The sequence below is a fragment of the Scyliorhinus canicula genome, chromosome 13 (genome assembly GCF_902713615.1).
Source record: "Scyliorhinus canicula chromosome 13, sScyCan1.1, whole genome shotgun sequence".
NCBI classification, from domain to species: Eukaryota; Metazoa; Chordata; class Chondrichthyes; order Carcharhiniformes; family Scyliorhinidae; genus Scyliorhinus; species Scyliorhinus canicula.
In genome coordinates this window covers 153,961,126-154,083,521 of record NC_052158.1, presented here as the reverse complement: position 1 = coordinate 154,083,521, position 122,396 = coordinate 153,961,126, and the positions used below count along the sequence as shown (strand labels likewise).

The following is a 122,396-nucleotide window of genomic DNA, read 5'->3' as shown; positions in this document are numbered from 1 at the left end:
TCAAGCAGATAAGGTACTTAATATGATACATTCATCCACTGCCTGGTAATGGGCGAAGAAGGATCACGATCGTGAGAGGAAGTTTATAATTTCACAGTAACTTCATTGCAGTGTTAATGTAAGCCTACTTGAGACAAAAAAGATTATTATAATTGGTCCCAGGAAATATTTTTATACAGAAGAGCTCAATAGCTGGAACAATGTTGCCAGGTCGGGCAGTGCAGGTAAGGGCACTTAACTCTTAAGCAATTGGCAGTTCTCATTAGAAGAGGGTAGAGTTGATATTCAGTAAGGATGAAATCAAAAAGGCCAAAGGGCCTTTATACAAACCGAGTTAAAGCTGCCAGCACACCAAAGCATAAAGCATGTATCATTATGTGTCCTTGCTGCTTCTTTCATCGTGATGTTTTCCTCTCCACTGCTGAAGGCACCAAGATTTATTGCCCTCTATTGAGGTTACAATCAGATTAGACAGTGATTTGGGCAGCACGGTAGCATTGCGGTTAGCACAATTGCTTCACAGCTCCAGGGTCCCAGGTTTGATTCCCGGCTTGGGACACTGTCTGTGCAGAGCCTGCACATTCTCCCCGTGTGTGCGTGGGTTTCCTCCGGGTGCTCCAGTTTCCTCCCACAGTCCAAAGATGTGCAAGTTAGGTGGATTGGCCATGCTAAATTGCCATTAGTGACCAAAATTGCCCTTAGTGTTGAGTGGGGTTACTGGGTTATAGGGTGGGGTTGTGGGCTTGGGTAGGATGCTCTTTGCAAGAGCCGGTGCAGACTCGATGGGCCGAATGGCCTCCTTCTGCACTGTAAATTCTGTGTCTAAATTCTATGTCTAATGGAATGGCAGAGAAGGCTTAAGGGGGTAAATGTCTTGCTCCTGCTCCTGCCTCATATGTTCGTATGTACTGCAGTCATGCTGCTTGTTGCCTTCCAGCGTCTTTTTCAGCTGAGCCTGAAGTGCATTAGTTAACCATTGACAACTAGCTGCTAAACCATAAGCACGGACATTTTCTAGCAGGAGTCACTACATAGTGGTGAGAATTGCAAACTTTGGGCAATTATTATTTTTTCCTTCCTGGAAGACAGTGTCAACCTCCACACAGAATAGTCCCAGGGAGGGACAATGGAATATACCTTTGAAGATGTCCTACTGCCGCTTGTGCCACCTTCAAGAGAGGAGTGGTATAAAGTGTGGATGACAACTCATTAATAGAGAAACATCAATGTTCACAAATGGAATGAGGCTTCGTGTATGGAAATTACTGTTCTTTAAATGGATGTGTTATAGAATAGAAGCTCTACCGTGAAGAAGGAGGCCATTCGGCCCATCGAATTCACCTACCCAGGCCCACTTCCCTGCCCTATCCTTGTAAAACTGGACACGAAGGGGCAATGTTTAGCACGGCCAAACCACCTAACCGGCACATCTTTTTTGTCTGTGGGAGGAAACCGGCGCACCCGGAGGAACCCCCACGCACACACGGGGAGAAGGTGTAAACTCCATAGAGACAGTCACCCATTGCGGGTTGGAGAATCGCGGGGGGGGGGGGGGGGCCGCTGCGAGCGATTCCCGCCCATGCCGAATCTCTGGTGCCGGAGAATCCGGCGGCCGGTGGGGGCGGGATTCACCCCCCCCCCCGGGCGATTCTCCGAACCGGCGGGGGGCCGGAGAATCCTATCCCAGGTCTTTGTGAGTAGCTTTCTTCAGGGATCAGTGGTGAGTGCCGTTGCTTTGCGGCCATGAACAAGACGTGAGTCAAGGACAAGGCACGACTAGAAATAGAAAGGACTGAGTTTGATCAGAGTGAGTGAATATTGTGTCCAATTATGGACACTAAACCTCAGGAAGGACATGAAGGATTTAGATTTATTGCCACGTGTACCGAGGTACAGTGAAAAGTATTCCACGTACAGTCCAGGCAGATCGCTCCATAAATGAAAACATAGAACATACGATAAATATATGAGGAAACATAATGAAAATACACAAACATATTGTTATGGGCCGGGGTTGAGAAAACCCCAAAGTGTATCATGGAGTTCACCTGACGCACAACTTTTAATAGATTGTGGTATGGGGAGCACACGGCCCACTGCAGGTGTGATGCACCCAAGATGAAATGAAAATGAAAATCGCTTATTATCACGAGTAGGCTTCAATGAAGTTACTGTGAAAAGCCCCTAGTCGCCACATTCCGGCGCCTGTCCGGGGAGGCTGGTACGGGAATTGAACCGTGCTGCTGGCCTGCTTGGTCTGCTTTAAAAGCCAGCAATTTAGCCCAGTGAGCTAAACCAGCCCCTTAAATGAAAATCGCTTATTGTCACGAGTAGGCTTCAATGACGTTACTGTGAAAAGCCCCTAGTCGCCACATTCCGGCGCCTGTTTGGGGAGGCTGTTACAGGAATTATAGGAAGTGCTGCTGGCCTGCATGGTCTGCTTTCAAAGCCAGCGATTTAGCCCAGTGTGCTAAACAGCCCCTCTACAGATCTACAGTATTTTTAAATTAAAATGTTTATTTATGAAACCAGTTAACACTTTATCTTAACAACTATCAACAGCAATAAATCCCCCAAAGAATACAGCACTCTATAAGTAACTCTTAATCTTTCCTTGCAACATCCATAAGGCAAAAAAAAAACCTTTTTACAGAAAGACATCAGGTTTAACTTCTCTACAGAAACAGGTATTATTTTAAAATCGCCAAAGGATCTGGAGACCGTCTTTAGATTGCAGTGAGAGAGACTAATATACCTTATGACTGTAACTGCAGCTATCCAGCTCTCAAAATGAAACTAAAACACACCCTGTAGCAGACAGCCCAAAGCGAAAGTAAAAGCAGAGAGACAGCTCCACCCACACTCTGACATCACTGATAAACACCCATTTCTTAATGGTACATCCACTACAGCTATTTTATAAACACTCACTCCTTAAAGGTACAGTCACATGACAATAGACAGTGGGTGACATATACGGTGCATTGTGCTACAACTGTGGAGAAGATGCGTAGAAAGATCACTTCAGTCCATGAGATCAGTTCACACCCTAAGAGGGTCATTCAGGAGTCTGGTAACAGCGGGGAAGAAGCTGTTTTTGAATCTATTGGTGCACGTTCTCAAACTTTGGTATCTTCTGCTCGATGGAAGAGGTTGGAAGAGAAAAGAACCGGGGTGGGAGGGGTCTTTGATTATGATGTGGAAGGATTTACCAGAATTGTTGTAGGGTTGAGGGAGTTCAGTTGCTTGAATCGATTGAGGAAGCCAGAGTTAAGAGTAAGAGGCGACTTGATTGAAATATACAAGATCTTGAAAAGCCTTGACAGGAGGGATATGGAAAAAAAATTGCCCCTTGTGGGAGAACTGAGAACTAGGGGCCACTGTTTAAAAATAAGGGGGCACCCATTTAAGACAGATGAGGAGAATGTTGAGGGTAGTGAGTCATTGGAACTCTCTTCCTGAAAAGGCAGTGGAAGCAGAGTCTTAGATTCTTGATAAGCAAGGGTTGATAGGTTATCAGGGGTTTGAGGGAATGTATCTTTGAACATAAGAACATAAGAACTAGGAGCAGGAGTAGGCCATCTGGCCCCTCAAGCCTTCTCCGCCATTCAATGAGATCATGGCTGATCTTTCGTGGACTCAGCTCACTTTCCGGCCCGAACACCATAACCCTTAATCCCTTTATTCTTCAAGAAAACTACCTATCTTTACCTTAAAAACATTTAATGAAGGAGCCTCAACTGCTTCACTGGGCAAGGAATTCCATAGATTCACAACCCTTTGGGTGAAGAAGTTGCTCCTAAACTCAGTCCTAAATCTACTTCCCCTTATTTTGAGGCTATGTCCCCTAGTTCTGCTTTCACCCGCCAGTGGAAACAACCTGTCCGCATCTATCCTATCTATTCCCTTCATAATTTTAAATGTTTCTATAAGATCCTTCTAAATTCCAACGAGTACAGTCTCAGTCTACTCAACCTCTCCTCATAATCCAACCCCTTCAGCTCTGGGATTGTTGAGGTACAGTCAGATCAGACATGAAGTAATTGAACATCAGAGTAGGTTGCAGGGGCCGAGTGGCCTAATCCTGCTCATAATTCATATGTTTATAAGTTCTTCCCCTGCGAAGAGAAAGTTGAGAGGGGTTGAAACATAGAATTCCAACAGTGCAGAAGTAGGCCATTCGGCCCATCAAGTCTGCACTGACCCTCTGAAAGAGCTCACTGCATAGGCCCACTCAGAGCACCATAGAATCCATACAGAACAGAAAGAGGCCATTTGGCCCATCAGGTCTGCACCGACCCTTTGAAAGAGCACCCTATTGGGCCCACTCCCCCACCCTATCCCTGCAACCTAACCTTTGGACACTTAAGGAACAATTTAGCATGGTCAATTCACCTAACCTGCACATCTTTGAATTGTGGGAGGAAACCGGAGCACCCGGAGGAAACCCACGGAGAAAGTGCAAAGTTCACAGTCACCCAAGGCCAGAATTGAAACGGGGCCTCTGTGGTTGGGAGGTAGCAGTGCTAACCACTGTGCCACCTTGCCACCCTACGTTCAAGATGTCCAAAATCATGGGGTCATCGGGACAGAGTAGTGAAGGTAACATGAGTGAGGAAATAATCATTCCGCAAGGAGTGGCCAGGATCTGGAGTGCAGTGACTGAGAGTGGAGGCAGGCAGGATGGCCATCTCTTAAGAAGTAAAATAAGGTGCACATCGACCATGGGACCAGGATGGGATTGGTGCTGGTGACCAACGGGGGGGGGGGGCAACTGGAGGGGTTACGTGGTGCTGGTCGGGGGGGGGGGGGGGGGGGGGGGGGGGTTTCTGAGCAGATGCAGTAGTGTTTAAAGCAAACAAACATGACAATTTATCATCTCTATCTGGCCGATTCTCAGGCTTGCAGTTCAGCTCAGATCACTCAACTGATAATCCCAGGTTCTGTCCCCCACAGGCTGACCGAGAAATATGGGCCAATCAGTGACCCTTAAGGGACCCAAGACAAACCGTCAACGTATTTGGTCACCAATTTGGAAAATTATCTGCTAGAGTTTCAGGGTTCTGGAAAACAGGTGGGGGGTCGGATTTGCTCTGTAGCTCTCACAGAGAACTAGTACAGTCAGGACAAACAAATGGCCTCCTTTGGTCATGTTGGCAACATAGACTAACAGCCATAATCCGCACCATTTATGTTATTCGTGCCAGTTGTACCTGACCTAACCTGCTGAGATGGTAGTCCTGGGCTGGGATTCTCCCCTACTCAGCGGGGCGGGAGGTCCCGGCGTGATGGAGTGGCACGAATCACTCCGCGTCGGGCTGCCCCAAAGGTGCGGAGGTCTCCACACCTTTAAGGTCCAAGCCCTCGCCTTGAGGGGCTAGGCCCGCGCTGGAGTGGGGCAGCACGGTAGCATGGTGGTTAGCATAAATGCTTCACAGCTCCAGGGTCCCAGGTTCGATTCCCGGCTGGGTCACTGTCTGTGCGGAGTCTGCACGTCCTCCCCGTGTGTGCGTGGGTTTCCTCCGGGTGCTCCGGTTTCCTCCCACAGTCCAAAGATGTGCGGGTTAGGTGGATTGGCCATGCTAAATTGCCCGTAGTGTCCTAAAAAGTAAGGTTCAAGGGGGAGAGGGGTTGTTGGGTTCCGGGTATAGGGTGGATACGTGGGTTTGAGTAGGGTGATCATTGCTCGGCACAACATAGAGGGCCGAAGGGCCTGTTCTGTGCTGTACTGTTCTATGTTCTATGTTCTATGGAGTGGTTGGCGTCCGCCGGCTGGCGTAGACGGCCTTTGGCGCCACGCCGGCCGGGGCCGAAAGGACTTCGCTGGCCGGCGGAAGTCCGAGCATGCGCCGGAGCGTCAGCAGCTGCTGAGGTCATCCCGGCGTATGCGCAGGAGAGGGGGGTCACCCGCCTCCGCCATGGTGAAGACCATGGCGAAGGCGAAAGGAAAAGAGTGCCCCAACGGCACATCTCCGCCCGCCGATTGGTGGGCATCGATCGCGGGCCAGGCCACCGTGGGGGTACCCCCCAGGGCCAGATCGCCCCGCACCCCCCCCCCTCCGAGTACCCCGGAGCCCGCCTGCACTGCCTGCTCCCGTCGGTAAGGTAGGTGGTTTGATTCATGCCGGCGGGAGAGGGTTGACAGCGGCGGGACTTCGGCCCATCTCGGGCTGGAGAATCGCCGGTGGCGGGGAAGCAGCCGACTGGTGCCGAATCTCCGGTGCCGGAGAATTCTGGACATGGCGGGGGCGGGATTGACGCCGGCCCCCGGCAATTCACCGACCCGGCTGGGGGTCGGAGAATCCCTCCCCTGATAATGAAAACCTATAAATTTTATAATAATATAATAATTTTTATTGTCACAAGTAGGCTTACATTAACGCAGCAATGAATTTACTGTGAAAAGCTCCTAGTCGCCACACTCCGGCGCCTGTTCGGGTACACAGAGGGAGAATTCAGAATGTCTAAATTACCTAACAGCACGTCTTTCGGGACTTGTGGGAGGGAACCGGAGCATCCGGAGGAAACCCACGCAGACACGGGGGGAACGTGCAGACTCCGCACAGACAGTGACCCAAGCTGCGAATCGAACCTGGGACCCTGGCGCTGTGAAGCAACAGTGCTAACCACTGTGCTACCGTGCTGCCCACGGAGATGATCTAAAGTTGGATCTTGAAGATTTGCAGTGACGGCGCTGTGACTATTTCCTTTGGCAGCTTCTTCCATTGTGGGGAATGTCCTCCTTGGGATGAAAGATTGTTGACACAGCGCCTGGGAAAGGTCTTTGTAGTTTGTGTGGATGGCTGCCTCATGTCTTGTAATTGTTGTTGGTATTGTTCTGTCGATCCCCACTAGATCATTCAATATTTTACAGAAAATTGTCAGTCTACTTATTTTTTCCAAAAGTAATATATAAAATTTATAAAAGTACATTACAAAACATTTTGACTTGAAACATACTGAAAATGTTTATCCCAATTCCCTGGTTATCTGGACTGTAACGTGTACTTAAGGAAAAAAAGAAAATTACTGCAGATGCTGTAATCTGAAACAGAAACAGAAAATGCTGAAAAATTTCCAGCAGGTCCATCAGCATCTTTGGAGCGAGAACAGTCCTAAGGTTTCGATACTGGAAGACTCTTCGTCAGGGCCAGAGAGAACTGGAAACAGGATTAAATTTATACTGTTGTGGGGCGGGGGTGGGGTGGGGTGCGGGGTGGTATTGGTGGAGCAGTAGGGCTGGATAGGGATCTCAGCGATAGCTGGAGGTTGGGGAGGGAGCGACAGAGATGTTGTGGACAAAAAGACAAAAGGGAATGTAAATGGTGGTGATTACGTTTCTGACCTGTCTGCCATGTGGGACCATATCAGATACCTTACTGAAATATATCGATGTGGATAACATCCACAGCACTGCCCTCATCAATTCTCCTTGTTATTTCCACAAAACATTAAAGAAGTTACGAAGACATGATCCTCCCAAACAAAACCATGCTGACTATCCGTGATCAAGCCATGCCGTCCTAAGTGACAGTTTACCCTATCTCTCAGACATGACTCCAATAATTTGCCCACCACTTAAGTCAGCCTGACCAGCCTATAGTTTTCTAGCCTATCCCTTGCACCCCTTTTGAATAATGGTAAAACATTTGTAGGCCTGCACTACTCTGGTACCTCATCACTGCTGCAGTGTAACCATTCATTCTGTGTCCTCTAATCACTGCTGCAGTGTAACCATTCATTCTGTGTCCTCTAATCACTGCTGCAGTGTAACCATTCATTCTGTGTCCTCTAATCACTGCTGCAATGTAACCTTCATTCTGTGTTGAACTAAAAACCTCACCACTATTCCCCGAATTCCCCCTATAGTCGATAGAGCGCTGTAATTCTAAATGGTGATCCAGGGATTCCATTGCTTTCCCTCTACCCTGGGGAAAAGCCTCTGACTATCCACTCTGTCTATGCTCCTCATAATTTTGTAGATCTCTATCAGGTCACCCCCCAACCTCCGTCGTTCCAGTGAGAACAAACCGAGTTTATTCAACCGCTCCTCAGAGCTAATGCCCTCCATACCAGGCAACATCCTGGTAAATCTCTTCTGCACCCTCTCTAAAGCCTCCACATCCTTCTGGTAGTGTGACGACCAGAATTGAACACTATACTCCCAAGTGTGTCCCAACTAAGGTTCTATACAGCTGCAATGTGACTTGCCAATTCTTATACTCAATGCCTGTTGCTCGTTTTACTGGAGTGTGATTAACACGCCTCCGTTTAAAGGCCGTGTGCTTAACACTACTATGGCTCTGTATGTGTAATTATGCTCGGAGTCGCCAGGTGCCGTATTGAGACACCGTCACAAGTATATCAAGGTCACGTTCAAAGTAATAAATCCGTACACCGATTAGTAAGTCCAAACGATTGGTGTTTATTATAATAAATATAATAAATACACATGCATACGCTAAAGAGACTAACTTACTTCTAATACTAAACAACTAAATACTTATCTAGACAGGAACAGACAAGATCAGGGAGCAAGGCCTTCGTCCCGTTCTTGGTCTGTAAATTTCTGATTCGCAAAGTTGTCAAGGGCAAGCAAGGTCTGGATCACGTAGCGATCGTTGTGTTGGCACTTACAGTTTGATGGCTGAGGCTCAACGGCCGGTGATGAAACTGGAGTCAGGATGCGATGTAACAGGTCTGAGCCGGAGCAAAACAGCAGACCGAACCATGTGCGGGACCTACTCTTATAGGTCCTAGAAGTCCGTGCCCCTTGGGGTGGGTTCTTTCACCTGCCAGGTATCGATTGGGTCTTTCCCAATCGATATCTTTCAAACTCCCCAATCTTAGGGTCGTTCCTCGATGGGTGGGGCGGTCCCTATGGCTCTTTGTGTTGGTTGCTTTGGCGCCATTCTGTCTGGGCGTCTATGGAAAGGTATCCATCGATACTTAAATGTTTCTATTGTCCGGGGTCTGGATCTGGATCACCTCATTACTATGCAGATCTGTTTCCCATTTGCACCTTTGGCTGAAACTCTGCACCTGGCTAGAAACTGGTTTCTGTACGTGCAAAATGCAAAACAGTCTTCTGCAAGCTGCTTGTCCTCACTATGACTGTTTTCCCCTGCAGTCTTAGCAGTTCTCCATTTTGTAGCCCAGTGTCCATCTTAGATGGCTACATGCCCCGGCCAATTAAGGCAAGCATGCCGTATGCCTTCTTGACTACCTTCTCCACCTGTGTTGCCCCTTTCAGTGACCTGTGGACCTGTACACCAAGATCTCTCTGACTGTCAATACTCTTGAGGGTTCTACCATTCACTGTATATTCCCTACTGGTGTGTTGGGTAAGCTGGGTCTGCGAGGACTGTGTTTACTGCAGCAGTGAGAGAGACAGGCTTCCAACACTTGAAGAAATGCAATTCGTTTTTATTGAACTCTTAACTATCATACATACTTTAACTGTGGGTTGACACTATGCTGACTTGACTGGAGACCTGAGGCTAACCTGACCAGACTATCTTACTACCACATGGTGTATGTTCTGGTTGCTGCTCACGAGCTCTGACTGTCTCAGAGGCTGGTTCCCGAGAGAGCGGGAAAACTGGTGCCCTCTGGTTTTATAGTGGTCGTGTCCTGTCTGGTGATTGGCTGCTGTGTTCTGTGTGTTCACTGGTCATCCTGTGTGTCAATAACTGCCTGTTTGTGCACCATCATATACCTGTGTGTATATTATGACACCTACCTGCAGTAGACCTTCCAAAATGCATTACCTCACATTTGTCTGGATTAAACTCCATCTGCCATCTCTCCGCCCAAGTCTCCAAACAATCTAAATCCTGCTGTATCCTCTGACAGTCCTCATCGCTCTCCGTAATTCCACCTACCTTTGTGTGGTCTGCAAACTTACTAATCAGACCAGTTACATTTTCTTCCAAATCATTTAAATATACTACGAACAGCAAAGGTCCCAGCACTGATCCCTGCGGAACACCACTTCTGAAGAGATTCCGTTTACTTACCACTCAGAAACTTACACAGGTCCGGCTTGCTAAGTAAAGTAAACTTTCTAACAATAACAATAACCACACTTTCAGGTTATGAATTTAAACCTAACTTTATTTTCAAGTTAAAAAGATAAAAACTACTTTTACAGAAAGGTAAAAAGATCTTGTTCGGGCCAGTTGTAAGACTTTCAAGTCTATCTTGTCAATCGTTTTTCTTTAACTTTTGCTCTTCTGTTCGCTTCTCTGGGTTGCTCGGTCTTCAGATGCTGCTGGTCCCATCACCGATGAAGATTGAGCTCTCTCTGCTCAATTTTCAGAGTTTTTATATCAATTTGTGCAGCCTGACCTTCAGAAATGGCCCCTTCTGCTGCTTGAGTCTGACAGTTGAAAGCTAGTTTCTATCGGTTAGAAGCGTGGCTCCTCGCAATAGCGCTGCTTCATTCCACCAGCTCGCCATTACTTACTTTGAACTTTTTCACTTTGCTTGACAGGTAATAAATTTGTCTGTGTCTTCGTCAGTAACCTTTCAGATTTATGTCTTTTTTAATGGCTTTCTCAGTCTCAACCCGGGTCGGCTTTGGGTCAAGCTAATGTCACGTTCAGGTTACCCCCTTTGACTCTATCCTTATCTGGCTTGGCCATTTTCTAACAGGTTTTAAGGTCAAAATGGTGTATGTTATAGTGTAACCTTATGGGTTTCTTGATTTGTAAATCAGTTGTCTCACCTTATTACTGGCGTCAGCAGCTTTTCATGCTTAACAGCTGTCCCTTATTTTTTGTGAAATACTGTTCCCTTTCATGTAACTTAAGACTTTAGGTCGATTGAATGGCTTTTTAACTTGTAAATCAGAATGAATTGTTCCTAGCTGTTTCCCAACACGCCTGCAAAGCTGTCTGCATTTCAAACAAGCTGCTAGTTTTAACCCTTTGTGGGAATTTTCCCTTTCACTCAAAGTCGCAGGCATTCTCAGTGTTACTTTTGTGTTTCAAATATCATAATTTCCCCATTTTTCAGTACAGTGTCCGCTCATCACTGCTGTAGTGTAACCATTCATTCTCTCCACTAATCACTACAGCAGTGTAACCATTCATTCTGTGTCCACTAATCACTACTGCAGTGTAACCATTCATTCTGTGTCCACTCCTCACTGCTGCAGTGTAACCATTCATTCTGTGTCCACTAATCACTGCTGCAGTGTAACCATTCATTCTGTGTCCTCTAATCACTGCTGCAATGTAACCGTTCATTCTGTGTCCACTAATCACTGCTGCAGTGTAACTATTCATTCTGTGTCCACTCATCAGGGCTGCAGTGTAACCATTCAGTCTGTATCCACTCATCACCTGCTGCAATGTAACCATTCATTCTGTGTCCTCTAATCACTGCTGCAATGTAACCATTCATTCTGTGTCCTCTAATCACTGCTGCAATGTAACCATTCATCCTGTGTCCACTAATCACTGCTGCAATGTAACCATTCATTCTGTGTCCTCTAATCACTGCTGCAATGTAACCATTCATCCTGTGTCCACTAATCACTGCTGCAGTGTAACCATTCATTCTGTGTCCACTCCTCACTGCTGCAGTGTAACCATTCATTCTGTGTCCACTAATCACTGCTGCAGTGTAACCATTCATTCTGTGTCCTCTAATCACTGCTGCAATGTAACCGTTCATTCTGTGTCCACTAATCACTGCTGCAGTGTAACTATTCATTCTGTGTCCACTCATCAGGGCTGCAGTGTAACCATTCAGTCTGTATCCACTCATCACCTGCTGCAATGTAACCATTCATTCTGTGTCCTCTAATCACTGCTGCAATGTAACCATTCATTCTGTGTCCTCTAATCACTGCTGCAATGTAACCATTCATTCTGTGTCCACTAATCACTGCTGCAGTGTAACTTCCATTCTTTGTCCACTAATCACCTGCTGCAGTGTAACCATTCATTCTGTGTCCACTAATCACTGCTGCAGTGTAACCATTCATTCTGTGTCCACTCATCAGGGCTGCAATGTAACCATTCATTCTGTGTCCACTAATCACTGCTGCAATGTAACCATTCATTCTGTATCCACTAATCACTGCTGCAGTGTAACCATTCATTCTGTGTCCACTAATCACTGCTGCAATGTAACCATTCATTCTGTGTCCACTAATCACTGCTGCAGTGTAACCATTCATTCTGTGTCCACTAATCACTGCTGCAGTATAACCATTCATTCTGTGTCCACTCATCACGTGCTGCAGTGTAACCATTCATTCTGTGTCCACTCATCACTGCTGCAGTGTAACCATTCATTCTGTGTCCACTAATCACTGCTGCAGTGTAACCATTCATTCTGTGTCCACTAATCACTGCTGCAGTGTAACCATTCATTCTGTGTCCACTCATCACTGCTGCAGTGTAACCGTTCATTCTGTGTCCTCTAATCACTGCTGCAGTGTAACCATTCACTCTGTGTCCACTCATCAGGGCTGCAGTGTAACCATTCATTCTGTGTACACTAATCACTACTGCAGTGTAACCATTCATTCTGTGTCCACTCATCACCTGCTGCAGTGTAACCATTCATTCTGTGTCCACTTGTCACTGCTGCAGTGTAACCATTCATTCTGTGTCCACTAATCACGACTGCAGTGTAACCATTCATTCTGTGTCCACTAATCACGACTGCAGTGTAACCATTCATTCTGTGTCCACACATCACCTGCTGCAGTGTAACCATTCATTCTGTGTCCACTCATCACCTGCTGCAGTGTAACCATTCATTCTGTGTCCACTAATCACGACTGCAGTGTAACCATTCATTCTGTGTCCACTAATCACGACTGCAGTGTAACCATTCATTCTGTGTCCACACATCACCTGCTGCAGTGTAACCATTCATTCTGTGTCCTCTAATCACTGCTGCAGTGTAACCATTCATTCTGTGTCCACTAATCACTGCTGCAATGTAACCGTTCATTCTGTGTCCACTAATCACTGCTGCAATGTAACCATTCATTCTGTGTCCACACATCACTGCTGCAGTGTAACCATTCATTCTGTGTCCACACATCACTGCTGCAGTGTAACCATTCATTCTGTGTCCTCTAATCACTGCTGCAGTGTAACCATTCATTCTGTGTCCACTAATCACTGCTGCAATGTAACCATTCATTATGTGTCCTCTAATCACTGCTGCAGTGTAACCATTCTTCCGGTGTCCTCTAATCACTGCTGCAGTGTAACCATTCTTTCTGTGTCTACTAATCACTGCTGCAATGTAACCATTCATTCTGTGTCCTCTAATCACTGCTGCAGTGTAACCATTCTTTCTGTGTCCTCTAATCACTGCTGCAATGTAACCATTCATTCTGTGTCCACTCCTCACTGCTGCAGTGTAACCATTCATTCTGTGTCCACTAGGGGCAGCACGGTGGCCTAGTGGTTAGCACAGCTGCCTTACAGCGCTGAGGTCCCAGGTTCAATCCCGGCTCTGGGTCACTGTCCGTGTGGAGTTTGCACATTCTCCCCGTCTCAGCATGGGTTTCGCCCCCACAACCCAAAAAATGTGCGAAGTAGGTGGATTGGCCACACTAAATTGCCCCTTAATTGGAAAAAATAATTGGGTAATCTAAATTTTTTTTAAAAATTCTGTATCCACTAATCACTGCTGCAGTGTAACCATTCATTCTGTGTCCACTGATCACTACTGCAGTGTAACCATTCATTCTGTGTCCACTCGTCACTGCTGTAGTGTAACCATTCATTCTGTGTCCATTCATCACGTGCTGCAGTGTAACCAACCATTCATTCTGTGTCCACTAATCACTGCTGCAGTGTAACCATTCATTCTGTGTCCACTGATCACTACTGCAGTGTAACCATTCATTCTGTGTCCATTCATCACGTGCTGCAGTGTAACCAACCATTCATTCTGTGTCCTCTAATCACTGCTGCAGTGTAACCATTCATTCTGTATCCACTCATCACTGCTGCAGTGTAACCATTCATTCTGTGTCCTCTAATCACTGCTGCAATGTAACCATTCATCCTGTGTCCTCTAATCACTGCTGCAGTGTAACCATTCATTCTGTGTCCACTAATCACTGCTGCAGTGTAACCATTCATTCTGTATCCACTAATCACTGCTGCAATGTAACCATTCATTATGTGTCCTCTAATCACTGCTGCAGTGTAACCATTCTTCCGGTGTCCTCTAATCACTGCTGCAGTGTAACCATTCTTTCTGTGTCTACTAATCACTGCTGCAATGTAACCATTCATTCTGTGTCCTCTAATCACTGCTGCAGTGTAACCATTCTTTCTGTGTCCTCTAATCACTGCTGCAATGTAACCATTCATTCTGTGTCCACTCCTCACTGCTGCAGTGTAACCATTCATTCTGTGTCCACTAGGGGCAGCACGGTGGCCTAGTGGTTAGCACAGCTGCCTTACAGCGCTGAGGTCCCAGGTTCAATCCCGGCTCTGGGTCACTGTCCGTGTGGAGTTTGCACATTCTCCCCGTCTCAGCATGGGTTTCGCCCCCACAACCCAAAAAATGTGCGAAGTAGGTGGATTGGCCACACTAAATTGCCCCTTAATTGGAAAAAATAATTGGGTAATCTAAATTTTTTTTAAAAATTCTGTATCCACTAATCACTGCTGCAGTGTAACCATTCATTCTGTGTCCACTAATCACTGCTGCAGTGTAACCATTCATTCTGTGTCCACTGATCACTACTGCAGTGTAACCATTCATTCTGTGTCCACTCGTCACTGCTGTAGTGTAACCATTCATTCTGTGTCCATTCATCACGTGCTGCAGTGTAACCAACCATTCATTCTGTGTCCACTAATCACTGCTGCAGTGTAACCATTCATTCTGTGTCCACTGATCACTACTGCAGTGTAACCATTCATTCTGTGTCCATTCATCACGTGCTGCAGTGTAACCAACCATTCATTCTGTGTCCTCTAATCACTGCTGCAGTGTAACCATTCATTCTGTATCCACTCATCACTGCTGCAGTGTAACCATTCATTCTGTGTCCTCTAATCACTGCTGCAATGTAACCATTCATCCTGTGTCCTCTAATCACTGCTGCAGTGTAACCATTCATTCTGTGTCCACTAATCACTGCTGCAGTGTAACCATTCATTCTGTATCCACTAATCACTGCTGCAGTGTAACCATTCATTCTGTGTCCTCTAATCACTGCTGCAGTGTAACCATTCATTCTGTGTCCATTCATCACCTGCTGCAGTGTAACCATTCATTCTGTGTCCATTCATCACGTGCTGCAGTGTAACCATTCATTCTATGTCCACTCATCAGGGCTGCAGTGTAACCATTCATTCTGTATCCTCTAATCACTGCTGCAGTGTAACCATTCATTCTGTATCCACTAATCACTGCTGCAATGTAACCATTCATTCTGTGTCCTCTAATCACTGCTGCAGTGTAACCATTCATTCTGTGTCCACTAATCACTGCTGCAATGTAACCATTCATTCTGTGTCCACTCATCAGGGCTGGAGTGTAACCATTCATTCTGTGTACACTAATCACCTGCTGCAGTGTAACCATTCATTCTGTATCCTCTAATCACTGCTGTAGTGTAACCATTCATTCTGTGTCCACTCATCAGTGCTGCAGTGTAACCATTCATTCTGTGTCCTCTAATCACTGCTGCAATGTAACCATTCATCCTGTGTCCACTAATCACTGCTGCAGTGTAACCATTCATTCTGTGTCCTCTAATCACTGCTGCAGTGTAACCATTCATTCTGTGTCCACTCTTCACTGCTGCAGTGTAACCATTCATTCTGTGTCCTCTAATCACTGCTGCAGTGTAACCATTCATTCTGTGTCCACTTATCACCTGCTGCAGTGTAACCATTCATTCTGTATCCTCTAATCACTGCTGCAGTGTAACCATTCATTCTGTGTCCACTCCTCACTGCTGCAGTGTAACCATTCATTCTGTGTCCACTCATCACCTGCTGCAGTGTAACCATTCATTCTGTGTCCACTCATCACGTGCTGCAGTGTAACCATTCATTCTGTATCCACTAATCACTGCTGCAGTGTAACTATTCATTCTGTGTCCACTAATCACTGCTGCAGTGTAACCATTCATTCTGTGTCCACTAATCACTGCTGCAGTGTAACTATTCATTCTGTGTCCACTAATCACTGCTGCAGTGTAACCATTCATTCTGTGTCCACTAATCACTGCTGCAGTGTAACTATTCATTCTGTGTCCACTAATCACTGCTGCAGTGTAACCATTCATTCTGTGTCCACTAATCACTGCTGCAGTGTAACTATTCATTCTGTGTCCACTAATCACTGCTGCAGTGTAACCATTCATTCTGTGTCCACTAATCACTGCTGCAGTGTAACCATTCACTCTGTGTCCACTCATCACCTGCTGCAGTGTAACCATTCATTCTGTGTCCACTCATCACGTGCTGCAGTGTAACCATTCATTCTGTGTCCACTCATCACGTGCTGCAGTGTAACCATTCATTCTGTGTCCACTAATCACTGCTGCAGTGTAACTATTCATTCTGTGTCCACTAATCACTGCTGCAGTGTAACCATTCATTCTGTGTCCACTCATCACTGCTGCAGTGTAACCATTCATTCTGTGTCCACTCATCACCTGCTGCAGTGTAACCATTCATTCTGTGTCCACTAATCACTGCTGCAGTGTAACCATTCATTCTGTCCACTAATCACTGCTGCAGTGTAACCATTCATTCTGTGTCCTCTAATCACTGCTGCAGTGTAACCATTCATTCTGTGTCCACTCATCACTGCTGCAGTGTAACCATTCATTCTGTCCACTAATCACTACTGCAGTGTAACCATTCATTCTGTGTCCACTCATCACTGCTGCAGTGTAACCATTCACTCTGTGTCCATTCATCACGTGCTGCAGTGTAACCATTCATTCTGTGTCCACCAATCACTGCTGCAGTGTAACCATTCATTCTGTGTCCACCAATCACTGCTGCAGTGTAACCATTCATTCTGTCCATTCATCACCTGCTGCAGTGTAACCATTCATTCTGTGTCCACTAATCACTACTGCAGTGTAACCATTCATTCTGTGTCCACTCATCAGGTCTGCAGTGTAACCATTCATTCTGTGTCCTCTAATCACTGCTGCAGTGTAACCATTCATTCTGTGTCCACTCATCACCTGCTGCAGTGTAACCATTCATTCTGTGTCCACTCATCAGGGCTGCAGTGTAACCATTCATTCTGTATCCACTCATCACCTGCTGCAGTGTAACCATTCATTCTGTGTCCACTCATCACCTGCTGCAGTGTAACCATTCATTCTGTATCCACTCATCACCTGCTGCAGTGTAACCATTCATTCTGTGTCCACTCCTCACTGATGCAGTGTAACCATTCATTCTGTGTCCACTCCTCACTGCTGCAGTGTAACCATTCATTCTGTGTCCACTCCTCACTGCTGCAGTGTAACCATTCATTCTGTGTCCACTAATCACTGCTGCAATGTAACCATTCATTCTGTGTCCTCTAATCACTGCTGCAGTGTAACCATTCATTCTGTGTCCACTAATCACCTGCTGCAGTGTAACCATTCATTCTGTGTCCACTAATCACTGCTGCAGTGTAACCATTCATTCTGTGTCCACTCATCACCTGCTGCAGTGTAACCATTCATTCTGTGTCCACTAATCACCTGCTGCAGTGTAACCATTCATTCTGTATCCTCTAATCACTGCTGCAATGTAACCATTCATTCTGTGTCCACTAATCACTGCTGCAATGTAACCATTCATTCTGTGTCCACTCATCAGGGCTGCAGTGTAACCGTTCATTCTGTGTCCACTAGGGGCAGCACGGTGGCCTAGTGGTTAGCACAGCTGCCTCACAGCGCTGAGGTCCCAGGTTCAATCCCGGCTCTGGGTCACTGTCCGTGTGGAGTTTGCACATTCTCCCCGTCTCAGCATGGGTTTCGCCCCCACAACCCAAAAAATGTGCAAAGTAGGTGGATTGGCCACACTAAATTGCCCCTTAATTGGAAAAAATAATTGGGTAATCTAAATTTAAAAAAAAAATTCTGTGTCCACTAATCACTGCTGCAGTGTAACCATTCATTCTGTGTCCACTGATCACTACTGCAGTGTAACCATTCATTCTGTGTCCTCTAATCACTGCTGCAGTGTAACCATTCATTCTGTGTCCTCTAATCACTGCTGCAGTGTAACCATTCTTTCCGTGTCCTCTAATCACTGCTGCAGTGTAACCATTCATTCTGTGTCCTCTAATCACTGCTGCAGTGTAACCATTCATTCTGTGTCCATTCATCACGTGCTGCAGTGTAACCAACCATTCATTCTGTATCCACTAATCACCTGCTGCAGTGTAACCATTCATTCTGTGTCCACTAATCACTGCTGCACTGTAACCATTCATTCTGTGTCCATTCATCGCGTGCTGCAGTGTAACCATTCATTCTGAATCCACTCATCACCTGCTGCAGTGTAACCATTCATTCTGTATCCACTCATCACCTGCTGCAGTGTAACCATTCATTCTGTATCCACTAATCACCTGATGCAGTGTAACCATTCATTCTGTGTCCATTCATCACGTGCTGCAGTGTAACCATTCATTCTGTATCCACTGATCACGTGCTGCAGTGTAACCATTCATTTTGTGTCCACTAATCACCTGATGCAGTGTAACCATTTATTCTGCTTCCACGCCTCACTGCTGCAGTGTAACCATTCATTTTGTGTTCACTTATCACCGCTGCAGTGAAACCATTTATTCTGTATCCACTCAGCAGGGCTATAGTGTAACCATTCATTCAGTGTCTGATGTGCTATCAATCATACTAAAGACTCGAATTGGTACAATAGAGGCTTTATTACAGTTAGATGTTTGTCCTCCGACTAGCTGGTAGAATGGCTGATCAGGAGAAGTCATGCATATTTATACGGCTCCTTGTGGGCGGAGCTTGCCAGCAGGGGCTACCGGCGAACCTGCAGTATAGGTACTACTGTACATCCCCTAATACAGGCACACACATAATTACAGAGTGGATCACCACATTCACCCCCTGTTAAAAATGAGTCCGGCGGGGGTGGCGTGGAACTATATACAGAAATCTGAATTATTTACAGAGGGGAGGAATAAATATATGTGTCCATCTTGTAATCCGGTGCCCGTCAGAGGTTAAGCCTGTCCGGTGGTTTGACGGTTCGCTGGGAGCGACGTAACGGTGGTGATGTCGGGACAGTCGGTGTCGGCGTCGGCGTCAGCGTCGAGGATATCGGTGCTGGCAGTGTTGGTGCTGGCCAGTAGTTGGATGACTCCGGGAGCGTGCCAAAATCTTCCTCGTCCTCCAATGTGGGTGGGGGAAGGAGGGATGGACCTGGTGGGGATGATGCTGGGAGTGCCGGGGGGGGGGGGGGAGAGGGGTATGGGAGTCGGAGTGGTCCCCAAGGGATCCAGGTCCCTGAGCGAGACAGTATCCTGGCGGCCATCGGGAACTCCACATAGGCATACTGGGGGTTGGCGTGGAGCAGGCGTACCCTGTCCACCAAGGGGTCTGCCTTGTGGAGTCGGACATGCCTACGCAGTAGAACCGGTCCTGGAGCGGCGAGCCAAGTCGGGAGCGACACCCCGGATGCAGCTTCCGTGTCCGGGTGGATGAAGCTATCGGTGCTCCCGGAGTCCAGTAGGCAGGAGGTCGTGTGGCTGTTGATTAGCACCATCGTCGAAGCGGTGGCCATGTTGTGAGGACGGGACTGGTCCAGCGTCATGGAGGCAAGCAGCGGGCGGTCGTCCGAGGAGTCAGATGAGGAGCGACAGCGACCCGGGTCCAGCGGTCCAGTCCCAAGGGGGAGACAAAATGGCGACGTCTGAAGGACCTGTGGGGAGAAGATGGTGGCGCCCATGCAGCGCACGTTGCGCGCGCGGGGCAAGATGGCGGTGTCCATGGTGCGCACGTTGTGGGGGCAGGGCAAGATGGCGGCACCCACGGGCCGCACGTGGACCTGGGGGAGAAGATGGCGGCGCCCATGAAGCGCGTGTTGTGGGCGTGGGACAAGATGGCAGCATCCATGGGCCGCACGTGGACCTGGGGGAGAAGATGGCGGTGCCCACTGGTCGCACGTGGCCCCGGGAGCAGAAGGTGGCGGCGCCCATTGTGCGATCGGCTGGGGGAAGGGAGCGAATTTGGGCACACCGCCGCAAAGTGGCCCTTCATGCTGCAGGATTTGCAGGTGGCGGCGCGGGCTGGGCAGCATGGCGGGTGTGCTTCTGGTGGCCGCAGAAGTAGCAGCGGGGACCCCTAGAGTGCGCGGTGTGGTGGGCGGCGCAGGCATATTGAGCAGGAGTGGCCACATTCGGGGAGGTCGATTACGGGATCTACGAGGGGTAGGATGGATGGGCCGCGCGGCGAGCGGGGTAGGACTGGACATTACGAGAAGCGACCGTCATGGAGAGCGCTAAAGCTTTGTCTCCGCTAGGTCGAGCGCGGCCCCTTCCAGCAGTCGTTGTTGGATGGGGGCCGATGCAATCCCCGTCAAGAATGCATCACGCATGAGGAGATTGGAATATTCCATGGCCGTGACGGCCTGACAGTCACAGTCCCGTATGAGAGGTATAAGGGCCCGCCAGAAGTCTTCAATCGACTCACCAGGCAGTTGTACGCGAGTGGCGAGTACATGCCTTGTGAATAGAGCGTTCGTCTTCTGAACGTAGTTTTCTTTAAGGAGGTCAATGTAACCATTCATTCTGTGTCCACTCATCACTACTGCAGTGTAACCATTTATTCTGTGTTGATGGGCGGGGCGGCGGGCGGAGTCACAGCTCATTGTCAGGTCGGAGGCGGGGCTAGTGTCGTCATGACGCCGTGCGTGTTGCGTGCTGTCACTGGCCTGAGGCGGGGAGGCGGCGGAGGACATTTTGTGAGGAGCGGGCGGGAGCAGCGGGAAGGTGAGAGCGCCCAGTCCGGGGAGTGGTCGGGCGGCGAGCTCGGGCAGCGGCCTAGCTGGAGGTAGAGAGGGGCCCCAGAGGCCGATGAGCGGGGTTGGGAGTCTGTGAGCACGGCGGCGGGAGGGAGGAGAGAGGAAAGCGGACATTTTGTGAAGGGCGGTGCCGACTTATGGAGGAGGGAGAGAGGGAAGACAGACAGGGAAGGCAAGACCCGCTCCACTCCCATCCGGTCCTCCCCCGCCCCACCCACGACCCGTTCTCTTCCCCCCCCCCCCCACGACCCGTTCTCTCCCCCCCCCCCCACGTCCCGTTCTCTCCCCCCCCCCCCACGTTCCCCCCACCCCAGTTCCCCCCACCCTGTCCCCCCCACGTCCCCTGTCCCCCCCACGTCCCCTGTCCCCCCCACGTCCCCTGTCCCCCCCACGTCCCCTGTCTCCCCCCCACGTCCCCTGTCTCCCCCCCCACGTCCCCTGTCTCCCCCCCACGTCCCCTGTCTCCCCCCCACGTCCCCTGTCCCCCCCCACGTCCCCTGTCTCCCAACCCCCACGTCCCCTGTCCCCCCCCCCACGTCCCCTGTCTCCCCCCCCCACGTCCCCTGTCTCCCCCCCCCACGTCCCCTGTCTCCCCCCCCCACGTCCCCTGTCTCCCCCCCCCACGTCCCCTGTCTCCCCCCCCACGTCCCCTGCCCCCCCCACGTCCCCTGCCCCCCCCCCCACGTCCCCTGTCTCCCCCCCACGTCCCCTGTCTCCCCCCCCACGTCCCCTGTCTCCCCCCCCACGTCCCCTGTCTCCCCCCCCACGTCCCCTGTCTCCCCCCCCACGTCCCCTGTCTCCCCCCCCACGTCCCCTGTCTCCCCCCCCACGTCCCCTGTCTCCCCCCCACGTCCCCTGTCTCCCCCCCCACGTCCCCTGTCTCCCCCCCCACGTCCCCTGTCTCCCCCCCCACGTCCCCTGTCTCCCCCCCCACGTCCCCTGTCTCCCCCCCCACGTCCCCTGTCTCCCCCCCCACGTCCTCTGTCTCCCCCCCCCACGTCCCCTGTCTCCCCCCCCACGTCCCCTGTCTCCCCCCCCACGTCCCCTGTCTCCCCCCCCACGTCCCCTGTCTCCCCCCCACGTCCCCTGTCTCCCCCCCCACGTCCCCTGTCTCCCCCCCACGTCCCCTGTCTCCCCCCCACGTCCCCTGTCTCCCCCCCACGTCCCCTGTCTCCCCCCCACGTCCCCTGTCTCCCCCCCACGTCCCCTGTCTCCCCCCCATGTCCCCTGTCTCCCCCCCCACATCTCCTGTCCCCCCCCACATCTCCTGTCCCCCCACATCTCCTGTCCCCCCCCCATCTCCTGTCTCCCCCCCCCCACGTCCCCTGTCCCCCCCCCCACGTCCCCTGTCCCCCCCCCACGTCCCCTGTCCCCCCCCACGTCCCCTGTCCCCCCCCACGTCCCTGTCCCCCCCCACGTCCCCTGTCCCCCCCCACGTCCCCTGTCCCCCCCCACGTCCCCTGTCCCCCCCCACGTCCCCTGTCCCACGTCCCCTGTCCCACCCCCCCACGTCCCCTGTCCCACCCCCCACGTCCCCTGTCCCCCCCCCCACGTCCCCTGTCCCCCCCCCCCACGTCCCCTGTCCCCCCCCCCCACGTCCCCTGTCCCCCCCCCCACGTCCCCTGTCCCCCCCCCACGTCCCCTGTCCCCCCCCCACGTCCCCTGTCCCCCCCCCACGTCCCCTGTCCCCCCCCACGTCCCCCTGTCCCCCCCCACGTCCCCTGTCCCCCCCCACGTCCCCTGTCCCCCCCCACGTCCCCTGTCCCCCCCCCCACGTCCCCTGTCCCCCCCCCACGTCCCCTGTCCCCCCCACGTCCCCTGTCCCCCCCACGTCCCCTGTCCCCCCCACGTCCCCTGTCCCCCCCACGTCCCCTGTCCCCCCCACGTCCCCTGTCCCCCCCACGTCCCCTGTCCCCCCCACGTCCCCTGTCCCCCCCACGTCCCCTGTCCCCCCCACGTCCCCTGTCCCCCCCACGTCCCCTGTCCCCCCCCCCACGTCCCCTGTCCCCCCCCCACGTCCCCTGTCCCCCCCCCCCCCACGTCCCCTGTCCCCCCCCCCACGTCCCCTGTCTCCCCCCCCCCACGTCCCCTGTCTCCCCCCCCACGTCCCCTGTCTCCCCCCCCACGTCCCCTGTCTCCCCCCCCACGTCCCCTGTCTCCCCCCCACGTCCCCTGTCTCCCCCCCCACGTCCCCTGTCTCCCCCCCCACGTCCCCTGTCTCCCCCCCCCCACGTCCCCTGTCTCCCCCCCCACGTCCCCTGTCTCCCCCCCCACGTCCCCTGTCTCCCCCCCACGTCCCCTGTCTCCCCCCCACGTCCCCTGTCTCCCCCCCACGTCCCCTGTCTCCCCCCCCACGTCCCCTGTCTCCCCCCCACGTCCCCTGTCTCCCCCCCCACGTCCCCTGTCTCCCCCCCCACGTCCCCTGTCTCCCCCCCCACGTCCCCTGTCTCCCCCCCCACGTCCCCTGTCTCCCCCCCCACGTCCCCTGTCTCCCCCCCCACGTCCCCTGTCTCCCCCCCACGTCCCCTGTCTCCCCCCCACGTCCCCTGTCTCCCCCCCACGTCCCCTGTCTCCCCCCCACGTCCCCTGTCTCCCCCCCCACGTCCCCTGTCTCCCCCCCCCACGTCCCCTGTCTCCCCCCCACGTCCCCTGTCTCCCCCCCCACGTCCCCTGTCTCCCCCCCCACGTCCCCTGTCTCCCCCCCCACGTCCCCTGTCTCCCCCCCCACGTCCCCTGTCTCCCCCCCCACGTCCCCTGTCTCCCCCCCCACGTCCCCTGTCTCCCCCCCCCACGTCCCCTGTCTCCCCCCCCACGTCCCCTGTCTCCCCCCCCACGTCCCCTGTCTCCCCCCCCACGTCCCCTGTCCTCCCCCCCCACGTCCCCTGTCCTCCCCCCCACGTCCCCTGTCTCCCCCCCCACGTCCCCTGTCTCCCCCCCACGTCCCCTGTCTCCCCCCCCACGTCCCCTGTCTCCCCCCCCACGTCCCCTGTCTCCCCCCCCACGTCCCCTGTCTCCCCCCCCACGTCCCCTGTCTCCCCCCCCACGTCCCCTGTCTCCCCCCCCACGTCCCCTGTCTCCCCCCCCACGTCCCCTGTCTCCCCCCCCACGTCCCCTGTCTCCCCCCCCCACGTCCCCTGTCTCCCCCCCCACGTCCCCTGTCTCCCCCCCCACGTCCCCTGTCTCCCCCCCCCACGTCCCCTGTCTCCCCCCCCACGTCCCCTGTCTCCCCCCCCACGTCCCCTGTCTCCCCCCCACGTCCCCTGTCTCCCCCCCACGTCCCCTGTCTCCCCCCCCACGTCCCCTGTCTCCCCCCCCACGTCCCCTGTCTCCCCCCCCACGTCCCCTGTCTCCCCCCCCACGTCCCCTGTCTCCCCCCCCCACGTCCCCTGTCCTCCCCCCCACGTCCCCTGTCTCCCCCCCACGTCCCCTGTCTCCCCCCCACGTCCCCTGTCTCCCCCCCACGTCCCCTGTCTCCCCCCCCACGTCCCCTGTCTCCCCCCCACGTCCCCTGTCTCCCCCCCCACGTCCCCTGTCTCCCCCCCCACGTCCCCTGTCTCCCCCCCCACGTCCCCTGTCTCCCCCCCCCACGTCCCCTGTCTCCCCCCCCACGTCCCCTGTCTCCCCCCCCCCCACGTGCCCCTGTCTCCCCCCCCAAGTCCCCTGTCTCCCCCCCCACGTCCCCTGTCTCCCCCCCCCACGTCCCCTGTCTCCCCCCCCCACGTCCCCTGTCTCCCCCCCCACGTCCCCTGTCTCCCCCCCCACGTCCCCTGTCTCCCCCCCCCCCACGTCCCCTGTCTCCCCCCCACGTCCCCTGTCTCCCCCCCCACGTCCCCTGTCCTCCCCCCCCCACGTCCCCTGTCTCCCCCCCCACGTCCCCTGTCTCCCCCCCCACGTCCCCTGTCTCCCCCCCCACGTCCCCTGTCTCCCCTCCCACGTCCCCTGTCCTCCCCCCCCACGTCCCCTGTCTCCCCCCCCACGTCCCCTGTCTCCCCCCCCAAGTCCCCTGTCTCCCCCCCCACGTCCCCTGTCTCCCCCCCCACGTCCCCTGTCTCCCCCCCCCACGTCCCCTGTCTCCCCCCCCACGTCCCCTGTCTCCCCCCCCACGTCCCCTGTCTCCCCCCCCCCACGTCCCCTGTCTCCCCCCCCACGTCCCCTGTCTCCCCCCCCACGTCCCCTGTCTCCCCCCCCCACGTCCCCTGTCTCCCCCCCCCACGTCCCCTGTCTCCCCCCCCACGTCCCCTGTCTCCCCCCCCACGTCCCCTGTCTCCCCTCCCACGTCCCCTGTCTCCCCCCCCACGTCCCCTGTCTCCCCCCCCACGTCCCCTGTCTCCCCCCCCACGTCCCCTGTCTCCCCCCCCACGTCCCCTGTCTCCCCCCCCACGTCCCCTGTCTCCCCCCCCACGTCCCCTGTCTCCCCCCCCACGTCCCCTGTCTCCCCCCCACGTCCCCTGTCTCCCCCCCCACGTCTCCCCCAACGTCCTCCCCCCCCACGTCTCCCCCAACGTCCTCCCCCCCCCCCCCAAACGTCTCCCCCAACGTCCTCCCCCCCCCCCCCCTTCGCCCCCTGCTGCCAGCCGTGCAGCCCCCTCCGCTGCCAGCCGTACCACCCTCTGGCTCGGAGCTCTGTGGCTACAGCCAGTACTGAGGGAGCGTAGCACTGACGGTGGTGCCTCACTTTTTTTGTTGGGTGTCAAGGATACCTGGCCCATTATTCATTGAACAGCAGTGGAGGTCACATGGGCTGGCTTGTAATGCAGAACAATGCCAGCAGCGCGGGTTCAATTCTCGTACTGTCCTCCCCGAACAGGTGCCGGAATGTGGCGACTAGGGGCTTTTCGCAGTAACTTCATTGAAGCCTACTTATGACAATAAGTGATTATTATTATTCCTCCTCTCAATCAATGCCACTAAGTAAAATAACCCACATTATCTGATTGCATATCTCACCGCTGTTAGTGGGATCTGGTTGTTTGTGGAAATTCGATCCTGCGCTCGGTTCTTGGAGCTGCCTCGTTTCAACAGCCGCCTATTTTAGAATCCCTGCAGTGCGGAAAGAGACTATTTGGCCCATCTGTGCCGGCCTTTGGAATGTGTTCCCTACCTGAATCCACTTTTCATGCCCGATTGCTGTAACCCCTCCTAACCGTTGGACACTTAAGGGGCAATTTATCATGGCCAATCTACCTAACCTGCGCATCTTTGGATTGTGGAAGGAAACCCACGCAGACACAGAACGTGAAAACTCCTCACAGTCACCAAAGGCTGGAATTGAATCCGAGTCCCTGGTGCTATGAGGCAGCAGTGCTAATCACTGTGCTACCTTAATTTGGTTGTAATGACTTACCGAGGATTTGCAACCCATCATGTCCTGTGCGTGCTGAAAATGAGTATCTACTCTTATCCACCTTTCAATACTTTGCCTTCTAGATCACGGCACCTGAAAGCGCTTACCAGTGTTTTTAAAAACGAGGGTTTCTGCCTCTATAACACCTTTTCAGGCAGTGAGTTGCAAATCCCCACCACACTGGTGATTTAGGAACAGCCGTGCTAGCCAGTCCTCATTGTCCTTACTGACGATGACTTAACTGTAACTCAGCTTAGATGGGTGATCCAGTTTATAGCTTTCTGTTCCCTGGTTTTGATCAATGCCGTATGTACTTTTACCTGTCTGATGAGATCTTATTACTGTGAATAATTTGCACTTGGGCTGTTTTTGGTTCGTTTTGAGATATTAAAATTAGATTCACTGAATAATAATGTTGACCTAACTGCAACGTGTTAACTACTGTTTTGTAGCATTATAGTATACACTTTGTTGCAGCTATTTGGTAGAAAAGTGCAGTTTTCTGCATCGTATTCGTGTGGCTAAGTTCTGCAATTATGTAGATAGTGAAATGTCACATTCTGAAATCTACCAAATTGCAACAGAAGAATGGTTACTGCACAAAAGGAGGCATTTGGTCCTTCAGGTACATGCCAGCTCTCTGTAACAGCAGCTTAGCTAGCCCCACTCCTACCGTTTCTCTGTAGGCCTGCAAAATATTTGCTCCTCAGGCCCTTATCCAGTTCCCTTTTGAAAGCCATGAGTGAATCTGCCTCTATCACACCCTTGGTTAATACATTCCAGATTCTAACCACTTGTCGTAAGTGAACTCTCCCTTCACATCTGTCATCTTAAATGGGTGTCCTATGGTCTTTGACATTTCTACCAATGGAAATCACTTCTCCCCATCTACTCTGATTTTTAATCCTCATGATTATTATTAGATTAGGTCTCGACCTGTTAGTCAAAGGTACTGAAAGGTGCAGTTAATACATTGGGTAACAAACTTATCCTGATCCCCATGTGATTTCTATACCTGTGGTTGCGTCATAGCTGCCGATTTACAATATCTAGTCCTATTCGGAGCAGAGAAGTGGTATTCTGTAAATCCACAAAATATTGGGTTTACTGTTCAGCGATGGAAGGCTGATTGATGTTTTAATTTATTCAGCCAGTTTTTTGTAAAATTAAACAGTAAAGTTGTTTAGGAGGTCAAATTAATTTCAATATCCAGGCTGAATGTACTACAGCAACCTCATCTATCGCCATTGTATATTTACGAGGGCAGCACGGTGGCGCAGTGGTTAGCATTGTTGCCTCACGGTGCCGAGATCCCAGGTTTGATCCCAGCTCTGGGTCACTGTCCGTGTGGAGTTTGCACATTCTCCCTGTGTTTGCGGGTAGGTGGAATGGTCACGCTAAATTACCCCTTAATTGGAAAAATTTAATTGGGTACTCTAAATTTATATTTTAAAAAATTGTCGTTATATTTATGCTCCGAAACGTAATCTATGCTGTCATTACAGTGTAATGGCAAATGTGTTAACCTTTCATACTCTATCCAGTTGAATAGTGGAAGACACCGAGCAATACAATTAGATTACAAAATCTGGACTATGAATTAGAGTAGAGAGATCTGATGGATGCACTACATTTGAAGCAATAATCACTTTTGAGTTCTTGATTAATAATAATCTTTATTGTCACAAGTAGGCTGAGGGAGAATTCAAATTAACAAGGGGATCAGGAGAATGGGGATGAGAAACATATCAGCCATGATTGAATAGCGGAGCAGACTCGAATGGCCTAATTGTGCTCCTATGTCTTATGGCATATAATACCGAACCTGTGTTCATTTCATTCAAGATGTTGCATTTTGTTGCATGTGAAAAATATTTTGAAGAAGAAACCAGTCATTGACCCGGAGCCTGAAATTGTACAAGCTGCTTGACCTTGGGTTTGCTCACTTAGCGCATTACCCTTAAAGGAACAGTTTCCGTTAACAGCTAAGCACCTTAACTAAGATGTGAGCAATGCCACAAGAGGTCCATTAGTTTATTTTGATGGCGCTGTTGTCTGCCCTGTTTCCAGCTCTTGCAGTATGCCTTTTTATTAGTATAATTATAGGCTTTGCCTGTACAAATTTGGGTTCTGAGCTGTATATTACCAGGGTGGAGTACGTGCTGGGAGTAACACAGCTAAACACAGCTACGGGCAGCACGGTAGCATTGTGGATAGCACAATCGCTTCACAGCTCCAGGGTCCCAGGTTCGATTCTGGCTTGGGTCACTGTCTGTGCGGAGTCTGCACATCCTCCCCGTGTGTGCGTGGGTTTCCTCCGGGTGCTCCGGTTTCCTCCCACAGTCCAAAGATGTGCAGGTTAGGTGGATTGGCCATGCTAAATTGCCTCTAGTGTCCAAAAATTGCCCTTAGTGTTGGTTGGGGTTACTGGGTTATGGGGATAGGGTGGAGGTGTTAACCTTGGGTAGGGTGCTCTATCCAGGAGCCAGTGCAGACTCGATGGGCCGAATAGCCTCCTGCACTCTAAATTCTATGTAAATTCAGAGTATCTAGTCAGATGTGATATTGACACAAACTTGAATTGCATTTAAGCCACTACACTTTTTCTGATACTGTGGTCCCAATGTTATAATTAAATCTGTTCACAAGAGGTTGGGCCAGATTGAGGCTGCTGAGGTTGCTTTATTTTTATGGTCACCGGTTTTATTGAGCTTCCACTAATGGCATGGGATATCTGTCTTGTACTAGAGCTAGGAAATAATGATGGTGTAATTCTTTAAGTAGTGAAGCTGGCTGTAGTTACTAACCTAGCTGATTTTAGACTTGATTACTGCTCATTGTTTTTGATAGCCAGCCTGATAACTATGTCATCTACTTTGTTTTGGGAAAGAATGCAGAGATGTGTTTCTGCTTCTGCTCGATGCAATTGCAATACTTCCGGCAGTCTCAGCTTATTTAAGATGAGAAACAAGGTTAAATTGTTTGTTTGGCTTTCTAGTTGCTCAATACATTTTATCCTTGGTTTAGCCTTGTGGGAGATTTGACCTCTTCTGATTTGCTTGCTTGCTGCATACAGCATTCGGCTGGATGAGCAGAGTATAGCATTAATCACTCCAAGCAATGCCTTGGTGGGTAGATCCTTCAATTTCCCAGTAAAATCTGCAGTAGAATGAAGCTGCAGAGATACCTGATTCAAACAGATTATTGATTGATACATTTTCTGTATTCTGCTCAATAAACGTTGGGGAGCACCAAGCCAGGGGCTGGTTTAGCACACTCTGCTAAATCGCTGGCTTTTCAAGCAGGCCAGCAGCACGGTTCGATTCCTGTACCAGCCTCCCGGGACAGGCGCCGGAAGGTGGTGACTAGGGGCTTTTCACAGTAACTTCATTGAAGCCTACTCGTGACAATAAGCGTTTTTCATTTTACTGTTTTGTTTTGCCGGAGTGAAGTGGGTTAGAGTGTCCTTGGCCTGTTTGGGAAGCATATGCCGACCTCCATTTGTGACTTTTGTCACTGGAAATTCACTCCGCACAGTAACTTTGGTGCTGTGAAACTATCTCTCTGACCAATTTGACATTTATTTTTCCCTTTGAGGTTGGACTTGACAAAAGAAAAAATCTGAGTGAAGCAGGACTGCTGGCAAAGTTGACAAATGTTGTCCTTCCCTGTGTCTGGGGGGAGCAAGATGAGCTGGGGTAAAGTACAGGTCGGCAGAAAACCTGTCACCGGTGGATAAAAACGTTTGAGGTGATGGATCAAGAGCAGTCGAAAAAATTATATCAGCTGAAGTGCTCTATAAGCAGAAAGCTGCAGGGAAAACTTAGTCAGCCTGGCTAAGTGTCTGTGGAGAGAGAAACAGCATTAATGCTTCGAGTTTAATAAGACTTTTCTTTGGACCCTATGCTCTATAAGCATGCTGGCATCAGTGGATGAATGACGCACACAAGTCTTATTTGTATCAGATAACTGTATGCGGTGGCCTTGTTTCAGGGTTTGAATTTTGTATTTGCCTGAGAGATAACAAATCAGGCTTCCTCAGAGCAAACAATTAATGGTTTTAAAAAATGCAACCAGTTAAGAAATAACTGAAAATGAGAAACAAGTTTTTAAAAAAAATTGTGCTATGATTTGCTGTTTTTTTAAGAGTGGAAACGGCATAATATAGCTGCAAAGTTTGCAGTTTGGATTTTGCAGCATTTTCTGGAGCGCCTGTTTCAGGTAGGGGCAGACCTGTAGCTCTGAAACCATTTCCAGTTTTGCCAAATTAATTTCAAATCAGCACCGCCTAGTTTAAATTTTGTTTGCTGCTCTTCCAATTGGGTTTTCTTCCTCTTTCTCAACACTGTCTCAGCCTACATCAAGAACTAGAAGCTTGCCCCGATCAAGTGCCACCTTTTGAGTCAGAAGTTTATGGATTAATACTAACCTAGTTACTACTTCTGTGGGAGTGCTGCATTATCAAAGATGCTATTTTTTGGTTGAGTCCAAGATCACATGGCACTGTTCAAAGGGCACTGTTCGAAGAGCAGAGTTCACGGTAGCGCAGTGGTTAGTACTGTTGCTTCAAAGTGCCCGGTTTGATTCCTGGCTTGGTTCACTGTCTGTGTGGAGTCTGCACGTTCTCCCCATGGCTGTGTTGGTTTCCTCCGGGTGTTCCATTTTCCTCCCACAAATCCCGAAAGATGTGCTTTTTAGGTCAATTGGACATTCTGTATTCTCCCTCAGTGTAGGTGCCGGAGTGTGGCGACGAGGGGATTTTCACAGTGACTTCATTGCAGTGTTAATGTAAACCTACTTCTGACACTTACAGAAGATTATTATTATTATTAGTAGTAGTAGTATTCTTGTGTCCTGTCCAATATTTCTTGTCAATACATCATTCAAGATAGACTGCTCATTCACCTCATTGCTGTTGGGATCCTACTGTGTGCAATTGAGGTCAAAGTTCCAATTGAAGCAATTTATTTGAAACACTCATACAAGTTTTTTAAAATATCAGTAATCATGCCACTGCTTTTTACTTGTTTCTTTGAGCGTAACCTAAATCTGGCATTGTCCATTGAGAATTGTCCATTGAGAATTGCTCCATGCTGCTCAGTTTGATAGTTGTTTGTTGCAACACGGATATACAGAATGTCTAAAATAAGCAAAATACCGCAGATGCTGGAATCTGAAACTAGGACAGAGGACACTGGATAAGCTCAATTCTGACAGAGTTGATGAACCCAATGTTCATTCTGTTTCTCTCCTGATAGATGCTGGCAGATATATGAAGTGTCTAGTTTGATAGTGGCTCCACAGATCTGCACCTCCATTCTAAAGGGTTTACTGTTGGACCTTTGTCTGGAGTCCTTGCTTTTAGAAGGTAGCACTTTAGTCTTTTCCCCTCTTCCACCCCACCACCCCTAACTCTTCCAGTCCTGTTTAACAGTGCTGCTTATGTTAATGGCAACACCGAGGGAAAAGGTCACTCAATTATATACTTTGCTGTGTCATGCTTTTGAGATTCGAAGTTCATCGCATCATGTTGCTCTCGATACTGCCACCCTTCCATTTACACTTCACCGAACAGCATTCTTCACGAGTCACCAGGCAGGACCAGAATTGGTATAAGTTATCTGAAAAATTGAGATCTGCTTGCAGTAAGTTTTAAAATGAAGTGGCGAGGCAAAGTGTTATAATTTTGAGTCCAATGAGACCCTTGTTTGGAACTCGGTCATGTTGGACTTGAGGTAATTGGTGGCACAGTGGTTAGCACTGCTGCCTACAGCGCTGAGGACCAGGTTCGATCCCGGCCCAGGTCACTGTGTGGATTTTGCATATTCTCCCCACGTCTGCGTGGGTCTCGCCCCCCACAATCCAAAGGTGTTGCAGATTAGGTGGATTGGCCACACTAAATTGCCCCTTAATTGGAAAAGAATTACTGGGTACTCTAAATTTATATTTTAAAAATTGGTCTTGCGGTTAACTCTGTTTCTCTCTCCACCAATGTTGCCTGACCTGCTGAGTTTTCCCAGCACTTTGTTTTTATTTCAAATTTCCAACACCTGCAATATTTTGCTTTCAGCCAAGCCCTGTCTGAGGAGACGTTGCCGTCACTCCTATGCAACAAGGCCAAATCTGAGGGTGGCATCTGCAACGGTGATTTTGGTGCAGGAGGTATACTCCATTGCGAGAATATTTATTCCATGGCTCAACTCATGACCTCCATTCAGTTATTTCTACTCTCCCATCTTCCCTTTTTCCCCACCTGTTGTCTCCAAAGAAATCCACAAGGAGGATTGTGTAGCAGTTTTCTTTTTGCTCGATTGTGAGGTTTCTGGTGGAAGGTTTGACTCGTTGCTTTGTGCATAGCTTTCCTGCAAATATATTTCAACATATTGTTCTAGGCACATCCAAGTTTCCTCCTTCAGCACAAAATATTTGCGATCTTGACCATTCCATACATCTGGCATTACACACTCCCATGAGGACCATCTAGAGCCTATGAGGCATTGATTTTAACAAACATTGTAGGCCAGTCAATCATGTGCAATCACAGTTCAATTCAGTGTGTGTCAAGTTCAATTCAAACTTGAAGTATATGTAATATCAGAGTAAAAGCCCACTGGAGACTTATTACTGAAGAATATCCCATCTAGCTCCATTTGTGGTTTTACGCACTAAAATGGAGTGAGGCGTAATGTTTTTATCCTAGGTCTTATGGTGATAGATGCTTTGAAATGTGACAAGGCTTTAGTATGTGATGGATGCAGGATTACCCAATAATAGTAAATGTCTCTATAAATGTGGATGTAAGGGAGGATTGTTTGGTGCAATGAGTTTCACTTCTTGGGGTTCTTAATTTGAATGCAACTCTAATTGGTTGGATATATTTCCCGTGTGTTCATTATAAGGCTTGAATAACCCATTCTTAAGTCTGGTCTATATGTGACTCCAGCCCCACGTCAAATGTAGCTGACAGCTACGTGCAGTGGCCCAGGCAAGGTGCTGTTATCCAAAGATAACATAAGATGCTGTTATCCAAAGACGTAGCACACCAATTAGGGATGGGGAATGAAATGAAATGAAAATCTCTTATTGTCACAAGTAGGCTTCAAATGAAGTTACTGTGAAAAGCCCCTAGTCGCCACATTCCGGCGCCTGTTCGGGGAGGCTGGTACGGGAATTGAACCGTACCTCTGGCCTGCCTTGGTCTGCTTTCAAAGCCAGTGATTTAGCCCTGTGCTAAACCAGCCCCTGAATTAGGGGGATACAGATAGTTTAAGTGAGTGGGTAAGGGTCTGGCAGATGGAGTACAATGTTGGTAAATATGAGGTCATCCATTTTGGTAGGAATAATAGCAAAACAGACAATTATTTAAATGGTTAAAAATTGCAACATGCTGCTGTGCAGAAATCTGGAATCAGACACCTGGGTGTCCTTGTGAATGAATCACAAAAAGTTGGTTTGCAGGTGCAGCAGGTAATTAAAAAGGCAAAAGGAATTTTGTCCTTCATTGCTAGAGGGATGGAGTTTAAAAACAGGGATGTCGGGCAGCACGGTGGCGCAGTGGGTTAGCACTGCTGCCTCACGGCGCTGAGGTCCCAGGTTCGATCCCAGTCCTGGGTCACTGTCCGTGTGGAGTTTGCACATTCTCCCCGTGTTTGCGTGGGTTTCGCCCCCACAACCCAAAGATGTGCAGGGTAGGTAGATTGGCCACGCTAAATTGCCCCTTAATTGGAAAAAATGAATTGGCTACTCTAAATTAAAAAAAAAACAGGGATGTTATGTTGCAGCTGTATGGGGTGCTGTTGAGGCCACACCTGGAGTACTTTGTACAGTTCTGATTCTAGATGGCGCCAGAACGAGGCGACTTCTTGCAAGCTGTGCCCAGCATACCCTCTAATTCTATCTTTTACTCTCGTTCTATGCTTCTAAAACTTCATTCTAACTCTTCTACACTCTAACAATGTTATCTACCTCGTATTAAGTTGACCTTTTCTCTACACCTTGCAATAACTGTAACATTATATTCTGCAGTCTCTCCTTCCTTATATACGGTATGCATTGTTTGTACAGCATGCAAGAAACAATACTTTTCACTGTATACTAATCCATGTTAGGATGAGACATGAAGGCTCAGTTAGGGCACTTGAGAGTTACAAGTTAGCCAGGGAGGACCTAAAGGGAGAGTTAAGAAGAGCGAGGAGAGGACACGAAAAGTCGTTGGCGGATAGGATCAAGGAAAACCCTAAGGCTTTCTATAGGTATATCAGGAACAAAAGAATGACTAGAGTAAGATTAGGGCCAATCAAGGATAGTAGTGGAAAGTTGTGTGTGGAATCAGAGGAGATGGGGGAAGCGTTAAATGGATATTTTTCATCAGTGTTTACACTGGAGAAAGACCACGTTGTCGAGGAGAATACTCGGGTACATCGACCAGGCTAGATGGGATTGAGGTTCACAAGGAGGCGGTGTTAGCAATTTTGGAAAGTGTAAAAATAGATAAGTCCCCTGGGCCAGATGGGATTTATCCTAGGATTCTCTGGGAAGCCAGGGAGGAGATTGCAGAGCCTTTGTCCTTGATCTTTATCTCGTCTTTGTCGACAGGAATAGTGCCGGAAGACTGGAGGATAGCAAATGTTGTCCCCTTGTTCAAGAAGGGGAGTAGAGACCGCCTGGTAATTATAGACCTGTGAGCCTTACTTCGGTTGTGGGTAAAATGTTGGAAAAGGTTATAAGAGATAGGGTTTATAATCATCTTGAAAAGAACAAGTTGATTAGCGATAGTCAACACGGTTTTGTGAAGGGTAGGTCATGCCTCACAAACCTTATTGAGTTTTTTGAGAAGGTGACCAAACAGGTGGATGAGGGTAAAGCGGTTGATGTGGTGTATATGGATTTCAGTAAGGTTCCCCACGGTAGGCTATTTCAGAAAATACGGAAGTATGGGATTGAAGGTGATTTAGCGGTTTGGATTAGTAATTGGCTAGCTGAAAGAAGACAGAGGGTGATGGTTGATGGCAAATGTTCATCCTGGAGTTCAGTTACTAGTGGTGTACCGCAAGGATCTGTTTTGGGGCCACTGCTGTTTGTCATTTTTATAAATGACCTGGAAGAGGGTGTAGAAGGATGGGTTAGTAAATTTGCAGATGACACGAAGGTCGGTGGAGTTGTGGATAGTGCTGAAGGATGTTATAGGTTACAGAGGGACATAGAAAAGCTGCAGAGCTGGGCTGAGAGGTGGCAGATGGAGTTTAATGCACAAAAGTGTGAGGTGGTTCACTTTGGAAGGAGTCACAGGAATGCAGAGTACTGGGCTAATGGCAAGATTCTTGGTAGTGTAGATGAACAGAGAGATCTCGGCATCCAGGTACATAAATCCCTGAAAGTTGCCACCCAGGTTAATAGGGCTGTTAAGGCATATGGTGTGCTAGCCTTTATCAGTAGGGGGATTGAGTTTCGGAGCCACGAGGTCATGCTGCAGCTGTACGAAACTCTGGTGCGGCCGCACCTGGAGTACTGCGTGCAGTTCTGGTCACCACATTATAGGAAGGATGTGGAAGCTTTGGAAAGGTTCAGAGGAGATTTACTAGGATGTTGCCTGGTATGGAGGGAAGGTCTTACGAGGAAAGGGTCAGGGACTTGAGGTTGTTTTCGTTAAGAGGAGAAGGCTGAGAGGTGACTTAATAGAGACATAAGATAGTCAGAGGGTTAGATAGGGTGGACAGTGAGAGTCTTTTTCCTCGGATGGTGATGAGCAACACGAGGGGACATAGCTTTAAATTGAGGGGTGGTAGATATAGGACAGATGTCAGAGGCTGTTTCTTTGCTCAGAGAGTAGTAGGGGTGTGGAACGCCCTGCCTGCAACAGTAGTAGACTCGCCAACTTTAAGGGCATTTAAGTGGTCAGTGGATAGACATATGGATGAAAATGGAATAGTGTAGGTCAGATAGGCTTCAGATGGTTTCACGGATCGGCGCCAGATCAAGGGCCGAAGGGTCCGTACTGCGCTGTAATATTCTATGTTCTATGTGACAATAATAAATCAAATCAAAGTTTTGGTCTCCTTGCTTGAGAGAGGATGTTCTGGCACTGGGGTGTGCAGAGGAGATTCACTAGGTTGATTCTGGAGTTGAGAGGATTGGCTTATGAGGAGAGACTGAGTAGACTGGGACTATACTGGAATTGAGAAGAATGAGGGGGATCTGAGAAGCATATAAAATTATAAAGGAGGTACTTAAGATAGAAGCAAAGAGGTTGTTTCTACTGGTTGGTGAAACTAGAACTAAGGGGCATAGCCTCAATATAAGGGGGAGCAGAATTAGGACTGAGTTGAGGAGGAACTTCTTCACTCAAGGGTAGAAAACCTGTGGAATTCCTTGTCCAGTGAAGCGGTTGAGGCTACCTTCTTGGATGTTTTTAAGGCAAAGATAGGCAGATATGGGCAGTACGGTAGCATGGTGGTTAGCATAAATGCTTCACAGCTCCAGGGTCCCAGGTTCGATTCCCGCCTGGGTCACTGTCTGTGTGGAGTCTGCACGTCCTCCCCGTGTGTGCGCGGGTTTCCTCCCACAGTCCAAAGATGTGCGGGTTAGGTGGATTGGCCATGCTAAATTGCCCGTAGTGTAAGGTTAATGGGGGGATTGTTGGGTTACGGGTATAGGGTGGATACGTGGGTTTGAGTAGGGTGATCATTGCTCGGCACAACATTGAGTGCCGAAGGGCCTGTTCTGTGCTGTACTGTTCTATGTTCTATAGATAGATTTTTGAACAGTAAAGGAATGGAGGGTTATGGTAAGTGGGATGGGTAAATGGAGCTGGGTCCATAAAAAGATCGGCTGTGATTTTATTGAATGGCGGAACAGGCTAGTGGGGGCAGATGGGGCCTGCTCCTAGTTATTACTTATGTTCAAAGGAGGCTTGGTTATCTTGACCGACGATGATATTGGCTATTTCGGCATTTCTTTATACCTGGAAGTAGTTGGAGGTTCATAGTGCATATTGAAAGAATCGTAGCATCGCTGCAGAATGGATTTGCGTTTCACTAAAGTGAAGCTGCAGTGGGAGTATTGCGTTGGTTTAGGACTGCAAGATACTCGTTTGACTTCAATCTGAGATCAGTTTGGGATCCTGTTCCAGATTTATTTATTTAATTTATTACTACATTTCCTGAGTTAGGGCATTACTGGCAATGCTGGTATTTAGAAAGATTTTAAAACTTAGCCATAGTCTCAGGATAAGTGGTTAAAGCATTTGTGTTGAGATGAGAAATGTCTCCATTCATGTTGGGTTCTGCCCTAGAGAGCTTTGGATGCTCAATCATTGTATATTCAGGACTGAGCTCAATAGATCTTTGGAAACCAAATGAATCAGTGGGGATAGTGCAAGAAAGTGGAGCTGAGGTAATAAGAACTTAAGAAAGTAGGAGCAGGAATAGACCATGTGGCTTGTCGTGCCTGCTCCGCCATTCAATACGATCAATGCGGCTTTAACTCCACTTTTTCCCATCCCCTCCCCATATCCCATGATTCCTTAAGGGACACAATCTGCCTGTATCAGCCTTGTATATGTTCAATGTTGGAACATTCACAACCCTTTCTGTGCAGAAATGTCTTATCTCAGTGTTCTAGATTCCCCGGCCATGGGGGGAGGGGGGGAAATGGTGTCTACCCCCTTCAGAAACTTTCATGTTTCAATGAGATCACTTGTCACTCCACTAAACTCAAGAGAATGTAGGGCCAGTTTACTCAGTCTCTCGTCAAAGGACAACCTTCTCATCCTAAGAACAAATTTATTAACATTTGTTCTGCCACCAATGCAAGTATATCCAACCTTTAATCTGGAGATGAAATCTGCGTGCACTATTTCAGGGCTGGTCTCGCCACCCAACTGTAGCAAAGCTTTATTCCTGTACTTGATCCCCTTGCAATAAAGGCCAAGATGATTGATTGGCAGAGCAGGTTCACTAGCCTGTAATGACTATTCCTTTTTTACTATCGATCCCTAGTTGCCCAGAAAGAGGTGATAGGCTTCCGGCTTGTACATCTGGCAGTACGTATTTTTAGTTATCTGGATACAATCGAGTGGCTTGTTAGACCACCTGACATGCCAGCTAAGAGTTAGCCATGTTGGTATGGTAGTGCAATCACGTTCAGGCCCAGACCAAATCAGGATGATCAGATTTCCTTACCAAAAAAGCATGAGTGAATCAGCTGGCTTTATCTTAATTGCTTTTTTTTCCCGAACGGGCAGGACTGATTTGTGTTGTAACACTGGCAAAGAAAGACCAAGGGATTGATTTAAGAAGGGGCAAATTGAGTACGAGAGTTAAGCTTGCAGGGAACACAAGCTGATTAAAAGTTTATCTAGATACGTGAAGAGAAAAATTAGTGAAATCAATTATAGTCAGAAAAACGGGAATGTGTAATACGTTGTCCATTTTGGAAGGACACATATGAATGCAGAATACAGGGTTAACAGTAGGGTTCTTGGCAATGTGGAGGAGCAGAGAGATCTAGGGGTCTATGTTCATAGATCTTTGAAAGTTGCTATTCAAGTGGATAGAGCTGTGAAGAAGGCCTATGGTGTGCTAGTGTTCATTAGCAGAGGGATTGAATTTAAGAGCCGTGAGGTGATGATGCAGCTGTAAAAAAACTTAGTAAGGCCACATTTGGAGTACTGTCTGCAGTTCTGGTTGCCTCATTTTAGGAAGGATGTGGAAGCTTTGGAAAAGGTGCAAAGGAGATTTACCAGGATGTTGCCTGGAATGGAGAGTAGCTCTTACGAGGAAAGGTTGAGGGTGCTAGGCCATTTCTCATTAGATCGGAGAAGGATGAGGGGTGACTTGATGGAGGTTTATAAGATGATCAGGGGAATAGATAGAGTAGACAGTCAAGACTTTTTCCCTGGGTGGAACAAACCATTACAAGGGGACATAAATTTAAGGTGAATGGTGGATGATATAGGGGGGGGATGTCAGAGGTAGGTTCTTAACCCAGAGAGTAGTGGGGGTATGGAATGCACTGCCTGTGGAAGTAGTTGAATCGGAAACATTAGTGACCTTCAAGGGCTATTGGATAGGTACATGGATTACGGTAGAATGATGGGGTGTAGATTAATTTGTTAATCTAAGGCACAAGTTCGGCAAACATTGTGGGCCGAAGTGCCTGTTCTGCTGTATTTTTCTGTGTTCTATGTCTATAAGGTCAGTGATGACTATAAGGGAAGCCTCCAGACATAATTATGTCCGTTCTGGATAATCCCTGCTGTGTTTTGAAGGGTAGGGACTAGGCAGGAGCGTTTGTTTTTTGTGCTGGACTGAAATCTTGCCCTTGAGAGGATTTGAGTCCGCAGCCAGCCGAAGTGTGTAACTGGTATCGCTACGTTTGGGCAACTTGCTTGTTCCCGCTGAAGGGGCAGGGCTGCTTTGTCGCATTGCAGGCTTCAGTTTCTCGGAACTGCCATTGTAGATTTTGTTTCATTCCCCGGGAACAGACCACTCCCGGGCTTGCACATTTGTTTTAAAAGGCCGCATCGGAAACGGATAAAAGCAGCGAGGCGAAAAGTAAACCATTGCAAAGCAAGGGTGCTGCGACCAGAGAGACAGGACATTGCTGTGATATCTGAACCCTTATCCCGCTGCTTTCGCATGAAGGCACCGCCCCTCGAACAGTGCAACCTTTCATTGGCTCTGTTGAGATGAGCGATGGCTTTGCCAGCAGGTGTTTGCGAGGGATACGCCTGTCGAATTGAGCCGGATTTCCTCCGCAAGGGCGCAGAAGTATTTTTTTTCTGCAAAGGTGCCGTCTGGGAAATTGGTACATTGTAACGCTGAAAGTGAATGTCCATTTACTGCATTGTGTGCCCTGTATTCAGCTGATGTGACGAAGCCAGAGTTACTTTCGAACCCATCATCGGATTTGCCTATGTATTGATGTGGTATTTTTGCAGTTTCAGGACGGATACAGTACATCCGCATTAAAAACCCACCGCTGGGCGTTGACAAGTTTAGCATGTCTGTTTTATTTGGGATCGCCGTTCTTACCGGTGATATTTCAACCTTGCAAACTGGTGCCCTGATCGTCATGCTCAGTGCAAAAGCGATTGATTCCCTTGCCTAAGAGGAGGGATGAAACCTGACTGATCATCTGCTGGACTGGACTGTATGCGCTGAAGCATCCAGCTAGAAACACTGCAGATAATTCGGAAAAGGTTGTAAATTGTGCCAAATAATGCTCCTGTAGTTTTAAATTAGTAACCTCATTTTGGATGGATTCCAATTGCTGGGGCAAATGCCATAGTGCAAGAGATTTCCATGTTTGAGAACATGAGGGTAGACGAGGTGAATGGTAGATGAAACCCAGAGTGGATTTTAAAAGCATGTTGATGGGTTGAAAGGAAAACAAAAGGAGGGGTCAATGTACTGGGAGAGGATAGATGAAAGGGGACTGCGAGTACTGATTTCAGCACGATGTAGGGAGGAGGGTGATATTGTAATTTTCCACAAAAAAAAAGACTGCCTTGCATTTAGCAACTTGAGAGCATCTCAAAGTGCTTCATGGCCAGTGAAGTAGTCACTATTGGAGGAATGAACTCTGGTCTACAAAGCCTGGAGCACATGTACAAAAGGTGCTTTTAGTACCAGGAGATTGCTTCCCTTAAACATCTTATTATCTTGTGGCGAATGAAGTTTTTTAAAAACTTAGTTTGAGTTAGCGCCATCCACAAGATCGAGTGATTCCTGTGATAAAAGGATTTTGACCTGGGTGTAATATGGTTAAGAGTTGAATTGTTCTGGTGCAAGAACAGAGAAATCACCTGTGGTAATCTTCCGTAATTAGCAAGTACTGTGTATCTCTGTCTTGGAGGTGAAGTGAATCGAGTAGAGTCTGCCGTATTGTTGGATTGTGCATGGTTCTGTGAGAGAGCAGGCTTGATGGATTGAGTGACCGTTTTTTATTCCAGGTTTATTAGCTGAGCACAAATCCTTCATTATGTACCATTAATGGTAGCTTATTCACATTGCTAACAATCCCTCACCAAGCTTTCTATTTTTAAAATGTATTTGTTAATTTGACGTGGATGCCGCTGGCTAAACCACTGTTTGTTGTTCATCTCTAAATGAGAAGGCGGTGCACAGCTGTCTTAGAACTGCTGTAATCCATAAGGTGTAGGCACGCCCACAGAGCTAATAGGAAGAGAGTTCCAGGGTTTTGATCCAGTGACCGTAAAGGAAGGATGCAATAATTGCAAGCCATGTGGTGTGTGGCTACTGGAAGGGGAATTTGCATGTGTTGATGTTGCAATATCTTTAGACTCAATTTATCTGACATATACATTCAGCCACTATGTCTATTTATCCTGTCCTTGGTGACCTCCATTGCTATCCACCCCCAAATCAAGGAGTTGAAATTATTTACTGATGAATATTGTGTGCATCATGGTTAGCACAGGTTTGGAGGGCTGAAGGGCCTGTTCCTGTGCTGTACCTTTCTTTGTTCCAATAACTTATTCTTTACAATAAAAGCAAATTACTGCAGATGCTGGAATCTGAAACAAAAGAGAAAATGCTGGAAAATCTCAGTAGGCCTGGCAGCATCTGTAGGGAGAGAAAAGAGTTTTGAGCCCGATGATTCTTTGTCAAAATTTAGTCTTTACTAAGGCTCCACATCTCAACCCTGTTCGAATGTCAGCGTGCAGCTTCACTTTTCCATCTAACATGCCAATCGATTTGCTCTTCCCTCTGCTTCATTTCTGTTAGTGTTGCTTCCCAAGTTATTCCTTGCTGCATCTCTCTTCCCCATCAAAAGCTTACCTGTTCAGCCATCCCTTTGGCCACCTGCCCTAGCTATTAACCTTTTTTTTTGGATCTCATATATCCCATTCCCTCAGGGGAGCTTCGGGACGTTTTGCTATTTGGTGACACAGAATTACAATCTTGTCACGTACTGCCTAGTGTTGGGTAACTAGCACTCACTTTTGGGGTTGAGGCTGCAGGTAATGTTTGTATTTCTGGAAAAGCGAACCTGACTAACTAATCAAGACCAATATGCTGATTTAAGTTCTGTTTGCACAAGAAGTCGTATTACAATCTCGTACTTTGCTCTTCTATTGTATATTAATTTTGTTTAATTGGAAGTGGTGGGCATTGACCAGGGCTACACTAGAGCCCACTTGAAAATGAACTAAAACTCTGGTTCTTGTGTAAGGAGGTGTATGCCTATAAGGTGCAACTATATAAATATAAAGTGTGTAAACAATTGGCTCCAGTTCTATTCTTCAACTGGTTTTCTGGAATATTACATAGTGCTGAGGAGAAATTCTATCCAGCTATTTTGTTTCTAAGCTAACCAAGTACATCACAAATTAAAGAGGCAAAACTTGGTTTTAATCAAAATGTTTTCTTTGCTTCAGGTATTTTAATCAGCATGGGAAGGGAGGATTAACCAAGGCTCTATCATGATTGGAGGCTTATTCATTTACAACCACAAAGGGGAAGTTCTCATCTCCCGAGTCTATAGGGATGACATTGGGTAAGTACTGTTGCCAGTTAATACTGAGAAGCTCATTTTGTTGTGGTAACTAGTTTACCTTTTGAGGTATCTTCACGTTACATTGTAAAAGAGCTGCCTCGAGGAATGTGGAGCCACCTCGAGAACTGAATTTTCTTGGGGCACTTGTGGAGACAGCAGTCCTGTGGACACCATATAAAAGCACTGTAGGCCACCGTTGTTTAACTGGGTTTTAAAAAAAAATAAAGGTCAACCAAATGACTCCCTGCTCTCTGGCAGGCAACTGATCTTTCCAAACGTTGAAACGGTCAGCACCTGAGCTATGTTATGACTTGCAATTTGAAAGCAACTGTGTATTTGCACTGCAAATAGGGGCTGGTTTAGCTCACCAGGGGCTGGTTTAGCTCACCAGGGGCTGGTTTAGCTCACCAGGGGCTGGTTTAGCTCACCAGGCTAAATCGCTGGCTTTTAAAGCAGACCAAGCAGGCCAGCAGCACGGTTCGATTCCCGTACCAGCCTCCCCGGACAGGCGCCGGAATGTGGCGACTAGGGGCTTTTCACAGTAACTTCATTGAAGCCTACTCGTGACAATAAGCGATTATCATTTTCATTTCATTTCAAATGGAAAGGTTGGGCAGTATTTCCTCCAGTAAACATTATACTTGCAGTATACATGGCTCGTGGGGGCTATATGTGAAACTATATATTTTTAAAAAATGATTCTAACCTGATGCAATTCAATCGTGCTAAACTGAGAAATTAGATACAGCAAAGAGGAAGGAAACTGTAATGGGGCAATTGCCTGAGCTGTATTGCTGGTCCCAGTAATCGTTGTGATGTTCATGCTAGCCTTTCTTTCTGTGCTTTTCCCAAAATGCTGACTTGCAGCACTGTGAAATTTGTGCGGTGCTCTAACTTTATTCAGCTGCTGCCCTCTGGTTTTCAGGTTTTCACAACCAAAAGTGAGATCAAAATCTCAGTCAGCAAGCCAAAATTGACGAAAGTGGTTTGTGGGGTAAGATGGGCGAGAAGAATAGAATCCTTTTGACTGGAAACAACGTCTCCTGCCTTCTAATTTGAATGTGAAAATGAACTGAACCCTTCAAACTCCAGCTTCACTGCAGCCCTGCTTTAAGCACAACTGTATCTGAGTTATAACCTATGTACAAAAGAATGGAACGGTTTCAAAAATAGTCTTGTTTCAACTTCTCCGACTCCCTGTCTCGCACCTGCATTGTATTATGGTTTCTACCTGCTGTGGTTTTTACTGTTTTCAAATGGGTTTCCAGCAACCTAAAGCTATATGGGTTATGCAAACATTTTGGCGGAATGACCTTGCAGCAGTCGGGCTAAAACAAGCTTGAGAATTTAGATGGCTATGGCTATACAATTGGAAATTAACCCTGAAGAAAAAATAAATACTTATTACCCTTACCATGAAGAGGGTGCAGGTGAGATTTACTAGAATGCTACCAAGGATGAGGCATTCGTCAGAGCACATTTTGGAGTATTGTCAGCAGTTGTGGGCCCTGAATGATCCCTGGAATGAAGAGTGGTTGAGGACTCTGGGTCTGTACTCGGAGTGTGGAAGGATGAGGGGTTTCTTATTGAAACTTGCAGGATACTGAGAGGCCTGGATAGAGTGGACGTGGAGAGGATGTTCCACTAGTAGGAAAAACTGGGACCCGAGACCACAGTCTCGAGGGACAATCCTTTAAAACTGATGTGGAGATGCTGCCGCTGGATTGGGGTGGGCGCAGTCAGAAGTCTTGCAACACCACGTTAAAGTCCAACAGGTTTGTTTCGAATCACTAGCTTTCGGAGCACAGCTCCTTCCTCGGGTAAATGAGGAAGGAGCTGTGCTCCGAAAGCTAGCGATTCGAAACAAACCTGGTGTTGTAAGTCGTCTTACTCTAAAACTGAGATGAGGAGGAATTTCTTCCGCCAGAGGGTGGTGAATCTGTGGAAATCTTTGTCGCGGAAGTCTGTAGAGGCCAAAACACTGAGACAGAGATAGATAGGTTCTTGATTATATGGTGATCTGGGGTTATGGGGAAAAGGCAGGAGAATGGAGATGAGAAAAATATCAGCCATAATTGAATAGCGGAGCAAACTCGATGGGCCGAGTGACCTAATTCTGCTCCAATGTCTTATGGTCTTATTCCAGTTGCATGGAGAAGCCAACATGGTGTTCAAAATTGAGAACTTTTGCTAGAATAAACGGGGAATAACATGCCAGTGGCAGAAAGGCCAGTAACCAGCGTGTACTGATTTAAGGTAATTAGCAAAAGAGGATTTTAATTTTTTTTCGTGCAGTGAATTATGATCTGGAACATAACGCTGAAAGCAGGGTGGGAGCAGATTTAATAATAGCTTTCAAAAGGGAAACAGAAAAAATTGTAGTCCTGCGAGGAGAGCGTAGGAGAGCAGGACTAATTAGAAAAAGAGCCTGGCACCTGCACCATGGAGCAGATGAAATAAGATTGTGTGCTTCTTGTGATGAGCCAAATATGACTCAATGCACTGAGTTTCAATTTTTGCAAAGTGAGATGTTAGTGCGGAGGAATGACATACACTCCATATTGTCACTTTATTCGTGTCTGCATCAAGTACTCGGGTTGGGAATTGACCATCCAAGTCACCAGTGTGAACCACTTTCTGATTGATAGTTCTAATATCAAATTTGGCTAATACTTCTGAATTTGGCTTCCTGTAATTGTGGAATCTGTTTCAAATTGACTTAAATGGCTGTTCCCCAAATGGCTGTTCTTCGCATGAGTCATGACAGCATTTGTTAGCGAGTTGAGTGGCACCCTGCCCCTGTCTGCATCAGTGTGAGCTGCTCTGCATTTGCATGCTGTTTCCCTACATTAGCTGAATAGTCACCAGATGTTAACGGCTCTGGCTTTTCCATCTGTGATTCATGTCAGTGATCTAAAACTATAGCACTCCGGCTGAGATTGTGGAATTCTGCATCATAGAAGATGCCGTTTGTGCACATTCTCTGGAAGATCTGTCCACTCGTCTCATTTCCTTGCTTTTTCCCATCTTCTTTACAGTTTCTCTTCAAATATTTATTCAATTGCCCGTTGAAACTATGCAGTTTCTTGCAGGAAGTTCCATATTCTAATAAACTGGTGTTATAATTGTTTTAAAAATCTTTCATAAATATGTGAGACTTCAAAGCGGGTTGAGGGTTTCTATGAAACAAATGCCTCATGGAACTATGCTATAAACTGGACACAGTTGTTTTTGTAGGCTCTGCTTGAATCAATAAACGTCAGGCCTAAATGGAACCTGGGAAAGTGCTGAATAAATGGGCGTACTATGTCAAAAGGTTGCTTTACTTTATCTCACTTGTTCTTAAAGGCATCTGTGTAATCCAGAAAAAACTCGACAAGTGTCAACATGTGGCAATACCTAACGGGTACTGATGCAGGGAAAACTTAGGTTTCTATACCCGCAGTCTCCTTAGGTGGGTGTGACTCGCTTTCTTAGTCCGTGGTGTCCTTACCAACGGCCTTCTCTGTGCAGCTCACTCGAGATTGAAAGCATTTTTTGATTTGACATTTGTCCAGTTGGATTGTGAAAGAACACTGCTGCCTCACAGCGCCAGAGACCTTGTTCAATTCTAGCCTTGGATGACTGTATGGAGTTTGCGCATTCTCCCCATGTCCGCGAGGGTTTCCTTCGGGTGCTCTGATTTTGTGTCTCAGTCCAAAGTTAGGTGGTGTTATGGGGATAGGGCAGGGGACTGGACCGAGGTAAGTTGCTGTTTCAGAGGGTCGGTGCAGACTCAAAGGGCCGGGGAATTCTATTCTAATGCTGATGTGCTTTCACCCTTGAGCTAACGCTTCAAAAACTGACACCGTCGTCTTTATCACAGATTCTTAACCTGGTGTTGTAAGACTTCTTACAGATTCATAGACCCACAAAAGCAAATGTAGGCGTGTCGTCATGGAACATTCAGATAATTGTCTGTAGAGCCGGCGCTTTAAGCCCAAATATGGACTTTGCTCCCCTGCCATCAGCACTGAAGAAGCATCACAAAGATAAAACCTTTGAGGTGGCCACTTGCTTGGAAAGCCTAATATGCATAGGTTCACAAAGCCAGTATGAATGAGGCATAAGTGATATGTTAATCTGTTGACTGTTTTGTAATGCTTTTGTATATGTTGGTGATTAGCACTCGCACTTGTCCATTGTTCTCCTGTAGATCTCTGAGTAGTCCTTTGTGTTTCTCATCTGTGTTTCTCATCTGTGTTTTTTCCTTTCTGTGCTTTGTGTATTCTAATCGTCTCTCTCGTTGGTCTGTCATTTCCCCTTCCTTGCTGACGTCTCATTTTTCCTCATCTCATCATGTGCTCATTGGCTGCACTAGGAATAGGTAAGCATCATTTGTCATCTTGTACTAATTAACCAGTGATTTGACCTGTGAGCTTTATCTTGGTCGTATTGGAAGTTGTAAAATTGAAACATAAACTGTAGCCACTTAACTAAGGGATGGGGAGGAAGGAGTGTCTTTGAACAGCAGTTAACCGACATTGACTTCAGATCAGTTCTTTTATGAGATTTTATTGCATTTTGGAGGAAGTGAGATAAGGACTTGAGGGAGAAAGGAACAGGAAGGTACGTTGATTGGATTAGATAGAGAGGTGGCAGGAGGCTCCTGTGGTGCGCTGGCACAGAGCTATTGGGCCAAATGATATTATGCTTCGAGTGGGCGTATTCACTTAATTTCCCCTCATGCCCCTAACTGCCGGACAGGGAATTTCCAGACTCTTACAAAAAAACAAAAGATTTGTTTACTGGTGCCCATTAATGGTGCAAACTCTGTCTCTGGAGAAGGAGCTAAATGTCCATATTTCCTGTACTTGTGGTGAAGTACCACAGTGGTCTCCATCACGCACCTGCACGCCAGCTGTGACCAAGTGTCCATACGTGAATCAATACTCTGGCAATGTGGCTCAACTGCAGCGCTTGCCTGGGTAGGGTGTTGACCAGGCCCATGAAACCCTGCTGGAGTTTGAGAACCTAGCAAAGAAAATGGTTGTTTTGTTGGTCGAGACTACCAGGGAGATGTGGGGATGAAAGGTGGGGGGGGGTCTTCAAACAGCTGCTACTGAAAAGAAAATCTAGTGCGTTTAGCTTCTGATAGTTGTCGACTGCACAAGAACAATATAAAATCTGGCAAGAAATTTCCACTAAATTTCCACATCCTAATATAACTAATCTGTTATGGTGGCAATTGGTTACTGTGATTGACCTGACCCCCTCCCCAGTTTAAGGAAACATAAATCTGCTAGGATTCCTGCTCTTATTTAGTGATTCATTCCTCTTAATCCCTCCTGTGGTAGAAATGTGTGACTGTGTCTTGAGAATCAACTGCAGGGCTAGCTTTTTAGGTCAGTGCTGCTTAGAAGAACCTGTTAGCAGATTCAGTATTAGTGCAGTGAGATTCACGTGTGTCTGATGCTGTGCTCGAGTGAGTCTTGCCTTCAGAAGGCCACCTCATCCATCAGAAGCATCTGCTGCTTTTGTGTACTTTTTCCTCCAGTTGGTCTGCCTGCACAACCATAGAACTGCATGGTCTGATAATTATATATTGCTTGACCATGTTTCTTTAAAAATGAATTTTTTGAGCTCGAGCTGTGAATTTGTTTGTAAATAAAGTAGTATTGCATTGCTGCAGATAGCCGAGACGGCAGAATCTCTTTAGTAACCAGTTGAAAACTAATCTGACTGTCCCCTCCCACTATAACCATTGTCCTCTGCTTCCTACTTTTCTCTTAAATGCATTGGGTTCTCCAGCTAAGATTCACATGCAGTGGGGTCAGGATGCTTTTTAATCACTGTTTTCCAGAATTGTCAGCTCATCCCATCTGATGTAGATCTTGGTCAATTGCATCAGTGTATGAACCATCATCAAGCAGGCACCCTTTGGATGCAGAACTGTCCCTTTTTAACTTGCCAGTCACTGGTGATTGTATGGCCAGTTGGATGTCTACTGCAAAGTAGCTGTCTTCTGTTTGTGATCGTTAGATACTCCATTTGATGGTGTGGAGCTTACCTCCTTTTAAATTGGGTTTTGGTGGAAAATAATAGCACATCAGTGTAAAATTAGCTGCAATAATCCAGGATGCAACTTCAGAGGTGGGTAGCTGGAAAGAGGTTTGTACCCACCTTCCTCTCTTGTTTCCAGATGCTGTATAATATAAATGAGTGGACTAGAGTGATATCGTAGTGCACAGAATAATTGTTCTGTGTTTCTATTCTATGATTTGGGCTTTTGAAGGTGCTAAATTAACCTTCAAATTACTCTAGGTCAGGAAGCTAATGTGGTATAGTACCCATCCCTCCACATGAATATGGCATTGCTTGCTGGCAGCCTCCAATTGTAGAAACTAAGAATTGCAACATGTTACTGGAAAGGAATTGCCTCCTCTGAAACGCATACGTTTCCAAATTGTCGTCAGGACGTATGATTGTGAACATGACTGTCTTTATGCCATGATTAAATAGGGCTGGTGCCTGGAGAGAATATGGAATATGCAACTGGGGTGAGTGAGGTACTAGCTACAACTCTATAACGGAACAGTTAACGTGGTTGATTACGGGCATCACAAAATTAACTTCCTATCTTAAATCCACATTTCTATAGTGTATGGACTACACCAGTAGAGCAACAGAACCTGGGTCCCCAAGGTTTCTCCTATCTCAATGATTTGTATGAATACTTATCCAAAGTGGCCTAATCAGTTGTATTTCTTCTGTTTATAGACGGAATGCAGTGGATGCTTTCCGCGTCAATGTCATCCATGCAAGGCAACAAGTTCGCTCACCGGTGACGAACATTGCACGTACCAGCTTCTTCCATGTTAAGCGTTCCAATATTTGGCTTGCTGCTGTCACCAAGCAGAATGTTAACGCGGCCATGGTCTTTGAGTTCCTGTACAAAATGTGTGATGTCATGACTTCGTATTTTGGAAAGATCAGCGAAGAAAACATCAAGAACAACTTTGTCCTTATTTATGAGCTATTGGACGGTAAGTGTAAGATGGAGGGATTGAAAACAGGAGTTTTTGAGAACACTCGAATAATTAGACAATATAAAACAATAACACTGAATAAATGGTTTTCCTTCTGTCATTCGTGATTTTATGTGGATTGTGCATTTGTAATATTCAAAAGCTTGTCACTTGAGATACTCATCAGTCTGCTGTTATCATGGCTAGACTGCAGGATGAACTTCACATGGTTGAAGATAACCCACATTAAGGGCCACTGGCAAAGGACAGTAAAGGTTTGCCTGGCTAGTGATGCCCATCCACAAGAATGAATTTTAACAAGCACCTGAAGAAAATGCTGACATTCTGGATGAGTTTAGAGGAATTTTAAGATTAGCTGCAATACGACACTGATGGTTTTCCCATAACTATTTTGCTCGTATCCCTGCCCCCACAAAAAATTGATTATGGAAGGGGTTCATTGGGTAAAGGTATAAACCATGTTTCTACTTGGGGACCGACTCTAGGGACCATCAATCTGAAATAGTCACTAAACGTGATCGAGAATTCAGGAGGAACTTCTTTACCCCCAGGGTTAGAAATGTGAAACTCGCGAACTGGAAGGAGTGGCTGAGGTGAATAGCGTATATGCATTTAGGGAAAGCTAGAGGAATATTTGGGGGCGAAAGGAAAGAAGGTTATACCTACAGGGTTAGATGAAAAGGAGGCTTGTGTGGAGCATAACCACTGGCACAGACCATTTGGGTCAAATGGCTTGCTTCTATTCTGTACATTCAATAATTTCATGCCATCTTGTACTTTTGACACGACTGACTTGGAACTTTATAAGCATAGCATGCTCGCTAGGTTCCATTTCACAGGAATGTTTAGAAAATATTTTGTATTTGTGTTTACTCTGAAGATTTCAGTTGATTTTAGCTGCCTTGATACTGCCCCATCCTGGGATGACTTTAGCTTGTCTGCACATTGAGAATTGAGGCAACTCTGTTGGATTACCCAATTTTACAAGTTAGCTTCTGTTTTTCTCTTAAAATTGATCTCTCACAACATCAGAAAAGGGGCCAACTATCTTCAGCTGCTTCATCAGTGACCTTCCATCATAAGGTCAGAAATGGGGACGTTCACTGACTGCACAATGTCCATCATTCACGACTCAAATAATAAAGCATTCTGTGTCCAAATGCAGCAAGGCCTGGACAATATCCAGGCTTAGGCTGACATGTGGCAAGTAACATTTGTGCCCACAAGCGCAAAGCAATGACCATCTCCAACAAGAGAGGATCTGACCTACACCATTTGACATTCAATGGCATTACCATCGCTTAATTCAAGGAGAAATGGAGGTATAGACTATTTTCTAAATGGGGGAGATGCTTAGGAAATCAGAATCACAAAGGAACTTGGGAGTCCTTGTTCACGATTCTCAAGGTTAACGTGCAGGTTCAGTTGGCAGTTAGAAGGCAAATGCAATGTTAGCATTCATGTCGAGAGGGCTAGAATACAAGATCGGCGATGTACTTCTGAGGCTGTATAAGGCACTGGTCAGACCCCATTTGGCGTATTGTATCTAAGAAAGGGTGTGCTGGCCTTGGAAAGGATCCAGAGGAGGTTCACAAGAATGACCCCTGGAATAAAGAGCTTGTCGTATGAGGAATGGTTGAGAACTCTGGGTCTGTACTCGTTGGAGTTCAGAAGGATGAATGGGGGGATCTTATTGAAACTTGCAGGATACTGCGTGGCCTGGATAGAGTGGACGTGGAGAGGATGTTTCCACTTGTAGGAAAAACAGAAGCAGAAGACACAATCTCAGACTAAAGGGATGATCCTTTAAAACAGATGAGGAGGAATGTCTTCAGCCAGAGGGTGGTGAATCTGTGGAACTCTCTGCCGCAGAAGGCTGTGGGGGGGGGCAAATTGCTGAGTGTCTTTAAGACAGAGACAGATAGCTTCTTGATCAATAAGGGGATCAGGGATTATGGGGAGAAGGCAGGAGAATGGGAATGAGAAATATCAGCCATGTTTGAATGGCGGAGCAGACTTGATGGGCTGAGAGGCCTAATTCTACTCCCATGTCTTATGGTCTATTGTCTTTATCAACATCCTGGGCATTATGATTGACCAGAAACAGAACTGAACTAGCCATATAAATACTGTGGCTACCAGAACAGGTCAGAGGTTGGGAACCTTGAAACAAGTAATTCGCCTCCTGGCATGCAAATCCTGCCCACAATCTACAAGGCACTGGTCAGGAGTGTGATGGAAAAACTCTCCACTTTTCGGGATGTGTGCAGCTCCAACAGCACTCAAGAAGCTCAACACCATCCAGGACAATTTAGCCCACTTGATTGCCACCCCTTCCGTAGACAGTCAATCCCTCCATCATCGACATGCATTAGCAGCCGTGAGTTCCATCTATAAGATGCACTGCAGGCAGGTTCCTCAGGCAGCACATTCCAAACCCATCATTACTACCATCTAGAAGGACAAGGGCAGCAGAAACCTGGGAACACCACCTGGAAGAGTTGCTCCAAGTCACTCACCCATCCTGACGTGGTAATATCTTGCTGTTCCTGCACGGCCCCTGGGTTGAAATCCTGGAAATTCCTCCCTAACAGCACAGTGGGTGTACCTGCACCACAGACTGCAGCGGTTCATGAAGACAGCCCACCACCACCATCTCACCACCACCATCTCAATGGCAACTAGGGGTGGGTAATAAATGCTGGTCTAACCAGCAACAGCCATATCCTGTAAATGAATTTTAAAAGTAGTGTGTGTGTGATTCTTAAAAAGATCCATTTTCAACCAAGGTAGAATTGGAGACTTTGGACATAGTGAGAGATAAACTTTCTCTTGATTATCAAGTATTGTAGCTATTTGTGAAGGAAGGGAATTTTTCAAGGGGAATATTATTCAGCAGCATCCCCAAACCCAAAACCTTCACTTCTAAGGCAGTGCAGCAGGTGCAAGGACCTCCCATCACTTCCAAGTCTCAATGTCATCCTGATTTGGACAGCTTGCAGCTCAGCTTTGGTACTGGGCAAATGTCCTGGAACTCCGTACCTAGCAGCACAATGGACTGCTGTGGTTCACTGCTGCCTTGCAAAGGACAACTAGAGTTGGATAAGTACTGGCCTTGCTAGCAATGCAAGTAGCCCAAGAAGACGTTTCCAAAAAAAAAAAGTTCCAATTTCTGGACATGGTGGGAGGGAGAATGTTGTCCAAGTTGAGGCAGAGCTAGAACACATGGACTTCTTCTAAGTGGAATAGAATTGTCCTCCTGGCCTGCTTTCCCCATGGCTTGGGATGTAAAATGGTGGTGTGGCTAAGCCATGCAAACGAAGGAGAGTCCAGGTTCACTCTCCAGCTTGTGTGCTGGGCGATCTTGGTTGGAGTGTTCTGATTTTGTGTTCAAGAATAATGATTTATAACAATACTTTTTTTGAAGAGAATTCCCAGCAATTTAATAGTATTAGTATAGTAAGATGTATCAGAAACCAATATATTTTCAAAAAGATGACAATTCGAGTTAGCAGTGAGAAATGAGATCGAAGCTTGTTTTTTTTTTCTTAATCACACCTTTAATGTAGTCTAATGGGCACTAGTGCCCATCAATACCGAACCACGTCAGACGTCAAGACAGGTGATCAAAAGCTTAGTTGAAGAATAAGGTTTTATGGAGTGCCTCAAAGGAGAAAAGAGGTGCAGTGATGGAGTTCTAGAGCTTGGTGTGTTGGCAGTTGAAGGCGTGTGCAGGTGAGATCAGAATTATACGATCACGGAGATCGCGAGTGATATGGGGCTAGATGAGATTTCAGATAGGATTGTTGAGACCTTTTGAAGGATTTGAAAATAAGGCGGAGAATTGTTAAAATGGAGCTTCCAGATTGTGTTACTCTTCGACCATGACAGTGGGAGCTGTTAAATGGATGCATATTCCTTGGTGACTGTGTTAGCAAAGGCAATTTATAATTGACCCGTGCAGTGAAATTGGTTCCATGGTCAGCTGCTGACCGTGAGTTGGCACTTTGTTGGCTCATGACACTTGCAGCTCACCCAACTATTGCATATCACTGATCTTCTCACTGAGCTTCCACTTAATAAATTACCCCGTGGTATTGGAGGTAGTAACTGGCATGGTGATGTGAATCCAGTTTCGGGGTAAACAAGCACTTCTAATTGCTTTAAATATAGAGCTAGGGGCATTACTAAATTGGAATGTGTTTCTTTAGCTTGTGTTCTGTTCCAAAGTGTGTCCGTGCTCTTCATACTTTCAGTTATTTCTTCTGGGCTTTGTAGTTGAAAGGTTTTTTTGTTTGTTTGCTCAGAAATCCTAGATTTTGGCTATCCACAGAATTCTGAGACTGGAGCACTGAAAACATTCATTACCCAACAAGGGATCAAAAGTCAGGTAAGCAGCACTCGGACAGTCTGAAGAAAATTTCTCCAGTGTTTAAATATATTGACATGAAGTTATTTGTGTTTTTTGACCAGGATTGCAATCTGCAATTCGCTACTGAGGAAAGGATGACTACATTTAAACTAGAATTAGTTATAAGACACTTTTCCGGAAGACTGTCTTAACTGCCACCAAATCCACAACATGGCTTTAATCCTACTGAACCTGCTAGGTCTCTGAGATTGAGGAGCAATTTCAGGGAATATTTTTAACCCCCTCAAGTTTTCATCCCTCCTTTCCAGAAGACAGTACTTGCTGGAGTGTGACATTGACCACCCTCCCCCAAGTGGCAGCCTTCATGTGTAACACTAGGTGTGAGGCACCTGAGCTTGGTTCTGTCTTCATCCACCATCTCATACATTTTTAGCAGGAGTCACTGACTGCAGAGCAGTATTCCTGCATAATTCAAGCTGCATATGTATATAGGGCACAGCATTGCTGGATGTTAAACTTTGTTGTATTCCACTCTGCTTGACGTCAGCTAGCTTGGAAATATCTTTCTAAAGTGCTGTGTGTTTCTTTTACTCTGAATAGTGTTGAATGAGGAGTAAAAGTGGCTTCTGTTAGCAATAGATATTGTGCTGAAATGCATTCTTTAGAGTGTCTGTTTTCTGAATAGCCATGCCGTGCGACTGAAGTGTCCCATGTTTGTATTCCCAGCAGTGAAGTGATGACACAGCAGTTCTCCAGGAAGCTCCAGGCAGGGCTGGGTGCCAGTGCTCTGATAAGTTGCTATTTGGAAAGGCTGGCTGGCGCAGATAGAATTATTTGTTGCTGGTGGAGGTGGAGTGCACAACCTGACTCGGCAGGAAATCATTCCGCATAATGTGTAGAGCGTTGAGATTTTTGTTGTTGCTAGCAGTTTTATATTCATTTCAATTTATTTAATATGTCTGAATTTCACCCTGAATTTCACCCAGTCTCCTCTTCATATTTTGAGACAATGGTGAGGAGAGGATAGAAAAGGGCTGTGATTAATCAACTCCATTATTGTCATCTTGCATGGATGGCAGTAGGCAAACAAAATGGACTGTGGTCTTTTTCCACCTAGCAATGAGAATATCCCAAGAATTGCTACAGCACAGACGGGCCATTCAGCCCATTGCGTCTGCACTGGCTCTCTGAAAGAGCAATTTATTTAGTGAAATTCCCCCACCGTTGCCCCGCAGCAATGCACATTCTTCCTCTTCAAAATAACTGTAATTGCCTTTTGAGTGGTTTGATTTAACCTGATTCCTGGCGTCTTATGGAAGGTTTTAAGGAATGACCAATCCAAAAGGAATTCCTTCTGTGGTTCCAGGGACAAACCCGCGATACTAGAGGACAAATTCCATGCCTGTGTAATGTAGAGATCGGGGGATTTTCCTGACTGTGACAGAAATTTGTAACTTCAGAGTGAGCAAGCTGCACTATGATAAAATAAATCTGTTCCAGAGGCAGCGATCGTCCTTTGCCTTGCAAGTAGAAGATGAGAGAGAAAAGCCCAAAAAGGAGTACAGAAAGCTATTTGTAGTCTCAGTAATAGTCATAGGTCGGTCGATAGGGGCAGCACGGTAGCATGGTGGTTAGCATAAATGCTTCACAGCTCCAGGGTCCCAGGTTCGATTCCTGGCTGGGTCACTGTCTGTGTGGAGTCTGCACGTCCTCCCCGTGTGTGCGTGGGTTTCCTCCGGGTGCTCCGGTTTCCTCCCACAGTCCAGAGATGTGCGGGTTAGGTGGATTGGCCATGTTAAATTGCCCGTAGTGTCCTAAAAAGTAAGGTTAAGGTGGGGGTTTGTTGGGTTACGGGTATAGGGTGGATATGTGGGTTTGAGTAGGGTGATCTTTGCTCGGCACAACATCGAGGGCCGAAGGGCCTGTTCTGTACTGTTCTATGTTCTATGATAGGAAATCAAACCTGACATTTTCAGGTCAATAGGATCTTGTGAGATTCTGGGTGCAGAGGAACTACCCAGGTACACCCTCATTTCACAAGCATCTCAATCAGTGCGTGAGTGGAAAATTCAATGTTTTAAAGAAAAAGATAAGTAGTGAGCCATTCGGCCCATCAAGCCATTCAATGAGACCATAGCTGATTTGACTGCAGCCGTAATGCCAATTTCTTACTAGTTCCTCATAACCCTTTGACCCCCTTGTCAGTCGGGAACCTGAGCCCTCTGCCTCCAGAAGTGAATTCCAAAGGCTAATGATCCTCTCTGAAGGAATTTGTCTCACCTTCATATTAAATGGGAGACCCCATATCTTTAAACTGTGCCCACTAGTGTCTCTAACCTAAGCTTTCCAGTCTAATACTTGCCAGATATTTTTTTAATGTAATGTGCTGGTAAAAGTAGATCTTGTTCTGCAGCCATTTAATAAAATAATAATAGCTTAGTTGGTCTGACAGTATAAATCTTTAATTTTTTTTTCTAAAGGTGCAATTGCGTGCAGAACAAAGTAGGCTTAGCGCCTCAATGGAAATTGAGATTGTTGTATTAGAATAAATCCATGAGTTTTATACAAGATTTCCTGCCAGTGTAATTACAGCCCTTGCTTTAAATGTTACTGTAACTGAAGCTGGTCATTTGTGTCCGTAAAAGTCTCTACACTTCAACATAATTGTAGACAAAAAGAGACGTGATGAAGAACTGTTTCGATGCAAATCATTTATTTTCAGTGTTGCACCTGCTCTCAGCTAACTTATTTTCTCTCTCTTTTAAATCAATTCTTCTATTCACTGCTTGCCTGTTAACCCTGTGTGTGGCACACCTGGTTCTAATCCTCCTGTAATACTTTCTTTTTCTCCACCTGTGACTGACGACCTGATTTATAGCACCAGGTAGGAGAATCTGCCTGCTTCTGCTTTGCTTATTGGTGGTTGTGGTCTAAAGGTGGGTGGTGTGGTTGGTGGGGGGGGGGGGGGGGGGGGGGGGATCTCAAAACTGGCTCTAAAAATGTCTTGAATTATTGAACTCTCGAATCTGGTCTTCTAGAGAAGAAGGGGATAATCGGTGCTGAGACTCATTGCAGTGTAAAGTGCTGTGGGTGTGTTGTATCACAGTTGACTGCTACGCTGAAGTAACCTGGTGTCACGTGTAAAGCTTTTTGGAGTCTAGTTCTAAACCTTGAATTGAGATCAGACAAATGTTCTTTGTTCCAGACCAAGGAGGAACAGTCACAGATCACGAGCCAGGTAACAGGACAGATTGGATGGAGACGCGAAGGAATCAAGTACCGACGCAATGAGCTATTCCTGGATGTCCTGGAGAGTGTCAATCTGCTAATGTCGCCTCAGGGTACGTGATAAATAGGTGAAATTTAGTTGTTTCTCCCTCCCCCCAAAGTTTTGCAATTTTGACTCAACTCCGCCTCCCAGCACAACCAACCTCAGCAGGAACAATTTCATTGGATTGGATTTGTTTATTGTCACGTGTACCGAGGTACAGTGAAAAGTATTTTTCTGCCAGCATCTCAGATTATTTATATATGAAAAGAAAATACGTAATAAGGCAACACAAGGTACACAATGTAAATACATAGACACCGGCATCGGGTGAAGCATACAGGAGTGTAATTTTAATCAGGTCAGTCCATAGGAGGGTTTTCCTTGGGTAACCAAGGAGGGTACATCCTTGGGCTTCAACGTAGACAAGCTATTGACTGTGGGAAGCTAGTCTTTTTGATGGCCCATCCTACAAACATCCCAACAGGAGTTACTGGATAGCAGTCAGGAGAGGAAAGTTGGCTTCACTTTTAACCCAGGACACTTCAATCAAGGGATGTAGATGTAACAAACTAGGCAAGTGTGTGGCGAGCAGTGTTGTTCACAATTGAATGGTTTGCTGCACCATTTCAGATGGAAGCTAAGAGTAAATCTCACAGTTTGTGGATTTGGAGTCACCTATAGGCTGGACCACATAAGGGGCTGCAGGTGACCAGAGACACTAGGGTGAAGGTGGTCAGGAGATTAGGAGTGTGGACGGGGAGGATTTATGGGCAGCATTTGAGAATCCTTCACTATGAATTGAAATTGATGCAACACCGATTTCGGACAGCTGTTAGAGATGACTTTTTTATACAAAAAAAGCAAGGACCAATATCGATATCGTATCCAAAAATTGGTATGCATTGCACCTATTTGTGCCCAAAAAGAAGCGAAACGTATACCAATTGCTATCTATTGTACAGATAGCATCTGCTGAATGAGACAAAAGTGCCAGGATACCAAATGAGAATGACGCTTTTTAAAAATAAAGGCACAGTGCTGGAAATAGTGCTGGTGAGAGGAAAGGCAAGTTTATGACTTCAGGTGGTATGCCAGTCATCAGAACTAAATGGTGAGCAAGACTCCAATTGGCATGAGATGTGTGGGCGGGTATGTACATGAGTTAGGACTTGAGTATGGATGAACTTGGGTGGCTGCCTAGAGCTAAAAGAGTTGTGGCCAGAGATGATAACAGGCAAAGATGAAGGTTTCGGTGGTGATGTGAGGATGAGAACACTGAGGGATGAATAATGTTGTGAAGGTGGAAGTAAGCAATCTGTTTCCCCAAACAGGTGCCGGAATGTGGCGACTAGGGGCTATTCACTAACTTGATTGAAGCCTACTTGTGACAATAAGTGATTATTATTTTTAATATTATTGTGCATTTCAAGCGCTGCTCAAGATCCAGTTAAAGCTGCACAATCTGTAGAGAAAGAATAAAATATGTTAAAGTAGAGAGACAACAAGTGACAAAAATGAAATTTAAGGACAATTTGCTGGGAATTCCGATGACCAGTCTGAACCTAAAATGTCAATATCTCTCTTCTATGCGATCACCGACTGATCTGCTAGCGGTGTTTCATTTTAATTAATTGCTCTATCTAATCTAATTTAACTTGTACTCTTTTAAAATGTCACGTGCTGTAACCACTTCTCTCTGCGGACTGAGCTTTGTGGTTGTTGTTTAAAAAGGATGTATTGCTTCCCACTTAGAAACCTTTGCCTTTTTGTTTCAGGTCAGGTTCTAAGTGCTCATGTCTCTGGCAGGGTAGTAATGAAGAGTTACTTGAGTGGAATGCCGGAGTGCAAGTTTGGGATGAATGACAAGATTGTTATCGAGAAACAAGGCAAAGGAACTACTGACGAGAGTGCGAAAAGGTGAGGGATACAAAAGCTGTTCTCCCAGAATCCTTGTAACTGATGGTCCAAACTGCACGTCACTGTGGAGGCCTGGCAATTCTATCCTGGCTGCCCTGTTCATACTGGGTTATGGAGGTTTTGAAAAGATTGTTTTTATTTATTCATTGGTAGATAAATCCTGAATTGGAAATCTGTTGCAATCAGCAGCATGTATGATATTTGATAAATAAACTTTACATGTGGCCCGATAGGCTCTACATTCAAATCCATTCAGTCTTTGAAGATGAAAAGCTTGGATATCCCTTGCTAATAGATGTTTAATAGTAGCCCAAGCAGTTGTGCCAGTGCTGGCGATTGCACTGTGAGCTTCTAATATCCAGGCATGTCTGCAAAGAAAAAAAGCAAATTAATCTCCCCGCCACCCCTTGTATTTATTTTTGGCTTTGCTGAAATCACTTTGTTGCTCACGGTTCATGCATATGTATCATTGTAGATCTTGGCATTGTGACTGTCTATCTATACATTTTAATCTATAGAGGGGAGAAAAAAACAAGTGAATTGAGAGACTAGAGACCTTCAGTTCTGTTTGTGTTTGCCTGCACTTGCTCAGTTGAAATGAGGTAACTTTGAGCCTGTGCCTGACCAGACATCTGCCAATGGTAGGATTAGGATAGAGGAAACATCTCTGGTTGAAGAAGCCAGGGAGGTAAAATGAACCACAGTAGCAGAGGATGTCATTTGTGACTTTGGCGACGTGGACTCAATACTGCGAGCAGAGCTGAAGACAGATGAAACAATTCGAACAGCGAGTTCTGAGAGGGACTGCAATCTGTAGGAGAACCATTCGGATGGAGGGAGATTAGGAACATTGGTTAAGGGGGTGGAATTAATCGATTGAACTTGATTTTTAGAGAAGCGGGGGTGGATTCATGTAAAAATAAATAGAGTACCCAATTATTCGTTTCCAATTAAGGGACAATTTAGCGTGGCCAATTCATCTACCCTACACATCTATGAGTTGAGGGTGAGACCCACGCAGACATGGGGAGAATGTGCAACTCCACACAGGCGGTGACTCGGGGCTGGGATTGAACTTGGGTCCTTGACGCCGTGAGGCAGCAGCGCTAACCACCGTGCCACCCTAAGGGGGGGTGGGTTCATGATGATTGGGTTTACAGTTTGTTTTTGGGGTATTGCTGGTAAAAAGATGCATGGTGTTTGAGCCATTGATTGTCAGAAAGAAAGGAGGGCAAATGTGAATTTAGTGGGGGAGGGGATTAAAAGAGTAGAATATCGGATGTGTATCCTGGTAATTTACCTACAAGTTCCATTCTGTTAAAGTGCTCATGACTCATTTTCTTTTTGAAATGTTTTTATTGAAGTTTTAACATTTTATACACTATACATTCGGTAAGGATAAATGCGCTGCCTACAATATACACATCTTTTTCCTCTGTGCTGACTCCTGTCCCCCTCATTCATTGTTTCAGGGACCTCTTCTAGGTCCCTCACTGTAGAGTGGGCAGTTATCTGCTACTTACATGTGGGCGGTGCCCACCCCCTTGTCGTTTGGCATCCCTGCCACCCGTTCTCTCCTCCCCCCCGCTCTGTTGGCGTCGAGCAGGTCCTAGAACAAGTTGGTGAATGGCCTCCACACTTTGTGGAAGCCTTCCTCTGACTCTCGGATGGTGAACTTGATCTTCTCCAAGTGGAGAAATTCCAATTGGTCTGCCAGCCAGTCTGCAGCTGTGGGTGGTGCTGCTGATTGCCAGCCGAGCGGTATTCTCTGGTGGGCGATTAGAGAAGCAAAGGCTTGGGCGTCGGCGCCCTTCCCCATGAATAATTCTGGCTGGTCTAATATCCGAAGATTGCCACTTTTGGGCAAGGCTCCGCCCTCACCCCCACAACATTGGACAGTGTGCCGAAGAAGATTGTCTGGAACCCGACAAGTCTGGGGCATGTCTCGAACATGTGGGCATGGTTGTCTGGGCCTCACTGGCACCATTCACATTTGTCCTCCACCACCAGGCAGAACCTGGTCACTGGGGTGTGCTCATGGCTCATGTGAATTGTAATGTGTAACTGAATAAATCAAAAATATCATTGGCTGTTTGGATTCCACGAATCTTCATTTCTGGTCTTTGTGATGTTTTCTAACCGTGAAAACAGATTGAACTCATTTTGATCCAATACTTCATGTTGCTGGAAGGAACTGATTGCAGAAATGCTAGTTTTAATATATAATTGAGTAGATGTGCCGATTCTGAAGCAGCCTGCACTGTTGTCCAGATGGCAGTGTAAACTCAAGTATGAAATTTGTCATCGTCAGAGCCACAGTGCAATGCTGCCACAAAACACAAAAGAAGAAACCCAGGTACAATACTTGGTCTCTTATTTTTAAAAAAAATCACATTGGTTTGTAATTCTAGACCCTTCTCTTTATTCTGCAGTGGTAAACAATCTATAGCAATTGATGACTGTACGTTCCATCAGTGTGTACGGCTCAGCAAGTTTGAATCTGAAAGGAGCATTAGTTTTATCCCACCAGATGGAGAATATGAACTAATGAGGTAAGCACCCAGTAATGTGCAGAACAAAGAAGGTTGGTGAAAGGATGCACAGGGAATGGCTTCAGATTTCGAAAACTATTTTGTTATTTGAACAGCTGATTCCTGGAATTGGACTGCCTTTTGTAGAGCAAGTGAATGCTAAATCCTGCATGCTATATAAAATATTGCATTTCAAATTTCAGTCATTTATATTAGAATGTTTTTTTTTCTTCCAGCATATGCCGGAAGGTTTGATTTAGTTTTTAAGATGCATAAATTAGTTTGCTGTTGGTTTTCCTCATGTTCTTCAGTCTTATCGCCATGATCCTAATGAATGGTGGAGCATGTCCCAGTGGCCAAAGGGTCTGCTTCAGTTAATATTTCTTACGGCCTTATTAATTAACCAGCCAGCATCGATTGGAATCAAGCCATTGTGGGACAGACGTGCCCCCGCTCCCTCTTTAACTACCTGCTTACTATTTAGATGCTGTAGAAGATTTTTGGGTTCATTTTATGTTAATAGTCATGGCGGAAAACAAAACTGAAGTGATGGTTAATCTCCACTTAATAGAGCAATCAGCGGCAGTCAGGCCTTAACTAGCACTATTAACAAAATCTATGAAGTCAGAGTAATGGAGCTAAGTACAGTTGATGGTTGCCTTTTGGCTCATTTTGACTGATGGAGACCTATAGTATTTAAACATCTGTGATTGGCTCAGATTGCTCCCTCCACTGGCCATTATTGATATTTAACTTGCTGGAACCACTATTAATTACCTTTTGTCAAGTGTTTTGCTGCCTGAGAACCTAGGACGCCGTTTAATATGGATCGGTATCATAAGTGGTGGTGCCCTAGAAATGGGGCAAGAACATTTGCGTTTTGTTAAAGATTGAGTTTTGGATACCTCATGTCTCAACCGTTCGAGGACAGGGTCAAGTGGAGAAAACACTTGAGTGCATTTATTTCTGTCCAATAGTAAAGGATTATGTTGTTTGTTTTCTCAAGGTACCGAACCACTAAAGATATCATCTTGCCATTCCGTGTGATCCCATTGGTCCGAGAAGTAGGTCGCACTAAACTTGAAGTGAAAGTTGTGATTAAATCAAACTTCAAACCATCCCTGCTGGCTCAGAAGATTGAGGTAATGTTTTCCACACTTGTTTTCTCCATGCTTTCTTAGCTGCTTTGTGCTTTACAAGAACTAGGTGCTACTCTGTCAGCCGCTCAGTATAATCTGTCTAGCACTCACTGTTAATCAGCGCAAGGTTTGAGCATTGTTCATTTTCCTGCACTGCTGATTAACTTTATCTTGGTCAGGGTCCACGACAAAACCGGAGTGCACCATTTTGGCTGATATGTTGCAGGAGACCCATGGGCCATCCTCTGATAAAATATTAAACTGAGGCTTCATCTCATCTGCCTCTTCAGTATTTATAAAAGATTGCCATCTCCTGGCCAATGTTTACCTTTCAATCTGTGTCATCAGAACAGATAACGAAAGAAGTTTCATTTATACTGTACGTTTCGTGACCACAGGATTTTAGGAGGCACTTTACATCAGTGAAATACTTTTGAATTTGGGGTACTGGCTGAGGTAGGAAAATAAGAAGTCTTACAACACCAGGTTAAAGCCGAACAGGTTTGTTTGGTATCACTAGCTTTCGGAGCACGGCTCCGTCCTCAGGTCACCTGTGCTGCGAAAGCTAGTTATTCGAAACAAACCTGTTGGACTCGAACCTGGTGTTGTAAGACTTTTTGCTGTGCTCGCCCCAGTCCAACGCCGGCATCTCCACATTGTGGTAGGAAAAGCAGCATCCAATTTCCACACCCAAGTTCCCACAAACAGCAATGAAAATAAAGCTATCATGTTGTCTTCGTAGAATTCCTACAGTGTAGGAGGCTGTCATTCGGTCCGTTACATGTGCACCGACCCTCTGAAAGAGCACCCTATCCGGGCCCACTCCCTGCCCTTTCCCCGTAACCCCACCTAACCATTGGACCTTGAGGGACAATTTAGCATTGCCAATCCACCTAACCTGCACATCTTTGGAGTGACTTTGGAGTCACCATGCTGACAATGGGAGAACGTGCAAACTCCACACAGTCACCCAGGTCGGGATTGAATCCGGGTGCCTGGTGCTGTGATGCAGCAGTGCTGACCACTGTAGCCCATCTTCAGTGGTGCTGGCTGAGGAATGATTAGTGGTTGCGATGTTGGGGGTATCTCTGCTGCTGTGTGAATAGGACCACGCTATGAAGTTTATCTGGGTAGATGGTGGTGCCCAGATATAATGTCATCTGAGAGAGGGCATCTCTGAAAGTGTAGTGCTTCTTTGGTACTGTGTTAGAGTGTCATCTTTGATTAGGTGGGAGAGCAAACTATGCACCACATCATAGAATATCCAAACCACTGACTCGGCAGCGGCCTATCCGCACTCAACACAACAGGACCAGAATTCACTAAATAAATAAAAATGTGCTCAAGCCTTTGGGCCTTGAACCAACATCCTCCTCACTCGGGCAGGAGTCATACCAATGAGCCATGCCCACCACCACAACTGTCATAGTCTCCGCTGTTTGCTGTTGCAAATTGACTGCTGTGTTTGTCTATTGCACAAGAAGTAATGTGACCTGCTTTGGGATATCCTGAAAGGTGCTAAATAAATGCAAGTGTTTCTCCGTTTTACATGAAGAGTTCTATTGTTTCATCTAACCTTAATTGGAACACCATTTTTAATTGGGGCATTACCATTTAGGAAGTCGCAGAGAATCTTACCATGAATGAGACTTGGGTTGTGTGGAGCGACTGGAGAAACTGGGATTGTTCTCCTTCGTACAGAGAAGATTTAAGGGATAGGTTTAATCGAGATGTTTAAAATGAGGGGTTTGATAGAGTAAGAAAGACAAAAATGTTTGTTTAGTTAGGAGAGTCAGTAACCAGATGACATGGATGTACAAGGTCTGGCAAAAGAGCCAGAAGGTAAAAGTTTACTGTTACACAGTATTTTGAATCCCTCAACTGGAGGGGACCTTGATTTGCTCGTAAAGTTATTTTACCAGGATGTCATGATTTTGAGCGGTTCACACCAAAGATTAATAGTGGGATGCAAGATTTGCTGCAGAATAAAGTATTTCAGGAAAGCTACTTTTATTGTCTTGAGTTGAACAGCTGATATTCTATTATTTATCCTTAATTGAGAATCCAGTCGGGGCCGCACTCTGGTAATCTTAGCCACACTCTTAATCCTGAATGTCTAAGATTAAGCTAAATGCACTTGGCAGTTCTCGATATTTTGGGTTTTGCCCCGTCTCCATAAATGTTATTGGTTCCAGATGTTGACAATCAGTTGGGAATCGGCATCTGCTGGGAAAGAGATGCAAACAGTTTTTATTTCTTGGCAGCTGACGGTTTACAGATTGAACCCATATTCCTGAGAATGCACGTGGTTTGCAGACTCAGCAAACTTCAATACTGAATGCTGCTCTTTGACTTAGTCTGTTCAGCTTTGGCACCGAGATCGGGATGAGAAAATATTATTAAAACAAGCTGTTTTGCTTCTGTTACCTTGCTTCCTGGATTTCTAAGTTTAAATGATTTTTGGATCTTAAATATGCACACATGGTATGTATGTGTGATTGGACCCAGGGAAGTGTCTATTTGACACGAGCATTGTTGCAAATGAATAGCTTGACCTTGTCTGTACGATCACTACAGTTGATCTGAGGATCCATGTTTAAAGGAGCAAAGTATTAATTGTGATTGCTCTGGCTTTTGTCCAATTATGTCTGCTCAAAAATGTTATTTAGAAGTCAGTAAGGATGAAAATTGGCATTAACTAGTTTATCGGTTTTAGCCAAGTAATGCATGCTTCATGACTCTGTGGCTCACCCTGGCCCAGATGCAGCACATCACAGCCCTCAGTGCCTTCGCCCAACGTTAGATGCAAAGGATGAGACAAAAGAGGCATTCTACTCCAGCCTCAACCAATTGATATCCCACCTACCAAAGGGAGACGAGCTGATTCTCCTCGGCGACTTCAATGCTAGAGTCAGGAAAGATGCAAACCTTTTGGGAAGGTGTGTTAGGCAAGGAAGGTGTGGGGGAAAACCAGCACCAATGGAGTTGTACTGACAATTAAGTTATTGTGACAATCCACTAGTCACCACACTCTGGCACCTGTTCGGGTACTCAGACTGAGAATTCCGAATGTCCAAATTACTGAATAAAGTATTTCGGGAGAAACCGGAGCACCCGGAGGAAACCCACGCAGACACGGGGAGAACATGCAGACTCTCAACGGACTGACCCAAGCCGGGAATCGAACCTGGGACCTGGTGCTGTGAAACAGCAGACCGCATCCGAGCAAAGATGTCCACATCACCCACGCCACGACCAGAGCCGATGACTGCTGGACTGACCGGCTAATCTGCTCTACCATCACCATCACCCTGGCCCCGAACCAGTGCAGGCACTCTCCCGCGGGAGACTCTATATCGCTGGATTCAAAGACCCTGTGAAGAAAGAGCTACTCAGTCAGTGCCTCACAGCTAACCTGGCGACGACCAACTAACCAGAGCCACAATGCCCACAGCAACTAGTTCACCTTAAAAGCTACCATAATCAGTACCTGCGAGGCGCTTGTTTGAGAACAATCAGAAGAACCATGATTTCCTTGACTGCAGGCGCAAGGCATTCCTGAACTCGCAGCTCCACTAAAACTTGAATGAGAGGAAACAAGCTATAGGCAATTGAAAGCCGATGTGCAACAAAGAACCCGCAACCGAGAGAATAGATGGTGGGTAGAAAGAGCGCAGGAGGCTTAGCAGCTCGCTGACAACTACTATGTGCACGGCTTTTTTCTGTAGTTAAAACCATCTACGGTCCGTCTACTCAATGACCCCACCCCATTGAGAGGCAAAAAATGGTGCCCATCAAAGACATGGCGCCTGTTGAAGACAGCATTTTGAGGACCTCCTCAACCAAAACGCAAGTGCCCTCGACGACATCCCGCAACACGCTATCCACCACCATCTCAGTGCAACCCCAGCTCTCTGAGGTCAAAAAAGGCGGCCTCTGGCACAGATGGAATCCCCGCAGATGTATTAAAATGGGCCTAGAGGTAGTCTCAACAAGAATCAACAACCTCATCACCCTAGTCTGGAAGGAAGATAGCGTGCTAGGTCATCTCCGTCTTTACGGTGACCACCTTCAAGAAAGGAAACTGGTTTGACAGTGCAAATTAGAGAGATTTCCCTATTCTCCGCCATGGGAAAGGTCATCTCGAGAATACTCCTCAACCGCCTTATCCTCCGAGTCTGTGGCTTCCACCCATCAAGAGGCTCAATGGACATAATCTTCAGCGGGTAACAAATCCAGGAAAAGTGTAGTGTGCAGCAACAACCTCTGGCCACCTTGGACTCTTGTCAACCATGAGGGACTGTGGAGCAAACTCCTCAAATTCACCTGTCCGCAGAAATTCGCCATTCTCCGCCAGCTCCACGATATGAAAGCTGTGGTTCTCGCCAACTGAACCACCACAAACCTTATACATGTGCAAACTGGGGTTGAACAGAGCTGTGTATTCGCACCAATGCTCTTTTCCATCTTCCTCACATCAAAATTCCACCCCATCACCCTGAAGCGCCCCACTGCAGTGGAGCTAACTTACTGGACAAGCGGGAAACTGCTCAACCTTTGACGCCTCCAGGCCAGAACCAAGACCACTGCAACCTCTGTCATCAAGCCGCAGTACACTGACGCCTGTGTGCACATGTTCAGAGGCTGTACTACAAACCATTGTTGAAGCATTCACTTGAGGCATAAGAGAAAATGGGCCTCAGACTGAACATCCGGAAAATAAATGTTCTCTACCAGCCGCTCCTGCTGCACGAAACTCTCCCCGACCACCAAGATCCACGATGAGCCGCTGGTCAATGCAAATCATTTCCCATACATTGGGAGCCTCCTCTCGATGCAAGCAGACATTGATGATGAAATCTAACATACTCCAGTGTGCGAGTGCAGTCTTTGAACACCTGAGGAAGAGTATTCGAAGACCAAGACCTCAAACCCAGCACCAAGCAGCCGTGGCTCTTGCTCTCCTGTATGCACCACAAACATGGACAATGTACTGCAGACACCTCCAAATTCCTGAAGCGATATCACCAACATTGCCTCCACAAAGTCCTGCAAATCCACTGGCAGGAAGGCATACGGCCTTGAGCGTCCTCTCCCAGGCCAATATCCCCAGTATCGTGGCACTAAGTCACGCTTGACCAGCTGCAATGGGTGAAATTGTTTGCATGTTCAAAACAAGACTCCCGAATCAAGTGCTCTACTTTGAGCTCTGCAATGGCAAGCAATCACTGGGAGGGCAGAGGAAATGCTACAAGGATACTCTGAAAGCCTCCCTGATATATGCAACATCCCCATTGACACGTGGGAATCGCTTGCTTTAAAACACACAAACTGGAGAAGAAGCATCCGCAAAGGTGCCAATGTCGCAGGGTGGAGCAGGCAGAGGCCAGACGTAAACAGCGGAAAGGGCGAGAATCCAGAGTGTCCCACCCACCTCAACAAACACCACCTGCCAAACCTGTGGCAGAGTCTGCGGACCCAGGATTGGACTATTCAGCCACCGCAGAACCCACCTCCCAGGACTGGAAGTCATCCTCGACCCTGAGGGGCTGCCCAAGAAGAGGAGGATCCACCTGTCCTGCATTCGGATCTTTGGATGTGGTCTGGTCTTCTGTACTCCCTGGCGTCCTACCATTCATTGTAAATTTCCCTGCCTGGGCACCAGTTTCCAGTCTCACAAAACAAGCTTCAAAACCCCCCCTCCCCACCTTGCTGCTAAGCCAATTTTGGATGCAATCAGTCTTCTAAGCAGGACCTGGTCAAAAGCCTTACTGAAGTCCATCTAGACTACATCAACGGCCTCATCTACACACCTAATCACTTCAAAATTAAACTTCTTACTGCTCACTATATTAAAGACCATTCTCTCTCTCATCCCTCTCCCCTCGCATGCCCTTAAATAACAACCAGAATCTTAAATCTGTGGTCTAGTTCCTGTGCGATCATCTAAAGCAAGCAGCCTTTATTTGTCCAGTTCCTGCTGCAATTATTACAACGTAATTTCTTCTAAGGCTGAGTTTAGGTCCAACATTGGGATTTGTGGAGAACAAGTGTGCGTTACATGGAGTTTTTGGGGCCACCTGCAAAGTTTAGCGGCATGCCCGTTTGAATTCTCCAGTTCAGTGTTCTCATTCAGGATGCACCCGACAGCTATTAGTCAGCGCTAGAAACTGGTCTTTCGAACCTCTGAGCCCTCAAAATTCAAATAGTACAAGCCAATAAATAGGAAATGCAAGTTGCGCTAGTTACATAAGTACCAGGGATGAGGGGATTTGATCGCATGGAGAGACTAGAGAAGATGAGATTGTTCTCACAGCAAAGAAGTTCAAGGGCAGATTTGTGGGGTTTTGATTAAGGAGAAACTGTTGTTACCGGGTCTGGAGGTACATGAAATGAAAAAATTTGCAGGATGAAGAGGAAAAGACAGGAGAGGGAGCGGCATTAGATGAATTGCTTTTTCAGAGGGCCTGCATGGCCTCCTGTGCTGTGAGTATTCTCTGATTCTCTGGAAAGTCCAAATTAATCTGGGAGCAGATTTAATGACTTTCAAAAGGAAATTGGACGAATACTCGAGGGGGAAAAATATTAATAGGTCCAGAAAGCATGTGGGGAACGGGGCTAATTCGATAACTGAAGAGCTTTCACAGATATGATGGGTTGAATGGCCTTCCGCTGTGCTATATGATTCTGTCGTCCAAGAGACCACAATTTGGCCTGACCACCTTTTTCAAAAAGAAACCTTCAGGTGAACATTGCGATAAATATAATGATTGGAGACCGCTAACTGAAATTGGTATTAAATTAATGGTTTGGAAAACCAAAACGTTCAATTTTAAACAATTAAGTAAGCCCAGCAAGCTGACTGGAACAATTTAATCGCAGGCGGTTAGTGCATTCAGTTGAGGTTAATAACCATCTTTTATCCATTCTATTTAGCCAAAGGAACAAAGCTGATGTAAATGTTCAGCTTTTAAAGTAGAATTGAATAATGCAGATTGAAGGCAACTCAACTCTTTTTATCGCAAAGTTGCTCTTCAAGATTCTCTGATGGTTTTGAGTAGTAAGTTCTTTACTGGTTTGCACGTGCCTTAATCTTGAAATGTGAGTGGCATGCCCACTACAACTCCCCATACCATCCATTTTGCTACCAATTTTGATTCCTTTCACTGCACGGTTTAAGGCACAAATGTCTCTTTGGGTGTATTGCTATACATGGTGCAGCCAATTCTGATCTGTGAAGTGTGCTAGCATTCTGTTTGACCGGGGCAGGGGGGGGATTCACTGGGCTATTAACTAGTGTCGTTGAGATTTTTAATACCCAGCCGAGATAATTTAACGGTTGGGGATTAGACCTGTTCAAATGCGATTCTGTTTACTCACTGGCTTAACTAGCTGAACCACTGAGGGAGTCCGAAAGAGCATGTATATTTGGAAAGGAAAATGCCATGGTATTTGGATTGGAGGACATTGAAATATATGTCGGGATTAAGTACAGCTGATTTTAAAAAGCGAGCTTCAAACCATTTGATAGTTACTTTCACATGCTCAAACCTATTAACGTTTCTAACTTTTTCCAGTTCTGATAATGAGTCACAGACCTCAAAGATTAACGATTTCTCTCTCCGCGTTTGCTACCAGAATTGCTGAGTATTTCCAGCACTTTAGATTTTTAATGGTGTGGTATTTGGGGGAGAGAGCAGGCTTTCTGGACAAGCCTGAAGGGAAATTTTGCAGTTGAAAGTGTTTTGCTTGAAATGCAGATCCTGCAGTGACTGCGGATTCCATTTCATTTTCCTCAAGAGCTACCATTCCAGGGAAAGTTTATACTTCAGCTTCGTGACCTGTGCCAGCTTTCACAGTGCAGAGCTCTGTTTAGATTCTTCCCCTTGGGCGTTCTGCTTGCATGAGTTGCTCGGGTGCCAGAGTTGCTTTTGATTAAATATACAGCTGGCAGAAAATGAGGTTCTCCAGCCAAATCCGTTTTTCTGACTTTAAAAAAAGTGATGATGCTTTAAATACACAGCCAGCAAATGTCAGTGTTAAGGTTAGTATTTTGAAGTGAATCATGCCCCAGGATCTCCACTTGAAACTTCATCCCCTTTCTTCTCTGAGGTTATTGACTGACCTATTGGAGTATTCTCTGAAGCCTGGCAGTGACAGATAGAACTGGAGCCGGATCTTTACGCACTTTTATAAATTTTTATTTAGAGATAAATATCACACGTTTGCACCTCCTAACTCAAACCACCAATTACAGCCTGCTCCCATTCAAAGGTGCATAAATGTATCCACTATTAATGCCCACTACCTGCATACAGTTAAATGCACTGTAAATATAAAATCAATACCAATTGCATGTTTGACTTTTAAAAAATAAATAAATTAGATTTTAGGATTTGTTCTTGTCAGTGGCTTTGTGCCATTGCACATCTCATCCTGTACGGAGTTTTACCAGTCCAAGCTTTTGGCTTGGCTCAGTTGAGATGAGTGGGTTTTGTTCCGCGTCTGCTGTTTGGAAATTTCCCATTGCTTTGGGCTCTGTTTAGTTTGCCTTGGGGTGAGTGTTCTGTCATACATCTTCCAACCCATTATGTTGCACATAGCATTAGTGTCTACCTGACACTTCATATGACACTTATATTCATATTAATTTGATGTCATCCTTCTACTACCATCATTCCAATAGTCAGTCATAAATCCATTTTTCCCTTGAGGCTTGACTGTGCCAACCTGTTCTAAGGTGTAGAGTGATTCAGCAGGATTGTCGTCCTACATCTCTGAAGCAACAATCTTGCTTTTCTTCTAGCAAAACACTTGCATGCAAAGTGTTTCAACTTTTGGCGTTAATGCACTGCTTTTCCCATTGCTGGACATGCGGCTTCTATTGTGTGGTGTCCTCTGCAATATTTCCAACCAGTACCCCAGTCTTGATGATCGTTCTGTTGGCTCTTGTTTTTCCTTCTCCCAATTGTTTTGTGCTTGAAAAGGAAAGATATGTAGGACTACTGGGAGAAGGCAAAGGAGTGGCACTGGGGCGAATTGCTCATTGGCCTCCTCCTGTGCTATAACTATTCTGAAGGAAACTTTAATCTTGATTGTGACACTGAATTTGAGCATCTTTCATAACTCGCGATATCCCAACTCCAATGAATTACTTTTGTTTTTTGTTGTGTAATTACTCTTGGTATTGTCACGTTGCTTGGAATAGCATTTCCCCTGATGGCACCTTTTAATGATTCACCGGGAAATGACTGGGTGGTGCACGAGTTGGTCTGGCAGTAGAAAGAACTTGACCCACTTGGTACTCAAACCTGGAGGTGGCAAATGTGCCTCGCAATTTATTAAAGGGTTATGCATTCCTTGTATATTTCAAGCTTGGAGCATTTGGAGATTAATGCTTTGCTGTCTTTAGATTAGGAACTTGTATAGCAAAAAGTATGGAAATGTTTTTAATTGCTTCCACTTATGGGCACCCAGGTGAGAGAGATCGGCATCAAACTGAGGAAACATTTTGAACATGGTGAAGTATACGTGTGAAATACCATCTATTAAAATTCACCAAGCGTCTCAATTGTCTGCATTTGTATAGCGCGCTTAATGAAGTAAAACATTTCCAGACAATTCACTGAAATGTTGTTGAACAAGATTTGACACCGTCACATGAGGATCTATTGCGACAGATGACTCAAAGCTTGGTATACTTTTGGGACCCCTTTAAAAGGTTGAGCGGGCACAAAAGTCTAGGGAGGAAAGTCTAAAGCTTCGGGCCCTGGCATTTGGGAGCATGAAAATGAGGGGGGAGGAGAGGAGAGTTAGAAAGCGTAGATTAATCAAACTACTTATTTTAATCAAGCTCTGTTGAAACAAAGCATGATACCATCTCCTAATCTTGACTACTTTTTTCTTTCCCAACATGTCAGAACTCCAGCTGGCTCGCTCTTATCCATCTGGCAATTGCCAGGCCTTTAAGACTAGGGTCAACTTTATACTCTGTTTCTTCTCTCTATTGGCTTTTGTGATCTGTTCTATGGGTCTTGGCCCCTTTCCCAAAGTGCCTCAATAATGGTGTTTGAACTTGGCTGCCCATATTTCAGATTTAACGGAGATGCAGTGCATCTCGTCCTGTACTTGCCGTTAGCCAGCAGGTCATGACTCCTTCCACATACGTCTTCAGTCTATCTAATTTTCAATAACCCAAAGCACGAGAAAAGCTTCACAATAAGAATGTGAAATGCTGGAACTGCACAGCATAAACTCTGAGGTTTCAGATTTGTCACTCTTCAACAGAACTGAATTTTGCACACCGGAAATGTCAGTGCCTTTATCGATATTGACTGGTCCTGCTATTCTATTTCAGTATTATCATCCTTTTACTTTCCCATGCTTATTACCAAATTGGGCATCATGATGATGCATTACCACTGAATTGCAAATGCAGCCCAGATACGATTAATGAAGTCTACACTGACTGGAAAGATTGCACTCCTCCTTTCTCTTCCCTTCCCTTTCACCCCCTTTTTTCCCCCTCCCCACCCTGGAGCAACACCTGACCTACTTGCTTAATCCTACTCGGCCCATAGCCTTGAATGTTATGACGTGCATTCCAGACTGTCACCACCCTCTCGGTTAAAGATATTTTCCCTCACAATCCCCCTAAACCTCCTACCCCTCACCTTGAACTTGTGACTGACACTTAACCAAGAGGAACAGCTACTCCCTATCCACCCTGTCATACCCCTCATAACCTTGTACACATTAATCAGGTTGCCTATCGGGCTACTCTGCTCCAAAGAAAACAATCCAAGCCTATCCAACCTCTCCTCATAACTTATCCTATCCAAGGGAACATCCTGGTGAATCGTCTCTAACTAAACTCCAGCAGGTTTCAAGTAAGTTCAGCAGCAAGAAAGATTGTGGGGAGGATCATAGGAGAGTCTTATGATGGTGTGAAAGGCAGGAGAATTTTCTTTGAAAAAGGGCACAGTTAATGGTAGTCCATGACTGGGGGTATGTACTTTTTCCTCACCCTGCTAATTCGCTGGATTTGCTCTGCTGACTAGTTCTGTTCTGTCCTGCAGGTGCGTATTCCAACCCCACTTAACACCAGTGGAGTGCAGGTCATCTGCATGAAAGGGAAAGCCAAGTACAAGGCTAGTGAGAATGCCATTGTTTGGAAGTAAGTGACCTTAAACTGTTTTAATCTTCAAGTATTGTCGTTATACTTGTGCATTGCAGGAGTCACAAAATAGCTTACCCAGAGTTTAATTAGTTTGAATTATATTCAATTATGCAATCGCCATACAGATGGACCACTTTTAAAGATTTTAATGAATTTCCCCAGTGACCGATGCAAAGAAGATTTCACTGTTTAAGACTTCTATTGTCACAAACTAAACATTACTTTATGGGCCATAAATGCACTAAATTGCAGAAAAGGTATTTTACCCAATAACTAACTAAAATCCACTCTGCATTTATACTTTGCTCTGCGCCCTGCAGATCCCTTCTGATAAAGTTCCAAATTTCTCCAAGATTCGACAGTCACTCCTCTTCCTGCCCAGCTGGGAAGAGTGTTCTAGTGTCCTTTTTAAAGTCCCCTCAAACCACTTGAGTAGATTTGAATTATTTCTGGTGAATTCCAGGTTTTTGTATCTACACCGGCCCCATCTCTTCAAACGGGGAACCCATTCTCACTGGCATTCTACTTGGTAGTTAACACACACAACGCTCCTGCTCGACATAACAGCAGCTTCTCTGCTGCTTTGTCCAGAAACCCCCCTCACGCTTGCTCTCTCCCTCCTCCACCTAGGCCCCCCCCCCCCCCCCCCCCCCCCCCCTCCCGACTTGAGAGTGCGATTGTGTGTTCAACAGACCAGTTGCTCCACTTTTTAGAAACTAGAACTTCACTTTGAGTTTTGACCTGGGCTTTCTGTCCTCATGGCTGTCAAATCGCATGAGCATGTCTCTGGAAAGATTTCAGTGAAATAATTTCTTCCAGAATATTTTGCCTTTTCTTAAAAGTATAACCTTAGTCTTGGAAAGTCTCTCATTCACCACTGTAAATGCTGGGTGTCTGAAATAGATATTCCCAAAGTTGGAAACAGCTCTTTCTAATCTTGGCCAGAAGAACAATTCCTGCTGCACCACTACAGTACTTCCCAATTTCCGACATCTTGTACCCATTGAAATTGCTACTCGTGTTTAATTGGAAGGCAGTTTTGTACTGTCGCTACCTGTTAATCAGTAACTGTACTGAGTGGTTTTCCATGGAACATTGGATAGTCAGCAGACTCCGACACCTTCCTTCTATATTTCTTTTGAACTCAAGCTCTTGAGGTCAAAGCACATTGCAACACCTCATCCATCAGTAAAATATTAAGGAAAATGTAATGTCATTGCCTTCGTGGATACACTGATGGCAGCCATGATAGGCAACACTTGAAAATTCCATCAACAGAATTAGTGAAGTCAAATTACTAGACACAAATCAGGAATGTGATGGAATACTTATCTGGATGAGTACAGCTCCAACACCACTCTAGAAGCTCAACAAAGTAGTCACTTCATCATCCACCTTAAGCATCATTCCTTCCATCACTGATGCACATACAGCAACTCAATAAGGCTCCTTCGAGCACCTTCCAAACCCATGACCATTACCATCTAGAAGTACAAGTGCAGCAGATATATAGGAGCACCACCACCTGCAGGTTCCCCTTCAAGCCACTCTCCATCCTGACTTGGAAATATATTGCCATTCGTTCACTGTTAGGTCAAAATCTTGAACTCCCTCCCTAACAGCACTGTGGGTGTACCTACAGTGGCTCAAAAGGCAGTTCATCCCACCACCTTAAGGGAAATTGGGATGGGCAATAAATGCTGGGCTAGTCAGTGACACCCATTAATCTTTATTAGTGTCACAAGGAGGCTTACATTAACACTGCAATGAAGTTACTGTGAAAAGCCCCTAGTCGCCACATTCCGGCGCCTGTTCAGGTTCACAGAGCGAGAATTCAGAATGTCCAATTCACCTAACATTAATGTAAAATAAAAGGCAGCTCTTGTTACAGTTCCTTGTGGCGATGTACCTGCTATGCAAAACTATACTCAGTCAGCAGCAGTAGACTTTCCAATCAATGTCTTTGCTATCCCTCTGACCTGTAATCCCGGACTGCCTAATTCTGATGTGTTCAAATGTGGAGGGACAGAGTCATAGGACCGTTGATTCAACAAGGAAAACATTTATTAAACATGAAAGATTGGATTATCATACAATACTGTTCTTCCTTCCCCCCCCCCCCCCAAATTAGCTTAAAAATACAAATAGTTTTAAAGATAAATATTGCAAAGTACATCTTAAGCTACAATGGTCTCATTAGCGCACACAATCCCTTTTGAGCATACACGATGACTATGGTCAAATATACACACTCTGTTCTCAACACAAGTTAGTGTCTGTGGATTTCTCCTCCAACCCATCTCCCGTTGATCACACGAGTTCCAAACTACAGTCCCAAAAGCGCTCTTTAAATCTTTCATAATAACCACTTTCATTAGCGGTTTGCATTCCGAAATCCAGACCGTGTTTTCTAAATTACACCGTGCCAGGATTTTGCACCAGCCCTTTTTTGGGATTGCATTGTCTTGACGGCTGTACAAGCTGTTCACAATTGCTTTAAAACTCCATACTCAGACTGCATTAAAATGACATCAGACATTGCATCTACCTATGAAGTCTGCTGTCCAATTTAAATCTAGCTGCAATGATTGTCTCCTTAACTCGGAGCACTTTTGTTTAGTCTTTCTTGAATTCTACTGAACAGTACCTTGGTCTGTGTTGTCTTCATTCCAGTTGCCTTAAACACTTTTTTCCCCTGGCATAATTCCCAGGTTGGGTGGACTGTAATTTGTACTTTGGGAAGCCTGCCTCTTTGCAGCTCCCGTTCTGTCCAGACACTTCTTTTTCTTTTAATTTTGAGCACCCAATTCATGATTCGAGGATTAGATAGGGTGGACAGTGAGAGCCTTTTTACTCGGATGGTGATGTCTAGCACGAGGGGACATAGCTTTAAATTGAGGGGAGATAGATATAGGACAGATGTCAGAGGTAGGTTCTTTACTCCGAGAGTAGTAAGGGCGTGGAATGCCCTGCCTGCAACAGTAGTGGACTCACCAACACTAAACTCATTCAAATGGTCATTGGATAGACATATGGACGATAAGGGAATAGTGTAGATGGGCTTCAGAGGGGTTTCCACAGGTCGGCGCAACATTGAGGACCGAAGGGCCTGTACTGCGCTGTAATGTTCTATGTTCTATTTTCCCAATTAAGGGTCTAACCCACTGTCCCACCGTGCTGCCTTTGTCCAGACACTTCTGGCGGAGTTGAGAAATATTCACTCCCCAAGGTCCTGTCTCCAAATGCCCACAAATTCAGCTAAAACCAAAAAAGCTTTTTTAACCTTACAATGGCTTCCAGTTGCTATGCAACCGCCACATGCTTATGCATTACATTTTTTCTTCATGCCGTAGCCCTCTCTTAAGCATAATAGAAACCCAGTTGGAACTTAACCAACCCCGACACATACAAACACCTTTGTCCAGCATGAATCTAACTATAGTTTTTACCCTCCCAGGCACAAAAACATTAAATTAAACCCACTAATAACTATAACTTGTTTCTAATGTTTACCAATGCAAATAGAAATCTCTTACAACTACCTTTGCTTTCCCAGCACAGCAGTGAATCGTAGAGAATATGTCTACATCCCTTTGTGCATTTTGTAAAAGTTGCTTTTAATTTTAATTGGGCAGCTTTAGCTTCGAGCAAAATGAATTTAATGTTAAATGCAGCAGATTAGGTGCTGCTGTTAGAAACACAGTCTCACGCTTTGTATGGGCATTCCTGCTGATGAATATGGACAGTGTTGGGTCATGTGGAACAACATTCAACAAGTGCTGGTATTTTGTGCATGTAGCGATAGCAGCTCTTTCAAAGACAACTAAATGTTGTCCTTTTTGAGAATGACGAGTTATATTGCCAAACCTAGTATATGAAGCCAATTCTATTAAGGTAACTTGGAGTCACAGGAGCAGAATATTACATCGGTCACAAGCAACCGGAGCAGATTTAGGCCATCCAGCCCCTTGAGCCTGGTCCACCATTTAAGAAAATTGTGGCTAATCTACCTGCTAACATTTTTCTCCACTATCCCAGTTTCCCTTGCTTGCTTTTGTATCTAAACGCCTGTCAATCACTGAATTAAATGAACATTGGTGACTAATTGTCTACAGTCCTCTGTGGAACAGAATTCTGAAGGTTCACAACAGTTTGAAGAAATGTCGTCTCGGTTTAGCCCCAGATTGCCGACCCTTCTTCATAGAATCATATCATCCATACAGTGCAGAAGGAGGCTATTCAGCCCATTGAGTCTGCACCGGCATTTGGAAAGAGCACCCTACTTAAGTTCCTCCTCCACCCTATCCCCGTAACCCCACCTAACCTTTTGGATACTGAGGGACAATTTAGCATGGCCAGTCCACCTAACCTGCACATCTTTGGACTGGGGGAAGAATCCGGCGCACCTGGAGGAAACCCACGCAGACGTGGGGAGAAAACCCCACACACAGTCGCCCGAGGTCGGAGTTGAACCCGGCCCCTTGGTGTTGAGAGACAGCAGTGCTAACTACTGTGCCACTGTGTCGACCTTCTTAGTCTGTGCCTCTTAGTTTTGAGACTCTCGAGCTAGGAGAAGCAACATCCCAGCATCTATCCTGTCAAGCCCATAAGAATTCTATATTTTTCAAGTGATCACCTCCCATTCTGCTAAACTGTATTCAATATGGGAGTAGTATACTTAATTCCTCATGGGGACATTTCCTCATGCCACAAATTATCCCAATGCATGTTTCCTGAGACGATTATGTCCTTGGCTAAGGAGACCAAAACTGTACACGATACTTGGTATCATCTCGCTAAGGCCCTATACAATATAATTAGACTAGTTTACTTTTATACTCCAATCCCCCTGTATAAATGCTAGCATACCAATTGTTTTCCTACTTGCTCTGCCTGCTTGTTAATTATGATTCATGTGCACCCTCTGAATACCAACATTCTCTACATTAAAAAAATATTCTGTTTTGCTGGTTTCCTACTAAAATGTACGGCTCACATTTCTCCACATCATATTCCATCCACCACTTCCGTGCCAAACTCACTTCACCTATCTAAATCTCTTTACAGCCTCTCTGTTTCCTTTGAACAGTTTCCTGCCCCACCCACCTATGTTGCAGTAATGGATATGAGCGAAGTAGCTGAGGGCCCAGCACTGATTCTTGTGATGCCCCAATAGTTCCAGCTTGCCAACCCAAAATGATCCATATCTTCCTGCTCCCTATTAAAAAAATTTTTTTTGAGTATCCAATTCTTTTCTTTTCCAATTAAAGGGCAATTTATCATAGTCAATCCACCTATCCTGCACATATTTGGGTTGTGGGGTGAGACCCACGCGCACATGGGGAGAATGTGCAAACCCCACAAGGATAGCGACCCGGGGCCGGGGTTGAACCTGGGTCCTCGGAGCCGTGAGGCAGCAGTGCTAACCACTGTGCTGCCATGCGGCCCTTTCTTGCTCCCTGTTTTCTGTGTAAACCAATCCTCAATCCATGCTACCACATTATTCCAGTCCCATGATTGGAGTTTTGTTACAATCTCTTGTGCAGTAGCTGAATGCTTTCTGAAAATTTAAACACTATCTCCACGTTATCGGCTGTACTAGTTACAACTGCAAAAAGTTGTCAAACATGATTTCCTTTCATAAATCCATGTGGATTCGTACTATGATTTTTATAAAAATATGCCGATTGATCGCATCTCTGTTATTGCCTCATGTCAGGCTATTTGGTCTATTGCTGCCAGTTTGCGTTCTCCTCTTTCCCCCATTCTTGAATAGCAGTGTTAAATTTCTAGCCCTCCAATCCACTGGGAACGCTCCAGAATCTAGATAATTCTGGAAAATTCTTACTTTGTATTGTTGTGGTTGAGTCAAGTGGCTGTCTGCATGGTGGAAGAAGTGCTTTCTATTTTGCTGCATCCTAACTTGCATTTGGAAAGCACAGGATGAATTCATGCATTCCTCCTCAACTCACTCCTGCAGGATTAAACGAATGGCAGGAATGAAGGAATCACAGATCAGTGCTGAGATCGAGCTTCTACCCACGAATGACAAGAAGAAATGGGCTCGCCCACCCATCTCCATGAACTTTGAGGCAAGTACAATTATCGTCTGCAACGCATTGAAGCAACGTGTGTTTTACTGATTATTTCTGAATTCTGCAATATAAATGTTGCATTTGCCATTTACCTGTAAGTGTGCATGTTTTTTTAAAAAAATCTACAATTCTCATCTTTCAAGATGTCAGTTTTCTGTCTGCGAGGCTGGGCTGAGGGCAGCAAAGACTTTTGTGGCTGTGACAACACAGCTGAGCAGAGCAACATTTGTACTTTTTCCAATTCAAGGCCACCGTTTCTAAATGTAGCCTATTCCTTTAATAACTCCTGGAGATTTGCGCACTGTCGGTCATTTTTCTCACTTGCGTTTGTCCTTTAAACTGGCGATGAATCCACTGTCCCTCCTTAAAGGGTTGGTTCCTTGTACTGCTGGAGCTTTGTCCTGTTTCTGCTTTGGGGTAATGGGGGAGAGGGGGAGAGGGGAGAGGGGGAGAGGGGGAGAGGGGGAGAGGGGGAGAGGGGGGAGAGGGGGAGAGGGGGAGAGGGGGAGAGGGGGAGAGGGGGAGAGGGGGAGAGAGAGAGAGAGGAGAGACTCATTTCCTTTTTAACCATTACAACTTCATACAACCAGCTCTCCAGTGTATACTGCCATTGATTTTGGCTATAGTTGATTTTAACTCCATTTTAACCTGCCTTAGTTTTCAATCTTTATATGAAAATGAATGAAAAGAAAATCGCTTATTGTCACGAGTAGGCTTCAATGAAGTTACTGTGAAAAGCCCCTAGTCGCCACATTCCGGCACCTGTTCGGGAAGGTTGTTACGGGAATTGAACCGTGCTGCTGGCCTACCGTGGTCTGCTTTCAAAGCCAGCGAATTAGCCCAGTGTGCTAAACATCCTGCCTTAACGAAAATCTACCGATCTCTTTGAAATTTCCAACTGACAGCCTTGCACTACCCTTTGTGTAAAGACATGCTTCCTGGCATTGTCCCTAAATAGCCTAGTTCTAGTTTGACATTCTGAATATCCTGCCGTATTCTGGACTGCTGCCTGCATGTGTTTTTAATGGGTCCATGCTTTTCTTTGCTGTTCTTTCTCGATATATATATTTTATATTTTTATATACATGTATATATATTTTTAATCCCTTTTTTCATATTTCTGTTTTCCACCCAGATGGTGTAGGTTTCAATATGGTTCTGATTGGCAATCAGTAGCTAGTGGTGTCTCTGGTTGGCAATCAGTAGCTAGTGGTGTCCCTCAGGGATCAGTGTTGGGCCCATAATTGTTCACCATTTATATAGATGATTTGGAGTTGGGGACCAAGGGCAATGTGTCCAAGTTTGCAGATGACACTAAGATGAGTAGTAAAGCAAAAAGTGCAGAGGATACTGGAAGTCTGCAGAGGGGTTTGGATAGGTTAAGTGAATGGGCTAGGGTCTGGCAGATGGAATACAATGTTGACAAATGTGAGGTTATCCATTTTGGTAGGAATAACAGCAAAAGGGATTATTATTTAAATGATAAAATATTAAAGCATGTTGCTGTGCAGAGAGACCTGGGTGTGCTCGTGCATGAGTCGCAAAAAGTTGGTTTACAGGTGCAACAGGTGATTAAGAAGGCGAATGGAATGTTGTCCTTCATTGCTAGAGGGATGGAGTTTAAGATTAGGGAGGTTATGCTGCATTGTATAAAGTATTAGTGAGGCCACACCTCTGGAGTATTGTGTTCAATTTTGGTCTCCTTACCTGAGAAAGGACGTACTGGTGCTGGAGGGTGCAGAGGAGATTCACTAGGTTAATCCTGACCTGAAGGGGTTGGATTACATGGAAGGGTTGAGTAGATTGGGATGGTACTCGTTGGAATTTAGAAGGATGAGAGGGGATCTTATAGAAACATACAAAATTATGAAGGGGATAGATGCGGGCAGGTTGTTTCCACTGGCGGGTGAAAGCAGAACTAGGGGGCATAGCCTCAAAATAAGCGGAAGTAGATTTAGGACTGAGTTTAGGAGCAACTTCTTCACCCAAAGGGTTGTGAATCTATGGAATTCCTTGCCCAGTGAAGCAGTTGAGGCTCCTTCATTAAATGTTTTTAAGATAGAGATAGATAGATTTTTGAAGAATAAAGGGATTAAGGGTTATGGTGTTCAGGCCGGAAAGTGGAGCTGAGTCCACAAAAGATCAGCCATGATCTCATTGAATGGCGGAGCAGGCTCGAGGGGCCATATGGCCTACTCCTGATCCTAGTTCTTTGTTCTTATGTTTCCCTCCATTATCACAGCAGCATAATGTAAATATCTTGCTTTATCAGCCAAATGAGCTTTGTTCTTTTTGACCACTATCAATTGTACTCAATCCGTCCTGTTATTCTGCGCAGGTCCCGTTCGCTCCATCTGGACTGAAGGTGCGGTACCTTAAAGTGTTTGAGCCGAAGCTGAACTACAGCGATCACGATGTGATAAAATGGGTCCGGTACATTGGGCGAAGCGGGATCTATGAGACCAGATGCTGAGAAACAGGGCTTACCCATTAGCCCCCTGTGGCACCCACTGAAACACATTGGACTCTCTCTCTCCTTGTTGGTCACTACACCGTATACTTGACATTGCCTAGGAGATGGCAGCAGCTACATTTAGAAGGATGTGGCTGCACCACCAACAATGGAGACCAGTCGATAAACAATCCTGCTTTCGCCTCATTTCAGTTGATTTTTATGTATTGCTCCTCATTGGCAGCGCCCAGTGTGCATAGCAGCTCCTGTCCCATGCCCATTTCACATTCACTTCATGAAATGTATTTTCCAACTATGTATGCGTATTGTAGTTCCATAGAACATAGAATGTAACTGGACTTTCCTGATAGAGATTGAAATGTGTACTGATGGCATTGTTGTAATGAATGTTCTGTGCAATCAAGAGATACTGCTGGTCCTTTCTTTGAGCTGTGGTTGCATTGCCGAAAGTGTCTTTTTTTTAAATATTTCTTGTGACCAAAAAATTCTTGTCGCAGTGTTGCTACTTGTTGTTGGTTAATGTGATGGTGAGGGGGGAAAGGAGAATGTCAGTTCGCTGGCTGACTTTTTTTGTTGCAAAATCACAAACAACCTTTTGCAGTGACGGCCACTGGGCAAAGGGGGTACGTTTGGCAGATGGCCCCATAAACGAGGACATCATGAATGATTGAAATCTCAAGTATTTGGGAACAGCCCAAGGGTATTTCGATATGAAGTTAGCTGATTTGAGGGGAGCTATACGTGCTTTATCCAGTTGAGAAATAATAAACTTGTATACATCTTGACTAATCCCAAGTATAATGACCAGGACCCTTATCCAGGAAGGACAAAGCGAGCCAGAGTGACCCACTTTTAGTTTTGAAAAAAGTTGGTTACGTGGCCATGACATTTTCTCTTATCGATCACTCTGGTTTTCACTTGTTTACCCTTTTCCATGGAACTAGTGGGTGCACATAACTTTACATTACAGCACAAGGGTTGCATATTCCTACCCAGGTCTGCTGCCGGTGGGCTCAGTGTATGTAAGTGTGTGTGTGTGTGTGTGTGCGAGTGCATGTATGTGATCATGCCGATTTTGGTCAGTCAGTGACCTCAACCTGCACCATTTTTAGAGAAGGGAAGTCTTAAAAGGACGAATGTGGAAGACTCTTGCCTGTAAATCCTTTTGCTTGATGGTGTGATCGCTGTTTGGCAACTTTAGTGATCGTCCAGTTAAACTTAATAAACCATACAGGATCAGTACACATTGTCATGATTTTTATTTATTCTGCTTTACAATCTGTGTGCCACAGTTCAAGGTAAACCTCTTGCTCCTATTTCCCCAAATCCCCCTCAGTCGTTCCTCTTCGCCCGTCAGTCATTTGAAGACTGTTGGAGAGATTTTTCTTTTATGAAGTACTGAGGGATAGAACATACAGTGCAGAAGGAGGCCATTCGGCCCACATCGACCCACTTAAAACCCTCACTTCCATCCAACCCTGTAACCCAATAACCCCTCCTAACCTTTCTGTACACTTGAGGGCAATTTAGCATGTCCAATCCACCTAACCTGCAGTCTGGACTGGGAGAACGTGCAGACTCTGCACAGACAGTGACCCAGTGGGGAATCGAACCTGGGACCCTGGTGCTGTGAAGCCACAGTGCTAACCACTGTGCTACCGTGCTGCCCTATTGAACATAAAGAGGAAAATGAGTTGAGATGCAGATCTGTCATTTTTTTAAAAAAGGGCCAATTTAGCATGGCCAATCCACCTACCCTGCACCTCTTTGGGTTGTGGGGGCGAAACCCACTCAAACAAGGGAGGAGAGTGCAAACTCAACACTGATAGTGACCTAGGGCAGTGATCGAACCCTGGACCTCGGTGCCAAGAGGCAACTGTGCTAACCACTACACCACCGTGCTGCACTAATGCAGATCTGTCATTGACTGAATATCAATATGTTCATAACTCCTGTAACATCTTTACGGCTTCCCATTCGTCCTGTAAAGCAACTTTGGCGATTTGGTAAAGTGAAAGAAGCAATGTATTTTCCCCCCTCTGCCCTTGCTCTCTTCTGACAGTTTTGACTTCTGACAGTCATCTCATCCTGTTCAACTGGATATTGTCTGCCCAGAACATTTGCAGTCAGTGTGCTGTTTATGGGATGGACCACAACCGAACCATTATCCTGTCTCGTCGGGTTCTGCCTCAACTCATCATGTCCTCTGTCTCTCGAGTCAACTGCCCTCTTATCCTGAAATCTCCGTACGTCTGAAAGGATGTGACTGGATGCTTGATTTGGCCATCCGCTGTCAGATCTGGTTGGATCACTGAAAACACTCATCCATTCTGATCGAGGATCATGCCAGAATGCAAAGAAACACCCCCACCCCCGGTTTCTTTACTGCAAACTGTTGTTTTAAAACTCCTTTTCCTGCCTCTTCAGAAGCTTATGGTCTGCTGTGTCACTAAGATGGAGAAGGCCAGCACGGTAACAGTGGTTAGCACAGTTGCTTCACAGCTCCAGCGTCCAAGGTTCGATTCCCGGCTTGGGTCACTGTGCGAAATCTGCACGTTCTCACCGTGTCTGCGTGGGTTGCCTCCGGGTGCTCCAGTTTCCTCCCACAGACCAAAGATGTGCAGGTTAGGTGGATTGGCTATGCTAAATTGCCCTTCGTGTCCAAAAAGGGCAGGTGGGGTTACGGGAATAGGGTAGAGGTGTTGGCTTTGGGTAGGCTGCTCTTTCCAAGGGCCGGTGCACACTCGATTGGCCAATTACCTCCTTTTGCGCTGTGAATTCTATGATATGTGTGCTGTATTTCTCCAATTGTGCCATCTGGCCAGATGTCCTTTATTGCCCCCCTGTCCTTTTCTAGTTTCTGTCCTAGCTTCTCTTATGCCCACTGAGATAGCTGGTTGTCAGAAGGTGGGTCTCATGGACAATGAGTTAAACCAGGAGTAGACCACTCAGCCCTTTGAACCTACTCCGCCATTCAATGAGACCACCCCTGATCTGATGGTAACCTCCACTCTCCATTCCTGCCTACCCCAATAACCTTTGCTGATCTAAAATCTTTCTGCATTAAAAATATTCAAACAGTTCTATTCCACCACCTCTCGAGGAAGAGTTCAAAGATTCTTGAACTCAGAAAAAAATTCTCTTCACTTCTGTCCCAAATGGGTGGCACCTGGTGACCCCCAGTACTAAGGAAACATCCTTTCTACATTGACCCGGTCAAAATAAGATGTGTTTCAAACAAGTCATCTAACACCAGCAGATACAAGCTTAGCCCACCTAAATTTTCCTCTTTAAGGCAACCTGCCCAATCAGATACTTGTGGGCAGTGTTGGGCCTTCCCCCCAGAATCAAGGAACCCAGAGGAAGAGGTCCTGCCTGCCAAATGCTCTTGGCCAATGAGACCAGCAACTCTGCTCAGTGACCCTGAGGAAGAGGTGCCAGTAATCCTATCTGTGGTCAGATGAGGCCCTTAACTGGGCAGTTATTGTCTACATGAGGGCCCCAATTGGTGCCAAGGCAGGAACAATGCCTGTGAGCCTTTCGGCCACAGCTCAATCCAACCAGAAATAGGAAAGTGGCAGGTCAACACTCACCCACACTCCTTCCCCGCCTGAATAAAAGCCACCCCACCTCCAAAGATGCCACGGAGGAAGGTATTCAATTCCAGTAAAAAAAAAAAATTTATTGCTCCAGCAGTGGAGCTTAATCTTCCAATTGTGGAGATCCCTGGTGAGTTGGCCATAATGAACTGTAGGTGACCACATGTGATTAAACAAGGAGTGGTCGAAGTGGTGGGGAGAGTGTTATTATTCAAGTCATCATTGATTCCACTCAAAGAACCGATCTCTACATAGCATAACTTGGGTGGTTTGTTTTCCAGACATGTTACAGCTTTCAGCTCGCCTGAGAAAACTCTGCAACCTCTGACTGAAATACTGTATAGTTTAACAGCTCTCCCTCTTCTGGCTTTTATTCATTATTGCACATGTGCAGAACCTATTCCCTGCCTCTTGTCCCAGAAATGAAATAATAAGCTTTTTGGTTCAAGGAAATGTATATGTTTCACAAAATCAGTTTTTAAAAAATTGGTTATTAAGAGTCAATCTCTGCATCTGGAGTCGCTTGTAGACCAGACCAGGTAAGGCTGGTAGATTGCCTTCCTGAAGGAGCATTAGCCAACCAGATGGTTACGACGATCAACAATGGCTTCATGGTCATAGTGCAGAAGGAGGCCATTCGGACCATCGAGTCTGCACCGGCTCTTGGAAAGAGCACCCTACCCAAGGTCAACACCTCCATCATTCGACATCTCATTCCAGCTTTTTATTGAATTCAAATTTCACCATCTGCCAAGGTGGAATTTATAACCCGGGTCTGTGGATTAGTCCAGTCGTAATGCCCCAATGCCACTGCCTACCCAGTTACCTCAAACTAGTATTCCCATGCAATCAGCTACATTTGAAAAGGACTACCATTTCTAAAACTTCACGACCCCTGGCTGATAAAGGGGAGTAGAGTACAATTGGGAGGAAGTTGTGGGTTATGTTACACACCCACTGCCCAATACAGCTTTTGAAGCGAAAGGGAAAATGCTGGAAAATCTCAGCAAGTCTGGCAGTATCTGTAGGGAGAGAGAAGAGCTAACGTTTCGAGTCTGGTGACTGTTTGTCAAAGCTAACAGACAGAGAAAGTGGAAAATATTTATACTGTGGAGTGAGAATGAAAGATGAGTCACAGCCACAGCAATCCAGGGAAACTGGGTGCTAATAGCCACAGAAACCAAGGGGAAAGAGTGTTAATGGCAGTCCCCAGAGAGGACAAAAGATGTGAAAGGTCAAACAGCAGGGAAACTAACATCAGAGGATGAACTGTAGGTGTGTGTGGGGGGGAAGCAAAGAGGAGAAAGGTGCAGGAAAGGTGGATTTGAAGCTTGAAATTTTGAAGCTTGCCTCTACAGGCCTATCATAGAATTATAGAATTTACAGTGCAGAAGGAGGCCATTCGGCCCATCGAGTCTGCACCGGCTCTTGGAAAGAGCACCCTACCCAAGGTCCACATCTCCACCCTATCCCCATAACCCAGTAACCCCACCCAACACTAAGGGCAATTTTGGACACTAAGGGCAATTTATCATGGCCAATCCACCTAACCTGCACATCTTTGGTCTGTGGGAGGAAACCAGAGCACCCGGAGGAAACCCACGCACACATGGGGAGAATGCGCAGACTCGCACAGACAGTGACCCAAGCCGGGAATCGAACCTGGCACCTGTGAAGCAATTGTGCTACCCACAATGCTACTGTGCTGCCCAAAGCTGCCTATCAAGCTTTAACTGAACGTCTTGCCCACTCTCGTAACTCGAGTGATTCCAATTTGCACCTAATGAGGTCCCACAGTGAGAGTAATCACTGCGTGATGTGTTTAGTGATGTTTGAGGCATGGATATTGGCCAGGTGAACTTCAACAGTGCCTAAAAGCAACTTCAACAGTACAGTCCTCCCTAAATGCTACACTGGAATGATAGGATTACGTGCTGAAGTCTCTGGAATGGGGCTTGAACCCACGACCTGATTGAAATTACTGGAGTAATTAATGTAACTTCAGAATTAATACCAGTGGCAATCTTGGAGTCTGACATAACAGAAGTAAAATTTGTCCTGTTTAGTCACAGTAAAGGCTTTGTAATACGGATCGCAGGCAGCCGCTGCTGTGCACTTTCACAGGCAGGAATATGCCACAAGGAGCAAGAATTACCATATACAATAAGGAGACAGAAGTGCTGCGCTGGCAAAAACGCCACTTGGCGTCCTCTCCAGTTTCTTGCAGCTGGTTTCAATCTGGAGAGGTGAGACGGAGAGGAGGACTGCCTTCAAGGGCTACTATCCACTTCTGACACATTGTGAACGTTAGCCCTTTGTAACGAAGCTCAGAACAGAAATGTGCAAGAACTTGTTCCTAACTCACTGGTCAAAGAGACCCAGCTGAGCATATATTCGCAGCAACTTGCGAAACATTACTTTTTTTATGTTCATTGAAGGGGTCGCTTTCCAGCTGTTTTGGCAAGAGGGGAAAACAAAAAGAAATGCACAGGAACACTTTAGGAACGGGTTACTGTTGCAATTTTGAAATATTTCCTTGGAGTTTCCCATTGTTCCTGTTGCTCTGGGTGTCCTCGCCGTTCCTCAGTCCTGCTGAAGCTTTTCCAACGTGGAAGATTGAGCTGGTAAGAAGGAATTTTACAAACGTTTACAAAAAAGATTCTTTGTGCACCCAGAAAAAAAAATAAACCATCAATCAATTCTGGCAAAAAGAAATGTTAACATTTTACGGAGAGAAAACTGCCACGTCGAGATTAAGGAATTTAACCAACCTAATTCTTGGGAAATCGGAAAATTAGTTTGCTTTTGTTTGGAAAAATAATTTTCATGGACTAATAAAGATCTCATCTGATCATGAAAGCTGGTGATGAGTACTCTACCCCTATTCCTAACTGCAACTTCAACATAAGATAACAAATAGGGAAATTTTTCACAGGATCACAGAATTGTTACTGTGCAGAGGAGTCTATTGGGTCCATGGGGTCTGCACTGGCTCTCCAATCGAGCAACTTTCCCCTGGTTCCTTTACCCTGCCTATTCCCCGGATCCCTGTGCATATTTTCTATTCAAGTAATCATCTAACGCCCACTTGGATGCCTCCATTGAACCTGCCTCCACCACACTTCCAGGCAGCGCATTCCAGACCTCAACCACTTGCTGTGCGGAAAACTTTTCTCTCCCGTCACATTTGTTTCTTTTGCCAATCACCTTAAATCTGTGCCCTCTGGTTCGTGCTCCTTTGACGAGCGGGAACAGTCTCTCTCTATCTGCTCTGTCCAACCCACTCATGATTTTGAACACCTCTATCAAATCTCCTCTTTGCCTTTTCTTCTCCATGGAGAACTGAGCCGTTTTTATTGGTGCTCTGATAGGGACCTGAATAAATCTTTCCCTGCCGATGTTTACATCATTTCTCTCCATGGTTTCCAATCTGCCGTCAACAGGGTCACCGACCTCTCAGGACTGTGCTGGAGCCTTCCGGAATTAAAAATAATTCTGACCATTGCCACAAACAAAGCTTTCCTCGGGGCTTGATAAACTCTGTGTGTTTCTAATTATCTTTAAACATGTTTATTATTTATAGAAATACTGGCGATTAAAAGAAAGACTTGCATTTACGTTGTGCTTTTCACAATCTCTGGCAGTCAGCAAAATTCTTGACAGCCGATTAAGTACTTTGGAAGTCGAGTCTCTGCTGTAATATGGGAAAAGCAGCAGCCAATTTGTACACAGTAAACTCACACGAACAGCAGAGCTAATGACCCAGATTATCTGTTTATGTAATGTTGACTGAAGGGAAAATACTGGCCCAGAACAATGGAGATAACTCCCTTGTTATTCTGCAAACTATTGCCATGGAATCTTTTACCTCCATCTGACCAGGCGGATTACATACATCAAACAACACCACTGACAGTATAGCACTCCCTCTGCGCTGCACTGGAGTGCAGGCCTGGATTTTTCGTGCTTCCTCCTTGAGTGTTTCTTGAATTTTCTGAGTCAGAGATTGGGGAAATATGGCTTTTTATTCATCCATGTAATGTGGGCATCGCTGGCAGGGCCAGCATTTGTTGCCCGTCCCTGAGAGCATTGAAGAATCAACCACATTTCTGTAGGTCTGGAATCACATGTAGGCCAGGCTAGGTAAGGACAGGGAGATTTCCTTCCCTAAAGGGTTTGAATGAAGCAGATGGATTTTTACAACAATCGACAATGGTTTCATGATCATCGTTAGACTGGGATATGGTGGTATTCGAACCCAGCCCCTCCCCCCTCCCTCCCCCCTCTCTCTCCCCTCTCCCTCCCCCTTCCAGAGCATTACCCTGGGTCACTGGGCTACTAGTGCAGTGACAATACCACTACGCCACTCCAGTCAAGATTAGTGTGTAAAATTAAAGTGCATGGGATTGGGTGTAGTGTATTGAGATTGATAGAAAACTGGTTGGCAGACAGGAAACAAGAGTAGAAATAAACATGCCTTTTTCCAAATGGCAGTCAATGACTAGTGCGGGGGACCCCAACTTTTCACTATGTATTAATGATTTGGATGAGGGAACAAAATGTAATATCTCCGAATTTGCAGATGACACAAAGCTGGGTGGGAGGGTGAGCTGTGAGGAGGATGCAGAGATGCTTCAGTGTGATTTGGACAGGCTGAGTGAGTGGGTAAATGCATGGCAGATGCAGTATAATGTGGATAAATGTGAGGTTATAAAGTTCGATAGCAAAAAACTGGAAGGCAGATTATTATAAATTGGCTATAAATTGAGAGAGGGGAATGTGCAACGAGACCTTGGTGTCCTTGTACACCAGCCGCTGAACGTAAGCATGCAGGTACAGCAGGCGGTAAAGAAGGCAAATAGAGTGTTGGCCTTCATAGTGAGAGGATTTGAGTACAGGAGCAGGGATAGAACATAGAACAGTACAGCACAGATCAGGCCCTTCGGCCCTCAATGTTGTGCCGAGCCATGATCACCCTACTCAAACCCGCGTATCCACCCTATACCCGTAACCCAACAACCCCCCCTTAACCTTACTTTTATTAGGACACTACGGGCAATTTAGCATGGCCAATCCACCTAACCTGCACATCTTTGGACTGCAGTTGTGCAGATCCTTGGTGAGACCACACCTGAAATATTCAGTGTTGTTTTGGTCTCCTTATCTGAGGAAGGATGTTCTTGCTATAGAGGGAGTGTAGCGAAGGTTTACCAGACTGATGTAAGGGGAGAGATTGAGTCAGTTTGGATTATATTCACTGGTGTTTAGAAGAATGAAGGGGGAATTTCATAGAAACCTACACAGGAAGGTAGTTGCGGAGGACCAGACAGGCTTTGTCAAGGGCAGGCAGCTGACATTGAACATCAGGTGCCTGCTGAATGTGATAATGACCCCATCCGGGGAGAGAACACCAGAAGTGATCATCTCCCTGGAAGCAGAAAGGACCTCTCATAGAATTTACAGTGCAGAAGGAGGCCATTCGGTCCATCAAGTCTGCCCGGCTCTTGGAAAGAGCACCCTACCCAAGGTCAACACCTCCACCCTATCCTCATAACCCAGTAACCCCACCCCACACTAAGGGCAACTTTGGACACAAAGGGCAATTTATCATGGCCAATCCACCTAACCTGCACATCTTGGGACTGTTGGAGGAAACCCGAGCTCCCAGAGGAAACGCACACACGGGGAGGATGTGCAGACTCTGCACAGACAGTGAACCAAGCCGGAATCGGACCTGGGACCCTGGAGCTGTGAAGCAATTGCCCTATCCACAATGCTACCGTGTTGCCCCATCTCTCACACCGATGAGTCATTGCGGGGGTCCTTAGGGCTTTTTGGAATGCAGAGAACCTGAATGAATGAATCTACAGGAAAATTACTGGTGGCAAACAAAGATCAGGAGCCCCTCTCTCTCCAGAAAGGCTGCGAGTCACGTATTTCCGACCTTACAGAGGCCCAACATCTAAAGCAAAGCCTCGGGGGGTGTGTGTGTGTGTGTGTGTGTCTCCAGCTCACCATGCCCCATTCACCCATCACCCACATAAGCTCCAGGATAAGGGTGAATATCGGGTGTGTGTGTCCAGCTCACTGTGCCCCACTTACCCATCACCCCCGGCAGGATAAGGGTGAATATCGGGGTTGGCGATCACAAACAGTTCTCCTTCCCGTATTTGAAAAGGGATAGGGAAGTCGTTCAATAGTTTGGTTCCTGGAACAAAGCTGTTTGCCTTCTGAGGAACATTTGAGCTGATTGAGGTTTAGCAGATTGAGAGATGATCTTATTGAAAGGTAAGATTCTGTGGGGGTGGGGGATGACTGGGTAGATGCCAAGGGGATGGTTGCGATTTAGCCAAAACATCTCCAAGTGTCATTTTGGGCAAGTTTGCCGGGGTGTTTTACATCAGAATTTTGGGTGAGGCCCACACTGCTATTCAACCAAATTTAAGTCATTTTTTGGGCGGCCTTGGCAAGTTTCTCTTCGGTCCAACCCACACTTAGAAATGTTTTCAGCAATTGGTATCTGAACATGCCATCGACCCCAGCTCCTCACAGATTGGGCCATCACTTTGAAAGGGTGACCTGATCTCTAAATGAGCTTGAGGATCCCCAAACCCCCCACCCATGGACAACATCACTCCATGCACACATGAGCATTGCCCCACACGCCCCCAAGTGAGGACACCCCACTATGCGGTGGCTGAGGTTCACCCTCATTTTCAGCCCTCCCAACGTCTCTTTTGGGCACCCACCTTGCTTTCAGGATCCACACCCTTCACCCCCCAACATTGATGAGGCTCGTCCATACCTGCCCTTAACTCCCTCATGCCCCCTTTCATGGGCAAGGTCCCCCTCAGACCCCTACCCTTGGCACCCTGACAGTTCCAGGATGGCAGTGCCAAGGTGCCTGGGTGCCAGACGGAGAACCAGGGTACCACCGAGTGCTGTCCCTGACCACCCAGAGGTCCCAAACAGCCTGGGAGAGTCCCCAAGTGACATTACGCCTGATCCAGGTTTGTGTGGACCAGTACTAAACGGCGCCCGGTTGGGATTGAATGCGGGTGAGATCCGGATCACGACACCTCACGAGGTTCGCTTGAATTTAGCGAGATGTCGCCAGTGTCGCGAATCTCGCGCGAGGACGGTAAATCCAGCCCATAGTTTCCCATTGCGGAGGAATCTGGAGCAATGGGGCACGGATTCAAAATAAGGGGCCTGCCATTTAAGGCAGAGGTAAGGGGGAATTTCTTCCCTAAGATAATAATCACTTATTGTCACAAGTAGGCTTCAGTGAAGTTACTGTGAAAAGTCCCTGGTGGTCAATCTTTGAGATTGTCTACTTCAGCAAGTGGTGGAGGTTGGGTCATCGAATATATTTCAGGACAGAATTTAATCGACAAGGTAGTGAAGGACTATGGGAGCCAGGCAGGAAAGTGGAGTTAAGGTCACATTAAGATCATCCATGATCTTCTTGAAAGGCAGAGCAGGCTCCAGGGGCTGAATGGGCCACTCCTGCTCTTCTTTCTTCTGGTGTTAAGGAGATTGGATAATTATTTGTGGGGGAGAAATCTTCTGGGCTATTGGGAAGAACAGGGGAGTGGATCTAATTAGCTAACTCTGTCAAAGACACGGCCTAGACACGGCGGACTGAAGCCTCCTTTGTTTTTAACTTAAAGAGTGGTTGTAACGTGAAGCTTGCTATCATATGCAGTGGTTCATAAGATATAGGAGCAGAATGAGGCCATTCAGCCCATCAAGTCTGCTCTGCCATTCTATCATGGCTGATATGTTCCTCATCTGCTACCTACAATGTTACAGACCAAGAGCTGGAGTATGAAACCAGCGAGAGCATCTCCCTGGAACACACGACCTAGGAGCGAGGGTTGGCAATGTAGCCACCCAGGCCTAACACCCTCAGGATGATCATGGCTGATCCCATCCTGGCCTCTACTCCACCGTCCTGCCTGTTCTCCATAACCCTTCAACCCATTACTAATTAAAAATCTGTCTAACCCCTGCTTAACTTTGCTCACAGTCCCAGCATCCACCACACTCTGGGGTAGCGAATTCCACAGCTTCACAACCCTTTGGGAGAAGTAGTTTCTCTTCAAATCTGTTTTAAATTTCCTGTCTCTTGCGACCTCTCTTTTTGGAATGCCATTCTAGAGGAATCATCGCACTGTAGCGTAGTGTTTAGCACTATTGCTTCACAGCTCCAGGGTCCCAGGTTCGATGCCCGCCTTGGGTCACTATCTGTGCGGAGTCTGCACTTCTCCCCGTGTCTGCGTGGGTTTCCTCCGGGTGCTCCGGTTTCCTCCCACAAGTCCCGAAAGATGTGCAGTTAGGTAATTTGGACATTCTGAATTCTCCCTCCGTGTATCCGAACAGGTGCCGGAATGTGGCGACTAGGAACTTCATTGCAGTGTTAATATCAGCCAACTTGTGACAATAAAGATTATTTTTTTTTTAAATAATCTGCTTCGTGTCTACTTTATCCATACCTTTTGGCATTTTGTATACCTCAATTAGATCTCACTTCATTCTTCTGAACTCTAGAGAGTTGAGGTGAATAGTTTAGATGCATTTAAGGAAAACCTATTAACACACGAGGGAGAAAGGAATAGAAGGTTATGTTGATAGGCTGAGAGGCATCAAGATGGGATGAGGTATGTGTGGAACATGAACACCACAATGAAACTATTGGGCAGAGTGATCAGTTTCTGTGCTGTTAATTCTATGGTGTTATGTTCAATGATTTCCATTTTTTCTTTTCTTACAGTCTGTCAGATTGGCACACGCCTTCCTTCACCGTCTTTCATGGTTATTTAGCCAAAGCATTTCTTTGTTTTAAAAAATAATTTTTATTAAGATTTTCACAAAATATAAACAACAAAACAATATTAACAAAACAACCATGGTAAAAACTCAAAACAACACGCAACTACAAAAACAACAAAAAGGAAAGAGATAACACCCGCCACATCCAACAAACCCAGGTACACAATTCTCACTCCCCCCGAACCAAACCTCCCCCCCCCCCCCCCCCCCCCCCCCCCCCCCCCGGGGTTGCTGCTGCTGCCGGCCTATTTCCCTACCGTTCCGCCAGGAAGTCCAGGAAAGGCTGCCACCGCCTAAAGAACCCCTGTACTGATCCCCTCAGGGCAAATTTCACCTTCTCCAATTTGATGAACCCCGCCATGTCATTGATCCAGGCCTCCACGCTTGGGGGCCTCTCATCCTTCCACTGAAGAAGAATCCTCCGCCGGACTACTAGGGACGCAAAGGCCAGGACACCAGCCTCTTTCGCCTCCTGCACTCCCAGCTCCACTGCAACCCCAAAAATTGAGAGTCCCCAGCCTGGCTCGACCTTGGATCCCACCACCCTCGACACCGTCCTTGCTCCCCCCTTCCAAAACTCCCCCAGCGCTGGGCACGCCCAAAACATATGGGCGTGGTTTGCTGGGCTCCCCGAGCACCTAGCACACCTGTCTTCGCCCCCGAAAAACCTACTCATCCTCGTCCCAGTCATGTGGGCCCTATGCAGCACCTTGAACTGTATGAGGCTAAGCCTCGAACAGGAAGAGGAGGAATTCACTCTCTCCAGGGCATCCGCCCACGTCCCCTCCTCAATCTCCTCACCCAGCTCCTCTTCCCATTTACCCTTCAGTTCCTCCACCGAGGCCTCGTCTACCTCCTGCATTACCCGGTATATGTCCAAAATCCTCCCTCCTCCAACCCACACCCCCGAGAGCACCCTGTCCCGTACCCCACGTGGAGGCGGCAAGGGGAACCCCTCCACCTGCCGCTTGGCAAATGCCCTCACCTGGATGTACCGAAACATGTTCCCCAGGGGGAGCCCAAACTTCCCCTCTAACTCCCCCAAGCTCGCGAACCTCCCCTCCACAAACAGGTCCCTCAACCTCCTAACCCCTACCCTGTGCCAGCCCAGAAATCCGCCATCAATGCTCCCTGGAACAAACCGATGGTTCCCCCGTATCGGGGCCTCCATCGAGCTCCCCCCTTCTCCCCTATGCCGTCTCCATTGCCCCCAAATTTTGAGGGTAGCCGCCACCACCGGGCTCATGGTATACCTCGTTGGAGGGAGCGGCAACGGCGCTGTTACAAGCGCCTCCAGGCTCGTGCCCACACAGGACGCCATCTCCATCCTCTTCCATGCTGCTCCTTCCCCGTCCATTACCCACTTACGCACCATCGCTGCATTGGCAGCCCAATAGTACCCACAGAGGTTGGGCAGCGCCAGCCCCCCCTATCCCTGCCCCGTTCCAAGAACACCCTTCTCACCCTCGGAGTCCCATGCACCCACACAAATCCCGTAATACACCTGTTAACTCTCCTAAAAAAAGGCCTTCGGGATAAGGATTGGAAGGCACTGGAACAGAAACAAAAACCTCGGGAGCACCGCCATCTTAACGGACTGCACCCTCCCCGCCAGTGACAGCGGTAACATATCCCACCTTTTGAACTCCTCCTCCATCTGCTCCACCAACCTTGTGAGGTTAAGCTTCTGCAGGGCCCCCCAGCTCCTAGCCACCTGGACTCCTAGGTACCTGAAGCTCTTCCCTGCCTGCTTCAGTGGGAGCCTACCAATCCCCTCCTCCTGATCCCCCGGGTGCACCACGAACAACTCGCTCTTGCCCAGGTTCAGCTTATACCCAGAGAAGCCCCCAAATTCGCTGAGAATCCCCATCACCTCTGGCATCCCCCCCCCCCCCCCCCCAACCGGGTCCGCCACGTACAGCAACAGGTCGTCCGCATAAAGTGACACTCGATGCTCCTCCCCACCCCGCACCAGGCCCCTCCAGTTCCTTGACTCCCTCAACGCCATGGCCAGGGGCTCAATTGCCAACACAAAGAGCAAGGGGGACAGGGGACACCCCTGTCTCGTCCCCCGGTACAGCCGAAAGTACTCCAACCTCCTCCTAATCGTGGCTACACTCGCCATCGGGGCTGCATAGAGCAACCTCACCCAACGGACACACAGCCAAAGCATTTCTATTGTGTTTCTAGGAAGAGGGCAGAGCTGCATTAAGAAAAGCATTCCAGATTCCTACCACACCAGAGGAGTTGCCCAGAACGTACCGACCACGCCAGAAGCGCTATGCCATTAACCCCTTACTGCACAAGTGGGACCACTTCAACATCACCTACAAGTAAGTGAGCACGAGACCATAGCTAGACCGTACCAAAGGTACAGATTCCTGGGTCAGTTCAGCAAATTGGCAACTTTAGGAAAAATCAAAGATTGAGCAAATAGTCTTTTGGTGACACGGAACCTGAATATTGCTGAAAAAAGACACGACGAAGCCTATCATCTGGTTCACATCGGGACATTTTGCAAAAATATCAATATAAGGGGAAAATAACAATTTCATAGATTTTACAGTGCATAAGGAGGCCATTCGGCCCATCGAGTCTGCACCGGCTCTTGGAAAGAGCACCCTACCCAAGGTCAACACCTCCACCCCATCCCCATAACCCAGTAACCCCACCCAACACTAAGGGCAATTTTGGACACTGTGGGCAATTTATCATGGCCAATCCACCTAACCTGCACATCTTTGGACTATATTTTTAATTTTTAATTTAAAGTGCCCAATTCTTTTTTTTCAATTAGAGGCCAATTGAGTGTGGCCAATTCACCTACCTGCGCATCTTTGGGTTGTGGGGGTGAGACCCACGCAGACACGGGGAGAATTTGCAAACTCCATACGGTAGTGACCTAGAGCCGGGATCGAACCTGGGACCTCAGTGCCGTGAGGCAACAGTGCTAACCACTGGGCCACCGTGCTGCCCTGCACATCTTGGGTTGTGGAGTAGAGACCCACATGGACACGGGGAGAACGTGCGAACTCCACACGGACAGTGACCCGGGGCCGGGATTGAACCCGGGTCCTCAGCACAGTGAGGCAGTAGTGCTAACCACTGCGCCACCGTGTTGCCCTTGGAAAAATTTGTAATGTATAGGAACAGGAGAAGGCTATTCAGCCCATCAAGCCTGCTCTGCCATTCAATACGATCATGGATCATAGTTCAATACCATTTACAGCCACTATACCCGTAACCCCTTACATTATTGTTAATCAGAAATCTATCAATCCCCGTTTTTAATATCCTCAATGACTGAGCTTCTACAGCCTCTGGGGCAGAGAATTCCAAAGATTCACAACTCTCTCTGTAAAAAAAATTCCTCATCTCAGTCCTAAGGGGCATCCACATTTTGAAATTGTACTTTTGGTTCTAGACTCCCCAACCAAGGGAAACATCTTGCATGCATCTACCTTGTCTATTCCTTTAAGCATTTTGTAGGTTTCAATGAGATACATAGATACATAGAAGATAGAAGCAGGAGGAGACCTTTTGGCCCTTCGAGCCTGCTCTGCCATTCATCACGATCATGGCTGATCATCCAATTCAATAGCCTAATCCTGCTTTTTCCCCACAGCCTATGATCCCATTCTCCCCAAGTGCTATATCCAGCCACCTCTTGAATGTATTCCATGTTTTTTCATCAACTACTTACTGTGGCAACGAATTCCACAGGCTCACCACTCTTTGTGTGAAGAATTGTCTCCTCATCTCTGTCCGACATGATTTACCCAGAATCCTCAGACTGTGACCCCTGGTTCTGGACACACCCATCATTGGTAACATCTTCCCTGCATCTACCCTGTCTCGTCCTGTTAGAATTTTTAAAGTCTCTATGCGATTCCCCCCTCATTCTTCTGAACTCTAGCGAGAACAATCCTAACCTAGTCAATCTCTCCTCATATGACAGTCCCGCCATCCCTGGAATCAGCCTGGTAAACCTTTGCTGCCCTCCCTCGAGAGCAAGAACATCCTTCCTCAGAGAAGGAGACTAAAACTGCGCACTATGCTCCAGGTGTGGCCTCACCAAGGCACTGTATAATTGCAGCAACACATCCCTGCTCCTGTACTCGAATCCTCTCGCAATGAAGGCCAACACACCATTTGCATTCTTTACCGCCTGCTGCACCTGCATGCTTACCTTCAGTGACGTGCACAAGGACACCCAGGTCCCGCTGCACACTCCACTCTCCCCATTTACAACCATTCAGGTAGTAATCTGCCTTCCTGTTTTTGCTTCCAAAATTGGATTGGATTGGATTTGTTTATTGTCACTTGTACCGAGATACAGTGAAAAGTATTATTCTGCAAGCAGCTCAACAGATCATTCAGTACATGGGAAGGAAAGGGAATTAAACAAAATTCAAGAAAATACATAATAGGGAAACACAAGATATACAATGTAACTACATTGGCATTGGATGAAGCATACATGGTGTAGTGTTAATAAGGTCAGTCAATAAGAGGGTCATTTAGAAGTCTGGTGACAGTATGGAAGAAGCTGTTTTTGAATCTGTTCGTGCAAATGAATAACCTCACACTTTTTATCCAAATTATACTGCACCTGCCATTGGTTTGCCCACTCGCCCAACCTGTCCAGATCTTGCTGTAGGATCCCTGCATCCTCGTCACAATTCATCCTCTCACCTAACTTGCTATCATCTGCAAACTGAGATGTTACATTTTGTTCCCTTATTCAAATCACTAATATATATTCTGAATAGCTGGGGTCCCAGCACTGATCCCTGTGGTGCCCCACTGGTTGCTGCCTGCCAATTTGAAAAGGACCCATTAATCCCTACTCTTTGTTTCTTCTCTGCCAACCAGCTTTCCATCCACCTCGATACATTTCACCCAATCCCATGTGCTTTAATTTTGCCCAATAATCTCTTATACAGAACTTTGTCAAGCGCCTTCTGAAAGTCCAAATATACTTCATCGACTGGCTCCCCCTTATCGACTGTACTGGTTACCTCTTCAAAGAATTCCAACAAATTTGTCAAGCATGATTTTCCCTTCAGGAATCCATGCTGATTCTGACTGATCCTGCCACTGCTTTCTAAATGTTCCGCTATAAATTCCTTGATAATGTATTCAAGTATTTTCCCCACTATCGATGTTAGGCTTACTGGTCTATAATTCCCTGCTTTCTCTCTACCTCCCATTTTGAATATCGGAGTGACGTGAGCTACCCTCCAATCTGCAGGGACAGTTCCAGAGTCTATAGAATCCCGGAAGATGACGACTAATGCATCCACTATTTCCAGAGCCACCTCCTTAAGCACTCTGGGATGCAGATTCTCAGGCCCTAGGGATTTATCCGCCTTCAATCCCATCAGTTTTCCCAGCACCCAGTGGACAGCACGGTAGCATTGTGGATAGCACAATTGCTTCACAGCTCCAGGGTCCCAGGTTCGATTCCCGGCTGGGTCACTGTATGTGCGGAGTCTGCACGTCCTCCCCGTGTGTGCGTGGGTTTCCTCCGGGTGTTCCGGTTTCCTCCCACAGTCCAAAGATGTGCAGGTTAGGTGGATTGGCCATGCTAAATTGCCCGTAGTGTCCTAAAAAGTAAGGTTAAGGGGGGGGTTGTTGGGTTACGGGTATAGGGTGGATACGTGGGTTTGAGTAGAGTGATCATGGCTCGGCACAACGTCGAGGGCTGAAGGGCCTGTTCTGTGCTGTACTGTTTTATGTTCTATTTCTCTACTAATGTTGATCTCCCTCAGTTCTTCCCTCTCACTAAACCTTTCATTCTCCAACATTTCTGGGATCTGATTTGTGAAGACAGAACCAAAGCGTTTATTCAATTGCTCAGCCATTTCTTTGTCCCTTATTATGCATTCCCCTGTTTCTGTCTGTAGGGGGCCGACATTTCTCTTTACCAATCTCCTTCTCTTCACGTAACTGTAGAAACTCTTAGTGTCAGTCTTTATGTCCCCTGCAAGCTTCCTTTCGTACTGTACTTTCCCCTTCTTAATTAATCTCTTTGTCCTTCTTTGTTGAGATCACCTCCCATCCTTTGAAACTCTGGAGAATATAGACCCAGTTTACCCAATCTCTCTTCATAAAACAGTCCTGCCAGCTCCGGAACAAGTCTGGTGAACCTTCATTGCACTTGTTCCATGGCAGCACGTAGCTTATGATTGGTTGGGAAGTAGACTCTGATTGTTGGGGAAGTTTCCATGGAGAATGCACCAGGTGACTGACCGTTAACTGCCAAGCATTTTTTAAAGTTTACACCAGGTTGTTTGACCCTGATTGGTCAAGGCATGGTCCTGAGGAATGAGTTGGCAAAGAATGCCTGTCACGTATTTTGTTTAGCTGAAACAGGTGCTCTGCATGTAAATGTTATTTATGTATACAAATAATTAATATATTCATCAAATGCACCACACTGTAAGCCTAACTTAAATTGGTTGTCAGCATAATTATTAGCACACTGCAAATTATTTAGCAAATGTTGTCCAATCTCAGAATCGCACCTAATGTAGGGCACTGTATGTTTTGAGTTTTATAAGCCTATGCTGGTACCATGTCCATTGTGAACAGCGGCTGACACATACTGTTTAATGTGATCTGCCAGTCTTTAGAATGTATGGCCTAAATACCTGGCATCACACTGTCACTAAAATTCATAGACCACAATACTCAATTGTGTTGTCGGTAGATCAGCATCCTGTGGCGAACACCACTCATGTTGCTTCTGCTTGGTAGTAGTGTGAAGCAGCTAGCTTCAACTGTTGCTCAGCTTTTTGAGGTACCCTGTCCTCCCACAGTAATCTGAGGTAGACTCTGCACTTACCACAGCCGAATGTGACGGCCACAGGTCCGTCCATGTGTGTGTGCAATAAACAGTGTGAAATGAGCTGACCAGGGTAGCCATTAACCCACTGGATGCCTTTAATCTGCCCTTTTCATCATCAAGATGGTGGGCCATGCTCCGGGATATGGACAGTGGGGGATTCAGTGATAGTAAATCCATTGAATGTCAGCCTGTCTCCACCAGTACTGTACCCCAGTGTTATACAGTGACGGACCCGTCCCCACCAGTACTGTACCCCAGTGTTATACAGTGACAGACCCGTCCCCACCAGTACTGTACCCCAGTGTTATACAGTGACAGACCCGTCCCCAGCAGTACTCTACCCCAGTGTTATACAGTGACAGACCCGTCCCCACCAGTCCTGTACCCCAGTGTTATACAGTGACAGACCCATCCCCACCAGTACTGTACCCCAGTGTTATACAGTGACAGACCCATCCCCACCAGTACTGTACCCCAGTGTTATACAGTGACAGACCCATCCCCACCAGTACTGTACCCCAGTGTTATACAGTGACAGACCCATCTTCACCAGTACTGTACCCCAGTGTTATACAGTAACAGACCCGTCCCCACCAGTACTGTACCCCAGTGTTATACAGTGACAGACCCGTCCCCACCAGTACTGTACCCCAGTGTTATACAGTGACAGACCCGTCCCCACCAGTACTGTACCCCAGTGTTATACAGTGACAGACCTGTCACCATCAGTACTGTATCCCAGTGTTATACAGTGACAGACCCGTCCCCACCAGTACTGTACCCCAGTGTTATACAGTGACAGACCCGTCTCCACCAGTACTGTACCCCAGTGTTATACAGTAACAGACCTGTCCCCACCAGTACTGTACCCCAGTGTTATACAGTGACAGACCCGTCTCCACCAGTGCTGTACCCCAGTGTTATACAGTGACAGACCCGTCCCCACCAGTACTGTACCCCAGTGTTATACAGTAACAGACCCATCCCCACCAGTACTGTACCCCCATGTTATACAGTGACAGACCCGTCCCCACCAGTACTGTACCCCAGTGTTATACAGTGACAGACCTGTCCCCACCAGTACTGTACCCCAGTGTTATACAGTGACAGACCCGTCCCCACCAGTACTGTACCCCAGTGTTATACAGTGACAGACCCGTCCCCACCAGTACTGTACCCCAGTGTTATACAGGGGCAGACCCGTCCCCACCAGTACTGTACCCCAGTGTTATACAATAACAGACCCATGCTCATCAGTACTGTACCCCAGTGTCGTACAGTGATAGTCCTATACATGATGTGGAGATGCCGGCGTTGGACTGGGGTGAGCACAGTAAGAAGTCTTACAACACCAGGTTAAAGTCCAACAGGTTTGTTTCAAACACGAGCTTTCGGAGCACTGCTCCTTCCTCGGGTGAATGGCGAGGTATGTTCCAGAAACATTTATATAGACAAAGTCAGAGATGCTGGACAATGCTTGGAATGCGAGCATTAGCAGGTAATCAAATCATTACAGATCCAGATAGAGGGGTAATCCCAGGTTAAAGAGGTGTGAATTGTCTCAAGCCAGAACAGTTGGTGGGATTTTGCAAGTCCAGGCCAGATGGTGGGGAGTGGATTTAATGCGACATGAATCCAAGATCCTGGTTGAGGCCGCACTCATGTGTGCGGAACTTAGCTGTAAGTTTTTGCTCGGCAATTCTGCGTTGTCGCGTGTCCTGATGTCCCGCCTTGGAGAACGCTTACCCGGAGATCAGAGGCTGAATGCCCTTGACTGCTGAAGTGTTCCCCGACTGGAAGGGAACATTCCTGCCTGGTGATTGTCGCACGATACCCGTTCATTCGTTGTCGCAGTGTCTGCATAGTCTCGCCAATGTACCACGCTTCAGGACATCCTTTCCTGCAGCGCAAGAGGTAGACTACATTGGTCGAGTCGCACGAGTATGTGCCGCGTACCTGGTGGGTGGTGTTTCCACGTGTAATGGTGGTATCCATGTCGATGATCTGGCATGTCTTGCAGAAATTGTCCTGGCAGGTGTGGTGTCGTGGTCGCTGTTCTGAAGGCTGGGTAATTTGCTGCAAACAATGCTCAGAATATAAAAACAGACAGTAAAAGTTTTTACAAATATATAAGACAAAAAAGAGTGGCTAAGGTAAATATTGGTCCTTTAGAGGATGAGAAGGGAGTTTTAATAATGGGAGATGAGGAAATGGCTGAGGAACTGAACAGGTTTTTTGGGTCGGTCTTCACAGTGGAAGACACAAATAACATGCCAGCGACTGATAGAAATGAGGCTATGACAGGTGAGGACCTTGAGAGGATTGTTATCACTAAGGAGGGAGTGATGGGCAAGCTAATGGGGCTAAAGGTAGACAAGTCTCCTGGCCCTGATGGAATGCATCCCAGAACTAAAAGAGATGGCTAGGGAAATTGCAGATGCACTAGTGATAATTTACCGAAATTCACTAGACTCTGGGGTGGTCCCGGTGGATTGGAAATTAGCAAACGTGACGCCACTGTTTAAAAAAGGAGGTAGGCAGAAAGCAGGAAATTATAGGCCAGTGAGCTTAACTTCGGTAGTAGGGAAGATGCTGGAATCTATCATCAAGGAAGAAATTGCGAGGCATCTGGATAGAAATTGTCCCATTGGGCAGACGCAGCATGGGTTCATAAAAGGCAGGTCATGCCTAACTAATTTAGTGGAATTTTTTGAGGACATTACCAGTGCAGTAGATAACAGGGAGCCGATGGATGTGGTATATCTGGATTTCCAGAAAGCCTTTGACAAGGTGCCACACAAAAGGTTGCTGCATAAGATAAAGATGCATGGCATTAAGGGTAAAGTAGTAGCATGGATAGAGGATTGGTTAATTAATAGAAAGCAAAGAGTTGGGATAAATGGGTGTTTCTCTGGTTGGCAATCAGTAGCTAGTGGTGTCCCTCAGGGATCCGTGTTGGGCCCACAATTGTTCACAATTTACATAGATGATTTGGAGTTGGGGACCAAGGGCAATGTGTCCACGTTTGCAGATGACACTAAGATGAGTGGTAAAGCGAAAAGTGCAGAGGATACTGGAAGCCTGCAGAGGGATTTGGATAGGTTAAGTGAATGGGCTCGGGTCTGGCAGATGGAATACAATGTTGACAAATGTGAGGTTATCCATTTTGGTAGGAATAACAGCAAACGGGATTATTATTTAAACGATAAAATATTAAAGCATGCCGCTGTTCAGAGAGACTTGGGTGTGCTAGTGCATGAGTCACAGAAGGTTGGTTTACAAGTGCAACAGGTGATTAAGAAGGCAAATGGAATTTTGTCCTTCATTGCTAGAGGGATGGAGTTTAAGACTAGGGAGGTTATGTTGCAATTGTATAAGGTGTTAGTGCGGCCACACCTGGAATATTGTGTGCAGTTTTGGTCTCCTTACTTGAGAAAGGACGTACTGGCGCTGGAGGGTGTGCAGAGGAGATTCACTAGGTTAATCCCAGAGTTGAAGGGGTTGGATTATGAGGAGAGGTTGAGTAGACTGGGACTGTACTCGTTGGAATTTAGAGGGATGAGGGGGGATCTTATAGAAACATTTAAAATTATGAAGGGAATAGATAGGATAGATGCGGGCAGGTTGTTTCCACTGGCGGGTGACAGCAGAACTAGGGGACATAGCCTCAAAATAAGGGGAAGTAGATTTAGGACTGAGTTTAGGAGGAACTTCTTCACCCAAAGGGTTGTGAATCTATGGAATTCCTTGCCCAGTGAAGCAGTTGAGGCTCCTTCATTACATGTTTTTAAGGTAAAGATAGATAGTTTTTTGAAGAATAAAGGGATTAAGGGTTATGGTGTTCGGGCCGGAAAGTGGAGCTGAGTCCACAAAAGATCAGCCATGATCTCATTGAATGGCGGAGCAGGCTCGAGGGGCCAGATGGCCTACTCCTGCTCCTAGTTCTTATGTTCTTATTAATGGTTTGTTTGAGGTTGCGCGGTTGTTTGAAGGACATGCGACAACGCAGAATTGCCGAGCAAAAACTTATAGCTAAGTTCCGCACGCATGAGTGCGGCCTCAACAGGGATCTTGGATTCATGTCGCATTACATCCACTCCCCACCATCTGGCCTGGACTTGCAAAATCCCACCAACTGTCCTGGCTTGAGACAATTCACACCTCTTTAACCTGGGATTATCCCTCTCCCTGGATCTGTAATGATTTGATTACCTGCAAATGCTCGCATTCCAAGCATTGTCCAGCATCTCTGACTTTGTCTATATAAATGTTTCTGGAACATACCTCTCCATTCACCCGAGGAAGGAGCAGTGCTCCGAAAGCTCGTGTTTGAAACAAACCTGTTGGACTTTAACCTGGTGTTGTAAGACTTCTTACAGTCCTATACACATCAGTACTGTACTCCAGCGGAGAGAGACATGTTGAATGTGCCCCCTCGGCCAATGGCAGGGATCTCCCAAGATTGTACCACTCTTTCTCCCCCCCCCCCCCCCATCAACTGCCCTCCCACCATCGCCCTCTCAAATCCCAGCCCCTTGCCTCTCTCCCCGGGAAATGCCAGCGTGGCAGCTGACCAGACCATCAAACACCGACCAAATTGACCCACCATCCGTCCCAAAGTTCTGGAGCACTGCTGGCCTCTGATTGGCCCAGGGGCCCCTTAATATGTCCACCCCCCCCCCCCCCCCCACCCTCCCGCAAACCCCCAACCCTCCTCCCTCCACTCAACTTTCTGATGTGGGACCTGCTATACCTGAAATATAAATGATGTGGACAATATGTAAACCGGTAGGTTACAGAGAGAATGCTTTCTCCAGCCTCAAGCTCTTGATTTTTCTCCACAGGATTGTGCAGTTTCCGAGTACTCTGAATAAGGAAGACACCAGGAAAGCCATTGCAATCGCCTTTATAATGTGGAGTGATGTGTCACCTCTAACCTTCACAGAGGTCCCGCCACAGAAAGATGCAGATATCAAAATCGGTGGGAGACGCTGCCTGCTCGATAAATCCCTCCCATTTCCTTTTTCTCTGAAGCTCTGTCTCTCTCTGTGTTGACTTTGCAACGTGACGGAATCACTCAACAGCGTCACAGCAAACCGGTTATCCGGTCGTTATCACATTGCTGTTTGCAGAGTGAATATTAGCTGTCACAAGCCTACATTACAACATGACAACATCTTGAAAGTGTTTCATTGGCTGTGAAGTGCTTTATGGTGTCTGGTGAAAAACACCATGAGTGCAAGACTTTATTTTTGCCCCTCAGGGTTATAAACTAGTGTTTGTAATGTGTTCTCCTTTCCAACATGTGTGGCACATTGATTATGTTACTGAAGCCAGCACTCCCAAAACTCTGGATGAACGATTGGGCGGCACAGTAGCACAGTGGTTAGCACTGTTGCGTCACAGCTCCAGGGTCCCAGGTTCGATTCCCGGCTTGGGTCACTGTCTGTGTGGAATCTGCACGTTCTCCCCGTGTCTGCGTGGGTTTCCTCCGGGTGCTCCGGTTTCCTCCCACAGTCCAAAGATGCGCAGGTTAGGGGCTGTTTAGCACACTGGGCTAAATCACTGGCTTCGAAAGTAGACCAAGGCAGGCCAGCAGCATGGTTCAATTCCCGTAACAGCCTCCCCGAACAGGCGCCGAAATGTGGTGACTAGGGGCTTTTCACAGTCACTTCATTTGAAGCCTACTTGTGACAATAAGTGATTTTCATTCATTTCATAGGTGGATTGGCCATGCTAAATTGCCCCTTGGCATCCAAAAAGTGGGGTTACTGGGTTACGGGGATAGGGTGGACTTGTGGGTTTAAGTGCGGTGCTCTTTCCAAGGGCCGGTGCAGACTCGATGGGCCGAATGGCTTCCTTCTGCACTGTAAATTCGATGATTCAATGATGGGTTCAAGTCCTGCCCATGAATCTACAATCGGAAATAAAGGGTTGCTGGATTATTGTAAGCACCCAAATGTTTCACAAATACCCTTTGGGGAAACAGAACCTTACTCAGTTTGATCTATCTGTCACTCCAGCCGAGGCATTGGCTCAGGAAGAATACACATCACCTTCTCTGGTTGACTAGCGCTGGACAATAATTGCTGATCCTGTCAGCAATGTCCAGGAACTGAGAACTAATAATAAAGATATGCAGTCCAGATTACCCTCGAGGTTTTTTTCTTCTTCCTTTCATGGGCTGTGGACAGCGCTGGGCTGGGCCGGCATTTGTTGCCCACCCCTAATTGCCCTTGAACCAAGTGGCTTGCCACATCGTTTCAGACAGCTGTTCAGAGTCAACCACATTGCCGAGGGTCTGGGGTCACGTGTCGGCCAGACCGGGTAAGGGTGGCAGATTTCCTTCCCTAAACGAAGATTAGTGAACCAGATGGGTTTTTTGCAACAATTGAGAATGGTTACATTACTGAGACCAGCTTTTTGATTCCAGATTTATTCGATGAATTTAAATTCCACGAGCTGCCGAGGTGGGATTTGAACCCGTGTCTCCAGAACGCTAGCCTGGGCCTCTGGATTACTAGTCTAGTGACATTACCGTGATGGCATCATCTTCCCAAATCAAGGGTCAATCAAGCTATTATATTATCCCAATATGGACATCATGTTGTATCAAATGTACGACACGGAAACAGGCCATTTAGCCCAACTGGTCGGAGCCAACATTTAAGCTTCATGCAAACCTCTTCCTACATTGCGGAATATTGGGTAAATGTGCTGTTTCTGTTGTCCAGATGGGAAGAATGCTTTGGGAAATGATGCATTCGCAGCCCATCATTTCCGGTCTTTTCATAGAATTTACAATGCAGAAGGAGGCCATTCGGCCCATCGAGTCTGCACCGGCTCTTGGAAAGAGCACCCTTTCCAAGGTCAACACCTCCACCCCATCCCCATAACCCAGTACCCCCACCCAACACTAAGGGCAATTTTGGACACTTAAGGGCAATTTGTCATGACCAATCCACCTAACCTGCACATCTTTGGACTGTGGGAGGAAACTGGAGCACCCGGAGGAAACCCACGCAGACAGGGGGGGGGGGGGGGGGGGGAACGTGCAGACTCCGCACAGACAGTGACCCAAGCCAGGAATCGAACCTGGGACCACTTGAAGCCAATTAAAGGGAGCTGACTGGAATCTTCTGGTTGGCATCTAGTTTCTTCCACTGACAGGGGTCAGTTTAGATGCCATTTGGGATGGGCACCCAGTAGCAGGCCAGGTGAGGGGTGAGGCTCCTCTTCAGGCAGGGCCTCAGTACCTGTCTCAGTGCAGGAGCAGCCTCAGGCTGCCCTGTAGAGCGCCCTTCCCCACCCCTTCACTGCAATGGGGACATAACTACAAAAGCCAATTTAAAATGTAAGATTTTGGAAATTTGGACAACGGACCTCCATCTTGAAAATCCTATGTTAATTCATAATTGCAGCATCTTGCTTCTTCCAAGCTGGAAGGTCCTGATTTGTCATTGCGGTTTTGTGATGCCCCGCCATCCTTCATTGGATGGTGAATCTGTTTCCAGGCCAATTTAATTCTGGGGGTTGGCAGTGGGAGGGGGGAGGGAGGGGGGGGGGGGGGGGGGAGCGCGGGGAGGTGAAAAGCTCCTCGTTGCCACATTCTGGCGCCTGTTCGGGTACACCGAGGACGAATTCAGAATGTTCAATTCACCTAACAAGCACGTCTTTTGGGACTCGTGGGAGGAAACCCACGCAGACACGGGGAGAACGTGCAGACTCCACACAGACAGTGACCCAAGCCAGGAATCGAACCTGGGATCCTGGAGAGCTGTGAAGCAGTTGTGCTATCCACAATGCTACCGTGCTGCCTTTCCTTTACCCTGAAGTTTGTGCCTCAAGTATGAGTGAAGCAGAATACAATGACATTGGATTTCCTGTGAGAATGGATCCAATATTCACAAGTTTCATCCAGATTTCGAATCAAGAAGAATTTTTGTGTAGCATTGCCCATAGTAACACTGCCCATAGTAACATTGCCCATAGTTTATAGTAACATTGCCCATAGTAACATTGCCCATAGTTTATAGAACATTGCCCATAGTAACATTGCCCATAGTTTATAGAACATTGCCCATAGTTTGTAGAAGGTCCATTAATTCCTGGCTGTTAAACTATTGGAAGGTATATTTACCCGAGCTGAGATATGAAGCATACAGTGACACAGCATGAATCCAGCCTGTAGGGCAGCACAGTGGCGCAAGTGGTTAGCACAATTGCCTATCACGGCGCCGAGGTCCCAGGTTCGATCCCGGCTCTGGGTCATTGTCCGTGTGGAGTTTGCACATTCTCCCCGTGTTTGCGTGGGTTTCGCCCCCACAACCCAAAAGATGTGCAGGCTAGGTGGATTGGCCACGCTAAATTGCCCCTTAACTGGGAAAAAATTAATTGGATACAATTAAAAATGAATCCAGTCTTGACAGCTTCAGCTAGCGTTTGTTCAGAATTCACATCTCGGATCAGGAACATTCTTATTTTTATGTATTTTAAAATATTGTCTCCTGTTTTCTCGTTTTGCCGTTGACTCCATCCTGTCATTCACCTCACTGGTATCCGGGCCCTACTGCCTGTGACACCTTTCCCACAGTTAGGGTGACTGTTGGGAGGATGGTTGACCACGTGGGACATCATTTTCGTCAGGGTGATTGACTATGTGGGGCGTCACAACCAAACCCGACCATGTGCTCACCTGGTGTCCGCACATGTTCACCTCCAGAAAGGGTGCATTGAACAATGATGAGCAGCAGGAGATTAATTGCTAGATTTCAACTCCATTCAGCCCATCGAAGCACATCCATTCACTTTAAACCTACCATGTCCATATCCAATCACAACATCCCACTTGTTTCATGGACAATCGCGTCCCCAAATAGCTGTTAATGTTAGAGGGTCTATTAAAAATTTCAGTACTGAAATTAATAAAACTTTGTTAGGGAAGGATAATGGGATCATTGAAACATACATTAGGGGCTGGTTTAGCTCACTCGGCTAAATTGCTGGCTTTTAAAGCAGACCAAGCAGGCCAACAGCACGGTTCGATTCCCGTAACAGCCTCCCCGAACAGGCACCGGAATGTGGTAACTAGGGGCTTTTAACAGTAACTTCATTGTAGCCTACTCGTGACAATAAGCGATTTTCATTTTCATTCATTTCATTTCAAAGGTGGCCATTCAGCCCTTCATGCTGTGCTGTCGCTTTAATGGAGCAGACATGTTGAGCCCCGATTCTCCGCTTTTTGACTGTAACCGTTTAAGTTCTTCGGCCTGAAGTATTTGTCCGCCTCCCTTTTAAAATTACTTGTGATATTATTCATTCAAGAACTTAGCAGCTGGATAGGGTTAAGATCAGCCACTATCCAGGTGAATGGAGGAACAGTTTTGAAGGATTAATGGCATCCTCCAGCTCCTAAATCCCAGAACCTTAGTTGAAAGTCCATTCCATTTTCTGATTGTCATTTAATTTACGGGATGTGGGCGTTGCTGGTTTGGCCAGCATTTATTGGCCATCCCTAGTTGCCCTTCAGAAGGTGGTGGTGAGTTGCCTTCTTGAACCGCTGAGGTGTAAGTACAGCCACAATGCTTGGGAGGGAGTTCCAGGATGTTGCAGCAGCGATAGTGAAGGAACGGCGATGTATTTCCAAGTCAGGGTGGTGAGTGACTTGGAGGGGAAAGTCCAGGTGGGTGGGGTTCCCAGGTACCTGCTGATCTTGTCCTTCTAGATGGTAGTGGCCGTGGGTTTGGAAGGTGCTGCCTAAGGAACCATGGGGCTGGTTTAGCACAGTGGGCTAAACAGCGGGCTGGCAATGCAGAACAATGCCAGCAGTGCGGGTTCAATTCCCCTACCGGCCTCCCAGAGCAGGCGCCGGAATGTGGCGACTAAGGGCTTCTCACAGTTACTTCATTGATGCCTACTTGTGACAATAAGCAATTATTATTATTATTATTGTGAGTTCCGGCAGTGCATCTGGTAGATGGTACACACGGCTGCCACTGTTCATCGGTGATGGAGGGATCGAATGTTTGTGGAAGGAGGAGCAATAGAGAGGGTGATGTTCACCCCAAAATGTACTAATTTGTTGTCCGACCACTTTTCCCCATCATTCAGTCTTTTGACACCAGGGACCAGTGTCATGATGCTTCTATGAATCATCTCTGCGGTTTGAAGATCCTCACTGTGTCACCCCCCCAAGCCCTTCCCCTTTTCCACCCTTGCTTTTCAGAATTCCTCCACTCTGGTCTAAATACTTGAGACAATCCTCCGTGACTTCAGGGTTTGGTGGGAGATTGCGCGATGTGGAAGGAGGTTCTGAGTCATAATGAGATGTGGGGCAGGCTCGATGGACCAGCTAGTCACCAACCCGCAAAACTCTGTACCTTCCTATGTCAAAACGTTTCCCTCCCAAAATACTCACCTCAGCAAATGTTACAACCTAACGAGAAATATTCTCCTCCAAATCGTTTATGAGAAGCATTATCTTTGGGCTGATTTCTTATTATTAAAGCTGAATTTAAATACATTTCAGGATTCTACACGTTCAATCACACCGACTGCTGGTTTGCCCCACTTCACCCCTGCTTTGACGGACTCAATGGCGAGCTGGGTCACGCGTTCCTGCCCCCACTTGGTGATATTCACTTCGACAATCATGAGTTCTGGATTCTGGGCAAGTCTCGGTTCAGCTGGAAGCAAGGTATTGATGCTAAATGGTGTTGATGGTGGGTAACGCATTTACCCCTGGGTCGTACGTATTAGTCCTGTTGAAGGAACTGAGCATATAATCCAATTTGAAACCCTTAGTGCAGTCCCGAGGGAGTGCTGTCGGAAGTGCCATCTTTCCGATGATATGATACATTGTTGTCAGGGTGACCAACTCTAAAGGGCACATTGGCATGGGGGACCATATGAGTAGGGGGGGGGGGGGCTGCTGCTGAGACTCTGGGGGTTATTAGGGTCGTGGTATTGTCACTGTGAGACAACGGGAACTTGCTACCAAGAGGATGCGCGGAGTGTGTATGCCTTACGCCAAAAGATCAAAAATGGGGGACAAAGGCTGTCCCAGCAGCTAACACAACACGATCCGGATGGAACGAGAAGCATGAGGGAGACCAGGAAACTGGGAGCACAAGGAAGACTAGGAAACCTGGAGTATGAGGAAGTATTCAATGGGATATTGAAAGCTGTGGGTAAACTGACAGATTCAGAGCAGATGGGATTAACCAGTCATTTCAAGTATTTTAAGTAGATATTTAATAGGGTTCTACAGCAGGAAAAGTTGGAACAATTTGCACTAGGGGCTGATTTAGCTCACTGGGCTAAATCGCTGGCTTTTAAAGCAGACCAAGCAGGCCAGCAGCACGGTTCGATTCCCGTATCAGCCTCCCCGGACAGGCGCCGGAATGTGGCGACTAGCGGCTTTTCACAGTAACTTCATTGAAGCCTACTTGTGACAATAAGCGATTTTCATTTTCATTTTCACTATATTTGAGAAGCATTTAATGCCTTGGCAAACCAGGCTATGGACCAAGTGCTGGAAAGTGGGATTCGAAGAGTGCTTGATGGCTGGCACAGACATAGTGGGCTATAGGGCCTCTTTCTGTGCTGTAAAACTCTCTGACTCTATGTTGTTCTTGCATCAGGAAACAATATTAAAACTAGAGCTATGCTGTCCAGGAAGCACTACATCACAGAGAATAAAGGAAAAGGGCATTGGAAGCTGTTCCGAGGAGGTTGACTAGACTAATACCAGGAATAGATGCATTGTCTTGTGAGGAAAGGTTGGGCTTGCAACTATAGAATCCCTACAGTGCAGAAGGAGGCCATTCAGCCATCAAGCCTGCACCAACCCTCTGAAAGAGCACCTTATCTAGGCCCAAATCCCCTGCCCTATTCCGGTAACCCCACCATACCTGCACACTATTGGAGTGTCGGTGGGGGAGGGGGGAGGGGGGGGGGGGGCCAGAGCACCCCAAGGAAACCCACACAGACATGGGGATAAAGTGCAAACTCCACATAGTCATCCAAGGCCAGAATCAAACCCAGGTCCCTGGCGCTGTGAGGCAGCAGTGTTAACCACTGTGCCGCTTTACTGGACTTTAGAAGAGCAGCTTTATTGAAACATAGAAGATCCTTGACAGGGTGGATATGGAGAGGATGTTTCCTCTTGAGGGAGAATCTCGAGCGAGGGGTCGATTTTTAAATGTACGGGTCGCTCATTCAAGACAGAGATTAAGAGAATTATTTTCTCTGAGGGTTGTGAGTCTATGGAATGCTGTTTCTCGAAAGGCAGTGGAAGCAGAGTTTTGAACATATTTCAAGCCGATAGTTTCTTCATTAACAAAGGGGTGAAAGGTTATCAGGGGGTGAGGCAGGAATGTGGGTTGAGGTTACACTCAGATTAGCCATGACCTTATTGAATGGCGGAGAAGGCTCGAGGGGCCGAGTGGCATACTTCCTGCTCCTAATTCATATGTTCGCATGAAATCAGGAACTGTTGAAGTTGGAGGTTAATTGAAGGTCTCGAGCTGAGATTGATGTATTTTTGTTGATGAAATGATACGAAAGAATACGGAAGCTCTTCTGAAAGTGACGGGCCAGAATTTTAAAATAAGAAGAAAATTAATTCACTGCAAATTAATTGCAAATTTGGCAGTGCGAGGTAACCAGTCCTGGCCTGTATTGAATTTGGATTCCACTGGGAAAACTGTAGGGAATTTTCAGTCTTACAACAGCAGGTTAAAGTCCTTCCCGGTGCTGTGAGACTTCTTACTGTGCTCACCCCAGTCCAACACCGGCATCTCCACATCAGGGAAGTTTCAGGATAGCTCAGCAATATCCCAAGGTCAGCTTTCGTGCTGGGAAAACCTGTACAGAGGCTGGGAAGCAGGATTGTCTTCCTCGATCAGAAATTGAACCTTGCTTTAAAATCTCCTCTAACAGACAGCCCCTCTGAAAGTGCGACAGCTCCTCAGCAACTCGCCAGCTTTAACGATTTGCTCGTAACTCTTTGAACCCTCGACATTTAGATTCAAAGGCAAGAGTGGTACCACTGAGCCATGGCAGGAGGAGGTCCCGGGAGATTAATCTCTCATGAAGTGACCAACGGATTCTCCTGCTTTTAAAGGTTCTTCAGTGTTTACCAGTTAATCGTGGCCCCCTTCCCTCCTGCTCTATTTGATTGGTTTTGCTCTGCTGTGTTGACAGGTGTTTGGCTGAACGATTTGGTGCAGGTTGCAGCTCACGAGATTGGCCATGCACTGGGGCTGATGCACTCGCGCAATGTGAGTGCGTTGATGCATCCCAACGCAACGTTTACAGGACAGCGAAGAATCACGCAGGATGACATCTGGGGAATCCAGAGGCTATACGGTACGACTGCTATTTACCACAGTCTGGAGTGCACATCCTGTGATGACATTCATAAAGCAATTCTGTATATAATATCATTCACAACCTCTGATCACCAGGTGGCAGTGTGAACCTACCAGGTGAATGTGTCTAGGGGAGTGGGGAGTAAGTCGTGTTGGTGGATAGACGTATTTTGCAGTAGCTCTAGAATAGTTAGTTAGTGTCAGTAGTTTGTTATTTATTTATTCCAGTCATCTTTACCATGCAGTTGTTTCATAATAAATTATTTAAACTCAATGTTTTGTAGCGCATCATTCATATCAGCCAGACTACAGAATGTGGCGCTACCTGTTTCAATCGTAAATTTCAAAGGACAATTGGATAAATATTTGAAAAGAAGAAATTTGCAGGGTTCGAGGAGCAAAGGGGGAGTGAGTGGGAACTAATTGGATAGTTCTTTCAAAAAGCCCCAAAAGGCTGGTGGAATAAGCCCCCCCCCCCCCCCCACCCCTACCCCCTGAGGAGCGGAGGCCTAGCAGCTGAGGCTCGTGAACAGGGCACTGAAAAGCCGGCCCGGATTGGGACCGTCATGATCGGTTGCCCCGGCTGGGCCTTATGTGCTGTATGCCGCGTTGCGGCCTTTACTTCTGTGTGACTGAATAAACCGTTGTTGTTTAACCTTCTCGGGACTCTTGAAGATATGATCGTCTTCATGGGGCCAAATGGTGACTCAAGAAATGAGAAGCTTCACTTTCTGACCTTGGAAAGTGTGTGGAAATAAGATTGTAACTTCACAACATCTGGAATTGTGCACTGTTTCATTGGCACAGTTATTGCTCACCTGCTTACTGCGGGATGCTGAGAATTACAGATGTGTCTGTTCCCATGTGGTGAGTTAGACAAATGGTGCCTTTATTACAGCAATTCTTTCTGTATCTAATGTTGTTGACGATAAAAGCGTGCCAGGGTAATTGGCTTCACTTAAATATTGATATTTATTTCCAGTGTTTTCACAGAATTGTACTGCAGTAAAGGAGGCCATTTCTGGCCTGTGTCTCTGAAAGCTATCCAATTAGTCCCTGACACCACACCGTTTTAAGTTTCTCTCTTCCGATTTTTATTGTGAAAGGAAAGTTTAAAAAACAGAATGATTAAATGGCTGGCCTGTATTGCTGTTTTACTGCTGCTGTTTTCTCCAGTAGGTGTCACTCCTTCCTGTGCCAGGCTCCACTGCTTTGCCCAAGTCACTATTCTCCATTTAGATGCTCCCCAATGTGGTAACCCACTGTTACACCTGTATTAGGTGATGTAAGGTAAGACCTGTACTACAGGTTCGCCGGTAGCCCGTGCCTGCTGGCTCCGCCCAGTAGGAGGAGCGTGTCCTCTATTCAGCAGCCATTTCGCCAGCTGCAGCGGGAGGCCACACATCTTACTGCAATAAAGCCTCAGTTGTATCCAACCTTAGTCTTTGCCCAATTGATTGTGCATCACCCACAAAGTGGGGGATTCTCGTTCTGGTCAATGCTCGTACACCAACCCCCCATCTTCTGTGCACACCCACTTAGGACAGGGTCTGCGAGGGAGTGATTGATGTCCGTACCTCGGGGTGATTTTCCACTCTCTGATCTGGTGTGTCCATTGCAACATTTCACCCTCACATGATGCCCTCTCCTTCTCCTGCAGGCTGCATTGATAAGAAGAGACTGTGCGATCCCTGGGCTCGACTTGGATTCTGTAAGAAGCGACGCTCATTCATGAAAAAACATTGTCCTCAAGTGTGTGACCTGTGTTTTGGTGAGTTTCAATCCTGCCTGAGGATTGCAATAACGACTTTTAAAATTAGTCGACAGGATGTGGGCGTCACTGGCTAAGCCAGTAATTATTGCCCATCCCGAATTGCCCTTGAGAAGATGGTGGTAAGCTGACTTCTTGAACTTCTGCAGTCCATATGTTGTAGGTACACCCACAGTGCTGATAGGGAGGGAGTTCCAGGATTTTGACCCAACGACAGTGAAGGCATGGCCACATATTGCCAAGTGAAGCTGGTGAGTGACTTGGAGGGGAACCTCCAGGCGGTGGCGTTCCAATGTATCTTCTGCTTGTTGTCCTTGTTCCTCTAGATGGTCGGGTCATGGTTTTGCAAGGTGCTGTACCAGGAAACTTGGCGAATTGCTGCAGTGCAGCTTGTAGATGGTACACACGGCTGCCGCTGTGCGTCAGTGGTGGTCGGAGCGAATGTTTCAGGTGGTGGATGGAGCGCCATTCACGGGTGTTAGCGAGAGGGCTGTCAATCAAGCAGGATGCTTTGTCCTGGATATTGTTGAGCTTCTTGAGTGTTGTTGGCGCTTCACTATCCAGACAAGGGGAGAGAATCCATTACACTCCTGACTTGTGCCGTGTGGATGGTGGACAGGCTTTGGGGAGTGAGGAGGTGAGGCACTCACTGCTGAGTCCCCAGCCTTTGAACTGCTGTTGTTACCACAGTAACTTTATAGCCAGTCGAGTTCAGTTTCTGCTGTGGCCATTGGGGCAACCGTTGTAGGGACAGAGCTCCTTGTTTTGTGGACCTTTGGTGCTCGTACCGCGATGGGTTTCACTCAGGCCCCTACTGCTGCTGGAGGAGGGTTGGGAGAAATGGCAGAGGCCTGATTTCCTTGTGGACCATACAGCGCCGGCTCTAGGGTTGCTGGCGCCCCGGGCAAGCTGAACTTCGGCGCCCTTTGGGAGGGGGGGGCGGGGCCGAGGGGGGGGGGGGGCGAGGAGGGGGGGGGGGGGTCGAAGGGGGGGGTGCGGGGCCGCGGGGGGTGGACCCGAGACGGGCGGGGGGGCGGACCCGAGGGCGGGGCGGGGGGGACTGAGCGGAGGGGCGGACCGAGCCGGGGGGCCGCCCTGGGGGCGGGCGGCCACCGCGCATGCGCTGGTTGGCACCGGCCCAACTGCGCATGCGCGGGTCCCGAGTCTCTGCCGCCCCCGAGCACATGGCGCCCCGGGCGACTGCCCGAGTTGCCGGTGCCTTGAGCCGGCCCTGGGACCATAGAAGGCCCAGGCCTCGGAGCAGGAGGGTCGATGGTCTTTTGGCAGACACTTCTCATTTGTCAGCAGGAGGCAGCCATTCGACTCTTGAATTAATAATTCAACAGGGCTGGTTTAGCTCAGGGGGCTACACAGCTGCTTTGTAATGCAGAACGAAGCCCGCAGCGTGGGTTCAATTCCCGTACCAGCTGAGAAATCTGAATTCTCCCTCCGTGTACCCAAACAGGTGCCGTAGTGCAGTGACTCGGGGCTTTTCACAGTAACTTCATTGCAGTGTTGATGTAAGCCTACTTGTGACAATAATAACGATTATTATTATTAATGGCTAATTGATATCTTAACTTCATGTACCCAACGTTAATAAATTAATAAACTTTCCCGGCAAAAACCTCGCTATCTCAGTTTTGAAAAAGGATATACCAGCAGCACTTTGGGAGAGTTCCCAACTCCCAGTAGCGTTAGCGCGAATAAAGGTTTTCTTACATCACCCTAACGCTGATTTGTGCTTGCTTGTGCTGGATTCCTCCTACCAGAGAAAATAATTTATCTTCACTTACCCTTCCAAAGTCCTTTAATCATCTCAAACACCTCAAGTAGGTCATCCTTTAACCTTACCCTTGTCATATGAGAGTCCCTTTAAGAAGTGGATGTTTAAGCAATGTACCTTTAGAAATGCAGTGATGTCAGAGTGTGGGTGGAGCTGGGCTTTTAGCTCAGCCATTTTGAAGTTTTTAGTTTCAGTTTGAGAGAGCAGCTGAAAAGTGCCTGGCTGGTTTGCTGAGAGCTGCAGGAAGGAAAAGAGCTGGTCTGGTGATTCCTGCAAATACAAAGACTACAAATATATTGAATGTAACCTGTTGTGCTCCTATTTTTGAAGGGTTGAAGTCTTTTGGATATTTAAAAGAACAGTTTGCAGGATTGGGCAGTGTTATATTATTTTCGGGGTTATCTTTGAAATAAGGGGTGTTAAGAGATCCAATGGTCATTTTAAAAGGTTAAGTTGAGTTCATGGAATAAATATTGTTTTGTTTTAAAACCCACATGTCCATATTTGTAATACCACACCTTGGGGAACAAGCCGTGTGCTTCAAAAGCAACAATCCATTATAGGTGGGGGTTGGTTGGACTCCATGATACATTTTGGGGTTCTGAAAACACCGCTCCCATAACAACCTAATATACTCAAAATAATACAATCCTAATCCACGCTTCATAATTTAATCCTTTTAGCCCCAGTGATTTTTTCAATTCATTTACTTATTTTTAAAATTTAGAGTACCAAAATCATTTTTTCCAATTAAGGGGCAGTTGAGCGTGGCCAATCCACCCACCCTGCACATCTTTGGGTTGGGTTGTGGGGGCGAAACCCACGCATACACTGGGAGAATGTGCAAACTCCACACGGACAGTGACCCAGAACCGGGATCGAACCTGGGACCTCGGCGCCGTGAAGCAGCCGTGCTAACCACTGTGACACCGTGCTGCCCTTCAATTCATTTATGGGTTTATCGGCATCACTGGCTCTAGTTGTCCTTGACAAGGTGATGGTGAGCTGCTTTCTTGAACTGCTACAGTTTCTGAGGTGTGGGTATCATGTTAGTGAATCTATGCTGTAACCAAGATGAATACATTCTTCCTGAGGTGCAATGTCCAGGACAGACCAACCCATCTAACCTGAGCTTTCCATAACTTTCCACTCCTTTTTATTTGAACTCCTTTCTTGGCTATGGGATAAAACCCTCAGATCCACCTTTACCTAATTGGGTGACTCCTGTGGGTCAAACAGCATTTGCCCCCATCCTCATCACCAATATTTTCAAAACTAATAAGCAACAAAAGAAACTAAAGAGAACCCATTTATTTTAATGTTTCCTGTTCTCCTGCATGTTGGCACTGGCCTGGAGATTGGTCTTCAATTCCTGGACACTCCAGAACAATCCCGGAGATTTGACAAACCCACCAATTCAACGTGTCTGCCCCACCCCCACCTAACCTTGACTACAACCACTCGGACTTCGAGATCATCAGGAGTCAGAACTGACAAACACAGAAAATGAAAGGCTTTCATTTTAAACAAATATATTTCCTTAGAACGACCACGAAAGGATCAGGGAGGATCATGGAATCACGGCAGTGCAGAAGGAGACCATTCGGCCCATTGAATCTGCACCGACCCACTCCCTCGTGCTATCCCTGTAACCCCACCTAAGTCTGGACACTAAGGAGAAAATTGAGCATGGCTAATCCACATCTTTGGATTGTGGGAAGAAATTGGAGCACCCGGAGGGAACCCACGCAGACACGCGGAGAAAGTGCAAACTCCGCAGAGTCACCCGAGGCCGGAATTGAACCCGGGACCCTGGCGCTGTGAGGGCAGCAGTACTAACCACTGTGCCACCATGCTGCCCCCGAGATTCATGCTCAACCACCAATTGACAACATTCTTTATTTTTGACTTGGGAATCGACCAGTCAGCATCACCACGGAACCACGAATAGTTAACTTGTTGCGGACGAGATGTGCACTTTTGACTCCCTAACAGACTTTCCTTGTTTGCATTCAGAACCGCCAGATGCAGCAATAACAACCACTGCTCTGCCTCAGAACGTCAAGATGAAATATGTATCCAAAGGTCGCATAGTGACCTTCCGATGTGGAAAGACTGCCTCGCATTCAACTCCTCTGAATGTCAGGTGAGTTTCATTGAATCATTGTCACGTAATCACCCATTAATGCTGCAGAAACTTGCAGTATTCATGTACCATTTATTCCAATAAAACTGGGAATTCCCCCAATGCCTTGGTGAATTTTCCCCCCTCAAACAATGGTACAACAACAACTTGTGTTTAAATAGCAGCTTTAATGTAATCCAGTGCAGCACTGTGGTGGAAGGGGGGGGGGGGGGTTAATATATATTAAGAAAGACAAGAAAGAAAGAAATGGTAAAGGATAATTAAAATGAAATGGGATGAAATCAAATGGCTCGACCCATTTATTTTCATCCCATTTCAATTTAACAGGCCAACTGACCATTCACTTAATTACTTTTTCTGGAATCTTAATGTATGAAATGGGCGATGTCTTTAGCACTTGACATCACCTACAACTACTCTTAGTGTGATGGGGGTGCTAGATAAATGCAAGCCCTTCCTCTTCCTGCTACAATAATTAATATTTGGTGTGTTTCTTTCAGTTGGTACAAGGACGGGGAATTATTAGCCAATTCAGTGCCTGGATATTTCATTGTGAAAGACCAGGACCTCAGTATTGTAGCAAATGTGTATAACGAGGGTCTGTACACGTGCCAAATCCAGCGGAAAACCTCGACGATTCAAGCCAATTCTTGGTGGATCAGAGTCAAGGAAGACAATGACATTGCTGAGCCCCAAGGTGTCGACTCCCGCTGAGGACGAGTGTGACAACGTGGGATCAATCCAAACCGTCGTGAAACACGTCATCATGACCACAGAAGACAATGACCTAGTTAGGACCAATTGCTTGACACGGGCAATGGACACTCGCTTACAACATCACCGATTTCCCCAACCAGATGGTTGTGAGTCTGAATCATGATGCGCCCTGAAATTGCGAATTTAATCAGCTCCAAATAAAGTCTTTGAGGTTGTTGCCGAGCACCTTATCTGAAAGAAATGTTCCTGTCGGGGGAGGGGGGAAAAACCCCAAATTCTGCCCATCTTGCTCACAATGGATGTTCACAATGTCAAATCAATGAAGGTTTTGCCTTTTCTTTTATTCATTCATGGGATGTCGGGGTCGCAGGCTGTGCCAGCATTTATTGCCCATCCCTAATTGCCCTTGAGGGGGCAGTTAACAGT

The 122,396-nt window shown here is 46.8% G+C and overlaps 2 protein-coding genes across 10 annotated transcripts; both read left to right on the top strand.

Moving 5' to 3' along the window:
* The first annotated feature begins 20,873 nt into the window (after positions 1-20,873).
* LOC119976617 (AP-2 complex subunit mu) lies at positions 20,874-84,132 on the top strand. Of its 9 annotated transcripts, none has more exons than XM_038817235.1 (13): positions 20,874-20,988; positions 42,767-42,885; positions 47,246-47,251; positions 49,645-49,910; positions 54,221-54,303; positions 57,164-57,169; positions 57,491-57,626; positions 59,332-59,473; positions 61,906-62,025; positions 63,011-63,146; positions 74,222-74,319; positions 80,303-80,414; positions 82,756-84,132. In XM_038817235.1, the coding sequence occupies exons 2-13, from the start codon at positions 42,812-42,814 to the stop codon at positions 82,888-82,890; spliced, it is 1,314 nt and encodes a 437-aa protein (XP_038673163.1). In that variant the 5' UTR covers positions 20,874-20,988; positions 42,767-42,811; the 3' UTR covers positions 82,891-84,132. The 9 variants fall into 9 exon arrangements, with proteins under 9 accessions (XP_038673163.1, XP_038673167.1, XP_038673170.1 ...); XM_038817237.1 differs by lacking the exon at positions 20,874-20,988 and adding an exon at positions 21,033-21,049; XM_038817236.1 differs by lacking the exon at positions 20,874-20,988 and adding an exon at positions 32,455-32,526.
* Positions 84,133-88,359: 4,227 nt separating this feature from the next.
* On the top strand, positions 88,360-122,193 carry mmp23bb (matrix metallopeptidase 23bb). The gene is made up of 8 exons (XM_038817175.1): positions 88,360-89,113; positions 97,515-97,657; positions 107,022-107,158; positions 112,706-112,873; positions 115,384-115,548; positions 117,211-117,321; positions 121,124-121,253; positions 121,754-122,193. The coding sequence occupies exons 1-8, from the start codon at positions 88,973-88,975 to the stop codon at positions 121,965-121,967; spliced, it is 1,209 nt and encodes a 402-aa protein (XP_038673103.1). The 5' UTR covers positions 88,360-88,972; the 3' UTR covers positions 121,968-122,193.
* Positions 122,194-122,396: the final 203 nt, after the last annotated feature.

What these genes read in the sequence shown, in the direction of transcription:
- LOC119976617 (XM_038817235.1), top strand. Translation starts at nt 42,812, where the DNA reads ATGATTGGAGGCTTATTCATTTACAACCACAAAGGGGAAGTTCTCATC. An exon ending in TATTTATGAGCTATTGGACG is followed by an intron (nt 49,911 to 54,220) that starts GTAAGTGTAAGA and finishes TTGTTTGCTCAG; the next exon opens with AAATCCTAGATTTTGGCTAT. An exon ending in ACTGACGAGAGTGCGAAAAG is followed by an intron (nt 59,474 to 61,905) that starts GTGAGGGATACA and finishes TTTATTCTGCAG; the next exon opens with TGGTAAACAATCTATAGCAA.
- mmp23bb (XM_038817175.1), top strand. Translation starts at nt 88,973, where the DNA reads ATGCACAGGAACACTTTAGGAACGGGTTACTGTTGCAATTTTGAAATA. An exon ending in CAACGTGGAAGATTGAGCTG is followed by an intron (nt 89,114 to 97,514) that starts GTAAGAAGGAAT and finishes TTGTGTTTCTAG; the next exon opens with GAAGAGGGCAGAGCTGCATT. An exon ending in CACTTCAACATCACCTACAA is followed by an intron (nt 97,658 to 107,021) that starts GTAAGTGAGCAC and finishes TTTTCTCCACAG; the next exon opens with GATTGTGCAGTTTCCGAGTA.